Source organism: Acanthopagrus latus, chromosome 6, assembly GCF_904848185.1.
Source record: "Acanthopagrus latus isolate v.2019 chromosome 6, fAcaLat1.1, whole genome shotgun sequence".
Lineage (NCBI taxonomy): Eukaryota > Metazoa > Chordata > Actinopteri > Spariformes > Sparidae > Acanthopagrus > Acanthopagrus latus.
This window is the reverse complement of record NC_051044.1, coordinates 22235574-22343791: the sequence shown is the minus strand read 5'-3', so window position 1 is coordinate 22343791 and position 108218 is coordinate 22235574. Positions and strand designations below refer to the sequence as shown.

The following is a 108218-nucleotide window of genomic DNA, read 5'->3' as shown; positions in this document are numbered from 1 at the left end:
CCTCGTGTGTAGAACAGTCCAGATAAGTAGACAGGTGATCAGGCTGTGATCAAAGACTCAGCATTACTTCCAAAGAGATTCCTTCCTTTAAAACAACACGACTGATTGTGCTAATTACCGACCGCCAACTCCCATTCAACAAGATAAGCACTTCATCTGTGTGTAATGTCTGTGAGGAGAGTTGGAGCCTCATCACATGTTTTCTTTGGCCTTTCGAACTAAAGCTGTTTCTGCAGAAATGTCATTTGAAATCATTGGACCATCTTGTGGGGCCACATGCAATCCAAACATAGGGCTGAAATTCTCTGTTAATTTTAACAGGACTTGTTTGTATTGTCAGAACGTGGACTGATTTCATTAAACTAAACGTTTAACACCACTTATGCTGATCTGCAGTGTGTTAAGCCATTCTCTGCTGGCTCAAACTCAGCCATGAAGGCTATTAATTCTCAGTCGTCTGCAGTGGGAAATCTGTATTTGTGCACTTACTGAATTACAAGTTAAACTGAAGAAAACTGAGGACTTTTTTCGGCCTTGTACAACACAACCTGAAACCGCAAGAAAGTAAGTGAGAAAGTTGGTGGTGATTTATAGATTCATCGGGTTGAAGTTTTGGCTTATGCTGCACTCTCTGTGAGTTTGAGGGGAAGCGGATGTGAAAGTTGGTCAGTGAACCATTAAGAAAGAAACACTTAGCTTTGTTAAAGTAATACCTGGATGAACGCAAACCAAGTAACAAGTAATCGTATAAAGAAAACTATTGTTTGAGACAACGATAAGAATTAAATTATATTCAAAAATAGAATTGCAATTAGAAGTAGAGTTATCAGACATGTATCTACTACTAGTGTAAGTAAATGCTACATGAACACTACAAACAACAGTAAAATATTGCAAGATATTGCACAGAAAAAAAAATTAACAGTTAACAGTATAAACAGTTTAGATAAAAGTCAGATATAAACAATGCAATTTCACTAGATTCTCCAAATGTGATCAGACTGAATGGATCAAACTATGAGAGTGAAATAAGTCATTTCGCTGGGGTTTTGGCGCTCAGAAAGAATTAATCCACCGTTTTACAGCCACTTCTTTTTCAATGTAAGCTTGTGGGAAAAGGTCTTTTTTGCCCAGTGTGCATCATGCAGGGGTGTAATTACATGGTTTGGCCACTATGTCAGATTGACTTCAAAGCCAAGCCAAAGTTCTTGGTTTAAGAGTACTGAATAAGCAATCACTATCATTCACTTTCTCTTTCCCGTGGCCTTTGAAATAAGAATATCATCTCTGTATGTCAGTCTATGTGGTTCTAAGTGTTCTTTGTGCCGGCTTACAAAAAGATTTCGTGCTGTTTCCTTACGACTCTAATTGGAAAGTTCCACGTCTTTGCTCACCAGCATTTAGCCAAGATCCATGTTGGAAGTGACCACAAACCACCACTCGGTCTAGCCGCCCCACCGTTGGGAAGTTACCGTTAGGCCTTGTTGGAGTTTCAGTGGCCACTGCCGGTGACCAAACAGCGGGCTGGAAGAACCTGAGGCCTTCGTGCAAAGAGCCGAATCCAGTGTCGTCTGAGGTTAACCGGCTCGTCTCTGTGTTGTTTGCTTGCAGCAGAGGAGGCCCAATCTCTCATGCCGCAGGCCCGCCATCCAACGGAGAGCTATTAGTACTCATTGTGAAAAGTGAGTTGTTCAAGCGCTCACTAAATTAAAGACAGACTTTTATCTCCCGAAGAAGAGGGACTTGGAAGTAAATAGGTGGTTTTCTTGATCGCTCCAAAGTAAATAAGTTAGAAAACTGTTTCCATCCACATCGGTGCTCAGTCGTCTGGGTCCTATTTACACCACGAGCTATTTAACCATCTTGCACCAGCACATCCATGACCATACACACAGCTGAAAGGTATTGTGCACTCAGAGAGAGACCTTGAGAGGGGCCAAATCTTGTCAAGTTTGAATAACAGAGAAAGGATTAACAATGCGTGTGGCTATGTGGTTAAATGCCCAACCTCTGACTTGATAGTTTTAACAACTTAATAATATGTACAAAAGGGCAAAAGTGAGGCTCCAATTATGGCGGGACGGGAGAAAAATACGATCTGTTCACAGGATTGCTTCAGGACTGGAAACCATTTCAGAAACCAAACTGCAAGTTAAGTGTTTTATATCGCTTTGGTTCGTTTAACGAGGGCCTTAGAAATCAGATCAGGTGTCATGGTGGACAGAGTAAGTGCATATTAATCCCTTCTAATATGTCTCAAAACTGCGCAATGAAACAATTAATTCATAACACCGCCTCTTACCTCCCACGCCTGCAGTCACTGGAACATCGTCAAGCTTTCATAATCCCTTCACCCCGAGTGAAACCGCTCAGGAAACTGAAACCTTATATGACTCCGCACTGTGGTCCTGACATCATCATTTCACCGGTGTGTGGACTGTCGCAGGGCGCTCTCCTCATACAAGAGTTTGCACTTGATAAGACACTTAAGAAGCTTTTTAGTGGGTCAAGTGCAGCCCTTTGGCTTTGTTACCACCAAAACTCTTCTCACTGAGTGGATGTTGAGCTGCTCCATGACCACGGAGCATGCCTCAAGCACTTACCAAAACTCAGTCTAGTGTCAAGCCACGGGGGATTAACTTCAGACCAATAACACGCAATTAGATTTATTTTCCCCTCTTAAGCCTATTAGGCTATAGCCGAGCAGTCAGTGGTCGTGCTTTAGCTGAATTTAATTGTGTTTCTTATGCCCAATGAGCTGCGTGCTGCGGGGGGTGGAGGACTGGAAGAGGCCCCTCGTGTCAGCCTGACGAAAAGCCACGCCTGAAGGGTTCACGAGCGGCTGTGGGGATCTCGTCTCTGAGGGCAGGGCTCCGCTGAGCTGCCTCGCCTGAAAGGGTGAAGAGGGGGAACTCTTCAGACTGTAAAGTGAAACTGACACAGACTGTAATCGTGTCACTTTGCGCGCTGTCCCCTTTCATCGGCACCCTAATCCTGTTTGGCAAAAATAAAGACATGAGCACGTCTCTCACTCCGAGGCCTTCTGTTGTTCATTTACAGGCCGGCTTCGCCTTGGTATACGTGTAGGTTTATCTGCCATTGTTAGTTGAGTGGCTCCCCTGCTGAACAGCACAAGGGAAGAAAGACACAAAGGGGAAGTTTAACAGTCCAATATCAGTTCAATCTCTGTAGCTTATAGAACCACACTGCAACACTAAATACCTTGTGAAAATACTACTATGCAGAATCTGAACATAATTTTATTTTACATATTTGATCATTGAATAGACAGGATGGATATATGGATATCGTTCATAACGAATTAATTATATTCAGCTTTTGAGTTTAGGAATGTTTGAGGTTTGTGGACAATAACCGGTGGCACCTATTCATCTGATCACTCCAGAAGTTAAATCATCCCCTCCCGCACCTGCTTTCTCTTCTGTTCCCCTGTCTCTTGCTCTCTGTTCAGTTACATATGTGATGTCTCACCTTTATTCAACCACAGAATTTGATGAATATAGTATCCGTCCCTCCTTGTCAGGGGGATGTAATACCTCTGCCAACAAACTGAATGAATCCATAAGACGAGCACTTAATCAAATCCTCATCCATGCGGGAAGAGCAGCAGAGGCACCTCAATGGAGATGCTCAGAAGGGGAGGGAGGAAGAAGTTATCGTCTGTAGCTGTGAGCGAGGACACACGAGGTGGAAGGAAGATGTTCAGTTGCTCCTGTAGTGATTTCGCCCCAAACAGCAGACGTGTCGTGCAATACCTCACCAATCCACCAAGTCAGAAAACACGCTTACTGTACTGCATTACCTTGTCCAGAACCAAGTGTGTCTTTGCGATCCTGCATACAGTCCGTGAAAACCAATCCTGGTATACCCAACAAATTGCTGCTATTAAAAGTCGATCGCTACACCCGTAATGAGAGCAGCGGGCACTCAGAGACACATCAAGCCTCACGCAATCCAATCAGAAGAAAAACAAACATCTGAAACTGCAAACTCTCATTACACCATCACCCCTCCAGACCCACACTTCAGTCTGAAACACTTCTTGATGGCTGAACAAACAAATCCCAACATTTTTAGTGTTTGGCTTTTGGGGGCAGATTAGTAATCATATCTCTCTCCTGTTATTCTATGTCTGGGCTGGGGGGAGGAGGTGAGACGTGGGGTGGGGTGGGGTGGGGTTGGTACACTTGAAGGAGGGTGAGAGGGGTTGGTGGGCTTTTGCTGAAAACATAATTGGCATGGCCCCGGTGACACTGTCCATCAGATTGTGCTGCGCCTCTCTGTGTGCACTCACAGGGCCCCTGCAATGTTTCATTAAACAAGGAGCGGGGCCTCTGAGGAGATGTTTGTGCAGCCTCTGTGGCTCCACCACACAGCGAGGAGCGCGCCTTCGACGACGTTGCTATAATTAACTGTGCAACCCCCGACACATAATGAGTCTCCATGTATACGTTTGCTCAAATATGTGTTTTTGAATGGAAAATTCAAGCAAGAACCCTTAAAGTTCTCATGAAATCAAAATATCAAACGGCAGTTTTGATACAATTTTTGTTTTCTTCTGCAATAGATCAAATCACAATGATGTCACACTAACAGCAACTTCTGGGTGGACAGCTCGGGGTTGCTTTGCATTTGATATACCCTTGTTTATTTCTCTAATCTTTATTTGGAACTGTAACATTTGAGAAAATATAGTTGAGGTGGTGTGACCTGTGTGACATTACTGCTGTGCTTATCTTATGAACTCTGTTGTGTTGCTAGCATCTTTGGCATCTACCTAAAATCTCACCGGTCGGACTAACTGTTTGCGGCCAGTTTTGGGTAAAATCAAGCTGTTATTTTCTCTAGTGTGTAAATTAAATATCTATCTAAACATTCGGAAAGTCTTGTTATAAGATGAAAGCGTTAAATACACATTTCAGATGAAAATGCAACAGACGTGTTTTGTGAGCCAGAATGGTGGATGCAGAAGAACAGCATATAATGTTTTGAGGAAAAGAGAAGACAAGCTCTTACAAGCTCTGTAGAGTTATAATATTAAAAAAAGAAAAAGGTTTTTCTACTTAAGAATTGTATCAACATGTCCTTTATGTAATTACTTGTCCAAAGAGGCAACTGGCAAAACATAAGGAAGCTTTTAGCATAAAGCAGTCACAGGAAGTGTAATGTATTTGTCACAGAGGTTAGCTGAAAGCTATCATTATAAACAACCCATTGACAAACAAGAAAACAATTATTTTCTGCTTTATTTTGTCAGCAGATCAGTTTTGAATAATGCCGGCAGTAATGGAAAAGAAGGAGCAGATGTGTTTAAAATGAGCTGCACCACGTGCAGCTTGAAATCAAACTGTGGTTGCTTGTTGCATGATGGAAAAACATTCATTATAGACTGACTTCTGTAGACACACAATGTAAGTTTGTGAAGTTGTGCATTAAATGGATAAACAAATTGGTTTCCTGTTGCATGTCTGACAAAGCAGCCTTACAATTAGTGTTCAATGCCACAAGAATTCTGGGACCTGTAGTATTAACTGACCGCAGGTGTAATCCATGCACCCACAACTGAAATTTTAAGGATTATAACTTTAAAGAGGTTCAAAATCGAGACTGTTTATTATGACTCATGACTCAAAGAACTGTTGATACATGTTTTGATTAGCAAGTCAAGCAGGAATTAAAACATGCCTGAAATTTCCTGGGTCACTGCCACTTGGTACCGGCTAAACTGCTTTAAACTTGTGAAAAGAACTTCAGGCCAAGTGAGCTGAATGGCATGACGTTATGAAGTGCGCTTACATAAAAGTATGAAAGTATTCAATGACGCTGTCTGACTTTGATTGTCATCACCTGGTTAGTGCAATCATAACTCTGAAAGCATGCCTTCCTGTAAAACATCTGAACCTGTTAGAGTGAAATATGATAAATTGTAACCAAATCTGCAACCAAATCTCCAAACAATAACGGCAGAGTTAGTTCACACTAACAATGAACAACCATCTGCTGGAAACTAAACCAATTACACAACTGTTACACTGTGACACAGAAAACATAAACCGAGATCCAGTTGTGCATAAAAGGGCCGAGGCTCCTGGTCATGGCCCTCGACTTCAACAAAGATAATCATCAGAGATATTCAATAAGGGGGATGTGAAGATAATACGAAGCATGCAAGCCAGAGGAATCCACTCTGCCTTATACGGTCTCAAGTGGTGCAGAGAGGGCAGAGAGGTTAGTGAGGGCACAAAAGGGCGGACAGTACCAACTCAACCATGGGAAAACGTCTGCCTCTGAATGTGGAACTAAGGGAAGTTTAATAAATAACAACACATCCAAAACAGATTCCATTGTGAGTAGGTCACTCCCGTCCCTTCTGGATTTAATAGTTCAAGGTAACGCCAACTTTTCTCCAGCTTTTCGTTTCAGAAAAAGGGGTCAGTGTTGGAGTCGAGATCCTTTTCCGAATTACCCTTAATTCTACCATTCAAGTGGCTCTAAGTATTTTCCACTAAGCCATCCAATCCTGTCCACTCACACTGTAGTTAACAGCTCGATCCATCACTAAATGGCACACTTGTACTCCTCGCTATGCTCATGTGTCCATCAGGTGAAATTTAATAATCGCATTTGCGTAACTCAGCCTCATAATTCCCATACACTCAACAGAAGCTAAATATATTTATACCACTTCAGCCGGCTCCACACATCCAGTTGTGTCTGCTAGCAATTAGTGTATGGGTTTGTGCGACCCCATTGTTTGGACTGCCGGCCTCTCAGGGAGATAATGAACCATAATCGCTGAGTGACGCAGTAATTGCCAAGGTGTATGGTGACACGACAGCCAACGCAATTACCCTACTTTTGACATCAATGCTCTCATTAAATGATGTCATTGAAACATGACACATTGCGTGCACATACACATCCAGCCAGCCTTTCATTTTTCACCTATGTGCACACATACGTACAGAACGCAGTCAGGTATCCTGTGTATGTGCTGTAAGACTGGTTTTATTACTGCACTAAAGAGTTTCTCAGGAGTATTCATGGTTTCTAAAATTATCAATACACACATCAGCTTTGCAATTAAGTTACAATCAACAGTAAAACTTTTTAAATTTGTTTTTTAATTTGATGAGTTATAATGGAGACCTTTATGATACTGTGATACTTATAATCAGGCTGAAACATTTTCTTTACAAATTGTATTCTGGTACATTTACTAATTACCTGTTAAAAAGTAGTCAGTAATTTAAACCAAGTATCACAATATTATAGTGATGTAATTTGATTACTTTCTGTTACTTCTGGATTTACCTCAATACCGAACATGCAAATAAAGACTAGAGAAAAGAAATATCAATAAGAGATGACTTTTACTTAATCTCAATACTCGTGTGTGTATTTTGTGAGAATACACACATAAAAAAAATATTTAGTTTTACTGGAGAGCAGAGTGCATGTTTACAGACCGAGACATCATTCTTTACTTTAAAATTGTAATCCTGTTAGGAATTGTCTTCTTTATAGGAAATGTATCTGTAAAATAATTACACACACATTTTCTGAAACTTTACCAGACACAGTTAACTTTTAACTTTTTTTCCTGTATCCTGATTAAGTTATCCATTAGAAAAATAAATGTAAATATATATAATATATATTTATATTGTCATTTATTATTTTAGTCGCTGCATTATTTTATGTCTTTTCGATCTTTGGTCCACTTATGTGACCTCCCCTCATTCATATTTTTAAATGTTTCTTAATTCTTTTATTCCTAATTGAAAAGGGACAGTGCAAATTAATCCTCTTTCAAACATACGCTTAGTTTTCATTGGCATTCCCTTTGCCTGATGTTAACGGGCATCTCAGAATGACTAAAAATAATACAGCAATACATACAAATTAATACAACTATTTCTGTAAGACATGTATAAAAATTCTGAGATCTAAGAATTTGTTTGCCAACAACCTCTGTACTGTATTTTTTTGAGTATGTGAAAAAAAAATAAACTTGAACTTGAGGAGTTCGGTAAAAAAAAAGGTGTTTCATCCATTTTGTAATATAAACACTTGCTGTCTTTACATTAGGTAGTTATTCTGTTTTGGATACATATAATGAATATTTCCCCCAAATTTTCATCATTTTGTAATCAAATAAAGACACTGACTAATTTAAGTTTTTGTCATTTTAAAGCCAGAAATCACCCTTTAGAATCAGTGCAGATTTAAATAGTGCATGTACTTTACTAAACAAACATTTGCAATAGTAAACGAACACATAGAACAAAGATTTACCTTTACTTTTTCAAACCACTCTGTGAACCTTAACCCATACAAAGTGACTGTAATATTCATTTCTGTTTCCACTTAAATCTTGCTTAGAACTGCATTTACAAGGTGCCTGTGCAAAGCGAACAAAATGATTTCTTTATTAAGTGTGAGGAGCTACTGGTGTTTTAGTCACCACTTAAATATATGCTGTAAAAATGTGTCAAGCAAATAGCTTGTTACAGTTTTATTGTCACACCTTACACTATTCATCCAGATCACTTTTCTCCACTGCACTCTTGAGAAACTGTGAAGCATTAATAGTAACTCTAAAGCCTTCCTAAACAGTTCTCATATTTACACTTTTCTCATATAACTTATATATAACTTTATATAAGGCCTAATTTAACCTCATCCACACGCGTGCGTGCGTGCACACGCGCACACACACACACACACACACACACACACACACACACACACACACACACACACACACACACACAGACCACTGACCAGCCTGCACTGACAAACAGAACACAAGCAAAAGGCCACGGCCATAAATAAACACAAGAATTTGTAAGGCTGACTTTTGCAATTAGGACTGCAAGGGAAAATATATCTCTAAGAAACATTTTAATGAGCTTCTGCTAAGCAGCAGTGCTTTCTATAAAGAGCACCCCAATAATGCTTCATCACTCAAAAACTGATGTAGAGAAAATTCTTGAGGGTGGGAGATATTTCACCGTGTCCAATGATGGCTCACTAAAGAGCCCCGGGCGTCATAAAACCTGAAGGCAATTAAAAGTGGTTATTTTTCACCCCCGTTTCTAAATTCTGTAGCAATTAATCTGCCCAATTTGATTACGAACGGCACAAATTAAACAATAAAGACCTGTCTAATGAGGGATTAATTATGGGTAGCAGGAGGGGAGTGGGAGCGAGGCAGCAGCCATACGTCAGTGTCTGCTGCAGACAGTGCAGGGCCATAAGGAAGACAGAGAGGTTCCTCGTCCATGTGGTCCTGCACTGATAGGGCCCCCCTCATCACAGATCAGTAGATCCACGGCCCATGGAGCCCATAAACCGCTGGGCCATAATTGAAAGTGCCAAAATCAATAGCGGTGACAGGCCTTAATTAAATTAAATATGTCTCCCATAGGAGAGGGGTGGGGTTGTGGAAAGAGGTGCTGCTGCCAGGGTGAGCTCACTGCCTGAGGAGCTGGAGCATCTTCAGTGTCTCTGCACTACAGCACCACTGAAGGACTAATGGTTTTATTATAAAGTGACATGACGTCATAAACAGGCAGTGGCAAATGTGGTATACTAGTGAGCCATTATGCTGACCTCTGAGGAAGTCATTTACACCGGGGATGCTGGAGAGGGAAATGTCTGATTTTTTTCTCCCATCACTTTTTAAGAAGCATAAATATTTAGAAATGTGGTAAAAAGATCACGTCACAAGAAATGTTAACAAATTACATTAATTGAACTTTGATTTGCAATTTTGGAAATGTTTCCCCCACTGTAATAATCTACTCTGACTCACTACTCTCTACTCATACGACCCCCTTGTTACACTGCTAAATCTTGAAGACCATTTAAAATATGTTGTCATCTGGAACCATCTGTCCCCACCACTTTTCAACACAAAGGTACCCTGTGCCTTGAGCACTTGGCCCTGCATTTTGAAATGATTTGTCCTTGAAAAGTCCCTTAATTGCATCATACCTACTACACTTTGTCGATGTCCCCACCACTTTTCTACACAAAGTGATTGCCTTCAGATACAAACTACATAATTTACCGAGATCTTTCCAAACCTAGCTACTAACTGCATCACAAGACAATTTTAACTTGAGGAGGGTGCTTTACACACATATGAAATCTGTATCCTTCTGGACACTCTCAGTCAGTAGTTCCCAGTCTTTATCTTACACCAAGGAACCCTCAATTGACATAGACCGCACCATTTGATGATGTTTCCTCCCAGGGGCCTCCATCTCATAATATTTTGGACTTTGGATGTTTAATTACAGAAGGCTGTCATTTATTATGTCATGGTGTTACTCATGGAATAAATAATATGATACCCTTTTTGCTGGTGACCCCCTGAAACCCCATCAAGGACCCCTGGGGGTTTGAGAACCACCGTTTTAAATAAAGCAATGCCAGTTAGACAGAGCTTCTGTGTGTCTTCACTGTCGGTGACCTCAGTCATTCAGCAGCTCAGTGGACAGATGTATCCAACACTCACTGCATTCTTTACCTATTTCTATACTTTTTCCATTGTCAAATTCAAGCACTTTTCAAGCATTTTCAAAAGTATTTTCCAGCACCTTACAGCTGTGATAAACAACATATTTATATACCTATACTGTACACTACTTAAAATTAGTTGGGGATATTGGTGTATATTATTATCCACACTTGATTGTTTATTATGTGACATATCTGAATTTTTGCTTTGTGTTTTGTGAATATTTTTGGTCCCCAAAAATAATGCGACACATTTCATTTGACTTGTATTGCATATCCATGCAATTATTGCAATTTCCCCAACTACTTTTGAGTAGTGTATCTACTCAAAATTATTATTTCACTGCATCATATCATATTAGATGTTACTGTGCTAGAAACAACCTAAATGTGTTTTTTAAAGCATGCTACAGAAGGTCGACAAATTAAAGGAGAACACTAAAAGGCCGCATAAAGACATCTGTTGTTTTATATTATGCAGTTTCAAGCATTTTATCCAAAATCCCAGCATTTTTCAAATCTTGAAAAGAAAAATTCTAGCATTTTCAAGCACCCTTACAGAGCCTTTAAATCTCAACAAGGAGTCACAGCCCCTTGAACTTGAACACAACTATATTGTAAAGCTGACTGTACTATGAGGAGAAATTTGCTTTAATTAAATATCCCCAAACCAGTCCCATGCCCTCACGCTGTATCAAATCCTTCTCTGACTGTTTGGTTGCATGGATTGCTGGTGACTCAATAGTTTAAAGGTCAGTAAAACTCTTGATTACTGATTTGCCCACAATAAATAAACAGGATGTACCCTGCAGTTGTGTCCCTGTGTGGCTGAAAGGGCCAGAATCCTCCTGCATTCCTGCTGCAGACTGCTCGACGTGGGGACGTGGGGCTCGCTGCCTGGCCCTTTACCACCAGAGGATCTCCTGTGTCTTCAAGCTGATCCTGCTGGCCACAGGGAAACATGGAGAGGCAGAGGACATCACCTGTATAAAAAAAGCCCAACTCCTCATCATTTCAGGCTTTGCCCACATTTAAAGGATTAGGCAGCTGGAGTCAGAGAAGGGTCACTGACAGAGCGTTTCTCTGGGCGGAGGCAAGTGAAGGACAGGGGCGGGTTAGACATGCTGGTGATGGGGGGCTACGAGAGGCTCAACCCCCTCTGGATAAACTTGAGTTGCAGACTGTTGAGACTTGTGAGATTAGGATGGAGCCAAGTCTGCTACACTGTGATCTGAAGGACAGGGCACGCAGCGGCTCGCCCGTCCAGCAGTCCGACTTCCCAGACGAACCCCCTGATTCTGCACTCCCCCCTCATCCTTTGTTGTTTTGGTTTGCTTTTCTTTGGCCAGATCTGAAGCGGGAGGGAACAGCCCGAAATGATGGACTTAAGGTTTTTTGTGAAGGATGGTTTATGTACATGGTGTCACTGGAAGGGCAAGGCAGAGATTTTGTGGCGATATTATAAAATGGCCGAACCACACACACCACTGTATAAATCCTCATGATTGCATTTCAAAACCTATTTTTTTATCTGATGTCCGTTCCCACGGAATTAATTTCCAACACAATTACCTATAGTTATTATTCTCCTCCTGTCTATCTTGATGGAAATAGAATTTGATTATAGTTTTTTAAGGGAAAATTGATTTATTGGAGATAGAAAATATTGATGCTATCTCCAGAGGAATGATTATCTGCTCAAACATAACAACTTGTAATTATTTGGCATTTCGGAGCTTTACTTTATATCATACTTGTCAAATAAAATAGGATATGCATTGGTTTTACTCATGAGAGGTCATACAGTCTTTATCTGACTTTCTATTGCATCACTAAAATTCTCACTTTTATAGATTGTATTCATTTTGCAATAAAGACTTATATATAATGTACGATGTCACTGTAATAAACACAATACAAAAATTATATATTAACAGCAAGATGTGTGCTTTTAGAAGATTACTTTTTATAATAATGATAATAATATTAATAGTAATAATAATACAGTTATAATAACATTTATGCTGTATCAATAGTACAACTACTGTTTGCAGTAGTATTTCTATTCTAAAATAAGACTAAATATGTTTTTATTATTCTTGCAATTTGTCTGCAGTGCTGGAGAATATGTGTGGCAGCGTTTTTGACGCTCCACGTCATTAAGCATCTCTTAAACACCAGCACACCCGATTACAGAGGATGATTTGTTGCTTGTTATGCGCTTATTAAGCATTTCATTTAAGACTCTATTTAGTTTCTAATCAACAAGCGCACTCGGCGTCTGAAAGGCCCAAATGACGGACTTATCAGAATGAATCCCGTGATTTGTCATTAGTTAATCAGTCCATTTAAGATGGGCCTATATCATATTAGCCAGGCCAGTGATTTGCAAATGATTTCAGCATGCTTCCTGTTTAATGGCGCGAGAGAAATAAAGGGGCGATAATTCAATTTCACGCCAATACCTCGGGTAATTGAGATGTCTTTGATTGAACGACGGAATGTTGTAAATTTAAAAGGCGCAGTTTTATCTAAGTTTTACAGAGGAGTGAAGGGCAGCCAGAGGAGCTGATACCGCCCACTCACATGATGGAATTATTTTGATTTTTAAAGTCATGCAGAGGTCAGAGTGTGTGTGAAGGCTACTGATCCTATCTGACCGCGCGCGTGTGTGCGCGCGCATGTGTTTTTTTCTATATTATTATTTTAAATTCTTCTGATATATATATATATATATATATATATATATATATATATATATATATATATACACACACACACAAATTATTAATTAGCCTACTTAAAATTAGAAAGGAACTTGAGTGAAGAGCTGCGATAATAGGAATACAGATAAGAATAATGAGTAAAATAGACATGATTTGAATATGTAGCCAATTTTAGCTTTTTTTTTTTTATCTTGTAAAACTAACAAGAAATGAATAAATCAATACAAAAACATGTTTTAGGAAGTGCACGCCACTGATTCATTAGGATATCATAGTTTCTAATAATTGGAAATTAAATTTTGCTTTTAGGGTGCAGATTTAAAATGCTAAGAGCACAAAATCAGACGTATGACGCACTAATTTCAGAAGTTACAAAATGATGATAACACACGATAAGGACAATAGCGAGGTTAGGCCTCGCCTAAATGTGCCATATTTCATTTAATTCAGGCCTGTGTCTTCAGTAAATCGTACACTTAATTACCTTGAGCGGTATTCTCCCAACAAGCATCACAGTTGTTTAACAGGCCGAGTGACAGCGGAGTAATGGCGACGGTTTTCAATTAGCGCATTAATATTTAAACAGTGACGCGGTCACAGGTGCGTGATCAAGTGATGCTGCGGTTTTTAACAGCCAATCACAGGCGAGCACCGGACTGTTTAAATGTTAACGGTCACAAGCTTAAAAAAAACATCAATATCAACTAAAACTCGCTCCTTATTGCTTATATATTCTTCAAAAAAATAAAAAGGGGCCATCAGATGATAGTTCCGATTGTGTACAGTCTCAAAAATAGTGCCGGGACGCAGATAATGTCTTGACGACAATTTTTCAATCACCGCGCATCATTTCCGGGTAATTCTGTGGAGATGCCAGCAGATATTTACTCTTTAGGGACTTTCTTCTAACAGTATGGCCCCCCGCCGTCCGGGCAACACCGCTGGGTTTCTCTCTCTCCCCCCTCTTTCTCTCTGTCTCTCTCTGTGTCTGAGCCGAGGGAGAGTTTTTATCATCACCGTGGGACACATTCATCCTGCCTGCCAGCCGGGGGAGAGGTGAGGGAGACGGATGGCGAATAAAGTTCACTAAGCGGTGGATCTGATTCACTTAGAGAGTTCATAATTCCAAAACAGCATCTATTCCGTCTCTCTCTCTCTCTCTCTCTCTCTCTCTCTCTCTCTCTCTCTCTCTCTCTCTCACGGAGAGCCGCATGGAGTCGTTTTTAAATCGCCGAGGCTCCAGATGCATTCATCACCGTCACCCGGCGCGCCTTCACATTTGGAGCGTGTTTCTGCTGGAGCTGCTGTTTCCCTGCTGCTCACCGCGGCTGGATGACTTCACAGCGGGCTGCTGCTGCTGCTGCTGCTGGTCCTCTCTGAAACATCACGAGCTGTAAATAAACATCAATGTAGATTGTTTGTTGTTTCTAAATACTGAAGCTGCTATCTGTGTTTTAGATTCAAGTCAGCTCTTCAGCTAAATTCAGCTTCATTTTGACAATATTTGACTCGCGTGGTAATAAATATGGGCTATTGTATTAGATTATTACGATGCATTTTCGGTGTATCCATTCTTATATTTGTTTAAACTATATTGTTAGACTGTGTGTTTATTTTCTTTATTCCTGAACATGCTGCATGGCCCTTATGTATGTCCTTATGATTAAATCGGCCCATGTTTGATTTTTTTAAAAGCAAAGTTGACTCACAAATACAGAGAAACATCTCCCCTGTGGTTTCAGACTGATTTGTGACAACAGCGTATTAAAGCGCTGACTTCTGGACTTTGCCCACACACACACACACACACACACGTACACCTGCCACACGGACCGAGTCACTGCAGAGAGTGTGAATGGCATCTCGAAGCTTAAATGACCGTGAGGCATTGTTACGTACCGGCAGCAAAGTGCTCCGATCCGCCTGATTGGGCTAATTGCTCTGAAATAGGATACATTATGTATAATCATGGAGCCTTTGGGTCGGTCTGCCGGCTGTTTTGCTTGCATATCTCGCTTTCAAATACACATAAACGTCCTGAAAATAAAAAATAAAAATGTCCCTCGGATTCATGCAGCATTAACGTCGGAGGGATTCCTCCCAACTTCTCACAGCATCAGACCACATCGCCTCGGGTTCGGAGCAAATTAAACGGTGAGAAAGACACTTAGAGGAGCTTGTACTCACGTGAGCGACGTCATTGTCCCCATGCAGATGAAAGTCATTTAACTTTACGCCAAGTGCAAATATTTTGCCTGGAAGAAGAAAAAAAAAGAAAAACTTTCGACACGGTCTCCCCCCTTTTATGTCTTTACAGTCTAAATTGACAGACCTCGCATGAAAAGGGTTAAGACAACTTTGAGAGGAGGCAACAATGGGCCTTTGTCCGGAGCCCCTGCCTCCTGACTGGGAATCAAAGTAGTTTATAAAGTGAAATAAAGGCCCGATGGACCTTACAGTTGTTTTGTACCTCGCCTCGGCCCTCATTTGTTGCCTCGGGATTTAAATGAAACGGTATGATAATCGTCTTCTCCACGGCACATCAGTCTTTAAGAGCCGGAGTGTTTGGGATGCTAATTGCCGGCGACATTGTGTTGCAGCGCCGCTGTCGCCTCCGCGCGCAACACAAATAAACCAGAGACGGCCGCGACGCGCGAGGCCCGCAGCCAGGTCAGACAGATGTGCATTAAAGATCATTATTAAATCACCCACTGCTGATGGTCAGACGTGACGGGGTTTCATTTCTTCTGCCTGAAATCACTTGGAGAAAATAATTATGCCCAGCGTGCGGAGAGACAAACACCCTCACCACAGACCGGGGAACTGTTTTTATGAGTTTCTGAACATCACCGGGGGGAAAATAATAATAATAATAAAGAAAAGAAAGTCAGCCGGCTGTGCGACGCTGCAACACCTCAGCAGTCTTGCGGCTCTTTAACGCGTCTCATGTGCGCCTATTTGTGTTTACGCGCAGCCCTTTAACGAGTCGAGAGGTTGGAGGACGGGTTAAGTGTTCGGAGCCCCGAGAGAAGGGGACTGCAGACGGACGTGGGAGCCCCGGAGACTCCGGTGACTTCAAAGCCTTCGGAGCCCCTCTGCCACTCGCTCCAGGTTAGAGGCTTTAAGTGTTTCCAGCACGTGGAGCCTGCTACCTGCACACACACACACACACACACACACACACACACACACACACACACACACACACACACACACACGATGTGCTGCTGAGGAAATGATAAATGATTAAGACTTGTGTGTTAAGTATTTTTTTTTTATCTGTATAAACCGACTGGAAACAAGTTGTGTGTCGTAATAACGCGACAACTGAGGGGAACACCTGTGGCTGCGATTTCAATATGAATACGTCAACAGGAAATCGCTCTGGCTCTACCTGTGGAGCAACTATTTTGAAATTATTTTTCAACATTGCAAAAAGGAAAATCAAATGCATTTTTATTTGAATCCTAAAAAACAACAACAACAACAACAACAAAAAACATGGGACATTTTAAAAATCAGCAGATTATTGCCCTTATCCCGTCATCTTTACGGCTCATACATGCAAAACAGGTGGACTGCTGTGTCACCTTGAATGTTAATTGCAAGGAAGTCGTTTCGCCTGAGCTGCATCACAGAGTGTGTTTGTTTTTTGTTTTCTTCCTGAAAGTGATGGCAGGCAGATCATAACGCTGATCGGGTTTGGGGTTTTTCTGTATTTACACCCCGGGACAGAGTCATGACAACAAAACACCTCCTCGGAGCTGCGGTCTAATGTGTATCTTGGGAAACAGTCGCACCGAGGAATCCCTTTCAGGCCGAGCAGCCCAGTGGGCGCTGACCTTTTCTTCCTCTGAGGAGGGAGAAGCCTACTATTACACCCGGCTGTAGCGCTCATTTGAATAGATGGGACTGGCGTGCGATCGGCTGAGAAACAGCAAATGTTTCAGGGCTGAATGGCTCAGTGTCCCTGGGCTAGGGCGGGTAGAGGAGGAGGCGGTGCCGCTCTCTCTCTCTCTCTCTCTCTCTCTCTCTCTCTCTCTCTCTCTCTCTCTCTCTCTCTCTCGGTGCGGGTTCAGCTTTTTCAATAGTCTCCCGAAAGCGGAGCGCTTTGATCCGGCTGCTGCTGGCGCCTAAAAACAACGTAACTTGTCTGCCCATTAGGGAGACTGACAAATCGTGACAGATTGTTTATGCTTGGCAATTAGCGACGCAAACGCTTTCCTGAGAACTGGCTACGCAGCAGCACAGGTCTGTTCTCATGTCTCTGGGATAAAAAGGTTTGTGAAGCCTGCAGTTTAAACTCTTCGAATTGAAGCACCAACTTTATTGGTTTATTTTCTTAAATGAAAGGCTCACAGATCCACACAACAATGGAATCCCCCTCTTTTTTTTTTTATATTTTAGGGCCTGCAGATAATGAGAAGGCGCGCAGAGGTACAGCCAGGTAAATCAATGACAGTCCTCCTGGCTCCACGCTGCCTCCTCCTCCTCCTCCTCCTCCTCCACATCAGTTTTGACTTTAATGGATGTGGTCAAAGACGGAGGGGGAAAAAAAGAAGAAAAAAAAAATCCAAGTGATCCCTCCACCTCCTCCCCTCTGCCCGATAATTACCCCTAAATGACTGCGAAGGCCTGTGTGTTTCAATCTGATTAGAGCCCCGCAGCCATCAATAAACAGCGCGCAGCGAGAGGCTCGTCACATAAAGAGGAGGCAGTAAAGTGTTGCGCAACAGCCAGTGCGCACTTAAGCGCACCGTCAAAGTCAGACGGCACATATGAGTGAATAAAGAATGTCAAAATGTCAGGAGGAGGAAAAAAAGTTATCAAAGATCGTGTAAACACGGTGACTGACAACAGACATTACGTGTATACAGTGTCAGTAAGTTAACTGGAGGGTCTATTTTCTGGTCAAAAGAAATCGTTTTGCCCTTGTGAGACCACGCACCATTAAGAGTTTGTTGTGCTTATGTTTATATGAAGTGGGTTCATGGAGAAAAAAAGGGTAACTATTGTTAACTTTCCCACTGTGATTTTTTTTTTTTTTTTTTTTTCAGTCTCGCAGGGACCAGCCCATCTCGCCTCTGATTGGCCGCCCCTCTCTCCACGCCTGCCTTATTATACCCCTGCACTCCAATTTGGTCACATAAACATGAGGATACCGTCACCTTAGGGCGCTCCGCAGAAACTTTGTGTAACTCCTTTTTTTTTTTTTTTTTGGTTGCTCCATACCCACGAGACTCGACTCGTCACCTCACCCCGTGCCAGTCGGACCTGTATGGCCCCATCGACCGCCATGTCAACTCTGACCGCTGGTTTGAAAAGCGAAGACCTTCCTCCCCGCTCGGTTCTCGTCAGCAGAGGCGACATGCAGACCAGCCTGAGCCCCGCAGAGGAGACCGGCAAGCCCAAAGTCGCGATTTTACCCTTCAGCGTCGAGGCGCTGATGGCTGACAGGAAACCCAGCAGAGAGGTGGCGTCCCCGGATGCCACGTCTGTCCCCGGGACGTCCCAAGCGATGGCGAAGGGCGCAAGGATGGGTGCTTTCGGTAGCCTGGATACTTCAGTTCCTGGTTTAGCCATGGGCTCTTCGTTTTCTGTGGGCGACATCATGAACATGCCGGAGGACGTGTTGATTAAACCCGAGAGCCCGGACAGTAAAGAGAGGACCTCGTGGATACAGAGTCCTCGTTTCTCTCCAACTCCTCCGCGTAAGTTTGGTGTCAGTGCAGAGCCTAGATTAAAGCAGCAAATAGCCTTATATCTAAGTTAAAATGTGTAACTTGTGTTATTATCTTTTGATGTTTGGACGTGTTTTACATTAGAGAACCTTTACTGAGAGTATTTGTCGTGGGTGGATTTGCGCATTTGACGCAATTTCTATCCAAGCTCTCAAATTAAAGCGTTTTGTCCTCCTTCCTCACAGGAAGACTGAGTCCTCCTGCCTGTCCACTGCGAAAACACAAGACGAACAGAAAGCCCCGGACCCCCTTCACCACGTCCCAGCTGCTGGCCCTGGAGAGGAAGTTCCGCCAGAAGCAGTACCTTTCCATCGCCGAGCGCGCAGAGTTCTCCAGTTCCCTGAACCTGACGGAGACCCAGGTCAAGATCTGGTTTCAGAACAGGAGAGCCAAAGCCAAGCGGCTGCAGGAGGCAGAACTTGAAAAACTGAAAATGGCAGCGAAGCCGATGCTGCCTCCAGCCTTCGGGATTTCCTTTCCCCTCGGTGCGCACGTCCCCGGGTCCTACGCAGGGTCGCACCCGTTCCAGAGGCACTCGCTGCCCGTTTCCCCCGTGGGACTGTACGCCGCTCACGTCGGATACAGTATGTACCACCTGGCTTGACAGGGACGCAGGACGAGGGGCACGCGCAGTGGGACACAAGGGGGGTTAAGACTACTTCTCCGAGGGCCCCGATCGAGAGGAGGGGGAACCTGTACCGAATAAAGAGGCATCCTGACGGTGAGCTCAGTGTCACATCTTGTCAGGAGGGGTGCGAGACCTCCGCGCAGACCCCCTTCTGAGGACCTTGAAGTTTGTCCACTTCTCTTGACCTCGCCAGTAAGTTCACACACTGCAAAGACAATCCAACTTCATTCGTCATTTAATCTTGAGTCTGACATCTGTTGTGATTCTAGAAATCTTAAATCAGAAAGCTAATCCGAGTGAGACTAAATGACTTTGAGATGGACATGTTTGCGGTGCAGAGGCGGGGAGCCCTGTGGTAAATCACGACCGGACAGTCGAGCGTGGACACTGTGCTGTGCCACGGTGTGTCAGAGATAGCCCGCTGCTTCCTGCGCCTCCATGGCTGCTCACAGCCACGTTAAACGGCTAATAAAGCGGCCGCAGCGAGTAAGTCAGAGACTATAATGCGCAGCCTGACATTCGGCACCAGCAAGGTAAAGGTCGGGCTTCTTCCATCGCATCTGTGGGCTGCAGAGATCCATAATTTCTTCATCCCTTGCATTCATATCAGTGCGTACCTGTGGGTGGGTTACTGAATCCAGTGTCAGTAAATGCTCTTTGTGAATTTTGGAGAACCACAGCATTTGTTTTAATTTTTTTTTTCTTAACAGCACTGTCTGTTGGAATGATTCCCTTCGGAAGGGATATGTGTACTGTAAAATAATGTATATTTGAAGAATATCCTCATTTATATTATGAATATATTTGTGACATAACTTAACAATAAATTGTTTATTCTTTTTCATGAAGCGGTTGTTGGTTTTGACTCAAACGTACACCAAGTATTCGACCATTACCACGGCACATTTAAAAAGCAGGGTGAGAAAAAGTGCTGAGAAACATATTCTCATCCGCCTTTACTTCTTAGTTTCAGAACTTCTTTTTCAGTTTGTAGGATGAAGCTTGGGTCTGATGGAGTTATTGCACCCTTTGGACATTTTACGCAATCATGAGACAAACACGTTTTTGAGGAAAACATCAGCAGGGAGTAATTATTTTCAGGCCTGTTAAAAACAATAGAAAACACCGATGAGCCTGGCGGACAGCATGATCTAAAAATCACATTTTTGTGGGGATGTCACTGTTAAGGCCCCGAGGCTTTAATCGACCCACACCATGATCACAATCCACTTTCATCAAATTCCAAAATGCGTAACTGACGCGTTTCCGCGCTCCTCGCGCAGGTATTCCAGCCTGTCAGCGCTGCGAATTGAAAACTTGTCACATGTTATTTGCAGGAATGTATTGCCACAGCTGTTGCCTATTGCTTTGAAACAACCAACCTAGATTTTGTTGGCGCCAGAAGACCTGAAGGGGGGGGGGGGGTGGAGATATTGCGAGGAGCTGTGGAGGTGGAGAGGGTGGGGGGGCAACCAGTTGTGCAGACTTCAAAACAGCATCGATAAATATTGCAGATTGGCTCTCGGGGCTAAACTGCTTGTAAACAATCCACCAGAGTGTCATTACGGTGTGTTTAGGGTGTAAAATTACCCCGGGTGACACCCCAGCACGGAGAAGACAGGCCTGTTAGAAGCCATGTGCCGCGGCGCGTCGAAACACGTCACCTGACTGCTGCGCGTAAAGCAAATATCAAACAAAACGGGGGATCAGATAGAGGAGGCATGACAGGCCCACTCTGCGGCAGGCTTCTTTTCTTTCTTTTTTTGAAGGGCTTTCTCTTGAGTTGTGCGCCATTCAGGCAGGGGTTAAACTGGAGTAAAATAATTGCTGTAATGAGCAATGGCAATCTGCCGCAGACGGAGGCCGGCTCCAGAGAGGCTGTAGCTCCAGGCAAGGCGGAACTTTTATCATTCCTAAAATGTCAACGGGGGACTGGGACGGGCAACACTTCTGCTCTGTGCTGTGATTTCCTCCGCGGCGCTGACAAGCTGCTGTCCTAAACAACAGAAACACACAGATCCGCTGTTTAATCCCTCACTCGGTTTTTACAAGTGCGTCTTTTTTAAAAACATTTTTTTCTTTTCTTTTCTTTTTTTTTTTTTTTTTATCAGAATTTGAATCGAAACTGGTGGTGGATTTTTTTTTTTCTCCCCCGTGACTTAAAAAGCCACGTTCTCTTAATTTATCTGTGTGTTTTTCCTCTGACAGCCTCCGCTCCTCTTTTTGTCCACGAGGCATGAATTAATACAGCCTCCCTGACAATAAGCGAGAATCACGCGGATGAGCGCTCCGCCTGAACACAAGAGAAACTTGACACAAAAGAACCAAAGGGGACCCTTCTATTCTTTCAACTCTTTCGCTCCTTTTGTCCCGGCCTCTCTATCTCGCCAGAGGCCAATGAGAAAAAACAAAACTCAATAGTTTATATCATCCAGAAGATCACAGGAGGCTGTTTGACTCCGGAGCAAAAGGCCCTTGATCCCCCAAAGAAAGGAAAAAAAATGGGTTACTAGAAGGCGCCTATACAGCCGGATAAGTGATAGCTGAAGCAGAGGAGCCAGTGGATGTCAAACATTTAACCTTTATTCCTTTGTTTTTCCCAAGAAGTGTAGAGGACACGTTATGAGACTATTTTATTATTATTATTATTATTATTATTATTATTATTATTATTATTATTATTATTATTATTATTATTGGCTGAATTGATTTAGATTATTGAGGAGAATTCTTATTAAGGAAAGCGCCACCAGTTGTATCTGTTTTTTTTGTTTGTTTGTTTTTTTTTGTTTTTTAATTCCTTATAACAAGCAGCACCAGGAAACTAATTACTGCTCACGATAAATGTCATTTTGCGTGTGTTCGCGGACGGAAATCACACGATTTTCAAAGTAAATTACAAACAGGATCATTTTATTCCTCGGTTGAAAGTGCAGGTTTTGAGGCGCAGACACTCTGACTTCCTTTATATTCACCAACATACATTATTCAGTCTCATGGTGCCTGGTGATTAATGAGAATCCAAGCAATTATTTTACCACAGATTCAATAGAAAAGAGAGACATTAGAAAATGTATTAACATTAATAAGCCATTTAGAAATAATCCCTTTTTTTAAATAATAATAATTTAAAAAAAAACATTAAATCTGCCTGTTATAAGCAATAGGGCTGAGAAATGTCTCCACATTTTGTTTGTCTGTTATTTAACTAATTGATATGTCACACGTCGGCCCGGCTGGTCACAAAGGTTAAGGAGGGCCTGTTTGTCATTTTATTCTAAATATTAGACAAAGTGTTTGCAGGGCAGTGAATGACACATTTTATTTTATTGTGTTTAAAAAGGTTCTATCTCTGTAACAAACTCTCAACATTTGTATTTAACCGTGTGAGATGCTGGAGAAATTATCTTCAAACCAAAGTGATACACGAACACGAGTTCCTCTCAGATACCACACCACCACCTTCTGTTCAGACCCGGAGTGACATTAAAAAACTACTAGTTTTACTTCTTTTCGCATGAAAAACAAAACAAAACAAAAACAAAAAAACGAGTCGAGTTTAAAACAGGCCACAATACTAAAATCACCATTCAACTTTGCGCCGATCCTAAGTTAATCTAAATTATAAGAATATCATACCTGCTTTGTGGAGGCCAGCTGCTCTGGGCCTCTTCAAGATTTTCAGACAAATACCAGCGATAATAAATATGTTCTATTCAATGTTCGTGTCTTTTAAACTCCTCTGTGAAGGCTGGACCGCGTGAGGATGCTGTGATTTCACCTTCATCACATGTCGTTTTCCAAAACGTTTTATAATGTAAGAGAAAATAAAAGGCACATTTTCAATGAAATTACCCATCAAATTAAAAAAACAACAACATATGAAATATGTATTTTTTGCAGCAGGCCAACTCGGAGTCCTGATTAATATATGAGGGAAAACTTTAGCCACAACAAATGTGTTCAGACGCAGACAAATGGGTGATAGTTTATTTAATGAATCATAATAATACATATAATAATACTAATAGCTTTATTTGACAATGGCAGAGTGTGTTGAGTTGAACGTCCTGCCTCCGAGAAGAACACTATGGTGGGAGTGATTCAGTGAGTGAGTCAGTCAGTCAGTCAGTCAGTGAGTCAGTCAGTGAGAGGAGCCACAAGCTGTAAATACTGTTAATAATAATAATAATGCACCGGGGATGTTATAAATCAGAGTTCAGTTACCAGCAAACGGAGCCATCATCACCACTTTCCTGCGGCTGCCTTCTCCAGAGAGGACCTATAAAAGCAGCCTTCTGCAGGAAACCAGATGTTCCCATTCTTATGTCCGTGATATTCACAGAAATATTACTGCAGTGACAAACACAGTATGTACATTTTTCTACGACATTCGGCAAGCTCAGTAAAAGTCTATATTAAAGGAGGGATAAAACCACTTTATTGAGTCTTCAGTTCCAGGACCCAACAGGCCTCTGTGGGCTGAAGAGGATGAATATCATCAGAATATATACGAAATAATTAATACACGTTGTAGATATTCGGTTTATCACGATACTTGATTGTAATCTGTTTATAAGATTAGATTGAGTTATTGATAACAATAATTGAAAAAAAAACAAAAAACGGATTCATTAATAAAGGACGAGGTTGTGAGCCTCCTCGCGTTGTGCTGTCGTGGCCCTCACTGTCCGCTAGAGGCCGCTGTTGTCTCGGCCTCGCGTGCACTGACAGGTTTGTGGTCACTGCCAGACTTTGGTCACTTCAGTGGAGTCACCACTGAGACACCAGGAGAGTTCTCGGGCCTGAGCTGATGTCTTTAGCTTGCTGAGTAGTCTGAAGTCCTCTGGTGACCCCTCACTCAGTAATTACTTCAACGTGTAAATAAGTGGAACAATTGTGCGTTTATAAGGTACATTTACTGTTGAGGCAGAGGGGGAAGCTTTGGTCTCCTATGTGAGCAGTTTTGAATCTGAGCGCCCAAACACACCTCTACAGGAGAGCGTGCCAATCATCTATTGGAAATTATGTGGCCCTAATGAGGCAGGCATTTCTTTAAAGGTGCAATAAAAAAAAGGGCTAAATGTGATGGAAAATTGCCTGAAAACCCCATAAACCCAACTGAATCACAAACTGCATGGGCCCCACTTTAATGTAAATAGGTTTCTGATCTGTCCTTTACAAGCTCGTTTATTTCAACAAAGCAGAGGATGATTACTGTCACCCTCCGGCAAAGTTGTTGCCGTGTTTTTATTGTGCAGCGTTTAGCATTTTTTGGTGCGGAACGTTCAAATTGTTTGAATGACCTGCTGGCCCCCGCATGCGGTTCAAATGTTCTGTTCTCCTCCTCGGCCTTAATGATAGAAAATATTCCCTCGGCCCTCTAATGATGATCAACAAGCACGGCAATTAAGCTTTATAGGCGCTCTGTGGGCTCATGTCTTCACAAGGCCCATGCTGCTGACTAACATTTTCTTTCTTTTTTTTTTTTTTGCAGGCTTGGTTTAATTACAGCAGCGAGAGGTTCGGGCCTGATGGTTCAGAAGTGCAAAGACTTCGATTCTTGGCACGGAAAAGAGCGAACATGCTTATTGCAACACAGAGCAGGCTCGGATCAAACTGCAGGCTGTTTAATGATTACACACTGATTAGTTTGTGTTGTAAGATTAAACAAATCTTCTGTGCAGGGTTGAGTTTAGTCTGGCTCAGTTACAGCTGGATGCTGTGACCCACCAAATACAATATTTTAGAAAATTAAGTGGTAAACCTCTGGAGATGCCGACTAAACTTCTGGAACACAACCACAAGTTTTCAAATCTACGTAACTCCACTCCTGCATATCTGCTGATGACTGTACCATGTTTCGATCTCTCACTGATATACTTCTCTGTTCCTCAGGAAATAGTTTGGAGCTTTTCTACATGATGGCAGCAGATTTTACTTCATTTGACTCTTAACAAATTCAACCTTTGGAAATTGTTGATAATTGCTGTGAGTGACACCTTCTACTGACAGAGCTCAACAGAGCTATACAACCAGCACCACCTTGTGACAGATCAGGGCACTGTCAGACCCTCTCTGCACTATTCAAAGCAGTCGAGGGGGAACAAGCCTCCACAAGTGTATGATGCTCCTGCATGACAGGTACCCCGACAACCCTCAGTACACCTAAAGCATTTCCTGCATCCTGCACAAGGGATGTGAACCAGACGCCGTCAGTCAATGTGACAGGCAATGTGTCAAGCCATATGTAAACTAAAGACAAATGAAGCACTGTGTTTCCCTGCTCAGCCCAGATTCTTCTAGAGTCAGGCCCATGCATTCCTTCTGAGTGCTGATCACCTGCTACACTCAGACTTCCACACTCTCCCCTCAGGTACCCATTTTAAGGTATAGAGGATTGCAGCAAGTAGGCCCTGGCACTCATTTGTTCCAGCGGCCATCAGCTTGTTGAATAGATGGGCACTTGTAGTTTGCTGTATGACTTTCTGACTTTCATTCCGTCCTTCATGCTGTTTATTGCTGTGTTGCTCTCAGCTTGCAAAATCAGTTGTCCTCTGGGATCAGAAAGTCGGAGAGTTGATGTGGAACTTGAGCCTGTTGAAGGTATGTCAGTGATGCGGAACAACGCCGGCTCCCACTGGGACAGACACTTCGGCAAATATCCGAGGTGGGATTTATGAGGGCTGAATTCCAGTTTGCGTGGAAGCGAGACAGGTCATCATTGTAAGTTAAAGGTGCAATATGTAAGAACTGGCCACATGTAGAATCTATATACCAAACAAATAGGGGCCAGCATAAAACCAGAGCAACTGCTAAATTCTGCTAACTCTAGCTGCCCCTTAGCTAGTTAGCTCAGTTAGCCAGACAGCTAGTGGTCCAGACAGGGAGCTTTAGGCACCGGGATAGTGTTTGTGTTTACACCGCAGAACAGAAGCTTTGATGGCATGCTAATGTCAGCAGATATCTGTGCATCACAAAACATATGCGTCATAATGTCAAGACGATTATTTCTTCACATTCCCAAACAGGCCTCCTGTGGATCTTTGATTGTTCTTTCGCTAAACATGCACAACTCGGATAGATTATTTCTCTCACGGGAACTGAAGTCTCTGTGAATTTTCATGCAGGTATTCACACCTTCACCTTCACCGGGGGCCTCCGAGGGAAAGAGGGATTATGGACGGGGCCTGTGAGGCTGGTGCTCAGGGCTGTTTGACCGCCAAGTCAACTGGACAACACTTAACTTCTACTATATGGCTTCACATAACCAGAGGTATTTAAGACATGGGTTCAATTAATATTCAGGATTCAACTAAATGAAGCCAATACCAGGTAAAATGGAGACACCGTCTTCATTGCAGAATACATGGAAAAAATGAGAAAAAGGAGCAAATTTATTTAAAAGTGTTTTAGGTCTAAATGGTCAACAAAGAGAAGATACTGAATGTGTCTGGATGGACTGCGCTGAGCAAAGACCTGTCTGTGTGCAGATCACAGTCAGACCAACAGAGGGCAGCAGAAGCCAAACATTAAATGAAAGACGCAGGCTTGTGCCCAAATTCAACAAGTCGGAACACTGTTTTCGAAATAATGGCAACCGCTCCATGCCAGAGATCTAATAGAAGAGAAAATAATGCAAAAACACCCCCCACATATCTACATTTCCTCACAGTTTGGGTTAATTGTTCAATGTATGTTTGTATGCTGAAAATACAGCAAGAGTGTAGAGTGTGGTTTGTGTTAAAGCCAGTTCATCATTGACATTTTCATCTTCAAACATACTCCTGACCTAGATTATACAACTGTTTTTAAATAAGCGGTGACATTCAAAAACTTTAAACTATGTCTGTGAGAATAAAATTCATTAGTAGCTGTCACACGCTGAGAGAAAATCAGTGCGGGTGGAAATAACTTCGCTGCTGTTTTAAGTTTTTACATCCTGCTGATTCACAGGCTGGATACGAGCCAGTTTGGTCTCAGAAGTTTGTGTAGAGTTTCCCAGAATCAACTGGCAGACATCCTTGGAAATAATTTGAGACAATAAAACAAGCCGATACGCAAAAGAGAAGTTTTATTAGATAATGTGAAACATATATATATTGTCGTGAAATATGCACAGAAACAGCCGTGATTCTAATATGTCTGTGACAGTGATGGCTCTTTTATTTTACATCCATTCTGCCGAACAGCATGAATACTCAGTTTCAGTACAAAGAGCGACACTTCTCTGCAATAAAAACCAAAGCAAAACTTTCTGTGTGAGAAAACTCTGAAGGAACACGTCGTACACCTAGAAATGCTGGGGACATCTATTTCTTATGCAACAATTTTCAACCACCATGTTTTACAAAATGCTGTAGAGTGCTCCTTTAAGGCACGTTAGTCAGAGCAAGGGTTATGGCAACACAACATATTTCTCTTAATGACACACGAAGCTTTGATCAGCCCTGGTAAGTAAGCAGCAGTTAAGCCCGGCTCACAAGCATCTCTTATTGGTTTATTATTTCAAGGTTTTCTTCGGCATGGTTGGCATTCAGCAAATTTCCTGTGGAAAGTTCTGCACTCCTTGCTGGAATGCAGCCACAAATGTCCACTGACATGTGTCTGCAGCGAGCGCAGGGCCAACTAGGTGCGACATGAAACTGTGTTTTGCTGCTTGTGATGCATCTAATGCATGTTCAGGCTGTGGTGTGTATTGTGCATGATTAACCATTCTGCATATGTGTTCTTATGAATGTAATGCACCGACGTGTGCTGTCATCTTCTTGGCGTGTTGCTCATCTATCCTCCACCAGCAGCTGAAGCCGGTCCTCTGCGTAGTGCGGGCTGCTGTGTCCAGTATCAATAGCCTCACAGTCATCTGTGAAAAACACCAGGTCCTGCCGAGCAAACGGACACACGTGAGCATGTATGAGACACTCGAGCCTGAAAACAAGGTGAAAAACAGGGCAGATGTCTCGGATGTTCTTACCCGGTAACATAGTCTGCTGATGATGGTGTACAAGTTCTGGATTTTACGTTTCAGCAGCACCATCCTGGGACGCTCTCTGCAGTACTGGTTGGGATGGTTCAGCACCACGTAGAGGAAGTCGCGGAGCTTGGTTGTGATGCACGCGTTCTGAAAAAACACAACTTTGTTTTTGCATGACAGTATTTATAAACTGTAGGACACTTTCTCTGCTCTTTGCATCGGCTGAAATCAGATTGGTACTGAGTTAGAATCCTGTGCATGGTGAGACTCAAAAGTTATAGCCGTTATCTGACTGGGATCTGTCTGTCTGTCCTTTTGTACATCCAGCCCCATCGGAACATGTGCGTTAAAGCTACTGGTTACGTGAGGCCTGTCCATGAACTGATTGGTCTATCTCACTGTCAATCACCACATCAACAATCACCTAAACCTTATGAACAAAATGTACTAACATGCCTCATTATAACCTCTTAACTGCATGTTTTTATGGCAACATTAGAACATCACCTTTGGCATTATTATTAGTGGGAAACGACACCTGTTATTCCTTTACTGCAATGTTTTAGTTAACTTTTCACATTTTAGATGCTGACCCTTAACCCCTCAGAAGAAGAAGCTTATTGACATGATTTAATTAAAACCTGAGCAAAAGTTACTCTGGTTGTGTTATTTGACAGCTATAAGGCTGCATACGGAGGACTGAAAGTGCCACAGAAAGAAATAAAGAGATTAAACGACCAGGAAATAAATTAATATGACATTAAACACTGCATGGAGAAAATAGAAATAAAGATATCAGTGGAAAAATGAAATGGGAAGGTGAAATAGTTGAATTATTACAAAGATACCTAAATACAGATAGTGATTAAAGCAGAAACCTCCATTTACAGAGTTTTTATAAAAATGTCATCATTTTTATATAATAATTCATTTTTGCTTCACTTATTTTCAATACAATTTATTTTTTTTAATTTGGGCACATTGATGGAATACTGATTCATTTACTGAGACACTTCATTAATTTCTGATTTGGGCACTTTCAGTCCTCCATACATGTAACATCATATTGTTACATTGACATCATATTTGGCATTTTCAAAATGTGTGCACTTTGTATTTTTTCTTCCAGTCTAACCTCAGTTCTACATGTAAACATATATTCTTGTATGAACCCTGAGTGCAACAATACACTTCAAACTAGTTTTCACACTATTCTGAAAAAGAGAGGTTGTATCATTTCCATATTTGAGACTCATCAGACATTTTGACCTGGAACTAAACACTTCATCGAACTGGATTTACTGACAATGGTTATCAAGTGGGAAAAAAAGGGGTTCCCCTAAAATCCCCCTCATGAAGCATTACTCCAGTTTTTACTTACATGCACATCGAGGAAGATCGTAGGTAGAATCTCAGCACACGTTTTCTGCAACCCGACATAACACCGTCATTAGAGAACACACAGCATCAGTCTCAGATGGTCAGCGCGGACTGCGGCTGTGCGGCTGGGCTCTTACCGTGCGGTGGTACGTGTGGATCTTATCCAGCAGGGTCATGACTTCCTTGCTCAGGCTGACCGCTCTGGAGTAGCAGGTCGGCGGCGCGCAGTCTGACAGCAGCACGGAGCTGAAGAGACACACGAGAGCGGCGAGTCCCAGCCTCATGTCTGTCTGTCTGTCTGTCTGTCTGTCTGTATATCTGTCTGCGGTGACACACTGCTGCTCCGGCAGGTCTGCTCCCAGCTGCTGGGACACTTTCAAGTAGTAAAGAGGAGGACTGGCTGTAGATTTAAGGATGGAGAGGTGGGGGGTGACGATGACGTGGAGGCGCTGAGAGGCTGAGGAAACCATTTGGGGTCTGCTGCTGCGTTTTGGAGAGCAAACACTGTCGATGAGAGCTCCAAATTCCAGGGATGATTGGGCTGCTCCTGCTGATAAGGCTGCCAACCATTCTGCAACCTTTTCAAGTTTGTGGCTTGTCAGTTCCCAAAAGCACAATATCAGTAACATATTAACGACCAGCAGGGGAGTCTGGAGACAGGAGTTTCCTGCAATGTGAAAAACTACATCAATTTAAACTTTTGCGCTTGGAAGATTACATTTTTCATGTACCAGTGGATCTTGACCATGAAGGAAGAGTTTTTAACATGAATAACAACATAGTATGGGGTACTTATGTTTAGGGTACACACTAATTTTGCAGGCACATTGTTTAATCCCCCAGACTCATCCATAAAGTGTAACCTTTTTAGCAAGTCTGTACTTGAGTGGACTTTTCCCATCATATAAACATCTCTATTCAAGACAAGACCGCTGAAAACACCGAGCTGTCGATCACACTCTATGATGGCTATGACCTTACAAATCACATTCACATTCTCTAAACAATTTCAAATGAGGAGACGACTCTGGAAACAAGTCAGCTGCCTTTACTTAAACACAAAGCCAGATGCTACACACATTTAAAGGCACAGAGGATACAGAACAACACTACTGGTTTATTATGGATTTTTAGCATATATCATTAGAAAGTACCATCATATATATAAAAAAAAAACAACCTTGCACCAGAAACTGTTTCAAGGTAGGTTTGTTGGAGCCACTGAAGCCCTCTTCAGATTGAGGAAGTTCCTTTTCCTTTTTCTCTTGGGAGCGTCCACGTGCTCGCAGGATTCAGGGGGCTCTCGAAACACAAACAACCTCTCTCCAGCAGCAGGGATGTTCAGTTCAGTGCCGGCAGAGGCCAGCGTCACGTACTCCTCTGCTGTGCTGCGTAACGTTTCATTCATTGTCTTCTCAACCTTTTCTTCTGCAGCATCACTGGGCTGCTGTGTGGCTGTGCTTGGTTTATAAATAGGCCGCTGTGCTTCACTTAAACTGTCCTCTTTTCCTTTCTCTGCGACCAGCAGTGGTGCTACATCTCTTGGAAGCGGGAGACGGGATCTGGGGAGCAGTTTTTCCATCAGAGTTTGCCTCTTTTCCTGGAGTCTGAGATTTGGAGGACAAAGGAGCTGTTGTTAGTGGGACCAGAGTGTAAGAGTGCTTACCTCATGCATGTGGTCACTGCAGCCCGGCCATGACCGTGATGAAAGGCCTATTACACATTAATAAAGGATTTGTCTATGATGCTGGTGACCACTGAACTACAAATTAGTCTTGAGCAGCACTTACCTCTCTCTTTCCACAGTGCAGCTTGACGTGTTCTGCGTATTTTTCTGCACCACGTCCTCTCTTAGTCTGACAGGAAGATGTCTGTTCAACCCCGTAGCACACCTGGTCAAAGAGTCATCAATTTATAATAAAGCTGTGATACAATCTCTGCTTTGGCTTTGATTAAAAATGGTCAAGCATGCCTGACTATCTGATACAACGTTATAAGTTCTCATTGGTTTAGAAGGAGAGCTTTGCGAACTTTTCCATTAAAGTATATTGAATATATAATCCCTTTCTTAGAAGGGTACAGCATGTACAGTATCCAGACCTGTCAAAATAGCTAATAAAAGATCATTCCAACTGTAAAAAAAAATCTTCAGGAAAAATCATATTTCAGAACAGAAAAGTAGGTAGAACATGTATCTGATGTGGTTTATTTGTATTCCTTGTACATGTGTCATTTTTGAAAACACAGTCTGTCAAAGTTCACAAAAGCAGAAGAGAAAAGGACATTTTTGTCAAAAGGGCTAACAGATGCTACCTCACTGCATCCAAGGTATTTCACAGGTTACTGGTGTTTGATTACAGGTGGACCAGATGTTAAAGTGCTACCTCTGACCACACTTACTTTAATGCTTTGGACAGTGAACAGAAAACGATCAAACTGATAGGTTAAGTACTGTAAAGTGATGAATGCCAAGGAGCAGCAGGGACAGATGTGGGTGAAAGAAACACTTGAAATAAGATTTAGGGTATCTTCTTAAGATAACTATAACTTGATTTATTCCAAGGAAACAACAGTTTTAAATGGGGGACTGTGTAGTTTTGGGGAAGAAATTCAAACTCAGAGTTTTAATATTTACAATGTTAGTGAGGTAATAATACAAACTCAGAAATATTTATTTTCTTCATCAATGAATAAACAAGCTGCTCTCAGAAGAAAATAAGGTCTCCAAACCCTGTTTGAAGCTAGAAAGGTGGCAGGGTCCACCACATATAACCATATATGGTAAAACATAAGTAAGTAAATAAGTAAAACGGTATGAAACTCTGTTGTCCTTTAAGGTCAGTTTGTTTATCCACAAAAGTCAGAGGAGAATCTGGTGTAGCTTTGAACTGTTTTTGACTGAAAAGTTGCAAAAGGGCAAGTGGTGAGCTAAAACTCTGAGAGCCAAACTTCCAGAGAAATCTCAGCAGTGGTCTCGCCAACTTGTGTTGACGTCTGTTCCATCCATTTATCCTGGGGACACCGCGAGTAAGGGCCAACATGTTGGTCAACCAGTCAGTTTGTTTTATCAGGTTGACTGTATCCAAACAAATCTGCAGTGTGCTCAATAATGTCAGCCAACATCAGCTGGCAAATTTACATGATGAAATGTGTCAAATGCTGACAGGATGTTTTCTATGGCTTGGGGGCGTTGAGGATGAAAGTTATGGCAAATGTTACACAAAACAGTTTGTCAGATAGCTACACTGCTAAATCTTTTGAGGTTTGTGTGTTTGATGAGCAGAGTCGAAGCTGCGAAGTTGTGGGTGGAGGCAGAGGCCGGGACTAGTTAGATCTGCAAAAACTACATTTATTTTTTGTGGAAAAACATCTATGTTTTTTTTTTTTGAACAAAGATATGTTTCTATGGGTTTAATCGATGCCAGGAGAGGAACTTTTAGACAAATCTAGGTGATGACTGCATTTTTAAATGGCATTCAGTCAAAATCTGAAGTTCGATCAGTTAAAAACAATGATAACTAAGACAGAACATTTTCTCAAACATGGTTATGTGATCAAGGTAGGTATGAGGTCGATTTGACTGCTTTTGTCCCCATCCCTCTTTATATATATTTTTATATGTCTGCCTACTTATCTGTGATAAAGAATGGGTAAACTGCATTCTGCGAACAAAACACAGTAACAAAAGAACTGAGAAAGAAAAGGAAAACACATGTCTTGCACATTGTTCCAAACTAAGCATTTTCATTCGCTTGTCCTTCTGCCAGAGAACTGCGATCCAAAGAGACCTCATGCATGAGACATTATTCATCAGTAAAGTAATCCAAACTCAGCGGGGGCCAGACAAGTGTGTTCCAGTATCAGGAAGCGGGGGAAATTAAATGATGAGCAAAATCATTTATCTCTCCATCTTGGCTCAGGGAAAGGACCCTCGTGGAACCATGTTCTGTACTTCAAATTGTAGTTGTTTAACATTAAGACAATGCTTAGATGGTTTGTTTCAGCCCGCTGCTGTGTTTCACCACTGCTTTTTATTTAATCAGTGACTTCACTCTGAAAACTACTTTCTCAAACCACAGAGCTTGAATCGCATAAACTTTGGCTTTGGAACAAAAAAGGTTTTCACTTTATTCTAGTTGTTATTTTCTTTTTTGCTCTTTAAAAAGCAGCAGAAAGAAAATAACATGAGCTACGCGACTAATGAATGACAAAATCTTTTGTTGGCTGCTGCACATTACGTAGAAACTAAACTCAAATCCTTGTTTACAAGTTGGAAGAGACAGACAGATTTTGTTTGATGACCAATCATTTGGTGTAATTTACTGATCAATTTACTAAACCAGGGACAGACTCTGCAGCTATTTTCAGTAAAAGACAACGCTTTGGTACTAATCATTATATTATGTAGGAGTCCAAAAAGTATAGCATTACCCAGATGAGAACTGACTTTTGTGACATGCAGGGAAAACATAAATAAATATACAAACTGAAATGATCACCCCCTCATGGGCCAAACACACTCACCTAATGTGACCCTGCGCTGTGTAAATTAGATGTGCAAAACTAAAGAATGCTGAACCTGGTTCTTACCCTGAGTGTTCTTGCTCCGCAGATGATGACACAGTGTGCTGTTTGGGGCAGAGGGCATCAGTGATGGACAGGAGTTCACTCTCAGGCAGGGTGGGGAGGAGGAGACGCAGAGCCTCCAGGAGAACCTCTGCAGACACCTGACTCTGCTTCACCAGCCGAGATGCAAATTCCACATCCTGAGACGAGAGCAGACCATAAAGACAGCTTTTCTCTACTTTCACTGTGGGTGTCCCTGTATTTTTCCATTCCACTAATACATGTGTGTTTAAAGTAACAAAAAAAGTCTTGATTAATTCAGACCTGGTCACAGGTTGCACAAAGTCTCTTGAGCCCCATTTGTTCTTTTAAATCTTCCATGGCTTGATTGTTGGCAGTCATTTCTTGCAACCTTAAAAACCATTGTCACATCAAATGGTCCGTGTTAAACCACAACATTCCTCATTACTCCTGAGATAAAACTGATATGACAGCTCACCTCGCAGCTGACCAGGTGACAACCTCTTCACGCTTGTAGAGTGCCTCCTGGAGGATGGACATCATCCTGCAATCCTGCTGAACCAGAAACAGCCTCTCCTCCTCGATTTCCTCCTCATCAGAGTCATCTATCTGCATTGGATTTGACCTGTCTTTGGACTGAGCTATCTGCAGGCCGTCCAACTCAGTCCTCTCTTTCTGGAGTTGTTGTTCTGCCTCCTCTAAGCCCTGTGGAAGGGGACAAAATATATTCTCATAAACGTCTTCAAAGTTTAGTGAGAAGCCTCAAAGGAAACTGGAAGCAACACACAGGGGGGTTAACTTGGGAGTCAAACGTTGCGTACCAGGCAGTGGCACTGTATACTCTGGGCCATGTCTTGTCTCTCCAGGCTCTTTCTTTCCCTAAGCTGCTGAATGAGCAGGCTTTGCAGAGTGAGCATTGCTCTGGAGGTCTCCAACACTTTGGTCCTCCTATCAGCCTTCTGGTAGTGGATGGTGGCCATTTGCATGGCCAGGTTGTCGGCCTGAGAGTGCAGATTCTCCTCTCTCTCCCTCTGCATCTCCTCCATCACCTGCCATCATTAGAATGGATGATGTATTTCAGTCATCTAGTATGAACACTGACATTGTACTTGAAATTACATTTATTTTTATGAGCATACATTTGCTCAAAGGTGTGTGTCTCCTGCCATTGAATGAGCCAAACACATAAAGCCCCTCTGGCCATTCAGTAACTTACTGCACTTAAAAGTGACTAATAGTGCAGGAAAGAAATCACTGAGAAAAAAGCTTTACTTTGTTCATCACAACGCTCTCCATCTCTTTCTCCTTTTCAAACAGTTGGATTCTGTCCTGGAGCCGTTTCTGGAAAAGCAGCAGGTCGGATGTGTCGGTTTTCAGTCTGGCCTCACTGGTTTTCCCCTTGGATTGCATATTCGTCTACAAAGACCACAATAACCATAAGGTGGTTGGGGAAAAGACTCCAAGCATGCTGTTATGATGATTACAAATGAAACCACTCTGTGGAGCCCTTTATTATTTATGAATAACAATGTGCACAGGTCCAGCAGCCACACAATTGAGGCTGATCTTGGTGTGGTTTGCTCTGGTGGTTGACATTTCTTATTCATTGACAAATCATTAAATGCACTACAATGTTCTGCTGTTCGGAACAACTGGGCTCCTTCCTTTGATTTACTTTTACAATTGTATCATTAGGAGACCTAAAACAGTATTTTCATCATCAAAGTCAGCACAGAGACAAACATACATGATGTAGCAGCCTAAATGCAGTTTATTTGATATCTGAGTAGTCAGCATTCAATAATCTAAGATCATATGTAAGACAATAAATTAAATGGATTTCGGAAAAAAATGGAAGGAACTGTACTAATGTAGTAAATTAACAGACTGATAAATCAATAATTCATATTTACAGTAATGCAATTGTTAAGTTAATTGTTACAATGTGAATGGTTTAGTTTAAAATGTGTATGTCATTTATGTTGCATGTGTAATATTTGGGAGTAGGTAACTATGATGACTGTTTCTTGTAACAAAGCTATCTTTTTTTAATAGTCTGAAAATAGTTTTGTTTCCCAGAGGGGCAAAGCGAGAGTGGAGCCGGGCAGTTTTTTGACTTTATCTGTTAAAAATTATTGCTTCAGTAATTTGATAACTGTAGAAATGGACAATAATTATGTGCCTTTTACAAGCAAAAATAATTAAAACATATTTTTTTAAACTTGTCTTTACTTCTTTTCTAAATGGCATTTTTCCCAGTGTTTTCACTGCACAATTTCAGTGCGCAAACTGTGTCTCATGTCTTGGAAAAGCAAAATAATCTTGATCATTCACTTGTTGCATTTTTAGTGTGTACCATAGTGTACCACCTGCATTTTGAATCAAAGAGTTTGGATACTACCAGCTATAACACAAAGGAGGTGTGACAAGGAACCAGTGTGCTTTGCAGTCTGCCACTGTAAAGTTTTCTAATCGCACACACAGGTTTACCGAACATGACAACTGAATTTAATAATATGTCATTATGTGTTCACCATCTGTTGCTCGCTCTCCTTTCTCCAAGCTGCCAGAGCGGTGTGGAGTTTGGATCTGGAGACAGCGCGAGGCAGAACCAAGCAGTGGTCCATCACAGACAGAAACTTCTGAAACTCTAGTTTCATCCTGAGCCGGTCGTCTTCACACAGAGTCAACTGGGATGAACACAAACAACTGGGACAGAAGGAGAAATGGAAGACTGACAAATAAACACACAGTACAGAGTACCACCACTTGTTGTCCTGAATTTGAAGTAAAGTACAGTCTCATATTATCCAGAATGTTAGGTACTGCAATCCTGTGAAATGAAATGACTACTGAATGAATATTATGTCACAAACCTGAAGAAAGCCCTGCATTGTACCCTGACTTCCCTCTGTTCCAGCAGCTCCTTCTCCATCGCGTCTCGCAGAGCCTCCCTGGTGCAGCTCAGCGTGCGTAAGGCCGCCTTTCCTTCCTGGTGCAACTTTTCCTGACCCTGCAGGAGAGTGCTTGCTCCTTGTCCCTGGGCTTGTCCTGCCTCTGTTTCTTCCTGGAGCAGGGAATGTGGTGCTCCTGGTGGCATGAGTGATAGCAGGGCCTGGGTTGCAGAGGGCTGGATGCCTCTGACTTCTGTTACGGCACCCTGGATCACACGCATGGTCACCTAGAGAACAGGCAGAGCATCAAGACAGTTAAACAACCATAATCAAGCTCAATCATATGGGTGTGGATGTGTGCCATGAAAGTGCCAGATGTGTACTGTTGGAGTGGCACCTTGCGGATGTCTGCAGTAGCCTCCTCATCAAGGTTGTTGATGAGCTCTGCGAGCTCCAAACTGTGAGCTGTTAATAAATTCTGCCAGCGGTGCAGGTGCTGGCCTACATCAAACCCTCCCTCCAAAGCCTTGGACAGACCTGACAGATCCTTCTGTCTCTGTTTGTGGACATTCAGCTTGAGAAGACAGGAAGCAAGATTAAAGACGGCATATAAAGGTATTGGGGCATCAGTCCACAATGGATATAAAAAGCAGGTGTTTGGACTAAAAGCCTAAATGTGCATGATCTTCTAACCATGTCTGAGATCAGCTCCCGCCTCTTCTTAATCAGTCCACAGCGCATGGCTCGCCTCTCTTGGCTCAGTGCCTCGTCCAGTCTCTGCCTCACCATCACTAGCTCTTTCTGGGCAGTCTCCTGTATCTGGTCAATCTGCTCTGCAGGCAAACTGCTCCCTCTAGTGGATAGAAGGTAGTATGCCACATCAGAAAATGGTTAACTGTGAAAAAAACTGAGGTTGATAACAATGTATATGTTTGCCATACAACGCCAGAAAAACGTCTGTTGTTCACAAAATTTCAAGCAAATCTATAGTTTCTATTACATATTCAAATCATGAATTGAAGTACTTAAATCAAAATTTTAAAAGTGCATTCATATAGATGCTTATTTGGCCACATTTATATTGTATAGTGTGACAGTGAGACATCAAATTAGTATGAGGCATCAACCTCCTGATGTGAGTGAACCAGCTGTCCAAATTGCTGGAGGTGCTAGAGAAGGTGTCAGAGATCAGGCTGTTGAGGCTGTGAAGGCTGTGCACCAAGAACTTCCTCTGTGCATGTCGTTCAGCGAGCACGTAGCGCTGGTTAGCGAGGACCACATCTAGCACCTCCTCCAGCTGATCCTGGACAGGCAAGAGAAGGACATGTCTCAAAATGTATTTCACAACAAATTCAGTTTGCTGAAAAGTGGAAGACTATAATCCAATTCTGGTTGCTCACTTGACAGGCAAAGTAATCATGCTGAAGACTCTTGGCTGTGCTCTTCTCCAACTCGCCCATTCTGGTGGCCTCCTCCAGCTCCTCGGAGAAAATCTTATGCAGCTCCACCCGGCGCCACTCGATGATCTCCCGCTGGACTTTCGCCGAGGCTTCTTCATGTCGGACCAACAGGATGCGCTGGAGCTGACTCTGGCTCATCTTGTGCAGCTTCTCCAGGAGGACGCTGCATTGGAGGAGCTCCTAGTAACATTATATATTGAGGTTTGCTACCACCCAAAAAAAGTTCTTGTCATCTCTGCATTCATAATTTATTCTCCAGGTGAATCCTCCAGGTATCTTTGTGTTGCATTTGTAAACATTTTTTTTTATGTTCTTTTAAGCGAGAAAATATAATGCAAATATCAAATGATTTGTTATCACCTGTTGGTCTGCATGTTGACACAGCAGCTCGGCATGGGCCTTCTCAGCAGCCTCTCTGCGGTGCTCTGCCTCCATTTCTTCCCGAGTCTCCAGATTACACTGGCCAGCCAGAGCAGCCATGCGGGCCCCTCTCTCCTCCTTCAGCCGACCCTCCATGCCAAGCAGCTGACCATGGAGCACACTGAGCAGTCTCTGCTGGGCCTGGGCACTGGCCTGGCCCCGGGACCGAAGACCACCCAGCAGGGAGGACATTACATCCTTGTAGATCTGAATCCGGGTGGCCTCCAGGTTATTGGTGGCACGCAGCAGTGTAGACATTTCAAGGCTAGAGATATGTCGCAAAAAAAAGATAACATCCATTTCTCCAGGTGGATTTGATAATTCTGTCAGAAATGTATGATATTAAAAATCTTAAAGTAGATTACACTAATATATTCTGTGAGGAAAATAAATGATTACTTATTTGTAACAATAGCTCAGGGGTAAGCGACATACAGTGGAGTACCAGGACCAACAACCAGAATAACTGAAGGCAATACAGAAGTGCCTTAATATTCAGTTTCTCTTGTAAATGCCATTTTCTTAAAATAAATCAATACATTGATTTAAATGCTTTCATTCCAGTTTATTATATTGCATTCAGTGTTTTTTCCTCAAGTACCAAGTCTTGATCAAGATACTGATCTTTTTTGTTTCATTGAAGGATATCAGGCCTCATGGAGAGATACTGAATTCCATTTTTGTTGGTCTACTCACTTCTCCAAAGCCTGGTACATGTTCTGGGGGTCTTCAAGCACCATGGTGTCTACCATCTTATCTTCAAATGATGCCTCATCTTTTACCGTCTCACTCATATTGGAGTCTGCATATTCAGGGTCTGAATCACTTCTGTTTCTCTGAAGTAAGAAAATATATGCACAGTATAGTCACATGAAACTGTCATATTGTGTCTGCAGTTTGGATGGACAAAAATACCAAATTTACTTCTATCATAGATTTACACTTTTAAATCATTACTAAACACAAATATACACCATATATAATTGATAAATGAGTGTTTAATAACAGTTTGCTATTACGATTAACAGGAACAAATACCCTTTGCTGAAGAAGGCTCAGCCTGGTTCTGGGACCTATCAGATTCATGGCCAGAAAACCTAGTGACAGCAGTACCAGTGTGACAAAGAAGCCCACAACAAATCCAGCAAAATGGACCCCATGGTTAGGATAAATCTAAAATGGTGGGGAGAAACATCAGACTTCTTGAAAACAGTACAACAAACAAATATGCAATTGCTAAAAGCTGTGGATTTGTTTCCAGTTACGGAGCTGTCCGCAACTTACTCTGTCAGTGGAATTCACCCTCAAGGTTAGATTAGCTGTCAGTGGACCAAACATGCTGACATCATTCTGTGGAGTAAGGAAGACAAGAGTCACAAGACACAGCGGTTGTATTATACTGCAAATACTGACATGGTGAAATGAATAACAGATTAACTATTTGGGTGTAGCAAAGTTGCTTTTCTTTTGAAGTTAAGAATGGAAACAATACCTGTGAGGCATTAGAGAAGGTGAGAAAAGCTGGAAGGTCCAGGACTTCATTTTTATGACTCCTTATGTGAGCAGTATAATTGACAACAACTTGGGCTCCAGCTAAAGAAGTAATATCAATATAATGTTATTCATTGTGGATGCAGCATGCATAAAATTCAAATAGAATAATCTTTTTATGCATTTGGACTGCATGACATACCAGACAGTGAATCAATAGCAAACGTTTGGTAGCCTCTCTCCACCACCTTGCCTTCACTTTTTAAGGGCACTACACCAGAAATGGAGTCACGGATAGCCACCTGGGACAGGTTTGTGCCACCCACTGGGCCCATGTTGTGTATCAACAAGAAGAATGTCAGCTGAGGAGGATCAGTGTCAGCTTTCACCTAGGCACCACACAATAGAGCAACAAGAGTATAAATCACTTCATATGTAGTTATATTCATCATCAAAACTCACACTTTGAGTGAAATGCAAATAAATGAAATAGGCTGTACTCGGACAGTTATGCTGATGTACCTTTGCACACTTGTAAAATTTGACCCCGAATGCAGACGGAGGTGCCACACTCTGAACCTGCAGAAACATTTATAATACATTTTCGCTGACAATATAATTTGTTACAGTTAGTTCGTTACATGTTCTTATATATTCATTTCATAAATTCTTGTTTCTTAAAGACTGCCCAAAATAAATACAATCAGAAATATATTCTACCGAAAAGATGAGAGATAAAGGTGAAATTACATACAAAATTATTCAACATTGAATTAAAATGCACAATCTTAAACAAGTGATTGACCAGTTAGGTGATATGGTGCAACACATATGACATCTGGATAATTGAGGAAAAGTTATTGCATACAAATACCAAGAGCAGCCATTAAAGACACACCTGAGGCAGAGCGTGGCCCGGGTTGTATCTGGTGAGTGTGCTTCTGCTTCTCCGGAGGTGAAAGACCTTTGACATGTAGGTAAACGTAGTGAAAAAGGAGTGACCCCATGGACCAGCAGCAGCTGAAGAAGAGAGCAGGCGCTCTGCAGAAAAGAACATGGGCCCACTGATTTCCATTGTACCTGTCAGGTTAAATATAGGGTGTTTGAACAGAGTAAAACATAATTACAAAGACTGACATTGACAATACATTTATTCATTATTACTCTTATGTTAGATTGTATTTACCTGTATATGGCAGATTTTTTTGGATTAATAGCCTGTATGTTATATGTGTTTAAGTAGAACGTTTTTCTTTTATCATCTGTATGTGTATGTATCCTCCATACAGTTGTGCAGCTGTGTTTGTACAGATATCACTTGTGTTATTAAATGTATATCTGATGTATAATATGAAGAGCAACAAACCATCCATCTGAAGCAGTGTCAACTGTGGTGATTTCCAATCGCGGTCATGTTGCATTACATGGATACTGGAGAGCCTCTAGCAATGGAAAAGGCATTTAGGATCGCATATTTAGTATGTCAATCGTTTACCCACTAGCTTTATCAAATGACAGCCTTCTGACATGCATATACAAAGGTGCAGGGATACAACTGAATACATAATCTCGCTTAATTTTCAGGAAAAGTCTCATAATAAAGAGATGTGATGTGCAGCTGTAGCAACATGTTCATAAAATAGACACAACGCTACATAGAAAGATAAGTTACACAATTTCAATGTTCTTAACATGCAGAAAACACTATAAGTCTCTAACATTAGGCCTCTCACCTCCTGTATCCCCGAGAAAGGAGGAGGTGGTAACATTGTGTGCCATGTTGCACCCTGAGCTGTACCGTCACAACACGGCTGTCCAGCGCTGGTCTCCAACACGCCGGCATCACGCCGGGTTACATTGTGACACCGACGGACACATAGACGATGTGTAAACAAACATGACACTTGGATATTCAAAATGCATGACCATAGCGTGACCGTCTTCGCGACAATGTGTACCAGAAGCATTCGTAAATTGGTCTGCCACCCTTACCGGGCAGAGCCGCTAGCTAACGGGCAGCATTGTTTCTGGATGGTGCCACTGTTAAAATCCGCGATGGAAACATTTTCCTCAGCATCTATTATCAACAGCAGCGGCGTTTCTGCACCACAAGAACATCTTACGTGTGTGGTAATATTCCAGGAGAAACTATGGACGACGTTTCAAAGTTTTTAAACGCGAACACGGGCTCCAAAATCTCCGTTGCTGTGTAACGTCAACTTCGGAAAACATTTCCAAAACTTTGGAAGAACGGGCAACTCCTCACCAACCGTTAAGACCAGCGGAGAACGCATGTGTGTTTCCGGTCATGTCTTTCAAAGTAAAACAATATCGCGACTTTAGATACTTTAAATGTATCTAAATATTCCAACAAACAACAAGAACAGTAGGGATGTTCTCCATATAGTCCGTACGCATTTGTGTATTTGTTTTTGTGGAGGAAAATATCGCCATTCCCCAGCATGAATACTACTGTGCTTTAATATTGAAGGCGAATTAATCGCTTTTCCGGGCTAAATCTATCTGTTTTGACGCAGCTCGTCCTCCTGTTAAATTTCCGTCCTCCCATTGGCTAACATACAAAGTTTGTCGTTTAGGGAAAAAAAGTTTTATTGGAAGAAGTTGTCGCACATCGTAGGTTGCTAATGTTTTAAAATATAAAACTTAGTAATTCGGAAAAAAACCCAACATTTAAAATCCTACGCAAGTAATAAACTTGAACGAGAACAACCTGGAGCTAATTTACTGTCTTCGAGCTGAACAGTTTGGGGAACGTTAGCTAACTGGAGGCTGGCGACAAAATGCTAACATCCATAACGTTTATGTTTATCTGCTTTGTTGGGAAATGGCAGAGCAGGACCCGATAGCGGGATGCAGCACCGATGTGCTGGTCAGTTTCGCCGAGTCTCTGCATATATACACTGGACTGCTGACTGTGGCTACAGTGTGTGGAGGTCTTTCAGGGATATTAGCAGCTGCTCTACTATATGTCTACTGCCTGAAACCCTTGCTGTTGACGAGACAAGTGAGCGAACAACACTCAACTTTAGCTTCATCACTTTTCATAGACAACGACATTATGTCCCGTTTTTGGTTGAATATTTTTGTATGCCAACAGGGTTACAATGCAAGGCGTCTGCTTGAACCTGATGACGGAGAAGTGGACAACAACCAGAGTGACTGTGTCAGCAGCAGCAGAAAGGAGGCTCCCAGTGTCCCCACCAATGACAAAGTATTACTTTCTTTAACAACCAGGTTACGTGACAGCTAGTATATTGCTGTCAGATGCCTAGAAATAACTGCCAGATGATTCATTCAGGGTTACTCATGTTTGATGTTCACTAAGTAACTTCCCAGTGACCTATTAAGTCTGTTTTTACTCGTTGTCCAGGAGAAGAAGCAGTCACCCATGAACAGTGATGTGGCTGCATTTGCATCCAGAGCAAAGGTGGTTTATCCCATCAACCAAAAGTACAGAGTAAGCCTCTCCTAAATGTACAACATATCTACATAATAACCACACACCCTCATGCCAGGTGCATGATTTAGTAGACTCTACAACACTCCTTAATAAGGCATTGTATAATTTGTAGTCTCACTTCCGTAGATGTCTCAGTATCAAATCCTTTACTCACAGTGCTTTTTTAATTAGAAGTAGTAGCCTAATACAAAACCTTTTTGCAAACCGATTTATGGATGATTGAGCATCATTAAGGTATCATATAGTTTGTCGCAATTAGCTGGTTTATGACGTATCTGTCAGCCTTTAGCAGATGGAGCATCCAACCCATCACTACATGAGCACTCCAAGTTGCCAGCAATGCCTAACGAAGAGTCATCCTCCTCCACGGAGGGAGAGTCTCTGAGCCAAGAGCAGGACAACGATGACAGCAGTCAGTTCATCTCCTCTTCGCTGGTCCCAAGGAGCCTGCAGAATCAGAGCTTCACCAGGGTCTCCCACTACCCTCACACGCTCACACAACCAGGGTAGGAAACACACCTTAAACTTAGAGCATGTTCAAAACCTGAGTTTGACGGAAGTGATGAGACTCTTGTTATCTACGCAGTTTCGAAGGTAGGATCAGCCTTTACTGTTTGGCCCTGCAGGATTTACAGCAACATTGCTCCCAGCTTCAGGAAGAAAAATATCTGGTAATTTTGTGACTTTCTTCTCTAACACAGTCATAAAATTGTTATCCAGTATATTTCTTATAGTGTGTCAAAGTTGAAATGGTTGTTTTATTTGTATGTGTTTGTACTTTTTTCATGCTACAGATGTATCTTCAAATGGTTAAAATGGTATTCAGCTGTCGTTTCCCAAAAGACAAAAATGATGCTGACTTCTCCAAGAATATTCTTCAAATGCAAGAAGAGGTAGAGCCAGATCTCATCATACTCATCATATATTCTTTGTTGTAAATAAAAACATAATTAACCATGAATAGAAACATTGCCATTGAGATTTCAAAACAAAGAAATGTATGGTGTGATTTCAGGAACTGAACGAACTGAAGAAGCAGTTTCCAACAAGCCACTCTGCCAGTGAGAAAAATGATGATGCTCCCTGTACATTGGAGGAGATTGAGAGAGCCCAGAAAGATCTTCTTGAGCATGGCCTTCAAGTGGTAAATCAGATAGGAAAACCTATAAATAAACTTGTATAACAATTAAACTACTAGTAATTATACAGGACTTAAAGACCACTAACAGTTCTGAAAGAAAAAACTAATGTCAGTTTCTTTTCACAGTCTAAGCGCTTCAGCAAACAGTTGGAGGACTTGTGCCAGCATCTTCTGAAGAGGACCAGTGTTTTATCTGCAGATGAAGCCCAGGATGTGATTCTCTCTCACATCCAGACTCTTGTGTTAATAGAGAACCACCTGATGAACACACAAGAAGCTGATCTAAAGGTAAAGTAGTCATATGTCTATCTGTCTATATTGTCCCTTTCAAATATTGTGATAGACAAAATTTTTGTCTCACAGCAAAGACATCAAGCAAGAAGCCTCATTCAAATCCCTTGGCTCACCATTATCTCTCATTTAAACTTGAAATATTGCCAAACTGGTGAGCTTTTGTTCTTCTTATCTGCTGCATCAGGCCAGTTAACCTGTATTAACCCTCTTTCCCACTTTGTTATTATTGACCTGCGATGCCTCTTCTGCCATGCATGGATTTTCTTTTCAAAATAAAAGTTTGTAGGTGCCATAACAGCTGGTTGATATGCAAAATTGTGAAAAATTACAATATTCAGTAATATCTAATCTAGGCCCACGCCTAAAAGCAGTAATAACTATGGGTTGGCATACCATCCGATTTGCTTCTCATCGCTGGTGTCATGATGTGAGAAACTGCTGGAAAAAAAAGCTGACCCATGTCTGTTCTGTTCCACATCTCTCAGAGGATCCAGCAGAAGTTGTTGTGGTGGGAGGAGCTGACTGGGCTTCTTCAGTCCCAACCTGCCTTGCTAAAGCGAGAAGTGTCTCTGAGGCAGGGCCTGATAGCAACAACACTGGAGCAGCTGACAAGCGATGACCTCATGTTGTTTAGCCACATGGAAAAGATACTTTCAGAGGTCCAGACAACTCTTACCGAAGGCCTTCAACAGTGCACTGAGGGTAAGATACCAGAAGGAGAAGTGAAAATGGTTCCAGTTTAATTTGAAGAATTTCACAGCAAAGCACTCAGGAATCAACAGGTGATGGCCTACAGATGGATGGCATTTAAAATCAGCGTAGTAACACAGTTACCCAAATACTGACCAAATATATGTGTCATTCTCTGACATTATAATCAACTAGTTTCCAGTGGCAGGTAGGAGTGGACAACGTCTAGCCTACTTTTCAAACTTAATTGACGTAGTCTCTCAAAATAGACCATTTTCTGGGAATCATCTTCAGCGTCTTAAATAAGGTCAGATTCTGTCAGGACTGCACAGAATATCTTGCCTGTTACTGCAGCTCAGACTCTCATGCACAACCGTTGAGCACACACTTGACACAGAAATGTTGCTGCTAACCTATAATAGCAACATAAGGCAAGATTATCATGTTCAAATCAACGTTGCAGCTTGTTCCTCTAAGTCCATTGAACTGTATAGCTATTTATAACAACAGTAAAGGTGGTATTTCAATGACTGTCTCTCAGAATAAAAAACACAGGGATTCAGTCAACTACTTGATAGGGGGAAAAACTGAGGGTGAAATATGTTTTTCTTTTATGGTCAGTAGCCTCATTAGGCCATATAGTAATGTTTACTGTTGATCAGGAGGTGTGACTCAAGATTAGAAAACAAACAGTATCAGCAACAAAAACACTTTCTCTGGAGAAAGACAGCTGATTTACATTTGCAGCTTGTTTGGGATGCGTATCAGATTGATACATTAACTTTAGCCGTCTCGGCCCAAATGCATAAAAAAACAACAGTCTCTACACATGAACATTATTACCAGTGTCATCCAGCTGGCTTTACAACCTGCCGTTATTTCTAAAAAACTCAAATAGTTTGGCTCATCCAAAATTTCATCCATCGTCTCCAGAGTGCAGGAGGAAGACAAAGGAGCTAGTGAACGACAAGTGCAGCAGAATGGAGTCCAAGAAGAAGAAGCTTTTGAGGAGCCAGACCAAGGAGAAGAGCTGTGCCCTGGAACTGAGACAGGCACACGGTGACCTGCAGCAGCTCACCAAGGTCAGGCGCTTCCATTTACCTCCATATGTAGATCAGGACTGACTGCTACTTGATAAATGGGTCATAATGGCTCATAATCATCTATTTTGGGTTCCCAAGTCTCTTTCCTATTCCAAATGATTATATATATAGATGAAAACACAGACAGTGTAGAAAAACAAAAGGAAGCATGTAAATATTCTGATTTCTAAACCATGTAACCTTTCCTCCAGATGTACCAGGAGCTGCTGACAAAACACAGGCAGCAGATTTCAGACTTAGAGCAGCAGCAGGACAACAGGGTTGCTGAAACCCTCTGTGACCACTGGAAGGTAAAAGATCAAATGCTTTATTTTGTATCCCTGCATTCATACTTCTGCAAATGTATTTTCTGTCTATTCTTCAATATGTTCTCTCCAGAAACTCCGTACCTTCTGGTCAAAGAGGCTTGGGGAGATCACTAAGGACGTCTTTTGCACCTCTGTGCTCGCCCAGACAAATCTCTCTGCCGAGCGCTGTGAAGAGCTGTGGTTGGATCTTGAGCAGGAGCTGGCAGCACAGCTGCAGCAGGCAGAGTGCACTATTAAGCTGCAACTGGGGGACATGAGGGCTCAGCTGGATAAAGATGGACAGGTAGGAACCATCTAGCAGTTCATCAATAACTATTTTAGATTGATTTTTAAACATTGTTTCATGTCAATCAAATTTGCAGGAGTTTAATTTGAAAAAACACTTTCCGTTGTTTCTAAATGAGCCTCTTTTTCTGTAGGTGTGGAGTGAGGAGATGGCTCTGGTGCAGGCCTGTCTCAAACACCTGAGTGAACAACAGATGAAGATCCTCAGAGCCATAGTGGCCAGACAGAGCTACACCCTCGACAGGTGAGACTGCAAGACCTCTTACGCAATGTTTATGGCATATTTAGGGTGTGAAAGAAAACAACAACACAGCCTTCTCCTATCAGGCAATATCCGCCTTATGCAGTATCTAAATCAATTTTTACGAGTTACTTGGAAATAATGCAACATGATCTTCTTCTCAGTCAAGTAGGGAGGTTGATAGAGAAGAAACATGAGCACCTGTTGGCAGCATTGCAGAGGTACTTTGTGGTCAGGCACTTCTGTCTGCACATGCTTAAGGAGATGAGGCTGTCCAAGCTGAAGGCACTCTCTCAGAATGATTTTAGAGCTGTGCTAATGGATGACCCCAGTAAAAGCCAGCCCTGTATCAATTCAGCTCTCAAGGTGAGAAATATGTATTTTCTTAATCCACTCTTTAAAGCACCTCAAAACAAATCCAATTTGTGAAAGTAAAATACAGTATGTCCCAAGTTCAAAGCAGATTGAATGCTGTTTTTGTCCCGTATCAACCACAGAACAGCAGTGCCAGCCTGGCAGAGAGGCATCTGGGTCCAGAGAGTCAGCTGGTGGGCCACAGCTTCCAACAGGAGTTCCTGTCTGAACTAGAAACGGGGACAGAGCTTCTTCAGGGCCATGCACAAGTAGTGCTAGGCAACGCCCTCAGCCACGCCATCCAACAGATGATGGAGACGCTGCCCACTGAGTCACAAACTTCTCCCAAAGAGGATGACGGCTTGAAGGTATGTTTTGGATAATTTTCCTCTGAAGGTTATTTTAGTAAAGGTCCCAAATGTAGAAAGTTAGATTACCAGTCTGTTTGATTTTAAATCACAAATATGTGCTATATAAATAATGTGAAAGTACGGAAACGCGTAATCCATTAAGAAATGCACGCTGCTGATATATGTGAGTTTGTTTACTGCATTACTGAAACCCTCTTTTCTATTTAGCGCCACCTGACAGAAGCTGCCTCGGAGAGTGTGTATGTGACCAAAGACTCTCTCACTGCTCTGGTTCAGAGCTACTACTCCCACCTGCAGGACATCATCAAAAAACTACAACAGGATCGATCAAACATAGACCAGGGTATGATGACAATCACAACACACATTCACATGTCCACGACTGTACAAACTCTAGCCAGTCATAAATAAAATGTTTACAATAGTCTAATGACTGCTAGGATTTTGACTTGAGACTTGAAGCATAACTGACTGTGAATTGTTAATTCACCAAAATATTAATCTTTAATAGAATAGGAGTTTTTAACCAACCATGTCATCTTATTCACTGCTGAGGCAGAATCATTTAATTATGCATTGGTGTATACAGTTTTGAGTAGATCAAACATTTACAGTAAAGGTGCACACACTTCATTTTATTGTTGTAAACTTTTCCTTCAGATGAGAGTGAGAGACATGAGAGCAGCAGTCAGCTTCACAGATCCTTGCTGAGGGAGTTGATGAACTGGGGCAAGAAACCGACCTCTGCTGAGTTTCAACAGAGGTACAACAACACTGCACCACACCAGCTATCTGTACCACACACTTTTGTCTTATTCAATAAGAATATTTTTGGTTGTTTCTGTGTTTTCTCGTGTGTCAGGGTTGAACTCCAAAAAAGGAAAGTGTTGGAGCAGTGTGAAATGGAACAGGGAGTGATATACGAGGAGCTGAGGCGGAAAAAAGTCGTGCAGGATCGGGACATGGAAATGAGCAAAGCACAGCTGCTGGTTAGTATGTTTCCTGCTATCTGGCCTTTTCATCTTAATGATAAGTTTATGGGTTGATTTACTCCCTGTGAGCACTGTGTTCCTGTGTCCATTAGGAGGCAGAAGAAGGCTTCATAAAGGAGCTGGCAGCCTTGGCCCGAGTTTCTCTCCACACTTCAGATCCAGAAGCCAGCGGTGATGAGGACAACATGGGTAAGCATCTTCTACTTGAAATAGTAAAAACATTCATATGTCACTTCCCTGACTCTGCCCTTCATTATATCATATTTTCACAGGTAATCAGAGTGTTAATATACTGGACCTGCTTGCCCTAAACCCAGCATTAGATCCGGCCTTGAATCCTTCCCTGACTCCAACGGCTGTAACTCCAGCGGTGAAATCCAAACCAAAGAAGAAATGAAAACGACATCTCAGCTGAAATCTTAGTGCAGTAATGTCTCCATATATAGGCTGCAGTGATGTCCCGTAAAAAAGTGTTACTCTTATTTTTATAGTTGGTTCCTTATAATGTAATGTAACTACATGTCTGTTGGTAGCCATTTTACCGTAAGGATGGTACCTCTGGTTTGGTTGCACTGAAGGATAAGTTGACCCAAAAATTAAATGCAGTCATTGTCTAGTCACCTTCATGCAGGTGGAAAGTCAGGTGAAGTTTGAAAAGACGTCATTTAAAACGCTGATGCATGACTGAGCTGGTGCACCTACTTCAAACGGGATCCTTGCTAACATTTTGAGCTTAGCAGCTAAAGTGTAGTCTGTAAATAGGGTGTAAACAAATGTTTGAAGCCATTTCATGTTTTGTCCCCATCTACTACAGTTTAGGAGAATGCTGCAATGCTACTTTGCTGTGAGGATCCACAATTGTTTGGCGACTGCGAAACTTCACCCGACTAATGACTTAATTTTCATATTTGAGTGAACTTTTCCTTTAAGTGTGACGCATCTGTCCCAAATTAGTGTGTATAAGGACTGTTCAGTCTAATTTTAAATGTTTCTAGAAGTGTTTACTGACATGTTGGATTGATGACAAATGTTGTCTTTCTGCAATTAGTCTGTATTTTTTTCTAAATGCCATGTAGCATCAAACATCGCATAAAAATAATAATAACAAAGCATTAATTTCATTTTTGGTATTTTTCCCACCTGGTATACTGAAGCCCCATGCTACAAGCCCGACAGTCATACATTATTGTCCCATACCTCCACCCACGTTGCCTTTCATACCACGGCTCATTCACCCCATTGATTCCTGGTGATTCCTGAGTACATTGGATGATGGATGTGCTGCTCAGTGAGTTGTTAGGTGAATTAGAGATGTCCATTCTGATTTCAGCAGAGTGCTACTACTCAGCGATGAAAGCCTTGCCCTTCTCTTACTCTAATGGGGTTTTAAGTACAACCCTTTATGGATGATAATGCAGAGTAATGGTGAAGACTCTGGGAGGGCTGAAGTCTGGCAGCCAGTCCTGCATGTAGGCAGCAATCTAGCGAGCAATTTACCCTGGACCTTATGGTTTACTGTCAGTTTAGAGTTTTAGGAGTGTCAATTAGCAAACATCAATTTTTAATCTGCCCTTTATGCTCAACCTGCGCACATCGCACATAACCTATTATTACTATGGCACCATGAGGAAACATCCTCCAGGACCTGACCCACTCATGCACGGTGGACTGTCCTGCCAGGAGTGCGTGTGTGCGTGTGTGTGTGTGTCTCCTCCAATATATCAATAAGAAATGCAGGTGCACTGTTAACTCTGCATGTGGCGTCGCTGATCTGTGTTGAGGGGAACCCGTTTGGATGTATTTTAAGGTCCCTTAGGGGACTGCAGGGACTTGTGGGAAGATGACCTGATTTCCAATTTTCTCCTCCTGCCTGGGCTGTCGGCGAGTCGCTGCTACAAACGAAGAAGCCCATGAAAGGACTCAGAGAGTGTGAGCTGCCCCGGATCTGTTCGGATTATGGCCTCGTTATTGACATAAACGGGATTTTATTCGATTTTTATTGAATGGACGCAGGCGCGACTGCAATTCTCTTTCAGTAGATTCAGGTAAGTGGCCACGACTCCCAGGATCACCTCCTCTTACGCTACACCTTTAGCAAGATGTTTGCAGCCCAAATTGTGTGTGTGCAACATTGAAATGTCCTTGGTGTTGTCCCAGCTGACACAGCGGGGAACTCTCTCACGACAGATTGTTGCGCCTTTTCCAGGAGTATTTCCTGTCCTGTCCTACATAGTCTTTGTGTTTTCCTAAAGTTACTGAATGGAAGTAAATTCATTCATCGATGCATCAGCAGTGGACACTGTGCCCCGAGGCTGTTAATAGAAATGAGAGGATTAAAAATGTCCAGTGCGCAGTGAGACGGCGTCATCAGATCAGATGATCGGTTATTTTAGGGCCTAAAAACAAGGTCGCTTTCCCACTCAAAGGGCTTTTTCCGCCAGAGCTGAACAAGTCTAATGACTGACATAAATCTCAGATTCAATGCAAAAACTGCACCTAATATGAAACATTCATACTGTAAGTCAGTCCAAAACAATATTAGTGGAGAACTGCTACGGAATTCATTTTTAATACAAAACGTACACTTTAGATCAACATGTAATACAATCACAGCATTGGTAGTGATAGATAATAAACTATAATAATCTAAAATCATGTTCAAGAGAATGCACAGTAAAACAATAATATCTGCCAGTGTTTTGTTACTATCACTATAATATTCTTAACCGTGTGTAATATAAATACGACATCATATTATTAATTCATTATTATTATACTTTCATTAAATGTTCATAACACACTGGTGTTCTAAATTTAAATGCACTACAGGCACTTAGAAGCTTGGATATGTGACTCTGCTTGTGATCCTGTTTGTGTCTCTTAAATCTCCCCATAAATCGATTTTTATGTGTCCTCAAAAGGACTTTGAATTGCCTTGTTGTTTGAAAAGTGCTATACAAGTAATACTGCTTTGCTTTCCTAACTGCCTTGTTTTCCTCCTCAGGTGAGCAGCCATGGCTAACCTGCAGCAGGAATACCCTGGGGTCCTCCTGGGGATCCTGGAGGAGCTGGCCAATATGCGGCAATTGCTGACATTTCAGGACCTTTGTCGCATGGTCAGCACCCGCTATGACCTGGAGCACCTCATCGAGCTCAGGAGTTTGCTGTTTGCGGCTGCCAGCCGGGATCCCTGTTTCCCAGCCACTCTCTTCAGAGACAGGGTTTCCGCCAGAGGCCAGGGGCTATCACCCATAGGCGTCGCTGCTGACATTGTTACAATATTCAATCTTATTCAGATGACGGGTGGAGCCACTGATGACAGCCAACCAATGAGAGCCCAGACGGTCCTCCCTGTCGACCAGTCCCCTGTCCCCAGTCTGCCTGGAATCCACCAGCTGAACATTTATGGTCGAGAAAGAGCACGTGCCCACTCTGACTCCAGTGGCAGGCCTATCGATCAGCACTTGCTGTTTCCAAGACCTAATTACTCTGCCCGCAAGCGAGCAAGTCTTCCCCCAGATCCACTCTCACTTGTGTCCTCCCCTCCTGCCAGGGCGAGGGCTGTGTCTTTCGACTTGCCTCACACAACACTTTTGTACCCCAGTGGTCAAATCCCCAACGAAGTCATGAAGAATCTCTACCTGCCTTTGGAGACGGACAGCGAGTCTAGTGGAGATTCTGCACCCATAGAAGTGTTTGAACCGGAGCAAGCGGGATCATCTGTGGACCAGAAGAGAAACGTGTTTAAGAAAGACTTCCATAACCAACCGCCTCTGATACCCCAGGTGACTGTTAGCAGTGACTCTCCCAGTCCCAACATGGGGCAGAAAGGCTTCGACAATCACAGCTTTGAAATGATTCCAAATCCTTACCCGTCACCAACAACAGTCCACCAATCGCCAGAGCAGCGGGCTAAACATGAGAGCATTGACGACCTGCAGGACTCTACTTACTTTGGACCGGGGTCAATCCCAGATTGGTCCCCTCGGCACCTTCAACCTCCCAGGACCAAGAGACCCATCTGGAGCAACAAGAGTCACAGTCTAGAGGACCGGATAGCCCCGGGAAGCATCGGATCAGGGATGGAATCGCAAGGGGGGCAACTGCCAAGAAGATCAACCCCTGCTATCAGCAATTTAGGGGAGTCTTCAGGATGTGAGAGTGGTGATAGTGGATTGCCAAGTCTATGCGATATATTCAAGGCTAAGGGAACCCAGACGGATCCACCGGACCCCCGGCGCCTTCGTAGCCTAGTCCACGCTGATCGCCTCTCCTTCATGACCTCATTAGACGACCCTGAGTTTGGTGAGGATGACATCAGTGCCATCTTTCGTTTCTTAGATGACATAAGCATGTGCGGTTCCACAGGAGTCCTGCACCCCGGTGATGGGTCAGCAGCCATTAACCAGGACACCCATGAGGCCAGACGTGGCCGCCTAGGCCAACTCCAAAGGCTCTTCCACTCTCTGGAAAGCAGTGATGATGGGCTCAAGGCTAGTGTCTGTAAGCTGCTGCTCCGTATGAGCCAGATAGAGAGACAGCTGGAGTCACTGAATGATGTAAAGGCTGAGATTTCTCAGGTACTGTCTGCTCTGCAGCGACTGGATGAAAAGATCCAGCAGCCTATCAGTGCTGGTGGTGGACAAGACTCTGGCGGGCGATGGCTGGAGCCTCTCAGCGGTGTCTCGTCCTTTATGAGCCACCCTCTAACCCCATCTGAGTCATCAGAGCCTCAGCCTCTGTCTGCGTCTGGGCATCTGTTTCCAGGGACCAGCACTACTAGTCTGGACTGGAGCCGTTGGAACACTCCTGGGGAGCAATCAGAGAGCAGCAAAACTCAGTCTGATTCAAAGGGGAAAAAAGAGGGGAAGAAGGATGCATCATCTCGTCGTACCTCCAAAACCCAGCCGGAGGAGAAAATCGCCTCTGAAACCAAACAGCCAAACGTCACTAGCTCTGCAAGAGACTGGACAGTGTCATTCTCGAAAACTAAAGATGGCAAAGCTTCACATGGACAGGTAAAGTACTGGATACATTTTATTTTATATTTTCTATGATAGATAAAAAAAAAAAAATAACTGCAAAATTAGGTTTCTCTGCATATGAGCACAACTTCTTGAACAGCTCTAACTGTGATCAGTTGTGAAGGCAAAGGTATGTGTTAGGCCTGTAGCTGGCCCTGTGGTCTGCTGGGTAGACACATGTGATTGTGTGGTCGTGTGACAAGTTAACAAGGCCACTTTGTGGTGTATTAGTTAAAACCTTTACAGAAGGGCTTCACAAGTAATAGAAAAATATTATTTTAAAAAAGCAGAAACCACAGTTTTTTCATAAAGGCGAAGTTTGTGACAAAGCTGAATTATACTGAAGTGTTGTTATGCTGTATAGATGCCCCGACTATCATGATTGTTATAGGTTTTTCAGTGAAAATGATAATAATGATAAATAACTTCTGTCAAAATAATCACAATATGAGTTCCACCCTATCATGCAGACCTACTCTACAGTGAATTCTGTTTGTTCAGGGCTGCAGAGGAACATAGCGGATATATTCAAATGCATGTGCATGATTAGTAATTCTCTTTAAAGGTTACAATAGGTATTGCCATATATAAAATCTGTGTTTGGCCTGTTTTCCCTTCCAGGCAGATCCGTCAGGTAGCACAGCTAACCTGCTCTCCCAAAAGTCCACAAACCTGGTCGAACAAGTGTTTAACTCGTCCCTGTTCCGCCACAAAGACAGCAGCCTGACAGGTGGGCTAACATCTGGGAAGATCATGGACCCCAGACTGGCTGAGGGGAGGGGAAGGCCCATATGGACTGTGGACGACAGAGAGGCACGAGTCACTCCTTTTGATTTACAGGTAAGATTTGTTGATTTTGACCAAGATTTTTTTGATTTCCTGCTATGTCTCTTATAGAAAGTCTGTGGTTGTAGTCTGTTCTTAGTTAAGGATTTTTTATTTAATCCATATGAGTTTAATTCTGCTCTAAAGATCTCTAATTGGCATTGTGTTTCTCAGGGCCAGGAGTCCCTGAACCCCAATAACATGGAGTTCTGGATGGACGACATCTACACTCCAGGCTACGATGGTCTACTCAGGCGTAAAGAGGCTGACCTCCGCAGGGCCAAGATCTGCAAGCTGGTTGCACTCATTGGCACTGCGGTGACTATCATTCTCATCATCGTCATTCCTGTTTGCCTTGTGCGCCCACAAGGCCCCTGACAGAGGACCCGCTTTATTATTTATTATCAGCAACTGTGTGCTGTGTCCAAGAACTTGCACGCCATCCGGAGCTCAGTATAAGACAGACTTTGACGTTAAGCGCCATACAGCTGGATCAGTGGTCATTTAATGTTCAGTACCTCGCTACACCTCTCTGCATGCAGCGTCATTTTTATGACTTCAAGAAACAGAAGGATTCCACTGCTTTCTTTGAAATCCCTCTCCCATGCAGTTACCAATGCCAAGTTTGATTCCCCCATATATCATATATTTATGGTTTTTGTTCTTAATACTTTCAGTTGGCTGCAAAGAAAGTCATTAAGTAAAAAGGTTTTAAATAATTCTGAAATAACTATGAGGAGATATGTTGAAACTAGTAATACTGAGCCATTGCAAAAGTGTCAATTTCCTTTTAATTTCACATTTTCTGAGAAGCAACACTGTCACAAAGACATCGTGAATCAGCTTCAGCCTCAAGCACTGCCTGACTCTTTCTTGCTGTTCTCTTGAGAACACTACAGGGCTTATTTCATGTGAGATAATAGTTTTATTAGTACATAAGTGTTTTACATCTACAGTTTATAAATACTAATGGATTTTGTGGGCAGGAGCAGCATTTTTATTGTCCTTCTAGCTTGAATGTTCTTTTCTTTCCTTTAAGCAACAAGATACACTGCTCAAAGACACTTAAATCAATAAAATAAATCATATTTTTATAGAGTTCCCTCCCATTTTTCAAACTGCTCTTTAAGCCACCCGCGAATGTGTTTGGGTTGGAGTGTTTACTAAGTGTCGGGTTTCAAAAAATGGAAGATTGTTGTTGAGGCCGTGAAGGAAAGAGGGAGCCTTTTCCAGTAAACGCTCTCAGAGAGATATTCCACTTGTAATTCAATTGATGGGATGTTTTGAGTGCACCTATGCACATTAGCTTCCCCCTATATTCACTTGGCTGGAGCTTTTCCACATACCTGCAGACTCACTTAGCGACAACAGATTCATCTGGCGTCCTCACACGGATGACAAAAGTAGTTCTATTTTGTAAAAACACCCTGTTAACTCAGGAGATTTTATGTTTGAATCAACTTTTTGTGCCAGACTTAAATATCTATGGGGGGGCGGGGGGGCTGACACAGAAAACAGGTACAGTTTAGAAATATAACTAAAGGCAATATAATATTTCTGCAATAACAGCTACCTTTGTGAAGCTTGAAATGTTCATGTTCTTTTTGTTGAGAATTGTACAGATAAGGCTGCATTGCAATGTACAGTGTGTATTACAGTCTGGGTAAAATAACAGGCACATACAATACAATACATTGTAATCTACTACAATCCCATCAGTAACCACAGCATCACACGACCAAATTGTAAAATTGAACATCTGACACTATCTCGGTACTTGTATTTATTGCAGGAAGAAGCCACATCCTTTATAGACATAAATGATTAATGTATGTTTAATAATAAATAAGCACCTATTTTTTTTATTTATTTTTTTTTTTTTTATGGGCTAAATGCCAAAGTGGACAGAACTCATGTGCATATTAATTTTAAACCCTACATCAAAACCTTGTTTCCTTCATCCACATCCAGGCTTTTAAACTTTACTTTGCTTTGTGTGTGCAAATATGCAGAGGATGTATAGAGGGTGTGTTCTGCTTCAATACATCCTCCTAAGTAGATGCATATCTGCCAGGCGTTCCCCAGGAGGCTGTTTGTGGATCCATTACCTCTCCAGTGGTGCCACTGTGGAGGCCTATCCCTTGCAGTCAGCACAATCCGCCGGTGCTTCCTCTGAAACTTCGGTGCATTAGAGTTTCCAGACACTTTGCTCACTCCTGAAATGCACTTATGAAATATGGACGTTGGTGTTGTCCTATCCATGCACCTTTTAGATGGACAGTTACAAATCTGTGAACTCATTATTCAGGTAAACACTCTGTCTTAATAAAACTGCTTGTAAATGAAAGAAATCTGTGCAGGTGTTACAGTAGCCTTCAAGCTACTGCCGTGCAACGCTTTATATGATTGTGGGGGTGTATGTCGACTCACTGCCTGTCTGAATAAACTTGGCAAAGTGGTTATATGCCTTTCACAATATGTTGTTTGAGTGGATAAACAATTAATTAAGATCCTACTGCATCAGTTGATGGTGGTGAATGAAAGAATGTCTCCTTGAAGCAAAATTAATCTTTTCCCTTTTTTTACTGGTGATGCGGCTGATTGATGCACTTAGCAGATAGCGGATAATAGTTAACTTCGTTTACGAAAGAGCAGACAGTGATTGCTGTAAAAAAGATAACTCTGGCAGATAAATGATCCATGACTGGAGGAAATATACATATAGAGATGAATAACCGATGAAGACAGAAAGCGAATATTAAATGACAGATCCTATTATCTCAAATCAGCTCTAATGGAACTGTGGTATCCAGAACACACGCACAATGTTCTGGGGGTAAGTAAGAATAGTAACACACAAATCATTTATATTCAATTGTTGAGGTGTTTTTAAATTCCTAATGTCTTATGGACTCCTACATATAACTAGTTTGCAGTTGATTTAGTGTTTGAGTGTGTGCGGTATCCTCATTAAATGCTGCTCATTGGAGCTGCTGCTGCACCCAGATATGCCATCCGAGGTTGATTAATGGTGCTGTTTGTGCATCCCATGTGCCAGGCGCACGACAACAGAGCACAGCCGCTAACTGTTTCAAAGGATTTTATGATTTCACACATAATATCACCGTACTGCACTGCACACTTTGACTCACCGCAAGGAGAGCAGGAGGCACAGATATCAAACTGACTCACCTCAAGCAAGACTGACATTTCTGTTTATTGTGCAGTAATGGCTCATACAATATATCAGAGCTATTGGTATTACTATTGTGGTTATAGGTACAGTCAGTATTTTAGACGCAGGATATTTGAAAGAAAGTGACCTCAGTGATCCATATTTAAAATGTTTTGTTTTCTTTATACAGTAAATAAATGCACTGGGTTACTGTAAGCAATATACATGCAAAGATGGAGTGTAGCAGAATACATTTAGTCAAGTAAGTATTGCACTTTTTACTCTATTCATTCAATAGCTAACTATTTACTTTATTTATTAATTTATTTTAATACTCTGTGCAGATTGAATGTCACATCAGAGCTGAAAAAACCCCACAGATGACAATAGTTGGAAAATGCTGAATATTTGATAAAACAAACCTATAGAATACATAGTATATGTACTGTATATACATAGATGTAAATATATCTATGATTTTACTTATTTATTTTGAAAGATACTTTATTAATCCCCGGGGGGGAAATTATTATATAAGATATATATTACATGAATTACATGCAAACACACCCGAAGTTCTCTGCATTCATCACTGGATGCGTAAATATTGTAAGTATACACAAATACACACACACACACCCTTCAAGCTAGGAGCAGTGGGGTGCTATGACAGCGCCCGGGGAGCATATGGGTGTTCAGTGCCTTGCTCAAGGGCACCTCGGCAGCAGCCAAGGAAGTGAACTGGCACCTTCAGCTGCCACTCCACTTCCAGATTGTGGTCCGTAGCTGGACTTGAACTGGCCACCCTCTGGTCCAAGTCTCTACCGACTGAGCTACTGCCACCCCCGCCGCCCCCCCCGCAAAAACAGTAAAAAAAAAAAAAAAAGAGGAACGCTTCATGAATTTGCATGTTATTTAAGTACATCAAAAGCCAGAGAATACATTTGTGATACTCAAGTATATTACAAATTAGATACTTGACTTTTACCTATAAGTAATTTTAATAATGGGTGACTTTTGTGTGATATTATTAATGTTACTCAAATATGACTTCTGGGTACTTCTTAGAACACTGTATATATGTCCCTCATGTTCTCTGAGGTCTTGAAATGGTTAAATAAAGCAGTTAATAATTGATTTTGAATTTAAAAAGAATACATATGCATGCATGATGCTATAAAATATATACGCTTTTTTTCTTATTGAGTTAGTAATATACTAAGTTAGAAAAGACAAATTTAAAATAAAATGTTAATTTCTGTTTACACTATTCAATGCAATTTTATTTTCCGATGTATATTTAAGACTTGAAATTAAAAGGTTTAATGCCATAAAAACAATATATTTTGAATATTAAACACACAACGCCCTCCTGTAGTGATACCTTACAGTGTATTATGTAAGTACACTGACTGGAGGGATGGTGGTGCTGATTGGGAACCAGAGGAATCCCATCAGCGCAACCACCTGCAGTTCCACCTCTGGCTGTGTGGGGGCGATAGAGCGCTCCGACCTCAGCTGCAGCTTCCGCCGAGGAAGAAAACCGGCGCTGAGTTTGAACGCTCAGAAGGAATGTGCAAACTTTATCAGACAGGTGTGGCTCTGCTGCTGCTGCTGCTGCGGGAATAAACGTCTTACTTTAACAACGGACGTTGTTACATTACATGTCAACCGCACGGCAACAGGATAAACATCGCACAGGTAACAGTTACGCGTTTTGTTTTTTTCTTTTGAACACTGTAACGATAGGAAACTAAGTTGGGTCAACACAAGCTTGCTAACGTTAACGTTAGCATGCAGATAACTTCATCACATACTCAGGAATGTTACGCTAAAGCTGGCCTGACATTAGCTTAACGCCAGCTAACGTGCTGTTGAGATGTTTCAAACATCGAGAGGTGACACATTAACGAGTTACCTTGTGTTTCTTTCGTACTGTGATGTAGTTTTTAGTTTCGATTCACATGATTGTCCCACTTGCATGTCATGCAGTCTTTGTAACGTCAGTGCTCGTTCAACGCTAACGTTAGTCCTGAACTGGGCTTATTCAACGCTAATACATTGTAAAATGGCAATAAAACAAAGTTAACATTTATTACAATTATCAACTCCATACCAATCTAACTAATCTGATGTCAACTCTAGCCAGCCCAGCTGCAGTCAGACATGATGGAGTTGTCTGTGGTGAACCTGAACAACCAGTTTCAGAGTCTGAGGGCCGTGATGGACTGTCTGAATGAGGGCATTGAACCACGTAAGTCGTTTCCACACTGTGTTTTGGCATTTGTCACCTCTTTAGAAGCCTGTCACTGAAACACGCAATGGAAGTTTAAGTGCTTGTGTTGCGTTAGTTTCGAGTGAGTCTGAGGTGCCATGGTGCTAACTTTAATAGCAGTATTATTGGATGTCCCAAAATGTGTATGTTAGTTCAATGAGTTATTAGCCACGGACAGTAAGTGCAGAACTAGTACTGTGTATTTACTTTATTAACTAAAGACTGACAGGATCAGGACTACAGACATGCTGTGGATACTGATGGTGCAGCCCATGCCACGGATGGGGGTCGAAATAGCTAGGGGTGTAGTGAAAATTACCATTTCAGTAGCCCACATAATGCAATTCATTTCCATTGTAACTAACAGAAAAGCATTGTTATTCATTTGCTCACTTTACAGCAGAGCCCTGTGTCTTTTTGTCCTCTTAAAAAAAGCAATTTGCATATTTGCCAATAAAAACTTACTGAGTTTTGGAGGCCTAATACACAGTTGCACCACAAAGGAAAGTAGTATAGTGCACAGAGAAGAAGCAACAATCTCCTCTTTCTTTGTCTTATTCAGAGTTCCTTCAGATGGCAGTCAACTTTGAGGATTGCCGTAAAAAGTGGCTGCTGACAGACGAGGAGCTGATTTCCTGTAAAGAGGGGCTGGCTAAAGCGGAGACTGAGAGGGGAGCCCTGGAGGTCAAACTGAAGCATGCTCGCAATCAGGTCGATGTGGAGATCCGCCGGCGGCAGAAGGCCGAGGCAGTCTATGAGAAGCTGGTTGGTGCAATACTACATCTGCAGTTGTTTAGTGGAAACACAGGACATTAGGAAAAAGAAGAAAAAAAACCTTGCACATTATCTTCATATAATGCTTCTGAACACTGTACTTGATCACTAAGGCTCACTTTACAGGTTTTGTCTCTGAATAACCTTTGTCTAACTGGTGGATGTTATTTGTCACTAAATAATACATTTTCCTGTCTTTTTATGTACATAATAGGAACGTCAGTTACAGCTGATCCGGGAGCTGCTGTTATCAGAGAACAACGGCAGCAGTATCCTCCTGAGTGAGGAACAGCGCTCTGCCCTGGCTTTCCTCAGCGCCCACTCCCAAGCAGCACAGGCTGCTAATAACAACCTCAACTCTAGTCGAAGGTCTGGTCCTCCTGGTCTGGTTCCTCAAACGATTATTGTTGTTGAGGAATAAGATAGTAACAGTTTTTGGTTCCTCTTAGCATGATGCCTCATCCTGTCTTGACCTCACTTACATTAAGGCATATTGCATTTTGTTTAACAAATGAAGACACTGTCTGCAATTAACACTGTAGGAAATTAAATATGTGAAATACAAAATATAAGTTTCTATATTAAAGCTTGTTTAATTCAACAGAAAATTTTGTTTCATTTTCTACCTTACAGGTTAATGACCATCGATGAATCAGCTTCTTTGCTGTCCGACATCAGCTTTGACCAGACGGACGACTCTCTGGTATACTGACCTCATTTCTTAAAAGAATCACTGTATATTTTAGGAGAACTGATGGTTTGTGGATCAGATAGTGGGGCAACAACATCAAGGGACTCTTGTTCTGAATTGACCTTCTTAGTACTATAGTCTAACTCCACATTTTCTGTAGGACTGGGATTCCTCTGTGATGAAAAATGTGAGACTGCGGAAACGCCAGAAACGGGTGAGTCATGTCTTCATGTGCCTCCGCACATGTCTTAATGATGAAGTCATTTTGACACTTTGTTAGGTATACAGGCACTCAGTGGTTTGATTCTTTCTATATGCCAGCAGTCTTGCTGCTTAGCTGCTGAAAACTGTAAAACAATCTATGAGAATGTGTTTTTGAAAGTGAATTGTCCATTTTAATTGACAGCGTTCCTCCAGGAAACTGGAAGTTCCTCCACAGGCAATGAAGAAACCCCGTTCCACTGGACGCAAATCAGATAGGGTAATGCTGACCTCTGCAGCTGAATGCACAATATAACAACATATACAATATAACATATAACGTTTGAATAACTGTGCTGTCTGTAATATTTTCTTTTTCAATCCAACACAAATGTCCATCATGTTGGATGAATAGAGCATTAATATCTTTTTCTACATGATTCAGATGAATGAGTCTATTGTGGCCAAAACTACCATCACCATGCCTGCCAACGGTGGTCCTGTTAAAGCTGTCTCTACCATTGAAACTGTGCCCTACTGGACATGCAGTAGACAGAGTGGTGAGAATTCTCTAGCTTTATTTTGATCCCCCTAATGGGACCTTACAACAAAATTAATCAGATTGACTTGGGTTTTTTTTTAATAACATGAGACTGTGCCTACAGTTGCCCCAGCATGGGCTGATACCACCACCACTGACCAATCTGAGACTGTCAGTGAAGCTCCCAGCACCCCAGTGCCAGAAATCCCAGTCCAACTCAGAACCCCCAAAGCTAGAGGAGGAGGAGGAAAAAAGCACCACTTCATCGCAAAAACAGTAAGACTGTGTACTGACTGTGAAAGCAAAGTGTTTTCAGATTTAAATGGGCTATCTACCTGCACGACCAGCTGCTTCAACGTGTTGGACTACTAACTGACGCATCTACTGACCTTGGTCACTGTGTCGTGTGCGTCCCCCCCTCAGGTGATTAAGTCTGAGTTTTGTGCATCGTGTGGAAGAAAAACAAAGTTTGGCAAGATGTACCTTCGCTGCCAGGATTGCAGGGTGGTGAGCCACCCGGAGTGTCGTGACCGCTGTCCCATGCCCTGTAATCCCACAGCTGTTAGCACTCCCATCAACAACACCGAGGTATAGTTATCTCATAATCTTTAATTATTTTCTATTACTTTCATGTTGCCAACATAGAAACTGATGTATTCTGTATGCAGGCCACCCTGGCTGACTTCGCTCCAGTTACATCTCCCAAAATCCCAGCATTGGTTATCTACTGCATTAAGGAGATTGAACACAGAGGCCTTAATGAGGTAAAACATCTGACTTTATTGAAGTCCATGTTTACTTGTCACCTTCATGTTATGCTCTGATCCTTTCTCTTGAGTGATAACAGTGGATCATTTCTCTCTAATTAGTCATGTCATTCAGCAATGATGTATCACAGGCAGCCAGACAATGACAGCTGGTTTCTTTTATCTTTCCCTCGCCCAGGTCGGCCTGTACAGGGTCTCTGGCCAGGAGCGCATGGTGAAAGAGTTGAAGGAGAAGCTGATTAGAGGAAAGACTCTGCCACCGCTTAACAAAATAGACGACATCAACGTCATTACAGGTGTCCTCAAGGACTTCCTCAGAAGCCTCCCAGAGCCGCTGCTCACCTTCCACCTCAACAAAGCCTTCATGGAAGCGGCCGGTGAGTCTTTCTGAGATTAAAATCACACAGAACTTTAATGTGGGGAACAGGTATGTGCATGAGTATGACACGACTGGTGTTAATATTTTGTAGAAATCCAGGATGATGACAACAGTCTTGCCATGTTGTATCAGAACATCAGTGAGCTGCCTCAACCCAACCGAGACACTCTGGCCTGCCTGATGATCCATTTGCAGAAGTAATTTTCATTATATTACATTTCAGCCGAGTTAAGGAACCCGTTTTGTTCTATTGTTCTTTTCTCCCATTACCTTCCCTTCATTAGACAAGACATGTGTAAGAAGATACTTGTAAGCCATAGATACCTTTTTTGACATTATCTAAAGTTTGAGACACAAGTGAGCAAGCATGTTATGACCTCCCACATCTCTGCAGTAAATGTGGTTCAACTTTCAGTGTAGTTAAGACTGTTTGTAATATTCCATCCCTCTCTTTTCCCAGGGTCTCTCAAAGTGTGGAGACCAAGATGGATGTGAACAACCTTGCCAGAGTGTTTGGCCCTACTCTTGTGGGTCATGCTGTTCCCGACCCAGACCCTATGACCATCCTGCATGACACAAACAGACAACCGAGGGTAAAGTGATTAACTCCTCTGACTTAATATTACATTCAGAGCCCTAATCCGGTGTTTATTAATGCATTTTAAGTGTATGGCTGAGTGATTTTGTTTGCTGATTTCCATTCTTTGAGAGGGTTTTGAATATAAATACTGGATTTATTTTATGTTCTTTTAGATTGTAGAGCGCTTGCTCAGTATTCCAGCAAGGTACTGGGGTCAGTTTGCTTATCCAGATAACACAGGCATGGACAATGCTCACCACATTGAAACTCCAGACCACAAAGGTAAATCACTAACAGGTTACAAGAGAGAAGGAAAATACATCATCATAAGAGATTAAAATCAATTTGTTTTTCATTTTTAATAATTTGTATCTGGTTGGAAAAAAATGACCTGAGGATGTATCGGTGTCTGATCTAGTCAGCGTATTGGGACCAGTGACCACTCCAGAGCACCAGATGATGACCAAAACACCTTCTTCCAGCTCGCTTTCGCAGCGCATGATGCACACCTTCTCCAGCACCACCCTGTAAGCTCACACCTACTCTGACATGCACTCTCACAGTCAGTTAAAGAGTAACTTCACCGATTGTAAACATTAAAATGAGTTTATAGGTCTTGGGGAGTACTGCTGCATGTGTGAAAAAAGTTGTATAAAACCTTTTGTGGCTCCAGAGGAAGCTGTGCCAGGTTTTGAAAAGAATGTGTAGAAATAAAAAGGCATTTTTTATTCTCCCACATGCAGTTGTTCTCCTCAAGACCTGTAAACACACATTAATGTGTAAAATTGGTGTGGTTATTGTTAAATACAAGCATACGTGTTGAGAGCGACACATCATCAGTATCGGCCGAAAAAAGGCTTTAAAATGTAATGTCAGCGTCAGCCCAAAATGAACATTTCAGCTGATAAGCTGACACTTTAATTATGTGTATGACTAAGCGGTTTTCCCATTTTGCCCACTCGTGTTTACTTTTTGACAAGCATTGTATGTCTGCAACTGGCATAATTGCCTATTTTGCATAATAATATGTTAAATGCACTTTAGAAGAGACTTGATTTCTCTGAAATTGGGTTGGAAGAACAATATTTGCAAATATCTGTAACTCTGTGGGAGATACCAGTTGAACATGGGTCTTTTAGTAGAAGAGCAGTGAAATCCTAAATGAACATTTTGGTCAAGATCCAACTTTAATAAAGCTTGACCCTTTGAAATTGTGAATGAAGCATTGTGGCATGAACAGCAGCGTCAGATACATTTTTAGCTTTAATTAACTAAACCTCTAAACATTTGTTTTGACAATTGTGTTTGCTCCTATAAGGCTTAAAATTCTACTCTCTGTTCGCCCTTATCCCTTTAACCCCCCCCCCCCCCCCCCCCCCTAGATTTGGGAGCAAGAGCAAAGCTTCAGCAGCCTCTAAGTGCCAGGGCAACTTCTTCGCTTCTCCACAGCTGAAGTAAGGGCATAGGAGGGAAAAAAGGTTCAGCTTTATTGTATTTTTGGGTTACTTACTGCAATTACTGAATATATATTCATATAATCATGTGGGAAAACTACTGTGCTGTTTTTTATTCAAGTATTTTATGCAAGATTTTCTAACCAGATTCTTTCTTTGAAAAAAGTCCTGCACACAAATGTAAAAGTTTTTCATATCTTTGATTACTAATGATTTATTATTGACCAAAACTGTGGGTGACATTGACATGATTGTGAAAGGTTTGAGGGCTTTAATGACTAAGTGCATATTACAAACCAATTCAAGGTTCTTAACCTTCTGGTTTGTGTTTGAGGTTCAGAAGCTATGCTTTGATTGGTGTTGATCCATGTTTGAGTCTCTGGTTGTAACCAAAGCAACAGGGATGCTTGAGCACATGTGAGATACATAGCTGCACCAAAACAAAGAGAAAAGAAATAAGTATTATTGGCCAGTGTCTTTTTGTCTTTTGGTCATTGTCCTGAAACTAACATATCATTTATTTTCATGATTTAACACTTTTATTTTTATATTTATGTTGATTGTGTGCCATGATTTATATCAATCATGACAATTTTTATACTTTGACAATGTAAACACTGATACTAAATGGGAATGATGTTGCATTTTGCACTGTGTCTGTAACAATCTGAGGAAATGTCCTCACACCACTAGAGGCTGCCGCTGCACCACTTTAGATGAGCAAGCCTTAACCAATGAAAATGATCTACTGTAAAATATGAGGACAACAAGTCAGTATTACTGACACTCTGAAATTACTGTTAAATATTCCTGTGATCTACAAAAGTTCAGCCAATATTTGAGCCAGAGATGTGAGCCTCACATCTGTGTGGTCATCACAAAATAAAATCTGGAGCTTTTTTAATTTATGAATGTGAGAATTGATTTGCATGCTCACAAACACTTTTAAAGATTAACTCTCCCAGTTTTTCACATTAACTGTGTTAACTGGTCTTTGAGAACAGTACCTTATGCAGAAGTGGAAAATGTAGTATAAAGCCTTTTGTGGCTTGAGAGGAAGCTGCATTAGACTGATAAATTGCCTTCTGTGATGTCACTTACTGGCTAAGTTGTATGATGGGTAATGTAGGCACCATAAGTTTTGAAGAAGAATGCATGGAATAAAAAAGATATCTCTGGTTCGACATTATCGATATTGACCTTGACTGTTCATAATGTGTCCAACAGTGTTATAGGAGTGCAGTGTGACGAGTGGATTTATTTTTAAAACCTGGCTCCTACATTACTCACAATCCAATTTAGCTCGAGTGACATCACATGAGGTAATTTGTGAGATTATGTGCATTTTTCACTCAAACTTTATACTACTTTTTATCGCAAGCACAAGAAGTGATTCTTCCTCTGAGGATTTTCTCTGCTGCTCTCTCTGTCATCTTTTTCAGCTCCAGATTTAAATGTGATGATGACATCACAGGTTCAAGTTTTAGTTATTTAGAAAAAAAACTGATTCAGAGTATTTAATTGTTAAAACCAAATCTGGCCATGTTTTTGCCTGCGGGTAAAGAAATATGCACAGTCTGGGACTCCAGTTATACTAAATTGTGTTTTATATAGTGTTGTACATTTATTCCTTTATATTGTTTTATTTCACTAATGAAATTGTGTCTAACTGATGTAGTTACTTTCACCCCAGAGATTGTGGACTTAATGTTAACAATTATTTCTTTGTCTTAGCTCAAATAAGATCACACAAAAGTCCATGATTGAGCACAAAATAAAACATCAAAAGACTGGATCTTTTGTCTGGGTGGATGTTGTTCATTTATGAGATCGGCATGTGGGGCGAGGAACCCTACTGAAATCAGCCTCTGGAGTATTTGAGGCATACATGTAGGATGTGTTTTGTTATCACCAATTCAACTCAAAAAGAAACCTAAAAAAACCCTCTTATACCTGGACATGGATTATTGTTACCCTATTAACCGTGAGTGTGTTATTAATGCCTAATTCAGGCAGCCTAAAGCCTCCATTGTTGTCGAACACTCTTCATCTTCATTCTCCCTGGTGCAAATTGAATGTTGGCTATTGTTATTCAAGATCTTCAGTGAAAGACCAAAAACACAGTGCCAGTTATTCCAAAGCCGATGTGGTGCTGAATCATAATGCAATTTGGCTCATTGTTCCAATAGTCATTATAGCTATTTCCATAATCTATTGGGCTGAGTGGGCAGGCGATGAGGTCTAACATTATTATGAATTAAAGCAGGGATCATTTATACATCTTATAGTTATTCCATTAACAGTTGCTGTGGAGAGCGCTAAGCCAGGCTGAACCCATTGACATACATTTTATATTGCCTCATTCAATACAGAGCCTCACCAGCACACGGGGCCCTTTTGAGATGTAAGCCCAGCTGTTTGGGGGAGTAGAAATAAAAATATGTGCAGAGTTCACCCAAATTAGTTTGCTCTCTCTCTTTCTCTGTTTCTCTCCTCCCCTCTCTCTCTCCCACACACACACACACACACACACACACACACACACACACACACACACACACACACACAAAGAGAGCCATGAATGACTGGAGAAAACCCTCCAAAAATGTTTGAATTTCAAATCGGCATTAATAGTTCATTAGCCTGAAATAGGGTCTCCTGTGTGTCGATCTGTCCTCTCATTGGGGGATTGTGTGTTTATTTATGCTGTACGGTGCTGCAGACATCAAACAGCTGGCTGTGTACAGTGTGTCTCTGTAGCTCCGTATTCCAGCATGCCCCAGTGCGCAGTGATAGAGCTCCACTCTGCTGTGGGACCAGCGAGGGCCAAATGAGTAACTAGTCCAATTAAGAGCTCTTAAATAAATTACAATGTAAGCTGGTAAACACACAACAACAACAGCACTATTTAATTCCTCTATTTATGCAGTGAGCTGCAGGAAGTGATGCCGAAGGAACTGAACTGGTACTATCTCTGGAAGCTGAATACAATCAATACATTATTTAATATGGTTATTGCAGCTATGGACTTATTGGAAAAGCAGTCTACATGTGTCAAGCTCTGGCTGCAGCATGTAGTGAGGTAAGGGTGAATAATGTTTGCACCTCAGAGATGTTAACTCAATAACTGCCGTTCAGATCCACCCATCTGATCATGTATATAATCAATATGTGTGCTGAAGTAAAATGCCACTAGACAAATGTGCATTGCATTTGGACATTTGCACATAAAAGTGTTTTACATATTTTGTCACTAGCTGGGGGGCATGTCTCCATTCTTGCCGTCTTGTCATGGAATCCACTCACCGGTTTCGAATGAAGGATTAGGCTAGTCATCATTCAGATTTGCTTTTGGAATCACATTAAAATGAGCATGAGAGAAGGAGCTGTTTGTCAGGTTATGGGAACAAAAGCATAATGCTGCAAATGTATAAACATGAGCTCCAGGACCAAAATAGTGCCTCCTTAGCAGGCTGAGCATGTGCTTGAAAAGTGGTCCTCCAGATTTGTTCCTGACACTGTTTTCAGTGAATTATGTGACAGATTGTGTGATCAATATGCTTTCCATTTGGCAAATTAGACATACAACGCTGAAATACCAAAACTATGTTCTGCACTTGGCTCCTAAAATCCCTGAAAAAACAAGACAAGAGTCATTGTCCAATCTAAGCCCAAGTAAAGCCAGTGAGTTTTTTTAACTGCAAATAATTGTCTGGCTTGTTGGCTTTCAATGCTCTCACTCTCTCTCTCTTTATCTCTTCTTTTGCCTTCATCCCTCTATTCCCTGTTTTTTTTCTCCTCTCTGCTACCTCTCCACCCCTCCTTTGAATCGAACCGCCGTCTTCGCCGGCTACCATGCATGGTCGATACCTTGTTACCACAGAGAAATCAATTATCTCGACCAAGCAGCAGGGGAAAGAGGCAATAATGAAAGAATGCTCCTCCTTCCCAGACGATAGCCATGGTCATTAAATATGAATTTATCATTGGCTGAGGAGATTTATGGAGCGAGATGTGGGCCCGAGTTGATGCTCTCTTTGCAGCATAAGTTCAGAAGCCTGGTTACAAGTGTAAATTAAATGGGTAACAGGTTGTCAGGCTGCTGTCCTAAATCTTAAACAGGGACTTGATTATTTCAGCCCAGGGCCGTAATTATGATTTATATTGGGGTGGGGACATATACCCGCAAGAATCAGATGCGCTTAAAATGTCCCCCAATATATTGATATACTGTATATAAATTGCTATGCCATGACAGGCCACCTAAATCTGATCCTAAATCATTACAAGCAAGTTTAATCGTTATTGTAAATTAACTAAACAAATTGCCATTATTATTACTAGTGGTTCAAGTATTACAGTGTACTGCACTTCTGTGTGTGGTCTGAAACAACACAATTTCAAAGACTTTACTGTCTTTTTATTTCATTACTTTTGGATGTATTAAAATAGGGAAGTAATAGCCTGCTTCCTGTAGATTATGAAAATATGTGTTATGAAAATAATGGTTATTGTCTTGTTGCGTTCCTGTCAGAATGTTAGTTTGCTAGTGTATATTCAGCATGACCTCATCAGAAAAACTGTTATTTAGGTTGCCTGTGAAAGCAGCATAAAGGAGCAATTTGCCCAAATATGAAAATGAATCAAACAAACGGGACTTTCACTGAGGAGACCATGAGTCAGAGATGAGTCATTTTAAGTTATATAGTTACATAGCTAAAATATTTATTTTAACACTTTAACACAAACCACGATATTTTTCTGAACCTAACCTGTTGTTGCATTCTTTAAACCAAACTGCCATTGTATACCAAAGGTTCGTTAGGCCTGTTGCTGGTACACTGAAACGGTTGTGTTAAATATGATATATGTTGTTTTTAAAGTCGAACATATGGATGTGTTGCACACATTCCATGCATTAGCCAACAAATAAATCAGACAATCATCCAATATGGTCATGCATTTTTATATACTTTAGAATGAAAGGGAATTAGTTTTCAAATTTCCACCGAAAACTTTTTCATTGCATATTTGTTCACCCCAGTGCTGGCTCCCTGGATGCAGCCTTGTTGCAGACACACTCAACTAAATGCAACTGGAACAGAGATGTGACATTCAACTGTCAGAACTGTCTTAAAACACCCACATAGCATGGGCTGCCTGCAAATGACAAGAGTGCCTCCTAACTTGTTCAGATCACACACCTTTTGACCAAAGTGACTGGCCTCTGAGCAGGAAGTGAAGGACAATGAAACACTAAAGATGGTTTAGCATATGTAAGGTGTTTACTGTGTGTCAGCTGCATGTGATGCCACCACATTCTTGGACAGTGCAGGTTTTCCATGACACGATGTCTGAGCGCCATTCACTCGGGTTATAGCGGAGATGGCAGTGATGTGCTGACGGGTAGGTGGGCCTGCCAACCGCACCTGCCCGTTCGGGTCTATAATGAGCTGTTATGACGACTTGTCTGACAGCTGCTGCTAGAAATGAGGGGAAAAAAACACCCCACGCTGCCACTATTACTACAGCCGTGGAAAAGGAAAGAGTGCAAATGAGAGAGAGGGAAGAGGACGGAGTGCAGAGGGAAAAATGTGTAATTCGGGCTTGCTCTTAAGGCAGCAATAAATTCCATTTTAATGGGGAGCCACAAGCGGTAGCAAGCACTCAGCAGTCTGTTGTGTTTGATGCCAAATTGTGCAGAATAAACAGATTTGCTGTGCAGCTGGTCCAAACACACACTTTCTATCTCTGTCTCTCTTTCTCTCGCTCTCCGATGTGCTCTGTTCCCCCACCACACACACACACACACACGAGACATCATCCATCTCTGGACATACCAGACAAGAATTAGACAAATCATCACAAAAAGATGGCAAGTGCTTTGATTTATTTTCTTCCACTTAACTGAGTACTCATCTCCAGCTGTCACACACACACACTTACACACTGTCAAAGCAGCGTATTTGTTTTAACACAGAAAGGAGTGAGCTGTGTGTCACTAATGAGAAGCAACATGCCACATCTGGCTCATTTCCTCCACAGAAGATGAATCTTCGCTCACCGCGTTCAACGTCGACATAACTACACACAAGGCAGTGCAGCGAATGTCAAAATTCCCCAAATAACACTTTTGTTGATGCTGGTAATACAAGCTCATAGGATCCTTTACGTGATGATACAAAACTCATGATCATGCTAATATCATGCTAACATTTTAGTTTAGCATGTCGACATTAGCTTTAAGCAACAAACACAAATACAAATACAGCTGAGGACGGAGGGAATTAGAATTAAAATTGTGATAGTATGGTGGTGAAAAAGAAAAAGTGAAGGGGTCGCTAAAGTTCAGTTCATTCTGAGGGGGACATGACTGTGTGCCAAATTCCATGGCCATCCACCCAATACTCGTAGAGACACTTCACTCAAAACTGCAAATCCATGTTGCCAATGCTGGTGGTTTGGGGATCATGACGATATGTCCCCTTGGATGCCAATTCATCCTTTAGATGTTGAGATAATTCACAGGATAAAGGAAAACTTTGATCTGCATTTGGCGCCAGAGTAAAAACGACCCACCCAGTAAGCAGAACTGATCCTTTGGGGACCATGAATATTTGTGAAAGCTGTTGTGGAAATCCATTTTATCAGTTGAGATATTTCAGTCGGCATCAAAGCTCCGGACTGGCTGACAAGCAGACAGCGCCATCCACAGCGCCACGCCGCTAGCACGGCTAAATATAATTCTTTCTTCTTCAGTGATAGGTTTCCTGCCAGCGGAGTGACATTATGGCCTGTCTGGCAGCATCCACATCCACACATCAGCACTTTCACACTACTGACTGCTGCCATTGTTTGTCCAGATTTATGATTTTTTTTTTTCCAGAAACTGAGCTCTCTCACACACACACACACACACACACACACACACACACACACACACACACACACACACACTCACATACCTAAAATACCTGTATGCATGCAGCTGGGTGTTTGTGTGTGCCATCCTGCATGAGTGCATCTGAATTCATGTGACTGAATGTGAATGTGTGTGCATGGATGCATGGTGTGGAGTGGTGGGAGAAGGGCTGTGTGCATGAATGGGTGTTTTCTAGTGAATGTGTGCAGTGACCATGTGTGCAGGTATGTGTGTGGCTCTGCCTCTGAGTTTGGGATTGTTTTTTTCTGCATGGATGGACTCAGCTATATAGAGTGTGTGTGTGTGTTTGTGTGTGTGTGTGTGTGTGTGTATATATATCATATTCGATATACTCATATCATCGGAGCCACACCCAACAAATCTCTTTTGTAGTCTCTTTTCATGAGCCATACTTGTAGCACTCCACTACACCACTGGCATTGTTTTTTGTCCATTTAGCCAAAGTTGAGCCTTTTAGCAGCTTTGGTAAAGAATATTATCCAATCCAGTGTCCAATGATGGTCCCCTGCAATAAAAAAGGCAATGGGCACACTCAAACAAGCTTTAAATGAACTTGCAGCACCAGAAACTAAAAGGTCTCAGGTCACTGTGCTGCTACATAGAGTTCAATCATTTAAAAAAATAATATGAAACACAATTTCAAATTTGCAATGAAAGCCCCACAAACATATTCTGACCTGGCCACATTTTGCAAATGCTTCCTGTGATTTTCCTATTGCCCACTAGAATGCACTGTTGCACCCTGTAATCCAGCTTTTCTCCAGCCGAACACACCCAATAATTTCACCCATCTCCACAACTCTATCATGGAGCATTCCCCTGTGGTTGTTAGGATATGGGAGTGGTACAGTATTGTCAGTATTTGTATCATTTGCACCACTGAGGCTTTAATTTGAACTGATAAAGTTCTGCTTTCACTGTGGCAGCCTGCTAAGGTGACGGGTATTAACATCTTCCTCTGGATCTCACCTCCAGGGAAAATATTAAATTGGGTGGATCAGAGTTTATACATAAATGTAAGCTGAACAGGCACCAGCGTATGCTGTTAGCCTTATCACACGTGTAATTCACATGTTCATGGTGTCATCTTAACTTTAAGGTCGACAGCCGTTTGCATATGTATGCATTCTTCTTTTATCACACCTTTGCAGGTGTTAGTTGATATCTGTCACAAAATTTTCACCAGCCAGATGCTGCTATTGTCACTTCTCTCTCTAGAAATTATATTTGCAGTGTGAGTTTCAGATCAGCTTGTTAATACATGAACACATAGTTAGTGTGAAGGGGAAAGTCCATTTCTGTCATAATATTGCAACAGTACACAAGGTAATTCCTCTTTAGATGCTGGACCATGATAAAATAAAGCAATATTTCATGACAGTTGTAGAACTAGAGGCCATCTTGGTACAGGATCACACCACCCAATGTGAACAACTGACACGAAAGAGTGATGGAATGAAAAGACAATGAAATGTGAAAATCTGGAGAGACAGGGGGCCATATTTCAAGGGAAAAAAGCTAACGTTAGCATTTTATCACTTCCTAGTTTACAATACAGTTTCAAGGTTTTACATGATACGATAGGAAAAGGCATGAATTCACTCTGAAACATCAACACAAATCTCTGACACATTCTTGTGACCCTGAAAGTAAAATTCACTGCATGGCGTCAAAAGGTAATATTCGGTCAGATATGTCATCGTACTTACAAATATGGCCCCATGTCCCCCCAAATGTTCACTATCCATTGTCTTTTCAGTTGCTGGTCAATCTGGAAGTGGTGAAATCACAGCAATTCGTCAGATTCCCTACATTTATATAACTCGCAAGCTGGCGCACAGCAGTACAACATGTTAGTGTCCCACCCTGAACCTGATGTAAGAGGAAAATGGTCGCCATGTGAATATGGTCCATGGCCGTGGAGTCTTACCAAAACCATTCAGAGCTCTATGTTCGGCACGTGTTTTGAGTGTTTGTATAAAAAGCTGTTCACAATGATATATAATACCTGCCAATGACACCACTGACTTCACACCTGCTGTTTTATTCAATCAAGGAATACAACAGCCAAAGGAAGGCTCTTCATGTCAGTTTTCTTCACAGGCTGGTGGTGAAAGATGTTCACTATAAATGCAATCCCCAATACGAGAAATAGCCGCGGCTTTGACTCAGGGGCCGAGCCAGCATCTTGTTACTCGAAGGTCACTGGTTCGATTGTTCTAGTCTGCATGTCGAAGTGTCCTTGGGCAAGACACTGAACCCCAAACTGCTCCTGATGTGCGCCATCAGTGTATGAATGTATGTATGAATTGCTGTAAGTAGCTTTGGACAAAAGCATCTGCTAAATGCCCTAAAATGTAAGTGTAAAGTGGAGGAAGGATGTGTTGATGTGTCTGCTGAAGCATATAGGAGCTGGATCTGTCATGCCAGGTACTACATTCCCTGCTACGTAGTTACAGAGACTGTTTACTGTGATGTCAGTGAAGTCCTGTGGTCAAGGGAAAGCAAAAAGCAGGAATCAGCCTAACGTTTACACAGTATGAAACTTTGGATGTGTGCTTGTGAAAATTAGCCACTTTTCCAGAAAATGTGTGAAAGCCTCCTTCAAGGATGCAATATACATCCGTACATATGTCAGATTTTACAAAAATGTGGACATAGTACTTTTGTGTTCTTGGGGCTTCATCACACATTAAAAATCTTTTCTGAGGATGGCACTGGATGGAAGGGTTCATCATCTGGTGAGTATGAATGTGCTCAGCAGAATTAGATTTAGATATTTCTTGGGTAAATGTATGAATATGTGGTGATATACCCGGATCAACCCTTTGCGATCAAAGATGTACTCTACAGGAGGGCTGTTGCTGGGTCACATGATTGATGACAGCCTCAGTCAAAATTGAATGCCAGGTGTTGCCGATCAATTTACCACAAGATTTGACCAATCTGGTTCACAACCTCAATAAACTGGTTCTCGTTTCAGTTTGTGATAATTTGGAACTGCATGAAGATTATCTGTTCAAGGTTTAGATGAAACTGATTAAAATCTAATTGACCCATAATTAGTTTTTATGTACAGTGAAAGGTGAATGATTTTAATATGAGGAGCAGAAACTGGGTCGATCTGAATCTAAATTTAGTATTTCAAGACGCTGACTCATCAAGACGACCTAACTGTGTTTCCTCAAATCACACACCAACTTCCTTCATTTAAAAAAAAAAAAGAAAAAAAAAGGCAGCAATATAACACACAGTATGTGGCTGCTGGCATTGTCACACTACCATTAGATATAAACTGAAAAACTGAAACTTTCTCACAGCGGAGCACCATGGCGCAAGAGATTGAGCTCTCTGACCACGCCATATCAGATGAACCTCGGAGAACTGAAACAAACGGCAGTGACACTGAACAGACCGGTAAGAGCGCAAGTTAGTAAAGACTTAACAAATTAAAAGTTAATGACGAGATCTAACTGAGGAATACTGCATAACCGCTTTGTTCTTCTGGGATTATCACCAACTCAGTCTTTGCTTCTTGCGTTTTTATGTGCAGAGCTATTCTAAACGCCTTAGTGTCGAGTAATGATGTCAAAACAGTGAAACATCAAGGAACAAAGATGTTTTGCAAGAAACGTTTGAAAACCAGTCATCTTATAAGGGTTAAAGGTGCCCTTGTGAAAAGTGTACTTTATTGTATTAAAAACGTATTTAAGTGTAGAAACTTTATTACGAGTACACTTTTGCTTTTTGAGCATGTACTTAAGATACACTTTTAAAATGTAACTTTAAAGTATCATCATAAATCATAATACATCATAAATATGCTAATCCAACAATCTTTAAGTGGTATTTTAGTGTACTTCTAAAAGGTTCACTTTGTTGTAAGTACATTGTAATTTATACACATACATACAGAAAAAAACATACTGAATTCTATAATAGCAATTTCATGTCTCTTTGTGATATTCAAACACTTTCTTAGGTATACTTAAAATCCAAGCACTTTTATCTTCATTTATTTTAAGTTGAACTTAAGCATACTTAATTGTAAATCAATTGTAGGTAAATCAATTTAGTATAATTATTTTTCTTTTGTTGTCTTTTGTAAGACTATGAAAGTCTAGTTTCATTTCACTCCATTGTAAGTGTATTTAAGTAAACTTACATCAGACTTTTTCCTTCTGCTTCTTATTCTAACCAATTGTAAATGCAGAATGTGCTAATTGGATTTTATTTGCACATTTTTTGAGGTCGTTAAAGAGAGGAAAAGAAATAAATGAACTACAAAAATGCCTGTATCAGTTGTATTTATCTACATTTCCTATTAATCTGACTTCACCCTGAAAGTGTGTGTTTGTGCGTGTGCAGGTGGGATGACCGCACAGAGAAGACTTCTCAGAATTGGGATTCTTACCATAGGGATCTTGTGCATCATGCAAGCCGTTCTCAATATCTCCCTGTGGCTTGCCTGTAAGTTCCGGAAAAAAAAAAACACGTTTTATCTTTTTGAAAGCAGTTTGAGCCTTGGCACTTTCAAAGTTACTGTGTAATATGTTTCTCCAGTGGAAGAGGTTTTGCAATCACAGCCCACAACTTCTGTTTCCTGCCAGTTCATTGGAAAGAAGATACAGATCAATTCCCTTTCAACAGTTCCATGATAGCAGAAGTGTGCCAGATTGACCAGTTTCAACAGAATTCAACCGAGTCGTGTCCCTGCTGCAACAAGCTGCTGAAGAGACTTCTGAGGGAGTATTGGAGCTTGCACAGAGAGAGGCATCTTCTACTCAACAGGGTCACTCAACCGACTAGAGACTATACTGGAGAGGGTGAAGAGTCTGGGTCTGGTTTCTTGGAGGACCACTGGGAATAAGTGTATAGGGCTTTTAGCATGCAACAGTGGTTCAACATTTGATTAGCTAAAATTATAGTATGGGAGAAGTTAACTCTTTTGTACTGTCATCAAATTTGGCCTGTAGGGTCATTTAATTCCAGAGGCTTCAGCTATTTTCACACTTTGCAGCTTTAGCTGCACAGAGCCAATAACGTTTATACTGCGGTATGATGTCATATACTTTTGATTGTCAAGTGTAGTGCTGATTGATTGCTGTCAGTTAAATATTTAATTGCAAATGATCGTATATAGTTATAGTGAACTTCGATCTGTAAATGTAAATTCATACTATAGTATTATACTGTATTGCCTGTTATTATTTAATGACAGTGAAGTGACATGGTACCACATTCCCCTCCTTCCCTGAGGTGGTCACAAACTCCTGGCTGAAGACACTTGCCATCAAAGCTGCTACAGTCAATGTTTTATATTAGCGATAGATCAAATGAATGTGTGAATACAACTCTGCAGTTAGAAACTAGCGGGTTAACACAAAAGTAGCGGGCGCACAATGGAGACCAGACCAGAGGAGGGGTGAATATTTTTGACTTTGATCCAAACAAATGCTAATGTCGCTCCATCTCCAACTGCTTGCTAACACATTTGTCACGTAACTTTTAAAAGGTGATGTCAGTATTCTTGTTAAAAGTTGCCAAAAAATAACAATGCATGTATTTAATTGAATAAAGAATTTTACAAGACTGTAACATTGCTGTGAAAATGCATGTATTTAAGTCATCTGTTTTCATATTGAGGGGCGGCACTGCAGTTGAATAGGGTAGAACATTTAACAGATATCCCCGTGAAAGTTCCCGAGTTCATCACTTGCATTAAAACAATTATGAATTGAATTTGTTTGTTGTTGTGTGTTGTTGGTTTGTTAGCAGGATTACACAAAATCTACTAAAAGGTTTTCTTTTGGAAGTTGCCCCTCTACCCAGAATAGACCCCATTACGTTTTGGCTCCAGATAAAGGGGCGGATCCAGGAATTATGTTGTTCACCTTCTTTATTGTTGCGAGACTACATTTTTTGTGCATTTCTCAGGGAATAATGCATGGATCTGGCTTGTTTAGATGAGTGAATGTGCTCTTATTTGCATGCAGTTGCAGGACACATTTTGCATGTTTCTTTCTGAGAGAAGACAGTGTTATGGAAGCAAAATAACTGAAAATCTCAAAACTGACCACAGCATGAAAAAATTATGTAGTTGCTCCCCATGATGATTCTAATTATTTTTCGTCTTAGGGTGAGGATGATTTTAATAACATCAGCTATTTGGACTTTCTTATTTTCAAACTATAAATGTCCTTGGCGGTGTTAGTTTTCTTGTCTTGGCACATCAATTTTTGTCTTACCAGAGAGAAATAAAACCTTGCTGTGATATTTTTTACAATATTTTTTGGGTGTTTTGACTGGACTCACATCCAGCCCTTCCAAAAAAAAAAGGGCCCCTGCATATATAAATTCATGCGGGTTGTTACTGAGTTGAATCTCTAAAAAGGATTCTGCCTGGAGTTAATCAGCATGTTCTTTTGCTGACGTTCTCCAGAGTTTGTTGCCATGAAACACTCAATTAATTTTCTTTTGTCCATAAACTTTCTTGAGATCAGCGAGTCTTTCTTTGCTGATAGGTTTGTCAGAGTTACACTGACAGAAATGAGAGCTGCAGCACATTCACTCATCATTTCTCATTAACACTGCTGGCTTTGTTTTAATTAGCCGCTGTGACTGACACCTGTGTTCCTGTGACACTGTATTCCAGGCTTTGTGTTATCCTCCTTCCCAGCTGTTGCTTGTCATTCTCAAACTTCACTCTCGTCTCTATCGCTCGGAATAGAACCACATGTGGAAATGTGACTGCATCGTTTGGTGGCCCTCAGTGCAGAAACAAAACAAATTCATCCTCTCTTTTGTTTTTTTAGAGCACCCTAACTTAAATGTCGCGCACATTTTTCCTTTTCACATGTGTAAATAAAATAATGTGAGTCATTTTCACAACTGGTCGGCTTTTTTCACATGCAAATGAAATTTTCACAGGAGAAAATCACATATACCTCGCTTTGTTTGTGGTCTGCTTTTTTTCTCATGTGGAGAATACTGACTTCTGCACATAGAAAATGTATAATATGTCCAGTGACTTCTGTCTTGTGTAGCCGTTATGTCAGCTAAAATCTTTGTAAAGTTTGTATTTCATCATCAAAAACAGCACTTTAGCTTGGAAGCTTTCAACCCTTTCCCAAGAAACTCAAATGAAATATTACACTGAGAGGATCTTAAAGAGTTACATAGCAAAAGGCAATGACCTAAAGTAAATGTGGAAGACGCACATATGACTCCTCAAAAAAAAAAAAAAAAAAAAAAATCCCCACTAAAAATAGCCGAGTAAATGGGAATTGAAAAAATGCTTTTTTAAAAATATGTCCCTTTTTATAATCCTATCTGCACTGCTGATGACTTCTTCATTTGGATGTCCCTGTTAATGTTTTGTCCTAGCGAACACCTTGTTCCTCTCACTTATGCGGCTGCAACTAAACCCTCACTGCAGTACTCAACATTGTACTTTTACAGTAAATGTGGTGTGATAACTACAAATCGTCACCAAGATCTCAGATATTAGGGTATGATTGATGTTATGCAACTACAGCTGAGGAAGAAAATATACTTGAAATTTGAGTTATAACCTTTCTGGGGTTTAGAGCTGTGTCACATTAAATGCATCACAACTTTCTTTTTGCATGAAGCTGATGCCCTTTTTTATTGTTTTTTTGTCCCTTTTCCCTCAGTCTACCACTGCTGCCTCTAGCCTATATGAAACAGTATGTTTTAAAGTCGGGCTGTTGAGTACGGCTGGCGTACAGCAGTGTACTTATAGGGGACAGAAGCCTGAGGTGGTACAGGTTTATGTGTATCGGCACTGTTGTTACACAGAGTTCTGCACTCCATGGAGGACACTCTCAGCTGCCACTCACTTCATCTCCAAATGTAATGTACTTACAGTTTCAGTTCTCTACTTAAAATCTTCTCAGATGCCAGATTCTTTCCCATGGTGGTCACAATGTTCCCTACAGAGTTAGTTAAAAATACCTACAGTTAAATTAAGTTCCCACATTCTTACCCCATCGTTCCTCAATGTCACATTGTGCTCCCTTGTACCTACATGTGTGTCTGGTGCACTGTTGCAATACAAATAAAAGTTCCACACACACATGCCTACATTAGGGTGTAAACAGCCACATTTAGATATACTGAGCAAATGTTTGTGCTCATATATACCTGTACGCTATAGACAGTGTTGGCGTATATATATATATATCTGCCCCTCCAAAAGACTACCAGTTCTCCATCCAGTCACTCCTGTCCACTTGATTCACAAGACAAAATTAAAAATACATTTGAAAGACACAAAGTTCGTGTCCAGCACACACACTCTTAACCAAACTTATGTCTCAGCAGATTTTAAATTTACTGTCATTTTGCTCTTGCTAAATGGACCAGAGATTAAGTGTGGTCCTTATTATGTAAGCATTGACGTCTGGTCTGAAAACAGAAGCACACTAACCACTACCCCTGCCTCATTCCTTTCACATCTTCTGCAGTAGAATATGAATGTGACAAGACTTCTTACATTAGTTATTATGCTTGAACAGCACTCATGGAGATTTGTGTTTGAATAGAACTTGTAGGATATAGAGCTGGACATGATGATAGCTGTATCATTCTTTACAATGTTGTATAATGTGTTCAAATGGCTCCTCTCAATTAATACTGTGCTGCACCACTAAAGGGAACTCGTGACTTGTGCCAAATGTGACTTGCTGCTGTAGAAACACCAACAGAGTATAATGAAACCTTCACACAAAAAGGAGCAGGCACATTCCAGACCGAAACCCACACATATAAACAGAGGCCATGACAGACTTCACACTGTTCCTGTGCAAACACAGTGACTGTTGGCCACCGCCATGCTGTCCAAGTCCCTCTGAGGGTGGACAGAACGTCCGCAGATGGTCAAGCATTCAGAAATGACGTAAGACGGTCCCAATTTAAATACCGATGGCAGGATCGTGCATATCCTTGTGTGCTCAGTGAATGCACATGCAATCGCAGAGCAACATGTGCGCTGAACAAACAAGCAAGCCTCTGCTGCATAACTAAGATGGGAGATGCCTAATGAAAACACAGAATGGAGCTTTATGTGGAAACGACAGGGAGTAGAGGAAGGATCATAGACTGATGCAACAGAAACAGGTGTCTTATGATAACAGTCTCATGACCATTGTCTTTACATGATAAAATTACCATATATGGTAACTCAAAGTACTGAATGATCAGGATCTAACTGTTCTGTCATACACAACAGTCAGGGAACAGCTTACTTTGGATTTGTCCCCGTGTCGAAATGTTGTGCACGGGGCTCAAATAAATGCACAACTACCATAGTGTGGCGTTACAGTTCACAATAGTAAATCAACTTTTCAGAACTGCAACATCCACGGTGAGGGCACTGAGGTGTTAGTACATCTTTTTTTTTTAGTGGATTTGGTGAGGCGTATTGTTAATGATAATAAAATTGCACCAATAAAGCCAACATATAGCCAAAATGTGCATATTTAAGACCTCTTTTACTGGCTTCTCGTTTGAAAAAAAAAAAAAATCAGCTCAGCACGTTCAAAAAGAATCTGGAGACCTCTCAGCCAAATTGTTTCCTGCGAATCTCCTGATGCAAATCTGCCACCACTGTAAAACTGGAAATCATGACAGCAGTGGAAATGGCAACTAAGGGGGGTGAAGCTTAGCAAACAGTGGTAACACTAAGACAATTCCAACATGAAAGATAATAAGCGCGGCAGTAGCAAAACAGATAGGTCGGACCACATTTTTTTTTACATATAGCTTTTAAACATTACACTCACAGCTCAAAAATGGCAGTCGTATTACAGTTTGTTGATTTCATATATCCCTGCAACGCAAATCGACCGCCAGATCTCGAACCAGAAGTGACTGTTATTGTTGTGTGATGTCACATTGAGTGCTACTGTAACTGACTAGAACAAAACCATGTATGTTTCCATAATGTCATTAACGCCCATAACACAGCTAACACATATCCATACATTAATCATGTTATCATGATTACAGTTAAAGCCATACACAGTTAATTACTCTTCCAAGAGTCTCACACATTGCCCTTGCATTAAATACATTTTCTTTGTCAATCAACTGACTGAATGCTCTAACAGCTTTGTCTGGGATGGAGTTTATTAAAAAATTTCATCAGCAGTTAACTGTACTGGAATTTGCCTCAGTGTGTTTATTTACTAAACACCAACAGTTATTTAAGAAGGAGGGGCGGTGCTTTGATTTTTCTTTTTTTTTTTCTGGTGGGAGAAGAGAAAGACAGCTTTGGGTTTTCAGGGTTTTTTTTTTAATGACACACATGCAGAGTGGGAGCCCTTGAAAAAAAAAGAAAACAATAAAAGGGAGCTGACTAACAGCACCGGCTAAATTCTTTCAGAATTTTAATTAAAAATGAGGGCTGGCTGTTTGTTTCTTTGGAGCAAAAGTTTTGGTGAAGCCTTTACAAACTATTCCCTAATCAACAACTAGAAAATCCTGAACTGACTTAAGATAGTACAATCCACAGCACGTCAATATAATAATGGCTCCGGTGTCCAGAGGTGAAAAGTTTACAAGAAACTCGGAGAGGTGTTTCGAAGCGAATGTACTCTCATATTTCTTCCTCGCCAAATATTCTCTTCTTCTTCTCTCTCTCTCTCCTCCAAATGTCAAAACGCTGCAGTGCAATTGTAATTGGACCATTTGCGGCCTTGCCCTGCCACTGATGCTTGTGTAATTGTAAGCTGTAGACAGCAGAGAATATGCCACACCGGGCTTAATGAACAAAATGAGATCTCTCTGTAGAACGAAAGTACAGCAGGCAGGGTCGGAGTTCAACACCAGCCTTTCAGCAGCTAATTGGCTGAGCTTGTGATCTCTCCCAGAAGGTCCCGTCATCAGAGCCTTCAACTTCCTGCTTTTTCGGCCCTCTTCCTGTGACAGCCAAGTACCAGCAACTGACCCACATCTACTGTACCATTGGACACAAGTGTGCTTTAAACAGAACACGTTTCCCTGTCTTGTATTTTTTTTTTTTTTTTTGGAGCCTGACATCATGAATCTGTATGAGATATACAGATGGTTTGAGCTCCAACTTAAGACAAAGGAATTACATGTGGAGACACATAGAGACTATAATAAAGAGCCATATCTTCTCAAGTGAGCTTTCTTTGTACCGTTCTGTATGTAATTACTCTGTAAAAGTGAGGGCTTAAAGCAAACTTATTTGACCTTTACCTGAGCTCAAGAAGACCTCCAGAAAAACATGGTTAGCACACCCACACTACCAACTTAATCTTAGCTTACGTTGGGCTCCTTTCTGTCTTCAGTGAAGGAAAAATCAGGAGCTGACAAGAGGTGCACAGCTAATCTTCCCGCAGTCAGGTTGCAGGGACAAGCTGGAGATAAGACGGGGCTTCAGATAAGGCTGGAGACCCCTACAGCAAAATCCACAGGCTGCAATGGAGGTGGGAGATGCTTGGACCTGATAGAAAATGAAAGGAAGAGGCTCTGGAGCACCGGGGCCAAAGCTCCCAGAAAATTAATTACGCTAATGCCACCATCTTCAGCCCCCGATGACATTCTGCTCGCCTTCATCCCTTGCCTCAGATGGAGACCACAACAAGCTGCCGTGTAGGTCTGTGTGTCAGCACAGAAGAAAGTAGAAAAATCCAAATCCCACGTTACACAAAATGTGAAAAAAGGCAACAACACCACAGCTAATCATTTCTCTGAATCTTGTTTAAAGGTGAAATGTGTAAGAATTCTAGTTTATCACATTCAAAAATTTTAACAGTTTCAACCATACATTAAAGAAGTCTTTGTACTGTGATGAAGACATATTTACTTAGCAGGCTAATCAGCTAGCCTCCTGAGGCACTTTGTACCCCAGGAGGCGATAGATCAATGTGAATGTGACCCACCTGACAGGTGAGTGCACGCTTGGTTTGCAGGGTGAAGTAATAAGAAGAGATTGGACACCACTATGAGTAAAAGGAACACAATGGTAAGTTATGCAAAGCACTTTATTAACCACACATAAAAACATAAACAGTTTACAATGACTGCCGGCAGTTAATTTTGTTCTCTTTTGAATTGTCTTATGTCTTTTGCACCAAAATGAAAATAGTTCACTTCAATCATCCGTGGAAGTCCTTCCCCTGGTACTACCACACTGACAGGACAGAAGATGAAGAATTGGAAGGCCCCTCCTCAGTCCAGATGCTCACAGGGGTAGCTCGCCATCCGTGAGAGGATTTGGAATCCAGTGCCCAGAATCTCAGGGTATCCAAAAAAAACCCAGCCTGCATAACATAACAGGGCTGCTAAAACCTGTTCAACATTTTTACTGTACAGTTTAATTTTATCAATATCAATGTATAATGCAACTTTTCACTGTTAACTTGTTAAAAGATAACTGCAGCATTACAATATTAACACATGAAATGTCAACTTCACTGTTTTATAGTGAAAACAAAATCATGAAATTACTAATAAACATTTAGGAACTCATATGCAAATGATTATAAAACCACTCACAGTTCATCACTAAATACTCAGACTGGATTAAAGTATGTAAGATAATGTAACATTAATGTAACATACATTTCTTGTCATATACACACCACAGCACAGTAATATACAGAAGTTGTAGCTTGAAACTCAGCTAAATGGTGTCTTTCTCTGTTCATACAATGCAGAGCCGTCTCTTGCTATGTGCGGACTATGCAGGTGCATAGGGCCCCCGCACCACTAGGGGGCCCCCCTCAAGTTGCAAATCCAGTTTCAATATCGGAGGAGTGACCCGACGGAAAAGGTGTGAAATGTACCTGGCACCTGGGCCGCTGATTGGTCAGATCTGCTCTTTATCGATCTGGTGTCTACCACACCACGTTGCTATGACGACCAGTACTACTAAGCGAGGAGATACAGGATAAAAGTAAGGTTTGTTTTCATGATGTGGGTGGAGGGGGAGCTAATGCCGAATCCTTAGCTAGCTTAAGTGTTTGCTTTAGTAAAGAGCTAAAATAAAATGTGCGTCACATGTGGATGCCATAAGACTGACTGACTGAAGTGAAACCCGTTTTGGTGAATTATGGAGGGTCCAGCACTTTGGCATTACATTTGGGAGGGAGGGTGTGTTGTTAGCCAGATGTCTGTCATGTCTGCTGTATCCTCGTCCAGTGGAGCTGCTGGTCCCTCATAGACCTCCTCTGCTGTTCAGTATTTGCCACGTAACATTACTTCAGGATTATTTTAGTGTGTCCTCAGTTTATAGGTCTCCAATATGAAGTGTGCTAAACAACACCAATGCATATTAGACCTATTGTGGATTATTATGGACTACTGTGGCAGTGGATTATTGTTCTGAGTGGATCAATGTTAACTCTACTGAGTTAGTTGCGTCTTTCTTTATCACATTTATTGAACAAATAAGGAATGATGTATTACTTTGTCAAATTAAAGTAAATTTAAAGTAAGTAAGTATATATGACCGTTAGTTCTGTCCACAGCATATAGGTTAAAACCATATCATTAGTTGGCACAAGTAGTCCCGCGTGGTGGCTAAAACACTACAAGGCTAAGCTAATTTACAGACCTATTTGCTAATGCATCATAGTACTCACTAAGAAAAGAAAGTAATAAAAGAACACAAGATGTTCCGGTGGTTCACCAGACTTTTATCTGCTTGCACAGTTCCTCCTTTTAACAATATACCAATTGTTTTTAACAAGTCTTATCACTTCAAAACCTCTGTGTTTCTGAAGGAGGCAGGATATGCATTGTTTTAACCAATAGCAATTCCGCTAAACTGAAATGAACCAATGAGATCTTTTTTTTTTTTAAAGTTTGCTTCACAGAACCACCTGTTAAATAAAAAAGACCTCTGAAATCAAATGAAATGATAAATGAAATGAAGACTAAAATAAAGAATGTACTTATGAATGAAATAATAAATGTATGAATTAAGTAAACATAATTATCAGTGAAAGTACATGTTTCTAACATATTTCTCACATTTTTAACACTTATTTCCAACACATTTAGTAACAGTTGGGTTTCTTTTTCCAACAGGTTACATAAACAAAACAAACACTTCCTTATATAGTGGTGTAGTGAGGCCTAAAACCTGGCGATCACTTACCATTTTTGGACTTCTGGTTCCCTTGTCTAAAAGTTGATGTGTTTTTTGAATGGGTTTTCCATTAAATGCCTGAGATAAGGGATCCAGGGATCCAAGGCGATTCTAACATCAGGGAAAGCCCCCCCAAAACACGTCATCCTTACACTACCCTATTCTTCTCACCTATATAAGTGAGCTAAATAGCTACAGTTAGCGGTTACTCTAGTAATGGGCTGCTCTCTATTTGTTTCTAATATGAATGTGACAGGTGGGTAGTTCTTACATATAGCATCTTTAAAACCAATCGCTTTCTATTTATACTTCACTCTCAACATCGCACACAGTATGTAGCAGCTCCCATTTTGCTGATCCTAAGAAAACATGGCAGATTCAGACATTGATAAGAAGAGGAAAGCAGCTGAAGGAAGTTGTAGCGTCTTTAGCCAAAACCCTTATGTGACACACCTCGACATAAAATCTCGCCGGTCCAGCTGTCACGAAGACATTTTGTGCTGCACTGAGCACCGAACCATAATTGAATGTGACATCGTATTGTAACCCCTCTGCGCTTGGCAATAACCTGTCACGGAGCGAAGAGCGATATTAGGTCATTATTCTATAAGCGTGAATGTTCACACTTGCCTTGTTAAGCGCCCCCCCATCACCCCCCCGTCGAAAAGTAGCTGGCTCTCTCATTTTGCAGACGGCTTGCGAGCACTTGCAGCAGTGTTCATGCGGGTCCCATAGGGGCTTATTAGAGGGAATGGTAGGGCTTCTCACAACCTCGGCACACGCTCGCTGGCTCCCCTCACAACAGCCAGCGGAGGAAAGGGGAGAGAGGTTCACAATTACCAGGCTCACGTCACCCGGACTTCAGACACATTCGCAATGCAGTGGCTCTGCAGCATTGAGCAGAAAGGTCACTGGTTTGTTTGAAATTCTGTTTTCAAAGATTCTAATCATAAAGTGGAAAGTAAGCGGAAATTAGCTATTATGGATCAGATTTCTGCAGGGAATTCTTAGCATTATTTGACAAACGCCAGTAAAGACTGACAGGGCGAGAACAAGTGAGATGACAGAGCTTACAAGCAAAGGTCCTAAGGCCACAGAGAAGTAATGTTTAACTGAAACTGTATTGTGTTCATGATGTAAATCTTCTTTGTCACATAGAATTTATGAAAGAGGGATAGTGGAAAGAAACAACAATTGACATCCAGCTCAAGCTTAGTCAAATGCTTTACCTATTTTTACCTTATTTTGAACTTCTGTCATACTCCATCTTTATGATGTGTAAAGTGACAATAGTGGTCGTGAAGAGGCTGCGACTGGAATAACTACATGCTAAATGCAACTTTACAACCTTAAACTTAAAAATGTCAATCTGAAGTAAGTACTAATAGCACAGTTTAATGGCTGTAGATAAACAGCATCATCAGTGTAGAGACTAGTTCCCAATAAATCCTGCTTTCGCTCTGCTATGCGGCCACCCGGCTCGATATTTCTGGCAAAAAAAAGGTGGAAGAATTACGGCGCAAAGGAGCACGATTGTAATTGTGCAACCACAACAGGAAGAGGCATTGTTTTCCACGGTCACTTTCCTAAGGTCATAATGGAACTGCAATAACTGTGGGAACCACTGATGGAGTAGGCAAAGGCGCAGAGAGAAAGCGTCAGAAACCGAGGTGAAACAAGTGTGAATTCACATGATGGAGAGTGCACAGGTGTTGTGTCCAAGTCTGTTTCCCTGTTAATTTGATTCCTTGTACCACTAGGACTTGAGACAAAAAAAGGACATTTTGCAACTAGATCGATTAGTAACAAAACTGCTTACATATTAAAAGTGAGTGTTTTTTTCTGCTGTTTCCAAGCATCAGGGTTTCCAGCTCAACTTGCTTTTTTTTTATAGCTTTGGACTGAAGTCAGGCTAACAATAACTGTGTTGCTAATGTGTCACCAACCGTATTATACTACAACAATACTACAGGGAAACATGTCTACTTTGGCCTTAAATTAAATTTGCTTAGATTCTGTACAGTGCAGTGTTCAGATATACTCAACTAAATTTAATCAGGAAGATCACACTTTATATTTGAGCATTTTGGTGAGACAGCTGGGAGTTGGTGAGCTGCTTTAACAAGAGGAAGAACATGCTGATGTCACAAGATCAGCAATATGAGAATAAAAATTAGTGTAAGTGACATAACTTTAAAGAGAATTCTGTCCTGGCTGCACTTGGTCTCTGATCAATTAAATTCGAACATAGATCCTCATTTATTTTTCTGGTACCCCAAGGAGTCATTTTCTGGTTGGTGCACATCATAAAGTTGCAAAGAAGTGATAAAAGACAGAATTTCACTTGGTGCACAGTTTTAAAATGAAATGAAATGTGAAGATAAGTCCGGTAAAATTCTATATAATTTTTAGATGGCTGGTAGGAACAAAGACAGTTGATGCCTGCTCTCATGGGGGTCTCACCTGGCATCATTTGTCATCTTAAGAGTTAAATTAATTTGTCTCAAACTGGTTTGAGAACTGTGAACCCTAAATTCAGTTTTTTGTGTAAATCTTCAACTGCCAGCATTATTTTACTCTCCTTCCCCCCTCCCTTATCCCTTCTTTAAGTCTGGAAATAGCTCGCATCATTGGAAATGCAGATCATGGGCATTTTGACAGGGAACTCTGAGGTAGCTGTGAGCATTTGCCTTGTCTAGATAATGGGGTTTAAATGGGATATTCAGTTGTGTGCAATTCTGGTTAATTGGACATCAAACACTGCATGTACGTGAGAGATTAGACTTCTGAGAATATGTCAGAATAGAGGAGATGACCGTATTTGCTCTCTATCACATACTTTGTTCTAAATCTGTATTATTGGACAAGAAAAGCTTCTAATTCAATTTCTCACTTTAATTTACTAGGGGAGGATTAAAAAGGAACTCCTGAGAGATGTTGCAGGATTATGCTATGGCACTTTCCTGCTGGGAAGTTTTTCACTTGTTCTAGGAGCAGGCCATTCTCATAGCTCTAGAACAGCCTGAGGAAGGTGTAGAGGAGGCATGGGAAGGATGCTGACACCCAGAGAATGTCTTAACTTTTAATGTCTACACAGGTATAAAACTTGAACTGGCAGTAGCCAATGTTTTTTTTTAATATTTCATCATGAGGTTACACAGTGTAATTGCTATAGAATAATGACACCATTGGATTTTAGAGTGGGTCCCTATAAACCTCGCTTTCACTCTGCTATATTGTCTGCCACCAAGCAAAAACTTCCTGCGGGAAAATTAAGACTGACTCTTGATTGCTAGTGCACTGACAACTTTGCATAATTTCTATCTGCTTTCATATCTCCATTATAGACTAAATTAGTAAATTAACTTGTGTTTTTTTCTGTGTTGTTGGTAGTTGTTACTTTGAGGAAAACGGAAACAATCCAGTTGTCTTTGCGGCGATACTTCAACAGGGACACACCAAAGCGTGGAAGTTGTCTGTTTCCACTTTCACAAAATCCTCAAGTGAGCTCATGTATCTATACAAAGAGGAGCTTTGATAATGGTTCACTGTAAAACAAACAAACAAACAAACAAACAAAAAAGATAGTAATTTGCCACATTATTTCATATTGTGTAGTTCGAAGGAGTTTGAACACCAAGTCACAATGTTACCAAATTGACATTTTAACATGATGGTTTTTTTCAGAGGAAAACTGATGGGAGGTCCAAAATTAAAAATGGTTCATCTTTGGTGAGCATGAATATGTTCAGTACATCTTGTTTCTGTCTACATTTGCGATCTCCAACATAAAAGTAGGCATTTTGGCCTAAATATTGTGCTAAAGGAAAGGTCAGCAGTTCACTAAAACCATGATTTAACCTCACAGCACCACAAATACTGTAATTAGGTTATCAAGACCTCTCGGTCAGACATCCTTGGGCCCTTCCGCAACTGGTCCAATAATCTGAATGTCAAATTTGAACCAGTAAGCATGTAAAATCATGGTAAATGAATTGTAAATACACTGTTCTGGTACTGACAGGCATATGGTGTTTTTTTTTAAGTGGCATGGCTTTAGCAATTTAAGTATGTCAATTGATTGATCCATTTTAATTTGGTCCATGCTGAAGTATCTCAACAACTATTAAAGGATTAGAATGACATTTTGAGCCTTTGAACCCCTTAGCTTTAACTGTACTTTGTGTTTATGGATAATTAGAAACCGTTAGCATTCTGACAAACTAAACTAAGATAGTGAACATAACTGCAAACAGCATTTAAGTGTTGACAGTATGAGCATGTTAGAAATGTTTTGTTTAGCTTAAAACACAGCTGTGCATAAGTAGAGAATCACAGACCTGCTAGCATGCTGCGGAGTCCTACCCTTGTCAAATTCTAAATGGTCAGTGTTTTATAAATACAGCCATTGAGTTGCAGTATCAGTTTAACCAAAATACAAACACACGTACATGTACAAATGTTCACACAAACAGGCAGATAGGTGGTGGATACAACTTGGGGAGCTGAATCAGTACCTCTCAAATCTCAACAAATATTAAACATAACAATATACAATATATAAGCTTTAAGAAGGCAAGAATTTTGCAGAGCTATTGCATTGGGTTGCATAATATTATAAAGGATTTCATAGTATTGTGTCCACCCCCTGTAGATGCTTCTTTATTTAGCTGTGCCAGCCTTTCACATACACACTCCTCTACAGTATATTGCTCACTCCTCCATCACAAACAGACTGAAGCATGCACACAAATAGACATAAATACACTCACACACCTTTCTTTTGCTGATCCTTTCCAGAAAAAGTGTCTAAACTTTCCCCATTCCCATTTCCACAGGGCCCCATATCTCACTGTGGGAAGGGAGAGGAATAAGCAGCAGCGTGCTGCCTCTGCCAGCCTGTCAGATTTGAAGTTTATTAAGTATATCAAACTGGGGCCGGCCCCCTCAGGGAACATTTGCAATCCAAAGCTCTGCTTGCTGTTGCTTCCGCCAGCATCAAGCTGTCACAAACACTCCACTTAATTTGCAAAGCAGTGCGCAGAGGGGGGAAAAATAAGAAAATAGGAAACAAGTGTCATTTTCCACCATGTGTGAGTACACCATTTGCATCTAAATCAATCTGATGAAAGTTGTTGGTTTTTTGCTCTCGGGGAGAGGTGATGCATTGGGTTGTTAAACAGTGCTAGGTTTTACAGTTCGCTGTGCTGTATAGAGTAGCTTCAATATGAGGACATTTCTGAAAGCGCTATATTTACTTCTTTATTATATTTACCAGCAGAAATGCACAATTCAGTGCGTGCCTGTGCAGTGTGGCAGACACAATATATGTCGAATATATTTTTCTCATAACCAGGCGTAAGAAAGGCTTATCTCAGTGGTTAGGGTGTGTTCAATTCCTGGTACTGTATTGAGCTTTATTGATTGATTGATTCTGAGCCCCTCGTGGCCAGCCAAGCAAACACCAGCTGCAAGTGAATCGGTGCATTTTGAGCTGACACGCCCACACAGCCACCGATAGCATAACCGCCGTCCTACACACTCACAAGCTGAGCGCCTCTCAACTCAAAAAACTGACGGACCGTCCCCGCTCCACACTCCCAGGCCAGATATGCAATTTATCAGCTGGAAAACATGCAGGAGGGCTAAAGGTGGAAGAGCCTTCTATCTGGTCTCGCTACACCAGCCACTGCTCAGTATGCTCTACCTGGGCTCATTTCACCCTCCAGCGGACAGGAGAGTCTATATGGGCCCCTCGGTAAAAGACCTGAGGCGCTCCCGCCCTGACTCACGGCACCTCCGCTCCCCTCAGCCCCTGCAGAGGAGATCAGACGCCGACAGGACAGGGAGTTATGACGCTCCTTGCTTGTGTGTTTAGCATGTTTATACTTGTGCAGCTGTTATTACCACCATCAGTTCAAGTGTTAACGCAGGATTTGTCCATCATATTTTTGGGCCACATACGCTCGCAACATTCAACAAGCAAGTCTCAGAGAGGATGTGTTACAATGAGATAATAGAAGTTTCTAAGCAGGAAAACGGATTACCCTCGCTCCAGAATTAAACAATTCATTACCGCCTTTCTTTTTATAACTATAGACTAATTACATTAGCCATGATGGTTATGTCATAAGTCTGTCGTGCTGCTTGCACAGTGCAAATGAATGGACTTACTGGAGAGATTTGAGCCATTTTAAATTGATTCTAGAAACCTATAAGGAAAACGTATAAGCCTATGGAGCATAAGTTATGCTATGGCTCGGGGTTACAAGTCTGACACAAGTGATGATCGTACGGGCTGGTCCCACTAATAAGACATTAGTCATGTATGTGAGAGAATGAACGTCTTACAAGCTCATTTCTGGTGTCTTTTATCAAATGCTAATTTAACCTCTGTCTCTCCCTTCTCTTTGCCATCCTTTCAGAAGATATTAAGATCCACGTGAGGACTCAGTAGATGTGTTTTTACCAGAGCTTGGCCTTGTCCTCAGCTGCTACAGCCTACATCTCCAGGAGTCACAAATTGTGTGCTGTGAAACACTAATACATAACATGATTTCTTTTCTCCCTTGTGGCCTCTCAGAGCTATGCTTCAGGATGCTAAGGTTACCAAACCATGGAAGTTAAAAGTAACTCAGTATTTCTTGGTGTAAAAAACACTGTGGCTGTTATCCCAGTGATGAATGTGTTTTTTGGCATATAGAGCTGGGAAGTGAGATCTGAACACAAGTGGACATCCAAGATGCCATGTGTGAAATGACGTACTTTGCTGTCCACTTGTGAAGTGAATACTCAGGACAGATGTTGAAACCCAGCTCTGAACAGCTTCTAATGACCAAATAATTTCAAAACAAACAACATTACCATCAGTCAACAAAATTCCTTTGTGTTAAGTGCTAACTATTGGATGTAAGCATGCCAACGAGCTAAACTAAGATGGTGAACATAGTAAATGCTACATCTGCTATTTTCTTGTTTTGTTTCACCGGTTGTCTGCTTGCTTTAAATAAATCAGAGAAAGTTCTTTTGACGTGAGTAGTTTTTTGCGTAACAGGTGGTGGAAATATGGAATGAATACATATATAGGATCCTGTGGATGATTCCTCCTTCTCGAGCTGTCTACATCTGTGTCACACACAAAAAATACAAAACGTCTTGCAAAGCTCAACGCATCACTCAACCAGCCGTGGTTTTGGTCTGCCCATCACCTCCAACAGCAACGAGATGTAAGAATTCACGACAGCATTCCTCCCTTTGATCTCTCAATGACACAAGTGTATTCTCCCCGTCTTACAATCTCAGACCCTTAACCAGGTTCTGAAAAACACACATGCATGCACACACACAAAAGATCTGTCTTCTGAAAATGTACAAAGTCTCAATGGAGCTATGCATGTAATGAAGAGAGCGTGTGCCTGCAGCCACAGCCAGCATTGGGTAAAAACAGACAAAGGGAAACTGTCAACTTCACTGGATATTCCTTTGGTTTTATTTTATTTCAGAAATGTTGAATGGAGATCGGTAATGTGGAAAATCTGGCAGTATATCAAAGGGAAGACTGTGTGGATGTGTGGACGAGTGCGTCTGCATTTAAATATAGTGAATTTTTAATGGTTTTGTAGACGTTGGATGCTTTAGGGGTAAAAACAAGGTGGTCATAACTGTTTAGGGTCATCACAGAAGATGAAAACAGGTTCATTGCAGTAATTTTACTTGATTAAAGCTCGGATGTGCCTCTCAGATACAAGCTCATTTAGGTTGCACTATGTCAACAAACATATAAAATGTATGTCTTGTATAATGTGATATGCCTGTTAAACATTTTAAAATCCACATATTAACTCTGCTGTTACCACTGATCTACACAGCGAGATGAGAGGAGCTATTTGCATAAGGCAAAATCTGTGTACAGCACTCATACATAAGTAAGTGTGGGCTGCGTCTGTTGCTTTCTTTTAGTTAGCAACCTCAGGCAAGGGTTAGCCCCTTAGCAGGTTTATGCATGCAGATGAATGCTAATGCTTTTGAAGTAAAATCATGCATTGCTTTAAAATTTTAACACCTTCAGAGCTACGGTAATAGCATGCAGCAACATGTGGTGGAGTGTTGTTTTTAAACACAGATGGGACTGGCAGAGGTTAATTAGCCTCATATACCTCAACATATTTACTCAGTGGCACTTTTATTTTCACATTATTCACAGTAGTAAAAAATAGAATTACTATAGATGCCATGCATCTGTTTTTGATAGTGTTTTAGATGTAATTATTAGGGGTTGAAAGCTAACATTATACTTGCAAAATCAACAACATTGTGTTCAGTCTACAAAAAGTACTAGCTAGTTAGTTAGCCAGGCCACTGTCCTTAAATCAGTGAATGATTGGCATGTGTAACGGTAAAGTAGACCGCAGACAGAGTAGACACAGTAACAATGGTCAACAATGGACAGTTAAAGTGAAACTCTTTAAGCCAATGGACACCAACTTTATTTTTAGCCATTGATACAGCCCTAAGTGTTGGCTACTTCTTGCAGCTTGAGTTCTGATTGACTGTAGCAGCTTTCAATTTGCATTAATAGAACTGTTCTGACACCCCAGGCCAATTAATACCACACCACTGGAAATCCTCCTGGTACTTTTGATGGCCAGTCCAGACCTGCACAGAAATGAGAGAATCTGGAAGATGCATTTCATATGGGACCCAATATTTAGCTGAGGTGGCTTTAACACTGCCACCAAAGATATGTGTTCACTACAGACTTAGTGTTTTTGTTGCAGACAGTATGTCACAATTATTGTAAATGTATAGCTGCTGTGCACAGAAAGGCTCGGTCCAACCAATAACTTCTATCAGCATTAACACATTCTGAGGATTACACTATATTGGCAAGATCACTATGTTTTGACCTACACTGATGTAAGTCCAGAACCTTCATTCCATGGAGCCATTATCACCTCATCAGATATCAGCAAATGCTCTCAACCATCATGCACCACTGGAAAACCCTTGACCCCTCCTAGGGGGAAAAAAAACTGTGTTGACTTGAGAGACGAAACATCTCTCACCACCATGCTGTTTGGAGTGGCGAGCTGAGCCGGCTGCTTGGAGCCGAGGCTTGCATTGGCAACACCACCACTTGTATTAATGCGCAACCATCACTCTCCCCTGCATCTAAATGTTTCATTACAGCCAAGGCGCAGACACAATTTCGCGGCCTATATGGGGCCGCTCACCAGCAAGCGTGCTCTCTTAAGGGAAAAGTAAAGCATGACAAATTGAAATAAATGAGAGAGGGAGAAGAGATGTGGAGGAGGAGGAGGAGGAGGCCTTTCTCCATATGGTCATGCAGGGAGGATAACTCGTGTATATTTCTAATATCACTCTGTTTCTGTCTGGAAGCAGTCAAAAGTCTTCTTCTCTGTCTTATATTCTTCTACATTAGTGGTGACCTGGCTCTTGTTATCAACTGTCGTTTTAATGGAATTATTCTTCTGAAAAGAAAATTGCTAAAAAAAATTAGATTTATGTGCTCCCAAGATCATTCAAAAGACCCTTAAGATGCTTAAGATATCAAAATATGGCCATGTTCTGCATCATACATGGAACCAGTCGACCAAGGTTATCTTCCACCATGCAGTCAGTATAAGACATTTATATGATGGCTGATTTTATCTTTCCATACAGTCCAGATGTTGCTTGTGTGCCTACAAATTGAAAAATGGTTGCAGTAAAAAGCCAAACAAATTTATCATTTCTTTATCAGCTGTAAACCATGTGGGATTTACAGAATGATAAGCTGTATCATACATCTTTGATCAGTGCTATCTGTGTTTCTTTATCAGCTAAAGGGTTATGACCCCCAGGCCATCAGGGAAATGACAACTCAATTCCGATAATCTGACCAATTATTTAGCAGAGAATCATGACTGTAAGAGGACAATCTGCTCAGGCCTTGGGTCGGTCTTTGGAGAGGGTCTGATAAAAGTGATCTGACAGAACTGTAAGAGCATCTGTGATGCTTTTCTGATGTTCTCATAAATTTCATGTGAGGTGTTGCGTCACGTGATAAAATTATTATATTATCGCAGCATTAGAAATGATAAACGCCATTACTGTCAGATAAAATGGAGACATGAATTTGAGAAATAAAGAGGAGGACTGAAAACAAAACCAAATACTTCAGCAAAGAGGCTGAAGAGAGACAGAGGCAGTGTTGTCACAGGTGCTGTTAAAGTCAGTGTATGTGGCAGGTTGTTTACACACGTGCAAGTATGTGATCAGGGCGCACACACACAAATGAGCGTGAGCTCTCAAACCCCCATGGCCTAAAACCCTGTGGCCCCTCATATCAATGAAGCCACACCACGGCAGGTGTGTTGCCGTAGCAACTAAGCCCTTTCATCCCCGATTCCTCATTGGGTATGCATATTCTGTTTGGCGCCCTCTTCCCCCCCCCCTCCTTTGCCCCCCCTCCCACCACCCCCGAACCCAGTCAATCACACTTTGGTCTCATCTCTCCCCTCTGATTGGCTTGTTCGTCTCATGCCCTCCTTCAAAGTATTGACCTTCATACACAGCTGACTGCCGAATGACAATGAGGTGAGAATCACCTGTAACACTGTCGGTGCACGTGAAAGACATGGCGAGAGAGGGGAAGGAGTGGAAGAGAAAGCACACCTGTTGCATGATTGAGTACCAAACATTCACGGCTCAGGAGGCGCTTGAAGACAGTGCTTCTTGAAAATAATGCCTTGGTTGAGAATGGGGATCAGAGACGGAGATTTGAACCGACCATGGATTTTTCTTCACACGTCTCTTTCCATCCCCACTTTCAGAAATGAAAAAGATAATACAGAGCTTTTTCTGTACCTGAAAGCCCTGGTGTCGAGAGAAGACAGAGGAGAACAGAAAATAAATGGTCCAAGTGATAGCTTGTGTGCAGCTAATATGAATAGATATCATATGCAACACAGTGATTTGGCAGATTTTGTGTCTCTGTACAAATATTTCTCTGTTCTTGTTTTCTCTGCTCGCCTACTTTAGGGAAATCCCCGGCGGTCAAAGGTATCGACTTTATCTTCTCTCTTCTCCCAACCTGTGAGCTCAGGTTGTCTGCTCCACTGAGCTCCAAAGGCTGACCGCGGCAGCAAGTGAGGGGCGAAATTCGGAAAAACTAAGTCCTGATTATCAGGTCAGTTAGCTCCTCTTATCTTCCCACTCATCTCATCACTTACAGCAACCTCAGTGTGTGGATAGTCAGCTGGAAGATCTTTAAGCAGCTTCTATTGGAAATCCTTCTGCTGATAAATGTGTGCTCTGAAGGCAGCAGGCTTGTTAGAAAGGCTGCCTGTTAGCTCAATAACAGTTTGTCTGACCTGTTGTATGACAGGTAGCAATTTGATCAGTCAAAGAGGCTACAGTAGGCTGCTTTCTCCAAATTGTTGAGGCTTTCCTTTAGCGGCACAAACCAAACTGATGCACCTCCCTGTGCTATGCTCCCCCTGATGTAATAGCGCTGCAGCTTGGAGTGACTGCATGTCTTTCGGTTCATCAGTGTGCTGCTCGGGACACATTTTTCTGTCCGAGTCCAACCGAGCCGTGGTCACGACCAAGCCCGACCTGAACTTGACAAGGGCTCTACTTTTTGGGTCCAAAACCCGACCCAAGCCTGATGCAGTTAATGTGGTTGTGTTAATCTGTCATGCTGCTGTTACCATGGTTACAGCTTGCCTGTTTACCCTGATTGCAGACATGCTGAGTGTAAACGTAGATTTTTATACATATATATACATTTCTATTTTTACACTATAGTCCCACTAAAATACCTTGAAAGCACTGTGTCTATTGACGTAACTGAAACAGAACATAAATTCTACATTTTCATCTGAGCCCAGCCTGGTCCGTGATGGATTCATGGCGGGTTTGCTCTGCTGTGCACATAGTCTGGAAGAACATAGATTTTTTTTAAGGTGTCTGTTTCCTTCAACTTCACTACAAGCCACAGATGACAGTCAAGTAACTTATGCAGAGTTGCTCTTATGTGTGACATTTGTCCATAGCTGCATGTCAGTGAGCAAAACAGAATAGTGATTGAAGAGTAAGTGTTAAAGGGTTTAGCTAAGATGCTCTATTCTATATGTTTATGATTATAATGGGACCAAATGATAATGTTTAATGTGCAAGGGGTCACTCAATGATAAACCCACTATTTTAGCATCCTTTAATTCATTGTTTTGGTTTTGTAGCCTGCAACCTTATGGCTATATTGCTTCTCTTCCGCGACATACCCAGCAATGTGCTTCTTCACATCTTGACGTAACATCTTTCCACAACCTTGTCCTGCACTGGTGTTTTGGTTTTTTTTCACATTCCATTCAGATGCTTCAGACATATAACGCCAGTGTTGTATTTTTAGGAGCTAACAGTGTTTTGCTGCTCAAACAAAGTTTGCAATTGATGAAAAATATTCTTTGCAACTTTGACTGACAACCTCAAAATAACAACAATACCTCCAGCTGTTGAAGCTGTAGGTACCTTTTTCCCTCATTGTCCTTACTTTGTTCAGCTTTTTAGCTTGTAGCTGATGTGACCTCACCTGGCCTACCATTGATATACATCCATGTAAGGTAGCCTACCTCAGACAAAACAAACAGACAAACAAACAAACAAACAGCATTTTGGCAAAGCAGTAATGCAGTGTAGCTTAATATAGTAACTGCTGTATAATTACTGATTTGGAAATAAAAATCAGTAACCAGTTACTGAGTAACACTGGTATACAGGACCTATAACCACCATCACCAAACACATTTGCCATATCATCTGTATAAGATGTCTGTGATTTGTTTACAAAGTGTTGCACTGCCCCCTAGGGACCAAAAAAACAAACTGATTAGTGTGGGTTTAGAGCTCAACAGGTTTTAATTGTTACTGTCAAAAACAAGGCATGCGCTGTATGTACACCCTGGCTGACAGCTGCTAAATGTAATTGGATTCACAGCTTTGGTTGTATTTTTAGGCACAGAAGTGTTAACATATTCCTGTTTTACAATGTTATTTTTTAGTACTGTGTGCGAAAGGTTTTGAGCAATGGTGTTGGGGGCATGTCCATCAAAACAGTGATTTGATGAGTTACAGTTGGTTTTAATGCTTAAGTTCTTGCAGGTTAAATAATAAATTAATTGTTTTCAAAGGCACAGACAATACTGACATCTTGTGTATTGGTTTTCACAAAGTAATAATTGTTGTGTCTGAACATTGCTCACGTCACCACATTCACCCCAGTTCTGTGGTCAGATAGTAGGCCAACCAAATCAGCATTTAAAGTTTAATGGTAAAAAAGTTAAAGATTAATTTATTAGTCGGTTCACAACACAACACAACAAGAAAAAAAGCTACTCGGTAGACAGATACTTCTGTATCTTTTGCCAGATGGCAGACGGCTGAAAATACTGTGGGTGTGGCTGTTGTCTTTAAGTACTCTGTGCAGACACCTCTATTCAGCAATGCCACTGATACCCTGAAGATGGGTACCACTGATGTTCTGGGTTGTGCATGAACCATGCCAGTTTGTGATGTTCCCTGTCAGGATGCCTCCTATTACTCCTATGTAAAAGTTGAGAAGAATCTGGCTGACTGAGCGAAGGGCATATGGCATCCTTTGTGCATCTGTTGGTTCTCAGTGCATATGGGTGAGGGCTGGCTGGCTGAGATGTTGTCTTGGATGTGCTGAAGAATCAGTTCCCCAAAACACTTAATCAGGATGGGGGTGACTGCGACAGGGCGGTAGTCAAGAAGACTCGACACAGCAGACTATTTGGGTACTGGGACAATGGTGGCTGTCTATAAGCAGGTGGGAAACAGTCTGCTGAGAGAGTGAGACGTTAAACATGCCAGGAATAACATCAGTAAGATTTAAAATTGTTCAAAGATTCAAACATGTAATTGTATGAGGCCGTCTGAATACAGATCATTATATCATTAACATTATGTATAAGTAAAAAAAATAAACAATCCTCAAGTCATTGACAATGATGTATAACACAGATGTGTATATAACTGTTAAGTGTGCCTGTCTGTAGTTATTGCACCCAATAAAAATGCTAAACCACGTAAAACGATAATGTATTTAATTCATCCAATTTGTCTTTGGGTTACTTTCTCATTACTTTGTGAACTAACAACGTTGCAACAGAATTTAATTAGTAGAGAAGTGTTTATCAGAAAGCTTGTGTTGCCTTTGATATTGAGGCTAATAAACTTTGTATTTACACCATGAGTCACCATGCTTTCATTGCCAACGTGCAACCATTTGAACCCAGTATTTTCTCACATCTGTCTTCATAAAACCTTAACAACAGTGCTGTTATCTCTGTCCACATTCCCTTTATCTTTACCCAATTCATTACAAAAAAGGGAGAGGAAGCTCAAACACCCCTCTCTACCCACAGTCCCCCACTCTCACTGATCTGACTACAGATGTACCTGGTTTGGATCACAGAGGGAGAAAAAAAAATGGATTTGCCGACACAATGGCTCTGGCATTTTGAGACAACAAGAGACAAAGACACATCAGAGATGGTAAGAAGAGCTTTGTTCCATCTGTCTCTGGTCCGAATAATGTGATCAAAAGTGCACAACAGAAAAGGAGCCTGTTGGGTCTGTCATAGATGAGCTAAATTTGATTCACAGCAGGGGTTGAAAGAGTGAAGGGGGGAAAAAGCTAATTTCCAGTGCTTTGGAGGTAAGGGCGTGTATGTGTAATAACCGCACCAAAAATGTGGAATTAAACCTGTAATATAGGTTCATAAGTCAGACTGTATCATTCTTTTTTACATTTAATTTCCTTTTGTGCACTTCATCCAACCATTTCTATACCTTGTTCTTCTTTTCTTTCTCTTTTTCACCCTCTGTCCTGTCCCCCTCCTCTTTCTGCACCACCTGGCTGCTTGCTGTTGATGGATGGGTCAATTTGGCTGAAACCTAGTAGATCATAGCATGTTAGTCCATGTGAGGTGACATGACATCTCTTCATGAGAGCACCAATATCACCCCTCCCCACACAGATTTGCTAGTTTGCCCAAGGATTTGTCAGCTGCAAACAGTGTCCCATACTCCTACCTTCCTTCAGTGGCATTTAGGCCTCAACTAACAGTGCATTCCTCTAAACCGCATCTTGCAATAATATTCATACATTTTCAAATATTTTCTGTTTGTTCCGGCGTGTAAATCCGACTGTCCAGAGGCATAGTGAAATTGGTTGTGTTGTCATCGTCCCACTTTGCTGGGAGAGATGTGGAATTATTCCTTGTCCCCGAGCAGAGAATCAGATCCCATGGTCTAAACACACACACGAGGCAGAATGTCTTCCTATCCATCTGCTTTGTGTTTCCGTAATATTGATGCAAAAGGTCTTTAAAGGAATATTCAGATTATGTGGGTTCTTTCTGTTGGTGTCGTTTGGCTAATAATGCTTTAGGCTAGCAAATAAGCTCCAGTTTAAAATGTCTAGTGGAGCCAAATAAATGAAAGCTAAAAAAAAGACTATTTTTTGAATGACCTTCTGAGAAATATGCTTATTCAATTTCTTGAGTGAGATAAGAAGACCCATACTACATACCATGTATGTACAGAGGTAGTGTCATCCAGTGGTATCCTGTTTCATTTTGTAGATTTTATCCTCATGTGTCTTCTGTTACTTTCCACTTCCTGTCTTTGTCTGTTTCCCTGCCTGTTTTTGCTCACCTGTGTCCCATTAGTAATTCCTGTGAATTTAAGCCTGCATTTTCCCCTTTTTCGATTCCATCTTTATTTTTACAAAGCTTGGGTTTAGTTTTTCAATTGTCGGTGTGTCTTGCGATTGGGTCTCTTTTGGTTAACTCCTAACAATAGAGCCAGGACACAATTAGCTTAGCTTAGCAAGAGACTGAATTTGAGGGGAAACAGCCGGCCTAACTTTATCCAGAGTCAAAAATGCCTACCAGCACTTCTAAACCTGACTAATTAACACCTTGTATCTTATTTGTTTATTCAATTTACAAATTAAGAGGTTAAAAAAACAAGACAAGTTGTTGGATTACAGAAAGTAGCTAGACAGGAAGTCACTGTGCACAGCCTCAGTTGTAGCATGTTCCTCTCCAAACAACAACTTTTTATTTTTTTTTTTTTTTTAAATTACTATTTATGGATAAAACAAATGTGTTACAACGGAAATGTGTTACGGAAAAAGTGTCCCTTTTATTACTGACACATTTGAACTTCTCCCTTCCTCCCTGGATGTAATTATTAGGACACTCTTAAAAAAGCCTCCGAGATGCAAAGAAAGAGAAGAGAGATTTGAAACATTTACTCAAACGGGCTACCATGGTAACCATTTGGTTATAATTTAATGTCTTTTTGTTGTGCAGCTGCTGAATAGAGAGAGGAACTCACCGCTGAAAGGCCGTTCATTGCACCGCTGGATGAATTCTAATAATCTGTCGTCTATTTTTCTCTGTTCTTTATCCCGTATCCTTCAAACCCCCACGCACTCTGCGCACCCTCGTTCAGACTGCTTTGTTAAAAGGGTCAAAGAGCAGCCTCATCAAAGGGTCATTTGTGAGTCTCAATGGGGAAGTAGGCTAGCTCTTTTCCTTAATGGGACTCGGCACAACTGAAGCATTTTGGAGGGACCGAGGAAAAGGCTTTATTTCTAAATGGAGCTTTATGAAAGGGAACTACGAAATCAAGGAACTTTGTTTGCTGTTGGTGGGTGGTGCCTGCAGAGGCGACTGAATGGAGCGTGTCACCACAAGAGTGTGCTAAGAGGCACTCCAGAACATAGATGAGCTGAATTACTTATGGAAATAGAAGAAAAATGAACAACAGGAAGGGCAGCACTTAACGTTATTATGTACTTTGTATTGTGATAATATTTGCACAGACTGTAGAAATACTGGTTTAACAGCACAAATCTATTACAAAGAGATATTGTGAGTAGGCTGCTTAAACATTGTTCTACGCGGTTGCATGATCATAACAATCATCACAATGATAAAGTTCCTTCCCTTATATCATTACCACAAAGTCATTTACTCATTTAAAGGAATTCACGCACGCACACAGGCACATCCACACACGCCAGCAGCACCTCAGGCAACAATAATCAATTAGAATATCCTGGCAAAGGCTGGCTGCACCATGTAAATGATGTGATACAAATGAGCTTTTCCTAATTAAACGGTCTAATTTGCTAAAAGGGGTGTGAGAGGGAGGTTGGCGCCGGAGCCAGCTGAAATGCACGGCAACAACAAAACGCCGCAGGTGCTGTTGAAGATGATAAATGTGAGTAAAGCAGTGTGTTTTTAAAATGAGCCGTTACGGGGGAACATGACATGTGCATTTGTGTTTCGTAGGAGTGATTTATTTCCCGCAAAGTCCTTTGTAAGGCTGAAAGAGACGCTTTCATCACTCTGTGAAAAACTCGGCAACAGACAGTTCGAACATCGTGTTTGAGGTCAGAAAAATTTGCAGTGGTATGCGCTCAGCAAAAAACATAGAGGGAGTCAAATTCAAGTGATCTGATCGTGACGTCCTTTTTGAAAAGCGTTAACGATCGAAAACGCAGTGGCTCAGTGTTCCTCAGTGCTGGTCCTCGGGGCTCGCTGCCCCGCATGTTTTTGATGTTTTCCGTGCCACAACACACCTGATTCAAATGAATGGGTCGTTATCAGGCTTCGGCAGAGCTTGATGATTATCTGATCGTTTGAATCAGGTGTGTTGGAGCAGGGGAACATCATGCAGGACAGGGGGACCCCGAGGACCACGCTTGAAAAACACTGCTGTAGTTGGAAATGTTGCATTGTATGTCTTCTATTCTTTTTGACAATATGCCAGATGTTCCCTTTCTTCTTTCAGTCTTTGTGCTAAGATAGCCTCATACTACATGTGCCAGGCCTTCACACAGCAAATGAATATGTTCTATTTCCCCACAATTTTTTCCAACCCAGTCCCCTGGATGAAACTGTTGGCAGTTACTGTTAATGCAAACCATAGATACAGTCACATTTGTATGTGTCACAGGTTACGTACCATACTGACATGTCTGCGAAATGTGTCATATCATGTTCAGGTTACATGTTTATGGGCTGGGATATGTCAGGAGGCAGCAGGGCTCGTGATGTGAGTTACAGGCAACAGCGTTTCTATATTTATAAGCAATCACCACTGGGTATTTTTAAGACATCGGGAACTTCCAGCTGTGTTTGTGGCAACCAAATCAGGTATTTTTAGCTAAAACACGATGTTTTCCTAACCCTGCACATGGAAAAAAAAAAAGGTTCTTCAGAGTGATGTCATAGAACACCCATTTTTGGTTCCACAAAAGACCCTTTATCATGAGATTCTTTAATGCACCCCCAACAAACACACCCAAAAGTGCCTTGGGGAACCATTAAAAAAAATACCATTCTTTTAGGCAGCATAAATGGTGCTCTAAAGAACCTTTTTTGTACTCTCACATGACAGTTGGTAATGTGTTTAAATGAAAAAAACCTGTCACCTGTACCTTTTCATCCCGCCAGTGAAGTTAAGTTTATAAATTTAACAAAACAAAACCCTAACAAATTTTCCCTAAGTCTCAATATGTAGTACACATCTAGAAGTTCATAATACTCAATTAAAAAAATTATCTAGACCAAAAGTCTTCTGTTACAGAAGTACATAAAGCCTCAAACATAAAAAAACAAACAAAAACAAAACAAAAACAAACACTGAACATGACATAATTATCAGTAAGAAAATCTTGAGAATTAGCAGTTATTAGGGCTAAAGGATCACACAGTATATTTCATGTCAGCTCCATTAGATCTACAAACAGACCAGGTGTAAAGTGTGCACTCACCTTTTTAAGGTAATTAATGTTCTGCCAGTGAGCTTTTAGCAGCAGTATGTTTCAGCATATCAATCAGCATGAGATACACAGCAGCAACAAGCAAAGGCTATATTGCACACACAATGACCAGCCACCCAATGGGTCTGTGTGTGTGTGTGTGTGTGTGTATGTGTGTGTGTGTGTGGTAGATTAGTACAACTAATGAGGACTTGTCATAGCATCAGGGTTGTGAGGGTGCAGGCTGCCAGGTGTGTGATGGAGAAGGGCCTAGAGGGCACTGTGAGACATTTTAATAATAAAGAGATCCCCACTGAGAATGATGTGTGTGTGTGTGTGTGTGTGTGTGTGTGTGCGTGCGTGCGTGCGTGCGTGCATGCGTGCGTGCGTGTGTGTGTGTGTGTGTGTGTGTGTGTGTGTGTGTGTGTGTCACCAGGAATAAATTCTACATCATGTAGAACTTCCAATGTATGCATGTTCCCCCTACCTCCTGTCCATCTATCCAGCGTCCCTCATTCCATCTCCTCCTTTTTCTGTCTCCTTCCAGACCAGAGGATGGACAGAAATGAGAGAACTGGGGAAAAAGAAGGAAACTGTTGGCAGTACACATGTGCGTCACGGACACCTTTGAGAATAATGCTAATAAATGCAGGTGCCCTTTGTGTGTGTGTGTATTTATGTGTGTGTGTGTGTGTGTGTGTGTGTGTGTGTGTGTGTGTGTGTGTGTGTGTGTATTTGTGTGTGTGTACGTGAGGTCTCCTAGGAGCTAAACAGATGCAGTATCAGCATGTGACATAACTAATATGAAGATGACTAGCTGCATAAATAGTAAGGGGCAATTCAGTTTATGGGGTGTTTGTATAGTCCTGCTCCCAACAAACTGTCATATACAAACCATGGTTTGTATATGACAGCTGTGTATCACAACTATTTTGGGCATGGGTGACGAAATACATCCACAAAGGATACACCTGTGCATCCTCAGTCAGTCAGCAAACTTCCCCAATCCTAGCTTTTTGAGATACATTTAAGGAATTGAGACATCCTTCAATCTGGCACGCTGAGATCGATTTACAAGTCACAGACAAGAGGACAGAAGGGAGAGGAGACGAGGATGCACAAAATAGAGAAATAAGAGGAGCCCATAGAGTGATTTCAGTGAAGAGGCAAATCAACATCCACAACACATCAAGAGAAGAGCGGAGCACCCATATAAAAAAAGCATGCATTACCAATCAGCTCTTGTTCGATGACTTATTGAACAATTTTAAGTTATAACTTAGAAAGCCTAGAAAAGGAATAGCTGAGTTCATATCGACATTCTGAAATATGTGTCTTCTTTCTTTTGTCTTAGCAAAACAAAACTTTGTCTCCACATTAGAGGAATGCATGATTTTATATTCCAGTGACATGACAATAGTGTGAGTTTTCATGTTTAAATAAGGAAAGCAGGTGTTCCCAAA

General features: G+C 41.4%; 6 protein-coding genes and 4 long non-coding RNA genes across 17 annotated transcripts; 6 read left to right on the top strand and 4 right to left on the bottom strand.

The window, feature by feature from the left end:
- Positions 1-10552: 10552 nt before the first annotated feature.
- LOC119020444 lies at positions 10553-14456 on the bottom strand. The gene is made up of 2 exons (XR_005075318.1): positions 13762-14456; positions 10553-11534 (listed from the first exon to the last, which is right to left on the bottom strand). It is a non-coding gene; the product is annotated as an uncharacterized LOC119020444 (long non-coding RNA).
- A 1866-nt stretch (positions 14457-16322) lies between these two features.
- On the top strand, positions 16323-20469 carry msx1a (muscle segment homeobox 1a). Its single transcript, XM_037099777.1, has 3 exons — positions 16323-16388; positions 18335-18988; positions 19204-20469. Exons 2-3 carry the CDS (start codon positions 18556-18558, stop codon positions 19620-19622), a joined length of 852 nt encoding a protein of 283 aa, XP_036955672.1. The 5' UTR covers positions 16323-16388; positions 18335-18555; the 3' UTR covers positions 19623-20469.
- Positions 20470-27703: 7234 nt separating this feature from the next.
- LOC119021171 lies at positions 27704-30891 on the bottom strand. The gene is made up of 4 exons (XM_037101240.1): positions 30138-30891; positions 30002-30046; positions 28621-28767; positions 27704-28528 (listed from the first exon to the last, which is right to left on the bottom strand). Exons 1-4 carry the CDS (start codon positions 30627-30629, stop codon positions 28427-28429), a joined length of 786 nt encoding a protein of 261 aa, XP_036957135.1. The 5' UTR covers positions 30630-30891; the 3' UTR covers positions 27704-28426.
- A 141-nt stretch (positions 30892-31032) lies between these two features.
- Positions 31033-43128, bottom strand: LOC119021168 (limbin-like). Of its 2 annotated transcripts, none has more exons than XM_037101236.1 (23): positions 42586-43128; positions 42219-42294; positions 41751-41932; positions 41375-41431; positions 41055-41241; positions 40854-40954; positions 40646-40711; positions 40400-40534; positions 40058-40197; positions 39302-39626; positions 38882-39121; positions 38609-38784; positions 38175-38334; positions 37879-38055; positions 37464-37768; positions 37122-37296; positions 35860-36003; positions 35409-35636; positions 35066-35292; positions 34891-34978; positions 34591-34766; positions 31791-31892; positions 31033-31607 (listed from the first exon to the last, which is right to left on the bottom strand). In XM_037101236.1, exons 1-23 carry the CDS (start codon positions 42817-42819, stop codon positions 31199-31201), a joined length of 4110 nt encoding a protein of 1369 aa, XP_036957131.1. In that variant the 5' UTR covers positions 42820-43128; the 3' UTR covers positions 31033-31198. The 2 variants fall into 2 exon arrangements, with proteins under 2 accessions (XP_036957131.1, XP_036957132.1); XM_037101237.1 differs by having other exon boundaries at positions 31199-31607; positions 41751-41893.
- A 223-nt stretch (positions 43129-43351) lies between these two features.
- On the top strand, positions 43352-51226 carry LOC119021169 (ellis-van Creveld syndrome protein). Of its 2 annotated transcripts, none has more exons than XM_037101239.1 (20): positions 43352-43877; positions 43971-44084; positions 44244-44330; positions 44616-44839; positions 44920-45004; positions 45128-45226; positions 45349-45477; positions 45601-45762; positions 46254-46470; positions 47392-47540; positions 47753-47851; positions 47940-48152; positions 48304-48398; positions 48560-48761; positions 48893-49117; positions 49328-49463; positions 49781-49883; positions 49983-50109; positions 50205-50301; positions 50385-51226. In XM_037101239.1, the coding sequence occupies exons 1-20, from the start codon at positions 43698-43700 to the stop codon at positions 50507-50509; spliced, it is 2868 nt and encodes a 955-aa protein (XP_036957134.1). In that variant the 5' UTR covers positions 43352-43697; the 3' UTR covers positions 50510-51226. The 2 variants fall into 2 exon arrangements, with proteins under 2 accessions (XP_036957134.1, XP_036957133.1); XM_037101238.1 differs by having other exon boundaries at positions 43355-43877; positions 48289-48398.
- A 334-nt stretch (positions 51227-51560) lies between these two features.
- LOC119021340 (major intrinsically disordered Notch2-binding receptor 1-like) lies at positions 51561-57150 on the top strand. Of its 2 annotated transcripts, none has more exons than XR_005075532.1 (4): positions 51561-52157; positions 53117-55130; positions 55762-55976; positions 56136-56273. XR_005075532.1 is itself a non-coding variant. In XM_037101570.1 (4 exons), exons 2-4 carry the CDS (start codon positions 53127-53129, stop codon positions 56337-56339), a joined length of 2427 nt encoding a protein of 808 aa, XP_036957465.1. In that variant the 5' UTR covers positions 51561-52157; positions 53117-53126; the 3' UTR covers positions 56340-57150. The 2 variants fall into 2 exon arrangements, 1 of the variants encoding a protein (XP_036957465.1); XM_037101570.1 differs by having other exon boundaries at positions 55758-55976; positions 56136-57150.
- A 3527-nt stretch (positions 57151-60677) lies between these two features.
- LOC119021894 (rac GTPase-activating protein 1-like) lies at positions 60678-68593 on the top strand. Its single transcript, XM_037102483.1, has 17 exons — positions 60678-60837; positions 61282-61390; positions 61974-62176; positions 62400-62554; positions 62819-62888; positions 63037-63090; positions 63283-63357; positions 63523-63637; positions 63743-63894; positions 64042-64206; positions 64287-64382; positions 64564-64762; positions 64856-64961; positions 65225-65357; positions 65518-65626; positions 65763-65871; positions 66727-68593. Exons 2-17 carry the CDS (start codon positions 61303-61305, stop codon positions 66800-66802), a joined length of 1905 nt encoding a protein of 634 aa, XP_036958378.1. The 5' UTR covers positions 60678-60837; positions 61282-61302; the 3' UTR covers positions 66803-68593.
- Positions 68594-92682: 24089 nt separating this feature from the next.
- LOC119021310 lies at positions 92683-94915 on the top strand. 2 transcript variants are annotated; one of them, XR_005075515.1, is made up of 2 exons: positions 92683-92980; positions 94313-94915. It is a non-coding gene; the product is annotated as an uncharacterized LOC119021310 (long non-coding RNA). The 2 variants fall into 2 exon arrangements; XR_005075514.1 differs by lacking the exon at positions 92683-92980 and adding an exon at positions 93002-93755.
- A 253-nt stretch (positions 94916-95168) lies between these two features.
- LOC119021880 lies at positions 95169-106894 on the top strand. 3 transcript variants are annotated; one of them, XR_005075787.1, is made up of 6 exons: positions 95169-95324; positions 98931-99078; positions 102303-102467; positions 104294-105209; positions 105281-105381; positions 105997-106894. It is a non-coding gene; the product is annotated as an uncharacterized LOC119021880 (long non-coding RNA). The 3 variants fall into 3 exon arrangements; XR_005075786.1 differs by having other exon boundaries at positions 104294-105381; XR_005075788.1 differs by lacking the exon at positions 95169-95324 and adding an exon at positions 95756-95812 and having other exon boundaries at positions 104294-105381.
- Positions 99073-106865, bottom strand: LOC119021881. Of its 2 annotated transcripts, none has more exons than XR_005075789.1 (3): positions 106768-106865; positions 102765-102869; positions 99073-101754 (listed from the first exon to the last, which is right to left on the bottom strand). It is a non-coding gene; the product is annotated as an uncharacterized LOC119021881 (long non-coding RNA). The 2 variants fall into 2 exon arrangements; XR_005075790.1 differs by having other exon boundaries at positions 99073-101751.
- Positions 106895-108218: the final 1324 nt, after the last annotated feature.

What these genes read in the sequence shown, in the direction of transcription:
- LOC119021168 (XM_037101236.1), bottom strand. Translation starts at nt 42,819, where the DNA reads ATGCTTCTGGTACACATTGTCGCGAAGACGGTCACGCTATGGTCATGC. An exon ending in CTTTCTCGGGGATACAGGAG is followed by an intron (nt 42,295 to 42,585) that starts GTGAGAGGCCTA and finishes TTCCATTGCTAG; the next exon opens with AGGCTCTCCAGTATCCATGT. An exon ending in AATTTTACAAGTGTGCAAAG is followed by an intron (nt 41,242 to 41,374) that starts GTACATCAGCAT and finishes TGTGGTGCCTAG; the next exon opens with GTGAAAGCTGACACTGATCC.
- msx1a (XM_037099777.1), top strand. Translation starts at nt 18,556, where the DNA reads ATGGCCCCATCGACCGCCATGTCAACTCTGACCGCTGGTTTGAAAAGC. An exon ending in TTTCTCTCCAACTCCTCCGC is followed by an intron (nt 18,989 to 19,203) that starts GTAAGTTTGGTG and finishes CCTTCCTCACAG; the next exon opens with GAAGACTGAGTCCTCCTGCC.
- LOC119021169 (XM_037101238.1), top strand. Translation starts at nt 43,698, where the DNA reads ATGGCAGAGCAGGACCCGATAGCGGGATGCAGCACCGATGTGCTGGTC. An exon ending in CCTTGCTGTTGACGAGACAA is followed by an intron (nt 43,878 to 43,970) that starts GTGAGCGAACAA and finishes GTATGCCAACAG; the next exon opens with GGTTACAATGCAAGGCGTCT. An exon ending in TCGATCAAACATAGACCAGG is followed by an intron (nt 49,464 to 49,780) that starts GTATGATGACAA and finishes CTTTTCCTTCAG; the next exon opens with ATGAGAGTGAGAGACATGAG.
- LOC119021171 (XM_037101240.1), bottom strand. Translation starts at nt 30,629, where the DNA reads ATGTTACTGATATTGTGCTTTTGGGAACTGACAAGCCACAAACTTGAA. An exon ending in CGATCTTCCTCGATGTGCAT is followed by an intron (nt 28,768 to 30,001) that starts GTAAGTAAAAAC and finishes GTGTTTTTTCAG; the next exon opens with AACGCGTGCATCACAACCAA. An exon ending in TCAGCAGACTATGTTACCGG is followed by an intron (nt 28,529 to 28,620) that starts GTAAGAACATCC and finishes TTTGCTCGGCAG; the next exon opens with GACCTGGTGTTTTTCACAGA.
- LOC119021894 (XM_037102483.1), top strand. Translation starts at nt 61,303, where the DNA reads ATGATGGAGTTGTCTGTGGTGAACCTGAACAACCAGTTTCAGAGTCTG. An exon ending in CTCCCATCAACAACACCGAG is followed by an intron (nt 64,207 to 64,286) that starts GTATAGTTATCT and finishes TTCTGTATGCAG; the next exon opens with GCCACCCTGGCTGACTTCGC. An exon ending in TGAAACTCCAGACCACAAAG is followed by an intron (nt 65,627 to 65,762) that starts GTAAATCACTAA and finishes TGTCTGATCTAG; the next exon opens with TCAGCGTATTGGGACCAGTG.
- LOC119021340 (XM_037101570.1), top strand. Translation starts at nt 53,127, where the DNA reads ATGGCTAACCTGCAGCAGGAATACCCTGGGGTCCTCCTGGGGATCCTG. An exon ending in GCAAAGCTTCACATGGACAG is followed by an intron (nt 55,131 to 55,757) that starts GTAAAGTACTGG and finishes TTTCCCTTCCAG; the next exon opens with GCAGATCCGTCAGGTAGCAC. An exon ending in TCACTCCTTTTGATTTACAG is followed by an intron (nt 55,977 to 56,135) that starts GTAAGATTTGTT and finishes TGTGTTTCTCAG; the next exon opens with GGCCAGGAGTCCCTGAACCC.